At 36.8% G+C, this 126345-nt stretch overlaps 4 protein-coding genes and 1 pseudogene across 4 annotated transcripts; all 5 read right to left on the bottom strand.

Moving 5' to 3' along the window:
- Positions 1–19961: 19961 nt before the first annotated feature.
- Positions 19962–28043, bottom strand: LOC128233586 (uncharacterized). The gene is made up of 12 exons (XM_052947325.1): positions 27927–28043; positions 27133–27339; positions 26581–26690; positions 25373–25529; positions 25037–25084; positions 24586–24693; positions 23440–23643; positions 22976–23089; positions 22618–22641; positions 21517–21610; positions 20736–21100; positions 19962–20175 (listed from the first exon to the last, which is right to left on the bottom strand). Exons 1-12 carry the CDS (start codon positions 27982–27984, stop codon positions 20165–20167), a joined length of 1500 nt encoding a protein of 499 aa, XP_052803285.1. The 5' UTR covers positions 27985–28043; the 3' UTR covers positions 19962–20164.
- A 1943-nt stretch (positions 28044–29986) lies between these two features.
- On the bottom strand, positions 29987–31078 carry LOC128235560 (cysteinyl leukotriene receptor 1-like). Its single transcript, XM_052950373.1, has one exon. It carries the CDS (start codon positions 31076–31078, stop codon positions 29987–29989), a length of 1092 nt encoding a protein of 363 aa, XP_052806333.1.
- Positions 31079–35556: 4478 nt separating this feature from the next.
- LOC128233815 (uncharacterized) lies at positions 35557–36802 on the bottom strand (annotated as a pseudogene).
- Positions 36803–55777: 18975 nt separating this feature from the next.
- On the bottom strand, positions 55778–56281 carry LOC128235559 (uncharacterized). Its single transcript, XM_052950372.1, has one exon. It carries the CDS (start codon positions 56279–56281, stop codon positions 55778–55780), a length of 504 nt encoding a protein of 167 aa, XP_052806332.1.
- Positions 56282–57632: 1351 nt separating this feature from the next.
- Positions 57633–125751, bottom strand: LOC128233626 (sonic hedgehog protein-like). The gene is made up of 5 exons (XM_052947387.1): positions 125445–125751; positions 80590–81822; positions 65153–65337; positions 63201–63298; positions 57633–60107 (listed from the first exon to the last, which is right to left on the bottom strand). Exons 2-5 carry the CDS (start codon positions 80896–80898, stop codon positions 59431–59433), a joined length of 1269 nt encoding a protein of 422 aa, XP_052803347.1. The 5' UTR covers positions 80899–81822; positions 125445–125751; the 3' UTR covers positions 57633–59430.
- Between the last annotated feature and the right edge of the window lie 594 nt (positions 125752–126345).

The raw sequence follows: 126345 nt of genomic DNA, 5'->3' as shown, positions 1-126345 counted from the left end.
ATTTCACTTAAAAATGAATCAGTCGATCCTTGAATGTAATAAATAAGCTATTTTTCTGGGATATCTTTCTCAACGAGTTTTCGAGATTTCAAGAGACTGCAAAAAGGATTCAATACGTCTGGGCGACAACTTTAAATTGTATGTGAGTTGCATCTTGTTAACGTCATCCGTTTACAAACCAGTTCGTGAGATATGGTCTGCATTGATAAATAACAAAAAGTATCTGACTGTGTTTTTCAAAGTACCTTGCGCTCGACACGCACCATGATTGGTTAAGATAGTTGATTTGTCTAAAGTCGTTTTTGTTGGTCATAATTTAGTTTTGGTTTTATATTGGTTTCATGAAATATGTCTTTGTTGTGACAATTTCCAATAAAAAGGAACTAGTTTTATCGTTTGTTTTACGGACACAGAAACTTGCTTTTGAAACTATCAAAATCTCTCTCTGGAGGCGATTTTGTCGGTTCGTTCCGGCCGAAAACTAGCTCTCTTTGAAAGAACAACATGGTGGACATTTATCCAACATGTGTGTGGACACACCATTGAGTTTAAACGTTTAGTGTGAAATCTTGATTAAAAATCTCATTTTAGTCATTCAAATTGTTCACAATATGTTCTAACTGACTTAGATTGCCACGCGTTTACCGCAGGCGGGAAACCAAATTATGACATAAAGTCTGTTAAGTTGTAAAACTGCAAATCGTGGTACTTAATGAAAGTGCACATGCTATTTTATTGGTTGGGAATAAAGGTTATGACATTAATGACACATATCACACCAAACGTTTAGATAGATTATACTCATTCGTTAAAACAGAACAGTCGGTCACTTGCAGTTATAACTAATAAGGAGATTTCAACGAAATGTCTGACAATATGTCGTAATTTATTTGATGGTTCAATCTGCACCAAAATATCATCCCTAGCCTTAGGTATTAAAATATATAGATCCTTACTTCATTCGTGAATATTTTCGTGATATGAGCTTTAAGCATCGTTTCAGATCAAATTTCTCATCAAGTATAAATGGATCGTGTGCCACCCTAATGACGGCATCACTTATGCACTCAGGGCAATGGTCATCGTACAGATTGAATGCCTCAATCCGATAATAAATAAAGACAATATGACCATGCATAAGAGAAAAAGAATCATCGTTAGTGCAGAACAGACATAGAATCACTTTGCTACAAAACTTACGATTGTATTTTTTTCATACTTTGCCAAATGTGTTTGGAGTTCAATTCCACTCTGCATTTGTGATGGCACGTCATGAAATACTCTAACGCTATGTATTAAAATGCGTTATGACGGGTCATTAAATAATTGTTGTAAATGACATCATTCAGTTTCTTGTTCCGATAAATGAAGGTTCGTATTATGTCTGTTTCAATATAAAAATTGTTGATGCTTGTGTATCATGTTGATTGAATTTATGTGTAATTAATTTGTTTTATTGCAGTAGTAGTATTAGTTGCAGCAGTAGCAGTAACAGTAGAGTTGTATTAGTAGTAGTAGTAGTAGTAGTAGTAGTAGTAGTAGTAGTAGTAGTAGTAGTAGGAGCAGCAGCAGCAGCAGCAGCAGCAGCAGCAGGAGCAGCAGCAGCAGCAGCAGCAGCAGCAGTAGTAGTAGTAATAGTAGTAGTAATAGTAGTAGTAGTAGTAGTAGTAGTAGTAGTAGTAGTAGTAGTAGTAGTAGTAGTAGTAGTAGTAGTAGTAGTAGTAGTTGTAGTAGTAGTAGTAGTAGTAGTAGTAGTAGTAGAAGTAGTAGTAGTAGTAGTAGTAGTAGTAGTATTTGTAGTGGTAGTTATAGTAGTAGTAGTAGCCATTAGGATGAATGATATACACCCAGAGTGTAAATTACAATCTCGACTCAATTTAGAAGTTGCATTGACATTAGAGCAGTAATATGGATAGCAAGAATAGTAAGTGCACTTGTTAATGATGATCCATGTACGTGTATAAGTTGTAGTTGATATTTAAAAGTCCAGAGATTTTGCCCTCAAACCTTAACATTTTGGGTGAAGCTACCTAGGGTCAGTGTTTATTAACTCCTCTGTGATCATGAGCAAGCCACAGAGTTATAAATACTGACTGCCCAGCTGGTATTACATTGCTAACACATGCTTCTGAGAACAGAGCTGTACATCTCATTTTCACTTGTTCATTTCATTTGATCAAATATACTTTAACTTTTAAGTTGAAGATTTAACTAATGATTAATTAATTAGTAATATCTTTTTTGTATTCATTGTATTCACATTAACAGATAAAAATGAACTTCTCCGTGCTATATATTAATTAATTGTAACTAGAGCTATCACTGAATGTAATTAATATCTCTGTGTCGAAATGCCAAATCACCTTTAACATTACCTTGTATGACAAAGACATTGACCAGACAATACTATCCGCAGCTGAAATATGCAAACATACCTAGTTCAGAAGGTTGTTGTGACCTTGACTTTGAAGGTAGGATCATGGGTCTTGTGTTCGACACCTCCTCATACCATGGTAGTATTTCTGTAAATAATTTAAAATCTGACATTGTATGACAAAGACTTGGACCGGACACATACTACCACCAGTGAGGCTTAAATAGCAAATCATACTTAAAGCTCAGACGGTTGCTGTGACCTTGACATCAAAGGTAGAGACAACGGTTTTAAGAGCAACCTGTCCTCATACAATGGTGGTCATTTCAACCAAACACTTTTCAAATCCGAACCGACTGACATACGGATGAACGTGACCACGCGATTTATTTGTGTATAATCCTGACTTTGTATAGAGGGGATATAATAAATACATGTAATGCGACTAAGGGAACAGATACATGCTTAACATTATAGCTATTTGTTTTAATTATGTTATGATGCTGCAACAAATTGCTGATTTATTTTGCATATTTCATCCTTTAGCAAACGCACGAAATTTACAGAAGACATTGTGATTCCATATTTTAATACAAATATACTTCAATTTGTGTAGGCGAATGAGTTGGTTAATAAATTAATGCTCTAAACTGGTTTGTGTGTATTCCTTGCGTATGAAAACATGAACATCCTTTTCAAAAACATATTGATACATGCAATAATTTGCAATTCACTCACGACAAACTCAATGCTCACATACATCAATATTGGTCAGTACAATAAACATCTGGGAATATACACAGTAAATAGCCCAGCTGGATGACCTGCGAAGTGGTGATAAGTTAACTGGTTCAATTTCCTGGTGATTTCATGGACTGATTAGCCCTTTTCTCAAAATGAGGAGTTTGGAAGGGTATGTTCTAAAACCTGGCCAGGCCTGGTCTGGCCAGGCCTGGCCTGCTGACTCAACATTTTGTGTCAGGCCAGGCCGGGCCAGGCCAGGCCAGGTCAGAATTTATACATAATGAGAGTTCAAGCTCTGAATATACGCCAACACAATGATAGACCTTTATTTAAAAATTAATCTGCATGTTTAATATAATATCTTTTTTGAGATTTATAAAAATAAAAAAAATGTAGTTTATTTAAATGCATAATTAATTAATTTTCTTATACGAAAAAATTCAATTGAACTATGCATGTAGTTTTGAAAAACTTGGATATTCAACTATATGAACTGTAAGATGGAATTTCTACACTTTAAATAAAGGCAAAACATAAAAATCATCACAAATAAAATATACATGTATGTAAAAAATAAATTATATATGTATGTCAAACTTGAGTTTGAACACATATATTTTAAGATTCGATTTGTAAACCATAATCTGTGCAGACTTATTTTTTTAAATCCGCTTAGTGTTTACAATACAATGTATTCCCATGCATTCAATTAAACTACTTTTTTATCTATTAAATAAAACTCAGAAAAAAAGCATTACATTGACATGCAATTTTATTTCTAAATAAAGGTCTATCATTGTTTTCCAGTATATTCAGTGCTTGTACTCTCAATGTGTATAAAATATGGCCTGGCCTGGCCTGGCACGGCCTGGCCGACACAAAATGCTGACTCAGGAGGCCAGGCCAGGCCAGGTTTTAGAACATGCCCTGTTTAAGTTGTTTGCAATCCTATCTTGTTTGTATTTGAAATCATCGCTTGATGCCACAGTTTTGGCAGCTTGTCTGGCAATGTTTTAAGGACTATTACGCCGCTGTCCACCGCGGGTGTCAAGTTTAACCCAGACCAACGTCTTCGTCAGAGGGACATTATATTTTCCCTTGGAAAGAATTATTACCCATTCGATGGTCTAAAACCATCCAGTTCAAGTCCAGGACACTGGAAGCGCCATTTTAACGAATGCAGTAAAATGTACTTTGCCCAGTACATGTCATTTTTTATAAGTGCGGCCTTCGTCTTCAAAGTTCAAGGTGACCTAAAACCCCTGACCAGTGGAGTGTTTCTTAGCAAGATTAGACAATGCTTGCAGCGAACGTTTACCAACGCCACTAATGTGACCCATAGTTCTCGATGCGGTGGAGGTACTTACGCGGTACCGAATTGGTCTTTCACGGGATGCCACAAAAATGCTTGATGAATTAAACTATTCGTGCTACCAGGACTATTTAAGCAATTTTAATGTTCAAATTAGGTTTCATATTGTGAAGAAAATACAGAAATATCTGATCCTATTGACTTCCCATACTACTACTGCCTACTACCTGGCGGTATTAGACGATGAGTTTATAATTTATCACCAGATGCAATTTTAATTATGCATAATGCAATTTTAATTATGCATACTACCTTCTTTTTTAATTCATTTAGATATTTACGCTACGCTATGCGTGCTATGCTATTCAATTGAGTTTGCTTGTGAGTGTTTATATTTGTGTTCACATTGTAATGCGCTATTCATATTATGAAAATATTTGCCATATAATTTTTGTCTGTGCTTTATGTATGTATCAATCGCGCGCTTCTGTAGTTTGGAGCAATAGCAATGTAATAAAGCTTCCTTTAACCCCTTATGCAGTTGTGTGTTTAACTCTAATTAAGCATCTTAATTGTATTTAGACAAACTACTGCTGGCGCTTCTTTTTTCACACCTTCTGGTATTGTGACCTCTCTGTGGGTTTCCTGGGAGCCAATTCAATCGCTCCATGCTAGTCATTACATGCGCGGTTATCAGACTGGACGCTCAAAGCCTTGCCCACTTTTCTAGGTACCGTAATATTTTCATTTTATCTTTATTGAATGTTTCATCTCCTGATGTAGATGACGATTAGTTTATATTTTATCACCAGATGCAATTTTAATTATGCATACCATATACGTATGTATTGTTCGCGCGCTTCTGTAGTTTGGAGCAGTAGTTGTGTTTTTATCTGTGTATATAGTTACGTATATCGCCGATTTCGGCGATAAGTCCGCTAAATTTATTTCACGGGTTATGCAGTGAATCATGTATACTGTCCCCGTTCAGACGGACGAAAATTTTGAATACTGTAGAAATGCTTGTTTGCGCTTTTTGCATAGGTATCTACACATTCATTTAGTTTGAAGACAAAGAACCAAAATATAATACTTTTATAAACACCTATCCATTAAGTTTTGACGTTTTTACAAATAAAATAGCGCTTGTTCATAACATCGTCCACGAACAAGCGAACAAACGGTCTGACAAATATTTTAATGCTGAAACGAGATGCGGAATAATGTTCATGTCTCTTTGTGTCTCAATAAAATAGCATATATATACGGTCAAAAATAATACACAGTGGTTGCCTAATTTTATTACTATTGAATGTATGAAAATAAAACTTTGCAGAAACAATTAATCAAGTATTATTTTGCAACACGACCAGCGCGTTTGAACAATTTGAGATTGTTTGGCTGTCTGTATGCGCACGGTTATTAGGAGGGATTTACAACTACGTCATTGCTTTCTGCTATGTGTACCACGTGATACACAATTTCCTTGAATGTAGAACAAAGATATGTAAACAATGGCTGCTTCTGATAAGATTTTTTGCGGTAACATTAACTGAAAATGATGTTCCTGGTGCAAAGTTTCGCTCATCAGACATATCTGAGCATTCAGTGGTTGAATTAAAGGTTTAACTACTTCTGGGATAAAGCCAGAACTAATTGACAGCTATTTATATGAGATTTCATTTCATTTGGTAAGATATGTTTACATTTGATTAATCTAAAAATAATGTAATACTATGGTGTGTTATAGGTTTTCACACGCACACGCACACCACACACACACACACACACACACACACACAGTTTCATTCTATTAATAAATTGTTTCAAGCCAGAATATAGTTAAACATGCATATGAAATGGAAATCTATCAGGTGGTCAGAAACAGGTACAGTATTTCAGCCTTACCATACAGCTGATCTTATCTGTGTATCATCTATGAGAATTTGTTTAAAGTATTGATCTTTACCCAGATGTTGAATATAACTAGGTTTTGATGTCATGATTATAGTTGTTAAATGTTTTTTTTGTTCTAGATGCAGAGCCTGTATTGACGCTAGGGGAGACAAAGACATTATAGTATCAGTTGATGAGGGCAAATGGTTCGAGAAAAAAAGTTCGCGGAGTTTTAAACAATGTCCGTGAAAATAATGAGAAGACAGTTCCACTACTTCCAATGTCTGGTTGGAAACCATTCCCGGCCATAAGTCTTCCTGTTGGCTTTTGCTATGGAACGATATATGACAATATAATAGCAACTGCACGAGTTGAGACAATCAGTGACATTAATAATGGAGACTCACCAAATATTAGTATTACTGCTGAAAGGAAGACAATATTTTCGCAGTGGCCATGTCAAAAGTATTCTACATCAGGAGAAAGAAGACTTTCATTTCATCAAATGTAATGTGCAGGCGTCTTATTCCATAAACTACAATTATAATGTTTCAATGACAGTTTAAGCCAATTCAGGTAGAGTCATGGATGCTGCATGTGACTGTAAGGCCACTACGATTGGGAGGTGCAATCATATCGCAGCTCTCCTGTTTGCTTTTGATGATTTTATTCTTGAAAAAGGACATCACATTGCAGCAACAGACAAATTATGTGGCTGGAAAACTGGCAGAAAGAACAAACGCAATCCACAGCCTTGCCACACAGCTGTTTACAGCAATAAAATGAAGCCGGACAGAATGATCAATTATGATCCAAGGCCTGATGAAGAGGATGAAAATTCATTTCTTAAAAATTTCATAACAACTCTCCACAATGCCATTCAAAAACGATGTTTGAACAAGTTCTTGAAATAAATTATGATGATTATCAGGTTAATAAAAAAAATTAGATTTCAAAACAGATGCTGCATTAAAGCTTTTCAAATCAACAGTCATTGGAAATAAACCATTTGAAATAGAAAATACGAAAGAACAGACTATCTCAAATAATTGGCATCTTCACAGAAATTTAAGGATTACTGCATCAAGTGCGAAAGTGGAAAGTATAATCTGTTGAAAAGACTTCTTTGGAGCAAAAAACTTCCAGATATAAAAGCACTTAGATATGGAAAATCCAATGAGCCTAAAGCATTTAGCCAATATTCTGGATATATGGATATCAAAATATGACGAAACAATTAACAAACTAAATGTTAAGCATGTTTTTATAAATGTGGATTTGCACTGTAAATAAATATTATTATCTTACTGCTTGTCTTGTTGCTTCATTATCATATGTATGCAGTAAAGGTTTTTGGTAGTTCACAAGAAATTCAACTATTTTGACTATCTGTGTGGCAACGGGTTTCAAACTTAGTGGTAAACCGGTTCCGATGATTTTAAATGTCTTCATACGTTCAATAGCACGTTCCACATGTATTCGAACACGTGCAATTCGTTTTGTCAATATCTCTTCCTGAGAGGTCAATCTGTCTCTGCTGCTTAAAAATGGTGGAATTTTCAACTTTACTTTATTGTTCTGAAGTATGTCTTTAATCAAGAATCCCCTATCAGCAATTACTAGATCGCCCGGCTCTAAGATGTCGCCAAACTGTGAGGCTATGACTATGTCTCGGTCACTTTCGCTCCCTTCATAACATCCGACAGAAATGTTATAGCACCAGAAGGAGAAATGCCCACTAGACATTTCAAGGTTGCATGATTTTTGTACGAAGAATACAAATTCCCTTGCTCTGCAAAATCACAAGAAGACTGAACAAACATTTCGAAACAGTCAATAATAATTCGGACAAATTTAAACGATTTAAATGAAGCTGGTAAATGTTCCCGTATTAGCGTTTATGATGGAAACATTCTTCTCCATAGAGGTTCTGTCATTTTATACAAGAACTGAATCCATGTTATCACAATTCTGGAAACCAAACTTGCACTGATTACAAACCTATATGCCAAATCTTTGTTTGGGAATGTATGCCTTAGTTTCATTAAAGTTAGGAGGAGTTTGTTTTCTGGTGTGAGCTTTTTAATTGCTGTTTCTTTTCTGCTAGAACCCAACCAGTATTTTAATTTATATACACTCTGTCCAAGAGATTGATATATATGACTAAATTGATGAACGGTGATGCCAGAGTAAAATTTAAATAGATTAGCATCATTCCGAAGCTGCTCGTAAGACAACTGTTGTGTCCTTTTTACAGTATGTCAACCATTTTTGCTTTTACTTGGACTCTTCTGAGTGAATGTTTTGTTTTGACTGATGCGCTTTTCAATTTTATGTAACAACTGGTCACTGCATGTAAATTGAGTCTGAGTATCCTTATCAGTTGTTCAGATTGGTGTGGCTGTATATATCTCTTGATCTATCAGATCTGCAGCTGACGTAAATTAGATAACAAATGAAAATAACAATGCAAGCACTCCATAAATACTAAGATGTTATCATTATTTACACAACACTAATGATATACAAGAGCTAGTAAGAATGTTAATTAGTAATGATCTTCTCTAATTACATAACGTTTTAAATATATTTGCATACTAAAATACAGCACATTTCAAATAAGACTGACTTATACCTGTATATTCTGGCCTTGATCAATCTGAAGATTGTTTAATTCTGTATTTTGGTCAGTTGAACCGAAATTGTCATTTGTATTTTGCAGCTGCAAGAGAGCCTCTGAAACTTCAAACAGTGTCTTCTTTGATACTGGTGCAGCTCTTGGTGTTGGTGCCTTTCTTTTTCGTGAATATTTATCAACCTGCAGTAAAATCATGAAAACATTAAAATCAATTGGAATGGTTAATAATTACCTTTAAAATATTTAATACCAGTAATTTTAAATATAATTCTCAAGATTTTTTTATAGATTTAAAAATGAAAAACGAAAATATTTCAAAATGATAAAATTTATTTGGCTATTACATTTAGTTTCTAAATACCTGTTGCGGTGTATATGTGGCAGGTATAGGATCTGGATAGTCCTCAGTTGGTCCTTTCCCTCCAACAAAATGTTTACTGCATATGTAAGTCCACTTTTTAATTTTGTCAACTGTGAAAGCCTCTCTACCACATGCACTTATCCACCTTTTGCACTTTAATTCATTTGTTTTAGGTTTAGGAAAAGGTATGAAAAATATATCTTTCATGTGATCTCTCTCAGCATACCTAGAGTCACTGTTACATACACCATAACAACAATGTCTTGTCCCACCAGAGTGTTTTTTTAAAGACGTAGGCTCTAAATCCATACCCTATCAAATGCAAACCTATAAAAACAGAAGCCAGGTCGTACAAAGTTTTTCCTAGCTGTTACAGTTGCTACGGACTGTGCTTATCAGTAAATCTATTTTTAGCATATTGGCTTTAAAATCCGCGTGAATTAGTGTACTGTCATTGCTTTTAATAGTTTTTTCCATTTATATATGAGAATAAAACTTTGCATGAATATTCAACTTTATATGAACAATTTGTGAAAAGTAAAATAATTTAAAATTTGATCATCAGTCCGTTCGCGCATACCATTATTAAAAAGAGGTTGTTTTTTTTATTCTGAAATCGAGCGTGTGCATTGTTTAAAAGTCTTAATAACAAGTACCTTTTTATTCATTTTTCTTTACTTTTTAAATGAATAATATAATATTATTTATCATAAAATTTATTTTGCTGTAATGGATCAAAGAAAACCAATGCATGATATCTCATGTACCTCAAAATATGCAGTTTTCGACTGCTGTGAACCTGTACGACACTTAACCCAGATCGCTTAATGAAGTCCGATATCGGGCAGCGCAAGTAATGGGGGTCATGGGGTCTGGCATCCGCCGTGATCAAAGATAATCTAAAGCAATGGTATAGAGGTGTAGCATTGATTAATTGCATCTGAATTTGTTCAAAGGTCTCCATTCCGGAATATAATTTGGACACTTTTGTTTCTCAAATCATTCACTTTTGTGAATCGTAGCTTGCGCATAGCTCTGTGTTTGGATTATTGCTACTTTTTGAAGTGTTTATAATTGTTTTAAAATATACTTGGAATATTTTCAAGTACGTTTCATTTATCAAAGTTATTTACTTCTGAAAGAATTTGAATTAATTAAGATTGGTTTTTCAAATTAGTTCAATCATTTTTTATTCATGTTTGCTATTTAAAAAAATCTTAAGCTATAATTCTATTACTTTGATATACATGAATAAAAATAAGTATACATTTTTTTACCTTGTTCTACTTTAAGAAGTTTTCGTAGATCATTTTGTAGAATCATGAGCAGGAAGGAGTATCCTTGTCGCTTCTGCGTAGCCGCTGATGAACGTGGGGAGGACATAAGGAAGACGTCATTCTTCTACCTGGCGGAACACCTGCTAACGCATGGTCTGTCTAGGAAGGAAGCAAAGAGAGAGGCGTCGTTAGCTAGGGCGGCATCGGGACGCACTGCGTCGGGAGACGTGTACTGGATATGTATGGTAGACGGGTAAGCTAATTAATTGCAGTTAAAACTAGTGTTGAAACGATTATCGAGTACAATCGATAAATCGTCGCGTGGCGACAATCGATAGTAGTTGACCAAAATCGATGTCGCTAGTTACTTCCGGTATTTTTTTGTTACGCGGTAAAAGAAGAGTAAATGTCATTTTTTCTTTCCGGTATATTCCCGTTGAATTCATTTCAGCAAGAGAGGTCTCTCTCTTACACAATTGCGGTGAATGAAAACACTTTTGCTTAAAAAATTTACAAACTCTCCTAAAATTACAAATTGTTTTTAATTGTTTATATATTTCTTAAAACCTCAGTAAGTGGGTCCGGTCTTACCTGCAAATACCGGGGATCCCGGCTCGAAGCGTTCTGTTTTTGAAATATTTTATGGTATTGTTTGTTGTTAACACATTTACTTTGTGTGTAAGCTTTAAGAAATTAAGATATGTTAATGAAATCATCAATATTACAGGTTGTTGAATGTTAAGCTGGTTCACAAATTTTTAATTTGGTTTTACATAGATAAAATGCTAAGATAACTTACTTGATAAGTCTTTGCATTTGATGTGCAATTATTAAGTATGTGTTGTGTTGTTATGTTTTTTCGTTAAGTTCTTAAAGACAAAAAAAGGTCATGGATATTTACTCACTGTTGCAAAAAGCATGACTATAGCATCGCACGTACTGATTCCAGGTTAAACCATTTAAAAATCATGATTAAATTATGTATAAAGAATGTATTCCTAAATGATATGATTTTTTTTTTTTAATTGTCCGATAGAAAATCGAATTACTTTGTCGATTCGATTATCGATCGATACCAAATGGAGTCCGATTTTCAAACACTAGTCAAAACTCACTATGTCGAACTCTGGTATCTCGATACCTCGGGTATATTGTTTTTTTAGAATACTTTGGGTTAAATTAAACATGTTTTGTATTTCGGTTATATCGAATGTTCGTTATCTCGAAGTCCCCCCCGGATGTCTTTACGACTTCGACATAGCGAGTTTTGACTGTAATTGGACTTCAAATGAAATATAATTTTGTCAAACGATTGAAATTAAGGTAATGAAATGCTATGAGCTTTCTTTATATTTAAATTTCTAGTTGTGGGCACGCTTGTTCGAACAAGAAGAAGCACTTGAAGGGGGCGGCCCACAACATTCCTAATGGCACGCCGAAAATGGCCGACGCGATGACTAGGTTCTCGAAAGGAAGTGAGTCTTATCGCAGGTTGGTATCCGCCAGGGTAGCGGCGCGTGGTAACAGCACACACCCGGAGTCGGACACCATTAATGGCATGCCGGAGCACGTGCAGTATGTGGGGATGGAGCAAGGGGCGGCAGCAGGGCCGGGCTCTGAGCTAGAAGCAGAACCGGAAGCTGAGGAGAAAGCTGAGCCAGAATCAGAGCCGGAAGCTGAGCCGGAAGCCGAGCTTGAAGTCGAGACTGTTCCTTTGCCAGTGTCAGAGTATCCACTGATGACCAGCAAAGATATAACTTTCGAAAAACACGCTCGGCTGGTGACCAGAGGAAGGAGGGCTCGTAAGGAAAACTTATATAACGTTAATGATTAAAGTGACACTCTTATTCAAAATCAATACACACACATGTATAACAAACGTTTTTTGTGATAAACCCTCAACGTCTTTCTAAATAATGCATTCATGGAAAATATGAATTACTGATAGCAATATTATAACCGTGTATTTATGAGCTGAAAACGCAAAAATAATGAACGATTGGTTAATACTAATAGATTTACTGCGATCTATTATCGTCTCATAAGGTAGCAATACCGTGTTTTCTGCACACTTCTTTCAAATTAAACGCGGTATCCTTCATAAGCACGGTTGTTTTCGACATTTGTTCATTATTTGTTTGTATATTAGAACAGTTGTATTAAATCATTTTATTTAAATGTGTAAAACCTTATTTGGGAGTAATAGTGCACCTTTAAGGAAATACGCTACGATTATAAACATGACAGTAAATTATTATTGATCATGTTAATATAAAAAAATTATTACATATTAATGTATTTAACATTTAACACTAATTAGATATTAAAACATTATAGACCCCCTGGTTGTTGAGTGGCATAAGTTCAAGATATCGAGCGCTGGTGGATCCAGGAGACGAGACCAGCACTTTGGAGACGTAGGGTACGTCAGCCGCTTCCTGGCAACAGGGGATATCAAGGAAGATGGGTTAAATCAGGTGAGCACACATATGGTCGTTAAGCACATGGAAGATCTACAGAGGCACGTTGAAGCGGCTACGATCCACCGGATTTTCAAATCCGTGCTCAACTTCTGGGAGTGGGCTATGCGTGATGGACACATCCACATCCGGAAATACACACTGATAAAGCTATATCTGCAGGGCTGCAAGGGGACCAATTATAAAAATTTGCAGGTTAGGAAGCAGCCAATGATATCCCCTGAAATAAGCACGAGGGCTGTCTCCTGGATCAGAAACACGGTTGATGCAATGGCGACGGCAAGTGTAAGCAGGTGCCCGGATGAGGAATGCGACGACCAGCCAAATAGACCAGCCTTGTCTGACGATGACATAGCTTCTGAGGCAATTACTATCCCTTCGCAGTTACGCTCCACAGCAGGCACTTCGGATGAAGAGGTCTCGGCGCAGCCTTCCCGGAAGCGGCCCCTGATCCCACTTCACGACGATTTACACATAAGGGGTGTCTCCTGGATCAGGAACGCGTTTGATGCATGGACGACGGCAAATGTAAGCAAGCTCTCAGATGAAGCAGGCGACGACCATCCGATAAGAACAGCCCTTAACGTAACGGATGACGTAACGAATGACGTACAATGTGCTTTGTCTGACGATGAAACGTTTTCTGAGATAATTACCATTTCTTCGGAAGCAAGCTCCACAGCAGGTAGTTTGGATAAAGAGGTCCCAGCGCAGCCTTCCCGGAAGAGGCCCCTGCCCCAACACTCCCACGAAGAGGACACTGGACTGCCAACGAAGAAGATGCCTGTCATGTCCAAGTCACTGGATCAGTTGATCGCGCCGCGGAAAAAGCGCACTTACGTTGATGACAGGACGCGCCGTTCGATAAAGGACGCGTATGCGGAAGTCATCGCAGAATTCAGCTGCTCTCGTTTAACCATCCCTATCCACGCCGTCAGGATATTAAGGAAGGGACGATGGCCTGAGCTGTCTGAGGGGCAGATCCGCGACCTCCTGCGTAACATGGTGAAACACGAGAAGAAGCGGATGGAGGGAGCTGAGGGGAACCAGCACGAGGGCTAGTATCGCTATGGAATATTGTAAGTACACTACTTTATTTTAATCATAACAATAACAAATGTACAAATAAAAACAAGCAATAAAAACTTTGTTATATAAAAATACAATAACCAACAAAACACACATATTTTTCTCTCTTCGGTGGCTAACTGTTCAACTGTCAAGGTGAGACGTAAGTATCCTTTCATATTTCAAGGAATGCTGACCAAGTGCCGACGACCACCGGAAATGGGTAAGAGTCCACCCGGGGGAGGGCTCCGCGTAGCCGTGGACTGGTCAACGGTTGCTAGCAATACAATTGATCCAATAACACCATAATTTAGAACTGTTTTCAAACATATTGCTAACAGCCGGCTAGCGTCCCCCAGCCGTTAATATACGCGTCCGCGATAGACGGATAGATTGTCTGCAAACATTTATTTCAATTAAAAAAAACAATATTAGTTATTTGGTCTGTTACTGACACGCAACGGAAAAATGCCCTCGCCCCCTGTATAATCCACAGACCCCCAATTTTCCCGTAGTGGGTCAGTAACAGACCAAATAATTCATTTATTTCATCGACCACCTCTCATTTCCAAAATTTTGAAATCACAGACACCCCCCCCCCCCATTTTTCTGTAGTGGGTCGGTAATAGACCAAATAACTAATAATATATAGTATCCTTCACGTACAGGCGGACAGGCAGTCTGATAACTTTTGATAATGCTTGTACGATCTTTCGAGTATCAATATCTATTCAACTGATTTTAAGTTTATGTCTTTAAGAATAAATAAACATTAATCACTTTACCATTGTATATTCCCTTAAATGAGATTTACCATAGCGCGCATTTTCATAGTGTTAGTCACATTCAGACAGACGGGCAGTCTATCTTTTACTGTCTCTAGAATATGAATATCTCCGTACAACTGACAAGGTTTTAAGATAACATTTTGAATAACGAAAATTTAATAAGCACTTTACCATAGTATAGGCTATTTAACAAAGCTTGACAAAGGGCGCGTAATAACCAGCCGGACAAGTATGTTTTCTCCAGGTAGGACTCATCGTCGTATACCATCGATAAACTACTGCGCAAGCCTTCGTTGTTGACCGTGGGTGATTTAGCTTGGAAAATCTCGTAATCATGAATAATCAAAGAGACAGTTTCGTTGGTTCTGCAAGGAAGTCCAACGGAAATCTTTATATGCACAAACACTCATACTTATGTTTTCACGTAGAAAAGGTATTCTGACAAAAGCTCGATTTGAACAAGGTCCGCCTGATCATTACAAATTTTAAACCAGCCACTTCGACCACTCTCATGCGGCGACAACTAACATATATTGAAAATAATTTTATTGTTACATTCAGTTTGAGTCGTGTCCCCTGCCTCATGCATGTTCATATAAACGAGATTAAGTCAGTCAATTTTCTCATGGTACAGTAAGTATGGATCGTAACGGAAGATAGTACCGTAGGTCCCGACGGTGGTTAAGACCACACACCAGCGTAACATCGTAACAGCGACATGTGAGTTATCAATGTTTTAATAACTTAATTCACAATCGTTGTAAAATAAATACGTTTGAACTAACACCTTTGCCATTCTAGCAAAAATATAGATATAAGCGTAAACTAAGCCAACTTCAATGCCTTAAATTCAGTCGAAAAAAACAGATCTAAATTGATTGGAAAATTGCCGAAAACCCCATTGTACTCTTTCATCCCAACAAATTTACCACAATTAATACAACTGTTTTGATTTACCAAAATAGATGAATAGATGTCGAAAATAATGGATCTAATGAAGGATACCGAGTTTAATTTGATAGAAAATTGCAGAAATGACGGTATTTCTACCTTATGAGACAATTGTAGATCACAGTAAATCGTTTAGCACTCACCAATCATTTAATATTTTTGCATATTTAGTTATTAAAAACACGGTTACAATCTTGTTATCAGTAATTGATATTTTCCATAAATGTATTATTTAGTAAATAGCTAAAGATGTATCACTCAAAAATTGTATTTGATATATTTGTGAATGTATTGATTTTATATAAGAGTGTCACTTTAAAGCGTTGGTAACGCTTTTAGCCATGAATATCAATTTTCGAAGGCAAATATGAAAACTTGCGATCTGATACTTTCTCAGCAGTATTGAACCAATGGTTTGCAGACATTTACTCAAAAATTGGCCTATTCAAAGACAAAATAGAAGTTGTTAAAACGGTCAATCTGTGAGAGTGCAGCTTTATAAGCGAATGAGTCCAACCGTAGCAACAGCGCCCGCTCCGCAAACATTGCTTTAAACAAATTGTTTTGATAATTTTTACAAAATTAATTGCAAAAAGACTATTCTGGCATTAATCAATATGTCATAAAACATTGCTTTTAAAACGAATTGTTTTGATAATTTTTACAAAATTAATTGCAAAAAAGACTATTCTGGCATTAATCAATATGTCATAAAACATTGCTTTAAACGAATTGTTTTGATAATTTTTACAAAATTAATTGCAAAAAAGACGATTCTGGCATTAATCAATATGTCATAAAACGTTAGAACATTTCTGAGAGATTGGATTTGAAGCAACAGCAATCGATACTAAATACCAATATAGTCTGAAATAATTGTCCCCATAAAACTAAATCAGGGCATGTCCTTTAAGAGTTTACTCTTTCTGACTGGCAATGTTGCTTTGATGTGCTGCTGTAAAAATAAATTATTTATGAAATATTTGGCGCGTAATTGAGGTTCAAACATGGCTAGGTTTGCTTGTTATTTTTATCTGTTGTTATTTTTGGTCTATAATTTTAAATGGAGTATCGTATACGTCATGCATCATATATTAAAGTATCGATATAGTTCTAAATACACCAACTGCGATACAATTATACTTGTAAATAATTCTATGTTATGTTGACCGATTTCAAATATGTGTTGTATGTTATATTTCCTCGAACAAACTTCTTCTTCTTCTTTATGATTCTTCTTCTTCTTCTTCTTCTTCTCCTCCTCCTTCTATTTCTCCACCTCCTCTTCTTCTTCTTCTTTTTCTTCTTCTTCTTTTTCTTATTTTTCTTTTCTTCTTTTTCTTCTTCTTCTTTTTCTTCCTCCTCTTCATCCTCCTCCTCCTACTTCTCCACCTCCTCATCCTCTTTTTTTGTTTCTTCTTCTTCTTCTTCTTCTTCCTTCTTCTTCTTCTTCTTCTTCTTCTTCTTCTTCTTCTTCTTCTTCTTCTTCTTCTTCTTCTTCTTCTTCTTCTTCTTCTTCTTCTTCGTCTTCTTTTTCTTCTTCTTCTTCTTCCTCATTCTTGTACTTCGTCTTCTTCTTCTTCTTCTTTGATATTGCGGATTGTGAAGAGTAATGTAACACCAGTAATTAAATTTAGAATATCAATGATGCCAATGAAAAATCAATAAACAAATAAAACAAAACTATAGATAGTTTATACAACTTGAATGATACGTGTATATTATAATATGAGTTGCATGAGGGTAAAACCAAAATCTTTGCCTTTTAATCTATGGAGAATTGTCATCTCTTTAAACCTACAGCAAAATATCTTATTTCTATAAAATCCAGGCAATTCGCTTAATAGGAGCCACATTGATGAATCAATTAGTTTCCTCCGACAATGATCCAATTTAGTCGCATTCATTTAAATCGACGGCGAGCTTTGAGAGAAATTGATGATAGAATAGGGATGTTGTGAAGATATTTCACTTAAAAATGAATCAGTCGACAATTGAATGCAATAAATAAGCTATTTTTTCTGTGATATCTTTCTCAACGAGTTTTCGAGCTTTCCGGCTATTTAAAAGACTACAAACGGGATTCAATACGTCTGAAGGACAACTTTAAATTGTCTGTGAGCTGCATTCTGTTAATGTTCCATTCGATGGGTGAAAAGAAGCGTAAAAATTTAGTTCGTGGGATATGACATGTGCTCAATGATCTGCATTGATATATAAAATAGTACTGTTCTTCGAAGTGAATTAAACGTTGTAAATCATATGGCTACGCTAAATCTGATCACCTCGGTCGTTTTCCATCGGAAACAACATGGAATGTATGCCAGTATGCATTATTAGAAGTTGGTGGCGCGAAGCCCTAGAAATAAGTGTTAATTCGCGTTATAAATAGTATATATAGGGAATTAATTTAGCAGACAGTGCCCTGTACATCCGAGGTTGTTTTCGATGGAAAATGGCCGAGGTGTTCCGATTGGACTTCGCTCAGTGTTTACACTCACGTCTCCTCCAATAGGATCGTTGGACGGATTCTAATTAAGTATTTTAACGACCTCCATTTCCCATCTATTGATTCATTGGTTCCATTAATACGCAAGTTGTGCAGCGGTTCGAGCCTCTGCACGTGCTGTGTCATAATAAGAACAAAGTGTGTTCAAGTTTAATACTTAAAAAAGCGGAAGGGGTGAGTATAGCGAACTCTTTTACAATGAGTTTACACTGTATGTTCTATCTGACTTAGGTAACGCGTTTTCTGCAGGCCGCGGGAGGTCCACTTTATGATTTCGTGTAGAGGCTATGATCAGTTGTAAAACTGAAAGTCTTCACAATTAAGTGTATTACATTTTGGAGGTCGATGGGCGATTTCATTGGCTGGGAATATAGGTATAGATACATTTTACACCAAACGCATAGATATGTATTATTTATGCTTGTTCATTTAAGAATCAATTAAAGTCAGTCCCGTGATACTGTGGCTGAGCTTAGGGTTCAACAAAATGTCTGACAGTATGTCGTGTATTGTTGGATGGTTCAGACTACATCACAATATCACTCCTAGGCTTAGGTGTCAACATTGTCTGACACTGTTTTACTTCACATTAGTTCCTTTTGTATAATTCATTAATGTTTAAAGTTGAGTTCCCCAAAATTCAAGATGGCCTATACTTAGTCGGACAAGTTAATGGGATAACAGGCGGGTGAAAGATGCAATAATGTCAGCCGAGCATGAATGTGTTTTAAGCAATGGTTTTAGCAAGAACTATCTAATAAATATTGATGGATCGTGTGGCATCCCTCGTGCACTCAGTACAATGGTCAGCATAATGCTGGAATGGCTTTCGGCCTGCAACATTTTGTGAGTATAGTCAACATAAGCATCTAAAGATATTATATGCTTGTTGTTATGTATGGACACAAGATCCAAAAATCGGCAAATGTATCTTTTCCTCAAATAAAGCCTAGAATTGTCAATAGGAGCTAGTATGAGGCCAGCATTACATCACTTAGCATGAGTATAAGAATATTTTGTCGCTGTCTCAACTGAGTTTACATGTTCGTGAAGTTGGCAGACTGGCAGCCCAGCAGCGTGAAGCCAGCAGACTGGCAGCCTAGCAGCGTGAAGTCAGCAGCCCAGCAGACTGACAGCCTAGCAGCGTGAAGTCAGCAGCCCAGCAGCGTGAAGTCAGCAGCCCGAACATTAAGTTTACCCGTTTCACGTTAAACCCCCAAACCAGGTAAATTTTGAATGAAAAAATACGCTAAAACTGTGTGAAAGATACATGTGTCGTTAGCGATGTAATACATCAGTAAGTAAGATTCAAACATTTGTACACACCGATATCATTTTCCCCATTCTTATTTTTCTTGCAATAATATCATCTTGTGTGTAGTCCCTTTAACCCACAAATTGTGTCCATAATGTACATTGAAACAAATGCAACGCAACACGATATAATTGAAGGGATTATCCTACACAAAGAGACAAAAAGGGCCATGAACGCCCGTGATCGCTCACCTAATTCATATATGCAGTTTAATGAAACCATAATACTGATAATTAAAAAACTTATAATGAAAAACACATGTACATTTATTGCAATATAATAAATAAATTGAACAAAATAAATATAAAAATATTCGTTTCATAGTTCTAACGCCAAACAGCACGATATCTGCACCAAATTTAAGGTGTCCATTTTCTCTGTTTCTTTGCATCCGCGTGTTATAGAATTTCTTCACACTTTTAAGCACTTCCTGTAGCACTCACTTCACAAGTTACTCGTAACCTGTAAAAGTGTGATAGCAGCTGATTGACAATTCTCCAAAAAGACAAAAACCCTTTAATTACAAATATTAAATAAATTTAAATATAATGATTAAAATAAACAATATAAGATAACTACAGTCAAGACGCGTTATGTCGAAGTCTTTGGGACCCCGGGAAATACTTCGAGATAACGATCATTTAACATAACCGAAATATAGAATATGACTAACTTAACCAAAAGTATTCGAGAAAAAAACGACATAACCGGAACATCGAGATAACGGAGTTCGACATAGCGAGTTTATTCTGTATATTCAAATGGTACACGGTTTGATTACATGCTCCTAGATCGAGTGCGCGTGAGAGCAGATTTCGATGTAGCACCTTCTGCGCCAAACCTTTCACTCGGCGGAAACAGCTCCGCGGCCTCAAAATCATCGGAGGGAATGTCAATCTTTGTCACCCTATCAATTTCCGTATAAATGTTGTCAGACGACAGTGAATCACGGTCTGAGCGCCCGAGAGCGGCGTTTAGATGCTTCCCAAACTTAACGGAGTCCCAAACTACGTCATAATCACCTTCAGTGCTCGTGGACCCGCGATTGGTGTACCCAGAGTTACAGGCCCCGTCGTCGTCCGACATCGGTGAGAAATCATTGTCCCTCTGCGCTATTTTGGACATACAGACGCTCGCGTATTCATTTCCGGTGCTACGGTAAGACTGATCCTCCTGTTCAGAGCCACCCTTTGATTTCAGTGGCGGGTCTGAGCTGTCAAACCGTTGCTGTGAGCATGACGGTGCGTTACTGACGTCACTGTTGACGTAAGAGTGTGAAAGTGGGCGCGGCGGGCGCGTTCTGGCATTTCTGCTCGTCATGGCGCTTTCGTCTAAGTCAAGGTAGCTGGTCCGTGTCTGACCGCCGCTCGACCGTTTACAACAGCCTCTATTAACAGAAACAATAGCCTTTAGTTAAATCCAGAGAGTTATTATTGTTAAATAGAATAACGAGACTAACAAAATCTATACCAATATTGAATGTCCTTAAAACGTAAAGTTGTTAATTAGAACTACCAGTCTTATTCATAGGTATATAACAGACCCAATTTTGTTTTTTCAATAAAATATTAAGAATTTAGAATATTTGTGTTCGTACTGAAATAGTCATAAAAAGGGAAATAACTGTTGAATGTTATTTGCTATTTTCTTGAACAGTTGTCACACTCAACAGTTTCGTCGATGACGTAATATAAGTTTTGCTGCCTGACTTAGTCCTAGACAGGGAAATCCATTTATAAATGTCCCAGTATCGAAAGTTTCTCGCGATATAACGTCGTTCAAGTAACCTTAGTAAGCACGTACTTCCTGCGGACCATGTAGAAGACGAACACACCCGTTGCTATGGCTAACACCCAGACCACGCTGCCCGTAACTAGGTACGCTACCATTGGGGAGTCTGGGGGAGAGAGGAGAGATGTCAGGTAATTAAGTGTATAGATGTTCATGTGTTTTGTTATTTTTTTATTTTTTTATAAATGGAGTATAATCAATCATTGGTCAATCATCACAATAAACAATCGATTATAAATTAATCACATTTCCGTTATCATGGACGCTTGGTTCCAGACCTGTACGTTTATATTCTGAAATATAACTAGGCGACATTTATAGTTTGAAAAATGTGAAATAAATGCATAAACAAAACATACGTTCATTCAAAGAACCACCAAATGTATTTGAAATACCCCCACCATTTAATGTCAAAGTTAATGGAATAAATTTTCCAGTATGTAGCAAAGACATAGTTAATGTAAACATTTCGTAGAAAGGAACCGATAAAATGACGTGTAACAACATTTGAAACCGTTTGGTTTCATAACGGCATATATAACGAGTGAAAAATTGACTTACTTATATACCTAAGAAGATTATAAACAACTAATAGTAGCGTGTGTTTTTTCCAGAACGTTACGTAATGGCGTCGTTGTATTTGAGTACCAGCACTCTGCGTGCAGAGGTTGAGTTCGGAAGTGAGGAAGGCTTAAACAATTGTTTTACTAGAGTTTCTTGTCTTCGTTTAAACATAGACTTCCATATTGGAACGGAAACACGTAGGCGAAGCTTTACCGTGCAATAACTATCGTACGGATACATTACAAAGCTATTAATTTATACATACGCTAGTTATTGAACATTGCCATTGATATCATGGTACCAAACAGTAAAGTCACCCACTTACCTCGAGATTAAAAGTATACATGAGCGATAAAGCGCTAAAGTGCTCGTGTATCATTGCAATAACTCGGGTTTTGGGTACAGTAACTGTTATATATTTGCCAGTAAACTCCGACAGAGTATACTTTATCATGTGAATCGATTAATCATATATAGATGTTTCATTAACGTCCCCATAACTATGCCTGGTGTTCTATAAATTCCAATATCAATATGAGCAACACTTACGTTTTTGAGTTGCAACCGGGACAGCTGAAAATAATAAGATATAAAAATAAGAATTTCTATAAAAAGTGACTGCTTTTGCTATTTAATTTAGTTATTCATATATAACACTTTTAAATTCAGGCAAATTAATTTGTTGGCGCAGTGAATGGCGCACTCGCTCCTCAACAAGGCGAGTTCGAGTCCCGGTCAGTGCACACATGAGTTTGGCATGACGGACATGTCGGCCTCTCCAGTTACTCCAGTATCCACCACAACGCAATACATTGTACTACACTCCTGCGTAGCATTGTGCAAACGAGAGGGATTGATATAATAATGTAATAACTTCTTTAACAAGTTTAAATTAAATCGTTTTTACGTATTTGGCAGATGTAATCATGTGGTATGCTGCAAGACTCCGTGTTAAAGTGAAGCTCTCCGAGTTTATCTTCAGTCACTGCAGTACACCATTGAGGAAATTCCAACACCGGATCTGAAGTTTGGGGGGAGGATTTAAATAAGCATGTATTTGAGAAAGTACAAAGAAGTCAAATCTTATCACTTCCATTATGATCTATGACGCATCGTATGTATGCTCTTCAATCATTGTAGTTCTGTGAGTACACAATTTGGGGCCTATTAACACTGAGACTGAAGTTTGCTGACAACCAACTATAACAAATACAATTATATTTTGTATGTTGCAATTCAACCAGCAAATGATAACTAAACTTTATCGTTTTCACAGAAACTCCCCGAAAAAAACAAGATAATGGTGTTTTCATTTTGCATTAACTCGCATTTTCATTATGGATATTTTTGCCATTGTCCATGATAACGAACCTGTTTGCCACGTCCAAGAAGTGTTTCGGTAAAGCCCAACCCAGAACTCGCTGTGGTCCGGAAGTGCCAGCACGGCCTCCATGTTGTTCACATGTAGGTCGGCCAGAGTGCCACCCTCCGCGCGGCATAGGTCACGTGATTCCAACCAGGAGCCCGTCTTCCGCCGGGGACTCTTGTATTCGATCACCGAACCCTCTTCACGGTCTGCAAATTAGTTTAAATAGTTTGTGGTATGGTAGCGATATGATTCAGTGTGTGTATACCACGAGATAAATTGCGTCATAAATGCTACGTCGGAAGGCAATATTTTGCTTCGAATGAAGACTTAAAACAAAGATAACTTCACTATTTCTTCACCACTTTAGATGAAACATAGCGCAGTCTACGCCCCGCCATCGGTCTTTTACCAGAGTTTGATTGCGAGTTTAGTTTCTTCAAACACTTCGAAAAACCTTTTCGCAATACGGCCGTCTGATGGAGCACTGTCAAAACATTATTATGGAAACAGGTTTGTTGAAGTATTTGATGAAACTAATCACATAATCAAACTTCTGTAATAAAACAAAGGCGGAGCTCTTTAAGTGGCGTAGACTGCCCTTCGTTTTATTTAAAATGGTGTAGTATAAGAAAAGTTATCTTTGATTTTAGTCTTCATTTGATGTAAAATGTTGCCTTCCGACGTAGCATATATGACGTAATTTATCACGGGGTATACACACTCTGTGATTGTATTCTAGTGAAATTTTATCAATCAAAAGTAATTGTTATTTATATGTTTTCGTCTGTGTTTAAATATAAAGATTGTGCGTGTTTTATATGGCTTCAATCATTAATCATACTATCCGTGACATTTCCTTGAATATTTCGACAAGTTTACATTATAATTGCTTATTAGGAAGAAGAAATTTTATGGTCACATTTATGCCCCTCAACGTGAAACTATTTTTTTATTCTTGTTTGTTACGTTATACACGTGAATGTCATTATCGTGGTGGGTGTTGTTGATATTTTTGGTGATATTGTTGTTGTTGTTGTTGTTATTGTTGTTGCTGTTGTTGTTGATGATGATGTTGATAATGATGTTGCTAATACAGTTATAGAAAAAGACTGTTCCAATAATAAACAAACAGTGTTACGAGTACTTACATATTTTGCAGAGGAATGGTCGGGCCTTGCGACAGTCTGAGGATATCCAAACGGGCGTATCGTGCTTCAGTATGTACACACAGTTCTTCCAATCAGACCGACTCACCTCTGCAATATGGATACAAATACACCTGTACAACTTTAAGTATATTAGGGTAATAAGTAGAATGCCCCTTTAAAGAATATTAAATGCCTCTGCCAACGATAGCAGATATAAGAAAACACAGGAATATACATAAAAGTATTACAATAGTTAGTTGTAATTTAATCAATTTAAACTAAATTATTGCAAAGAAACTCAAGCTGTGGTTGATGTAGTTATTACCTTTTTATAAATGGCGTGTTTCGGTTGTTTTTTATATTAATGTGCATTTGTTTTAATAATCCGGACGGTACACTAATCCTTTTGTGTAATAACATAAAAATATAAGTTCCAGCTTTGATATATTACCGTGAACTGATTGTTGCAACTCTACATCATCTTCTTTCCTCTCCGATTCTGAAAATTAACAATGGTTTGTAAATACATGGGTCCGTATGCTATTTCTAAATCCCTTTATATAAGTAAGGTTCCGAGGGAAAACACATTCACACAAACACACACGCCACAAATACAGAGCGATATCAAAATTCCTGTGGCTGAAACCAATTTAATGTATTTTGCAAATCGTATTATTGACGGCGGTTATAACTTTAAAATTTAATGCAATATTTGTGTACTCAGCTATTAATGGAGTTAACTCAAAATCATGTACTCCCAATACCATCCACGAGTGATCTCCCTTACCCTTATATCCGTTCACTCCTCCAAGGCTATAAACGGACACGGCTCCACGGTCACCCCCGCACCACTCGCCGGCAGACCCTGGGCAGCGGACACCGCACTCCCGGGCGTCTAGGGGCTGCAACTCTCGCATGTCCTCGAGGCAGAAACACATGTGACCCTGCAGGGGAGGTAAGCGGGTAACGTTTCTGTATTAGAGGGAGCTTGAACAATTTTGTTAACATCTAATTTTATAAACACTAGAACTTTTAACTTTTATTTTGTTACCAGACTTGTCCTTGTTTTCCCATAATACAAGCTTGCCCTTTACCCTTAGCTGAGTACGTAGCATAGTATAACAAATGGTTTAAATCCATTTATTCAACCGGCCAGTTAAATATTTTTGAAATTGCGTAAACACCGACCAGCATTTAAAGAAATTGGTAGTTATATAATATCAAACACTATCCAAGATATTGCACATATTTATTGGTTCTGATCTTTATTGCCCCTATCATTGATCAGATCTCCGATCTCCGATTAAAAATGGAAATCTGTCAAGGCCTATCCGATGCAGCCCATTTTCTTTGAATACGGCCATAAATCACAATTAGCCAACAAACAATACACTGCTTATCGCCCCGTGGAAGAGCGTTTGTATCGGATGCGGAAGGTCTTGGGTTCATAGCCCGGCCGCCTCAAACCGAAAGACGTTAGCATATGGTGTCAGTATCTCCCTTGTTTAGCGCTTGGTTTTAAAAGGGCAGTACTTCGAAAATGGTGTGCTCAGTACTGGATAAACACAGGCAAATTGTGTCTGGTGTATAAGTGCCTTACACCGCCGCAAGTGCAAGTTAGGTAACAAAAAGAGATATCGCACCCGGATCCCATGTATCTCACTCTGTTTTTCCAAGAATTCTAATGCCTGTAGTAGAGTGGGAATTGCAGTCAATTCTTTCTTATGCCACTTATGGCATTTGAACATAATTTAAGTTATGATGGCGTCATTGCTGGGTCATGTCATAATGGAACCAATATGCGCGGGCAGACATTGATAAACTCATATGAACAACAACAACACAGAGGACATTTGGCACCGGGGGTGAGTGTTGTGATAACTGGGCAATAAACAGGGGATGCGTAGCATAAAAAACCCTGATCCGTTAACAAGGACTTTAAGCGCCATACATGTGTCATACACACTGAAGTATCTAAGAGGAGTAAATATGCACCTTAACGGCGGCGTAGTTAAAGTCCCTGCAGGCGGCGGAACACTCGGCGGCTTGGTTCCCCGCGAGCCGCGTCCCGTCGGTCTTTGTGAGGAATGGCGCCGAGAAACAACCTGCACAATACACCAAACAGATATATAAAAGTCTTTGTCTATGAACCTATCTTTCATTCATTAGCTTTATTTTAATGTTCTTAATCTACATTGTATATAACAAAATGGCGATGTACTTTCAAAATGTCTTAAACTTGAATTCAACATTGTTACGGGTTGTTCACCACAGGCATCACGTTTTCCTACAGACGGTCCATTCGGTCAATTGATTGGGATCATATTTATTATTGTTTCTTGTAAATGTCTCAAAACTCTGAAGAGAAGAAAATTGCAAGTATTTTACCTATAAAAAAATAGTGAGCTTCGCCTGATCTGATATACCGATCCTGCTATATCTTGAGATTGCTCAAAAATAGTTTGATACTAGTAGTCTTTATATTAAAATATTTTTACACAGTTATTTGTATTTCTAATCTTTATATTGATCTCGCACTTTACTCACCTTCCACCCAAACCCAGGGCGAATGCTGGCGGTAGGCGGTCGTCCACACCGGACGTCCGGTTTCTAGCACCCCAGCGGCCTGGATCGCCATTACGCGATCATGCGTATCCAGAACCACCAACGTCCCATCACGTGAGCGGCAGTCTTTGTCCGCGTCCGCCCACTGCTTCCTGTCCGAAATAAGTTTGTAGTTGACTTCATTGCAGGCTGCAAGGCAAACATAACATATTATATAAATAAACAACATGTTTTCAACACTATTAATACACTTTCAGTTACACAATACATATAATAAACATTTTTATAAAAAAATTCCTAATTTTAATATGTAAATATGTATTTAAACTGCCATTCGTCCTAAACTTATTAAATCATCCCAAAGGGAATCGGCAAAATTGATAAAAAAGAACTACATTTTAAATGGAAAACTATATCCACTTACAAATATACATTAAACGATTTAAAGGCGCATCATATAGGTTGATGTATTTTTTTATTCTAATAAATCAGTATCTTATTTAATTAATTTCACTTTGATTAAAAAACAAGAAAATGCGTATGATTTAGGGTTAGATTAAACAATCATTAGCGATGATTTGGCGCTTTTAACAGGGGAATTTGTGCCCACGTAGCTATTCATTAATGAGTTAAAATCTATACTGCATTAAAATGTAAAAAAAAGCTGTTTGCATCAACCTAAAGTGTGCCCCTTAATGCCCAATTCCTTTTTATTAGCCTCAGTGCCTTAACCTTGTAGATACAATATTTAAAAAAAAAATATGTAAAAAACTAACCTGTGTGTAGTATTAAGTTCCAAAGAAAAATAACAGCTACGCATCTTAATATCCGCATTTGTCTGGGATTTCCTTCCACTTACAAAATAAATATCACTTTTTAAGCCACAGAAATAGTTTTCTACTCCAAGGAAAGTATTATGCCAGCTTGTATCGATACAATAATATTTAGAATAAATTTGTTATCCACGTTATCAGATTGTTTAAAGTGTGTACATATTTACAAATTATCAATTACAACAACAAAGCGGCGAGATCAGACCCTAGGGGCTTCATATGAGGTGTTGCGATTGGTTAACGATTTATGATAAACGTTATAGGCAAACGTTTGACGTTTAATTTCAACGTTACTTCCTGAATTAATTATTATACTACCGTTACCAATCGATACGAGTTTCTATAATTTAACTTATATAAAATGATATAAAATGAAGTAAGCATTTAGGGAAAACAGCAGTGCTTAAATGTGTGTTATATTATTATTTAGAATTACCTGTTAAACTAATATTTGCGAAAAATTCGAAACCAAAAGAGCCTGCGTATTTTCAGTGTTTTAACGGTTACAGGATATTGCACAAATAGCTATATTTGTGAAAAAAAATGTTCCAAGAAAGATCATCATCATCATCATCATCATCATCATCATCATCATCATCATCATCATCATCATCATCATCATCATCATTATCAGCAGCAGCAACAGCAGCAGCAGCACCATCATCACCATCATCATCACCACCACCACCATCCTCCTCCTCCTCCTCATCATCATCATCATACTCATCATCATCATACTCATCATCATCATACTCATCATCATCACCAACACCATCATCATCACCATCATCAGCAGTAGTAGCAGCATCAGCAGCACCAGGAGGAGCAGCAGGAGTTGCAGTAGCAGGAGGAGTAGCAGCAACATAATCATCATCATCATCACCACCACAACAACTGCCGCCGCCACAACCACCACCACTAGCATCATCATCACCAACACCATCATCAGCAGTAGTAGCATCATCAGCAGCACCAGGAGAAGCAGCAGGAGTTGCAGTAGCAGGAGGAGTAGCAGCAACATAATCATCATCATCACCACCACAACAACTGCCGCCGCCACAACCACCACCACTAGCATCATTATTGCCAATGATTCAAGTTCAATCTTAATACTGTAACTTATTCTGAAGTAAAACATGTTTGTCCGTTTTTCATGTTTACATATTATCTTATATACTCAGCATTTCAAACCTTTCGTTTTAATGCCATGGTTGTTGCAAGACACTCTTAGTGAATATCTCGATTAATAAAACATGCACATATAACAAAATAAGAACTTCGTAAGTATACGTTTCATTTTATTCGGCTAAAATGCTAAATAACTCCAATCGTGTTACAACATACTGATTTGTTCTGTACTTGTCAACATTGACAACAATGTGTTGTTGTTTTGCACCAGTCAATTGTTACCACGACCCTCAAGGTCCGGTGGTATACCGGGGGTAGCTGGGGTAATGGGCTGTGTTTTTACCTTTCGGGTGGCCCCGCGGTGCTGGGTGAATGCGGCGGTTTTGTCTTCACGCCAAATATATCGGGGAGTGGGCCTAACCTAAGGCCCTGGGGTGCGCGGGCATTTGGTGGGAATTTAACCAGCAGTTCGTGCCCGCAGGGCGGGTTTTTACCCGGGCTTTGCTGGACCGAAAGTCAAAGTCCCCGCTATTCCCCGGACCTGAGGGGGCCGTGGTTACAACTGACTGGTGCATTATAACCGGACAATTCAAGTTACAAAGACAATTGTCTCCTATGGTTTAAAATACTAGTTATTTTATTAGTTATAGTTATTCACTTGCAAGTGCATGCACATTTTATTCTCTTAAAATAACAAAAGAGTAGTCCTATGCCATCCTAATCCGTCAACAACCGAACCTTTTGACCCGTCCATCTTCGGGTCCCGGTCTCAAGCCCGGCCGACCGAGACTAAGGGCTCATACCGGGGCCGGGCTGCCCCGGACCAGGCGGGCATATATATCCCTAGACCATCCTTATACTCGGTTATAACTTATCTATGAATTCTGACCACTGTTGAGGTCTGATGCCGACAAGACCAGACCAGCGGAACGGGAGGCTTGAGTGACGAAAAAGGCCTGACCCCCGGGTAGATTTCTCGCACCCCCACACACTAGCAGCCGAAGTGCTGTGCGAAACCGCTGACCACTCATACAATATAGGAAGAAGTTCCCGCACCGGTTCACATACACAAGAAAAAATCCGATGGAGAACAGCATGTTACCTATTTCCGGGTCGCTAAACTGCGGGTTGATTAAATGCAGTAGTGTAAGGGGTAAAGTGCAGACCATGACTGATAGAGAATCAATCAACAGCATGATGGTCAGCGTTTTCATTTGATTCGACCGTGCTGGGTTGGTAAGCTGGTTTCCGTTTCCATTCTGTCTGTAAGAAGTTCTTAGTGATGTACTTAGACTTGTAATCGAGTGTGTTTGTTTGATGATCATAACGTTGCTGACAATGATGAAAGCAAATGTGACAAATAAGAATACGTGTTGAATTATTGGCCATACGGTTTTCGCGTAATATCTGACGTATGGGTCCGACGTATCGATCACACAAAGCTGGGTCTCAAACTCAAGAGGCGCCATTGTTGACTTTAACAGGAAGTGGGCGTCTTTTATAGATATAAATATCAGTAGAGCGACAGTGGCGTATTTCGCTCTCCTTTTTGTGCAAAGAGCAGATGCGTGAAGTGGAAACGTGACGGCGATGGCTCGCTCCACCGTCATGGCGGCGGTGAGGACAATCCCAAGGTTGCTGGTCCCCCATCCAACAAAGTTGAACAGCTTACACAGAAAGTGGGCGTGCTCTCCCCTGAAAATTAAGCGCGGGAAATTGACGTGAATCCAGTGCGGCGGGAAGGCCACGAGAAGGCTGGCGTTGTCCACCACGGCGTTTGTGCACATGTATAACGACGTGGACACGTGCTTAAAATAAGGCAGTCGCATCACGCAGATCACGAGGACGTTACACGTGACTCCAATAGCGATAAGAACTGGCGGCGAATAGAGGTCCAACGCCCCGGCTATCGAACCGTAGACGGACGTCCCACCGCTCAGGACAGACGTAGGGTTTGTGTCATTCATTGGAATGGTTCTTGCGAGTTTATGAACACTGAAAAGTAAAGTAAAATCTCATTTGTTAAAGGGCCAAATGTGAAAATTAACGAAAGTATTCAGACTCTGTTAAATGCGTGTTGTTGTATCATTGTACGACTGCGTTATGCACCAGTCAATTGTAACCACGGACCCCAGTTCCGGGTAATAGTGGAGACTTTGACTTTCGGTACAGCCAATGCCATGTTAAATCCCCGCCCTGCGGTACAAACTGCTGTTAAAAACAGCCAAATGTCCCTGCACACCCTGGACATCCAAGGTAAGGCCCATTCCCCGCTATTTTCAGCGCGAATACAAAACCACCGCATTCACTCGGCACTGCGGGGCCACCTAGAAGGTAAAAACACGACCCATTTCCTCCGCTATCCCCGATATATCCCCGGACCTGCAGAATCGGGGGGCGTGGTTATAATTGACTGGTGCATTAAAGTGGCTCGCTCATGTTTTGGCAACGTTTTTTTGCCGGTAATACATCTGATAATATCGAACCCGCAAAAAATAACTAAACGGATAAAAATAGTCAAGTTTTCGTGAGGTGCGAACCCACGCAAGAACAGTCAAGTAAAGATTAGAAAACTGACAATAAAGCCTTACGCCTACAAGCTGTCCAACATACACGTAATAATAACTTAACCGTTAAGCAATTTGTCAAAGACGCACTCTTACTCCCACATAAGATTTACCACAATTAATACTGTTGTTTTATTATTCCAGAAAGGATAAATAAATGTCGAAAACAATGGTTCTTATAAAGGATACCTATTTTAATATAAAAGAAATGTGCATAAAACACAGTATTTCTACCATTTAAGATCATAGTAGATCACAGAAATCAGCATTCACCAATCATTTAATATTTTTGCGTTTTCAGCTATTATATACACGGTTACAATGTTGTTATCAGTAATTAATATTTCCCATAAAGGTATTATTAAGTAATTAGTTAAAGGTTCATCAGTCAAAATATATGTCTGCTGTACATGTGTATGCATTGATATTGAATAAGAGTGTCACTTTTAATGGCCAATGATTGTCCATACTATTTCTATTCATAAAAAAGGATATTCTTTAAAGAATCGCCAATCCCGATATTGCATCTGAAATCACTTATTATCACTATTTTTTTCTCTATGATATCGAAATTGCAGAAGAATATTAAAGTATTAATCAATACTTTGATTTAAGTGGGGTGCCAACCCATACCGGTAAAGTCAAGAATAAAATAGAAAACAGAGATGGATATTTTGGTATTTTTACATTAATACAATGTACATTGAAAACATCACGTGATACTGTAAATCAACCAATCACGCAAACACGAATCGCTGAAACCTGTTAATAACGCTTTTTGAAAATTGTGGTCTTCAAAGACGATATTTGAGCAAATATCAACGATTGCTGAATGGTTTTAGCTGTCAGTAACTTCAGTTTTAACACTCCTTAATAATTTTCGTGCAGATTTCGCTGATTTACAAGTATAGAATTCCATACAGATTTAGCAAAATAAGTAAAGGAATTCTTACCATAGTTATGCACCAGTCAATTGTAACCAAAGCCCCCAGGTCCGGGGGTATACCGAGGATAGCCGGGAAATGGGTCGTGTGTTTACCTTTCAGGTGGCCCCGCAGTGCCGGGTGAATGCGGTGGTTTTGTCTTCGCGCATAATATAGCGGGGAATGGGCCTTACCTAGGGTCCCTGGGATGCGGGGGCATTTGGCGGGGATTTTACCAACTGTTAGTCTAAACGTTTTGTGTTTCACGACGATTGTAAAGAAAGCTATGATAGCTAATACTAAGTCACTCTCGTTGGCACGATGTTGCACGAGAGCGTGGTGTTGTGTTGTGAAGGGAAACCCTAGTACCGGGAGGAAACCCACTTGTCCGGCTTGGTGAACCCTTACCAAACTCACAGGAATATCTATGACTTAAATCATTATGGGTAGCAGACCGCAATGGGTAGTTTGTATAACTGGTAAATGGAATAACTTCACTTAAGTATTCAGGCATGAGGCTAGAAGTTTAAAATAACAAAATAATTATAGAATTTGTGAGAAAGTGTTACGAAATAATCTCATTTCGTATATAAGGTCAAAGCCTTCTGATATTTGGTATTTGGTAACGTTCATTATCAATGTTTCGCCGGTAAATAATAATATGTCTGAAATCGTGCATTTTTTTCTTTGAAGTTAACCGTTTAACCGTTAATAAATAAATAGGTCTTTCAAAGTTTTAGGAAAGCTCAGAAATATGAAACTTCGATTGATTGACTCGTCTACGGATAACATATTGATAAAACGACGGTATAAGGTGTCTTAAAATCAGAACGATTAGGGCTCAATGATCCTCATATAATATTTATAATTGCGCAGGGACTTGTCATTGCATTTCAAGTCCCATACGGACGTCGTATAGGGATTACATGGTGATGTAATTTCAGAGCGAATCCGAGAAGCGCATAGGATTGCCTTTCGATTTTTCGAAACAGACCAATGATGTTACGTTACAACAAGATAGCCTCGATTATCGAACAAACAATTCACTGATTGTGAATTATTATACGCTGTTGTTTTTGTTGTTATTATCCATGAAAATAAGAAAATAAGTAGCGCATATACATACGTACTTATGTGCGGGAAAGAATGATGGCAAGTTTTTATGATATGCTTGGTCTATTTCCACACTTTTCACTTGCATAAAGGCTGTTTCGTAATACACCATAGAAAGGGACATTCCGACAAAAATGGAATATTTCTATAAACAGTTTTAAAAACCGCATGCGCTATAGAATGTTGCTTCATTCTCGCTGTACGTCTTCAAAAATAAGCCACCAGAAGTAAACTTAACGCAAGTTTCTAAGCATAACATTTTTTTATGATTAAAATATGATGAATTACGAGGTTTTATGAATAACAAACCACTTACAGATAGCCCGGCAGATAAGTCGATCATATTGTGGTACAAGCACCAAAATTATCATGGAGACTCCTTTGGGTCTAATAATTCGGAAAATCCAATATGTTGTTTAAGAATAATTACTTTCAATCGGGATTGGCGGCCATCTTTTAAATGGCCGCCATTTTGAAAAAGATACGATGACTAACAAAGAAGTATCCTTAGAGGTGTGCCAGCGCAAAGTTTGCTTCTATCGGAAACTGAACGAGTTTAATAAATATTGACTTAATCTGCAAGGCTAAAAATGATAATAACATTTTTGTTTATCACATTTTATTGAAAACAACAAAATAATATAATAATCACCTCGACTCTTATCCGTCGAAAATAACTTTTTATAGCCCATAATACGAGATACACGTCTCACCATTAGTGGATAACTGTGATTAGTATCTAATAATCTAGGAGGTTAGTTATGGACTTTCTGCAATAGAAGAATATCATGACCTTCATGTTTGTACGTATTCGGCACTGTGAGCAGGTCCAGGGGGTTAGCACCCGCCCCCTGCCCCTCTAAAATCGTCCAAGTTTACTTTGTTTTTCAATACAGGAGAAAAAAAACAACAACAAATACGCTCACCCGGAGGCCAGATATGTAAGCTTCTCTCTGGTTATAAATGAGATATGTAAGACAAATATTATTCTAATGAAATCGTCTGTTACGATGTTATGTTCTTCAACATAGAAAATTAACCATGACGTCATACAATGGATCTATTGCAAAATAAATGATATCGTTAAGAGGCTATAGGCACGACAAGCGTGATTTTACTTTTTTACAATTCTGTTCACTGGCAATAAAAATTAAATCAAACTTTGTTTTGAGTGTCCCCAAACTCTTAACAGATAATAGCCTTTAATTATCGAAACATAGGTAAAGTTAGTTGATGATGTTTTTACATTTACATGTAGCTAGTTTCATATCGGTTACTGATAAACCTACATGTACGTGGATATCTAACCATTGCTTTCATCTCGCAAGTGAATTTCTAGTGTAGAGTTTCACGAGTGTCATAGAAAAACATATTTTTGAAAATATAATTTTTCTATGATCACGAGTGAAATTAAATACGATTTTACGCTAAAATAAACAAATGTTCTGTTTCTTTTATGCTTATTTTTGGAGTTTTATTAGTTTTTTTTAATTTAATTCTTCATTACCCCCTTATTTCAAAAGAGTGATATTTACGACACTACCCGTGGGACGCCCCTCATGCAAATTGAGTGACCTCATTTTTCATTTCCGGTTCGCCGAAAAAATAGTTATCCAAGTCATTATGCTGTAGTTTAGAAATTACTGATGTTTCAGTGCAAACTTAATAAAAATAATATTAATGAACTTTTTTTCATGCATATGTTTCAAAATAATAACAGTTTATTAACAATAAACAAATACAATTGAAGAGCACATGAATACAAACCGAATTACACGCTTCGGCGTTAACTGAATGGTATATTTCAAGTCGAGAGTGTCAGTTCAACAAATGGGGATTTACAAATAAAACGACAGATGTTTAACTTTAAAAACTAGTTCAATCGCTCTCGCTATCAGATATCAGCCGGATTCTCTTGTAGACAGGTCTTTTCTCTCCCTGACTGGAACATGGAGAAGGAATTTGTGGATTTCTGTTCACCACATGCTGCTTTTGCGAGAGAGTGTTTTGTTCTTAATTCTTAAAATTGAAAGTGACATTTCCCATGAAATTGGTGTTTACAACGAAACCCTGGGACATGTTCGTAGCAGCATCGGATGCAGGCAAGTTTCTTCTGGATGCATTAGTTGGTCCACCATTGGAATTAGCATTTGACAAAATATCCGAGATCTCCATCGAATGGTTTGTGTTCAATTTACTGTAATTATTCAGGCTGTGTATATTCTTATGGCCTGAAATTTGTACGATTTGGTTGGGAGGTACACCTTCGTCGTTGAGGTTCTGAACCATTCGTTTTCTGGCACTGCAAAAGAACATCAACAGATAACAAAATACAGCTGAAATTGACAAAGATGAAATTAAAAGTGTTTGAGCATTTGTTTTGTTTTTTAAAATGTATCTATCCAAACGAGAGCAAATGTTTGACACGAGCAACAACAAGGGAAAACAACTATGGAAAATATACCGGAAAAAACTTAAGGGTGAGATATTTTTTATTGAATAAATTGTTGACTATACCTGTAGGGAGTTATTCTCGCTTCGTCAATGCCGGCATCTGCTTTCATTTCATTCATGGTGTTATATAGTTTGTTAACACCCATTGCAGATCTCTTATACCATCCACTCTGACGTGAAGTACAAATGCTGAGAAAAAACGGGCTGTTTTCCTGAAGCATTTCAGCTGGGCGCTTGTCTGTGTATGTTCTGTATAGATGAACAGGATCTCTTTCAGGGTCTCCCAGCACAGCATAAGCTCTTGGTTGGTTTTGTCGTTTTAAGGAAAAGTTATTTGTTTAGAAATAATAATTATTGGTACAATTCTTTTTGTTTTTACTTTTTTATATATAAATCAAATTCTCAATAGCATTTTGTTACACAAAAATATAATTTATTTTCTAGCTTTGATATGACCGGCACTGTTATGTAAATACCTTATGTCTCGTGCATTTGCCCCAGTACGGGTCTTTGTTTGTCTTTCTGTAGACAGCTGCAAGAACTCGCGTCCGGAGCCATCATCGAGACCAACAGAAACATCACCCCACTTAAGATTATGGATCTCAGTGCCAGTGCGCATCCCGAAGAAAGTGACACATATGAACCACATGGAGTGAATTAATGACTTGGCAGTGAAATCTCCAAGGGTGATTTGTCAGGGATTCTGCGGCCTTTGGTTTGTTTCCAAGCCCTTGCTTTTTCAGTGATTTCTGTTTGCTATTTAGCACATTTTGACATTTTGCAAACTCTATGTCGTTTACGATGCATGCTTTTGACTGTGATGCCTTCAAGTGTCTGTCTATAGAACTGACAATGCTTCTCAAACTTGTCGGTTCATATTCTTCCCCATTTTTTTTTGTTACAGATAGCAAAAAAAATGCAGATAAAGTCATTTGGTTGACCAGATGGAATAAATTGAATGTTGCGGTTTCTCCCTTGTGAGAAAGAAAAAGGCGGAAAACTTTAAGATCACTTTCTGTTTTTTTTTCACTGTATTTTTGTTTACGTTTTCTTCGAGAAAATGATCTACATTCACATTTCTGAATTCCCTTACATTCACTATTTCTGACATTAGGGAATGTTCTTCAGGCATGGATCTGTCAGCATTATTTTGAGGGAATTAAGTTGTTTCTCTAGCTGTGTGTTCATCAACTGGTTCAATTTCAAAATCACTATTTAAAAATGCATCCGCATCAAAAATGTTTCCAAACAAGAGATCTTAGTCATTTTCGTTAAGTTCATCCATTTTTACCTTTTTTCTGTGTAAATAATGAAATAAATCACAAATTATTATTTGCTTTCACTTTTGGCCTGTTGTCAAAAGTGTTGCAGACGCAACTTAATGTACATGTTTATTGGCAAGGGAGGTAATTCAGTTTTACTGAGACCCAAGGGAAGTAACTACAATTGATGAAAAAAGTAGTCCCAAATGTTGATATTTTCACTGCAGGCAATGCAGTGAAAATATCAAATTGATTTTTTCACTGTTGTTATTTCACCTTTAAAACTCCATATTTCATCGAAGAGCATGAAAGAAAACGAAATATTTGCGAAGGACGTTTTGACTATTCGTTTTAGTTAAAGTAAGGCAGGGTATTATAGTCAAGACATTTCCCTTTTCTACGTAATTATCATCATTTACATATTCTTATCGGTTCCTCACTTAGATTTATTTTAGACTCTTCGGTTTCCTTTAAAATACACATTAGCGTTGCAATCTTATGAACGTACTTACATAAAGTGGTCTTTTAATTCGCACTATTTTACACTATTCCTCCAATTTCGAAACCCGGGCGCACTAATTCTTTTAACATGTTATAACAAAAAGTAGATCTGACGATACCTGATTTCGATTTGAGGTTATACAGCTTAAAATAATACAACCGGGATTTCATTGGCTTAGATTCCAAAGAGGTCCGATTCGGCACCAAAGAAACTGCGCCATGTCCAAGGAAACTCAATGGAGCAGTGCGTACTATCGGGGATATCCGACGATGCGCATTGAAATGCAAGGGGTCGATAGATTTTAAATATTGTTATAGAACATAATAGATATTTCAAAGAAAACAAGAATTGTATCGTGTTTCGTTCATTTCATATTCACTGAGAGCATATCTTTGAACTTAGATGAGACTGCTAATTTATTAAATATGATAATAATTTTGATATTGATCAAACTGTTTAAATGAAGTTTTTTGTATAAATAATACTTAACTTATAGCCGCTCTAATAAAAAACTCTGTTTAAATAAAATCAATCAAAGCAGGAATAGCTGTCTAAATTTTTAAAAATATAGTAGACCACAAGTGTAATCCATTAAAGTTAACATTACAAAATTTAAAAAAAAAAAGTTAACAAAGATAACGTTAACAACTTTGTTAACTTCAACCAAGGTTTTAAGAATCGGTCCACTGTATCTGATTATATAACAAATTGTATTTGTCTATGTCCCCCGTATTTGTACAGCTACCATATTTGCAGGATACCACAACTGTCATCATTATAGTAAAATCAGACAAATGATCTAGCTAGAAGGCGTCCTTGATTAAATAGTTCAATTCCAAATGATTCTGGCATGATTTCTCAGAAATTGACGAATATAAGATCAATCGATTATATATTTTATCATAATAAAGCAGTACCGGACATGGCCTTATGGTTTGTAACACAAACGAAGTGCAAAACACTTCTTTTTTCAATTTCTTAACTTAATACGAATTGCACTGTGCTTCACACGCCGGTTGCTAATACCCACTTACAAAATATTTTGTTTCTGAAAGGTATTCATCTTTGTCTGTAACTGTTCCATTTTAAAAACAAACCGTAAATTAACGAATTATAATAGTTCCAAAATGTGCCTGATATTTCCTTATAGATCTACGGAGTTCAAACCAATACCGACAGTTCTATTACTTATCTATTCTTTCAGATTGATTGAATTTTATTTGTATGTCATAACATTACTAAAAAATGTTTACCATTTTTTTCTTTTTTCTTTCCATATTTAAAGTCAAAGTTAACAACAAAATGTCCCTTCTTAAAGGCCTAGTTTAAGGAATGTTTGGCATGATAATACCCTGCTGTGTATCTCCTGCTAATAGCACTGGTGTCACAGTAGGGGCCATTTCCTGTGTATTCGTTTATTGGCTCAGGGCCATTTATTTAGGGTCAATTTCCATAATAAAACCTCGAAAACTGCACAACAGGATATTCAGATCGGAGATCTGACTAGAGGGATCAAGGCAAGTAGATTAAGATTAATACACAGAGGTTGTGTACTGTACGCATATTGAGGGGGGGGGGTCACTTATAGAAGGCTTAAACTATTCCTTTAAACACATCCAGTTCTTAACAAGGTACAATGTAAAATAGTTGTGAGTATCAAGTAAATGCGATGGAATAGAGGTAAATACTTGTTATTTTTTAACTTGGTAAAACGACTTACTTTTATGACGTTTACACGACTCATTTACTCGTTAAAACGAATTAGTATCTCGTTTAAATAAAACCTGACTTAAAATTAAAGCTTATAAAATAAAAAAGGAAATATTTCTTACCAAAACCATTCCAATTTGGAACTATTTCTTAGTGCTCCCAGTTGAATCGGTTAAAAATAGTTTAATCCACGTTATGAGCGTTTTCATAAAACAAACACAAATTGGATTTGAAATCCTGCTTGTCTTCCTTCCGTATTTATACAGCTATCATGTTTGCAGGATACTCTACACGTCACCAATTATAGGGAAAGCAGATAAATGATCCAGCTAGAAGGCGTCCTTAATTGAACAGTGTTCATTCGCCAATATTTTAATTCGAAATGTTTATGTCGTAAATTCTAAGATCAAACGAATGTGTATTCGTTAATCAGCATGTAATTATCAGTAGTTCAACTTAAGAAACAGTTACTACAGCTACATCCCGAGCTATTGAAATTATGCTCGAGCGCTACAGTAGGTGTGTAAAATCCCAGTCTTGGGGGTAGCGGGTGGCGTAACTGTTTTGTACTATGTTATCAAGAATAACGTTCAATAACTAGCATTCGGTACAGGTGAATAGCGTTGTAACTTATCCGCGCGCTAGTTATTGAACAGTTACGCTCCGCCTACTTCTTAACGTGCCGATATGGAGTAAACGTATAGGTGCAAGAAATGGCAGCACTCTTAAACATGGTACATAAGGTATTGCCATCTAATTAACACCCCGTTTACCGCTATAATAAAGAGCTACGTTCCTTCGAAATCTAATCATTCAACATCGTCATCTCACTCCATGTTACTAATCATATTTTCATTAAAGCCTGAGAATTCTCAATGTTTCTATACATCCTTTGTTCATTCACACATTCAATCAGTTGGCTGCTGCTGTTGCTTCTACTACTACTTCTACCACTACTGCTGATACTTAAAACGATAATGGTGATGATCACCATCATCATCATCATCATCATCAGCAGCAGCAGCAGCAGCAGCAGCAGCAGCAGCGGTAGCAGCAATATCATAATCATAATACTAGTACTAGTACCACTACTACTGATACTTAAAACGATAATGGTGAGGATCACCATCACCATCATCATCATCATCAGCAGCAGCAGCAGCAGCAGCAGCAGCAGCGGTAGCAGCAATATCATAATCATAATAATCATCATAATGTTACTGTTGTCATCATCTATGACTCAATATTGATAAAACAATGCTCATAGATTTAACATTTATTGGTCTAAAACAAATCATCACTCATTGACACATCCATGCTGCACTCATAATGGAAAACAAACATCAACAATCCTAACATTGCAACAGGAATTTAAAACATAGATCATTCATCATTCGGGGAAAATACTGAATGATGTCATGAGAGCATTACTAATTTGCTTGTCTGACTTAAGGTTTTGCTTAAAAAGTTGATCACGCATGAAATTATTTGAAACCAAGGAAATTTAAATATTTTAGTAAATATTCGTCTTTTAAATTTCACATGATTTTATATCGAAGGTTTACTTGCCATTCTTAAAGGTTGAAACACCAATATATTTGCCGTTGAAAATAGTATGTTTTGACGTAAGCGTCATTCATCTAAAACAGTGCTGAAAGAGGAACGCGGATATTTGCAGATCTGCCTTTATTAAACAATAAGTTAAAGCTGCACTCTCACAGACTGAGCTGTTTACAACTTTTCTAATATTTTGTCTTGTGACTATTTATTTGTGATAATGTGTGAAAACAAGTTTTGCAAGAATGCTGACAAAAGATCATTATCCAGCGTTGCATATTTACGTTTGAAAAATTATGTTTTACGGTGAAAAGCGTTACTAACGCTTTAAGAAATATGATTTTTTTCGGCAGTTTTTTTAACAAATGAGATCTGTTCTATTGTTGGCGCATCGTGGGATCGAGGCGCTCTGTATGAATTGCTAGTTTTCAGGTGCATCAGGAAGGCCGAGTTCTTAATTAAAATTCATGTCATTAGAGTAACATTGTGTTTTTATTTTCAAAAGGTAGTGATGTCCTGTCTTCAAACACAGTAAACTCTCAGTAAAGTAATTAAAAACTGTGTTTGTAATTCCCAATTACGCAGAAAGATAACACAAAGTCAAGTTGATCAACATGTTAAACAGCTTGTCCCCTTGGTGTGAGTTCATATTTAGAACATGAAAGCATATTTTTTATTTATTTATAAATCAAAAAAGCGTAGCAGACAAAAAATTCGAATATCTTATGTTACCGCTTACGTGATCATTTATATTTTAACAGTCTTTATATTTGCTCTACCATATAGTTTTGCAAATATTAAGCGATGACAGACATTCTTCCGATCAAAATTGATGAAGCAAAAACTTGATAAGATCATATACCGCTGAAATTATTGGTTAAAGTGCATGATTCAGTTCGAATCACGTTTCGTATTTTATGTGTAAGTATCAGTTTCATGTAACCCTGAAAAGTCTGGGTGATATGTTCCCGTGTGCACTGAATAAATAATGATATCGTTTTAAACAGTTAAGTAAAAATGCAACTGTTAATGAAAGATTCTCTTAATTAGGAAATAATGAAAGGTCTTCAAGACCGTAATATTTTATAGAAAAGCGTAGCAGACAACACTTTCGGTTGTCTGGTGTTACCGATATGGTTTACCCCCCTTTGAATATACATTTTAAAGCCTTAACCTTTGCTTATACTATATAGTTTTCCCAACGTCAGGTGATGACAGACCTAATGCATATAAAACGTAAAAATAGTTCAAGCCAAGACTTGATTCTATCAAAAACAGAAGTAAATGCATTTCATTTATGCATCATTCCGTTAAAAGTACGATCCTATTTTACTGTAAAAATTAGTTGCATGTAACCTTGAATATTTTTTTTATTGTTTTAACATTTGCAACAAATGAATAAATAATACTGTCAAAAACCATTCATCTGTTATAAAAAAAATCTTAAATATGATAACAGATAAATAAGAAAATAGTTATATCGTGTTAAAGGGACTGTACTCCGTATGATAAAATAGCGGGAAAAAAAGATAATTGTCGAAAACTGAAATAAACTTGGCATCGATGTGTACAATGCATTGAAACTTACTAACTGAAGTACCACATAGTTTACAATTTATTCAAGTTTATCAGTTATTTCGTATTTTTCTATTAAAAAGATTACTGGGTATGCCTACCAGATATAATTAATTCCTTATGCGTGATTGGCTAGTCGGTGTTATCACGTGCTATTACCGAGGTAGGTGTATAGCTTAATTATGTCACCCAATTAGAGTAAGCCGGTGTAGCTCAGTGGATACGACGCTGGACTGCAATTTTGGCGACACGGGTTCGAACCCTATTTTTTTACATTAAGGTACTTTTTTTTAACAATTTTGATTTCAAAGCGTTACACATTCTATTAGACAATTGCCCTGAGATTCGTTAAAGAAAAATACTTTTTTGGTGCCAATCTGGTGTACAGTCCCTTTAAGTCTTCATTCATGAGACTTGAGTCAAGTTTACCTGCGTAACTGCAATGACTTGAATATTGCGTAAAATACAATTTACATATCGCAGTAAACACATTGACTGGACAAGTGTAGTCACGTGGTGTTTGTTATTGAAACCGTTAGACGAATACTTTAAAAAAACAATGTACCGCATTATTATATGTTAAGAGGTTAGAAGGTGACCCGATATGGGATATACGGGGCAAAGTAAACCATGTCGGGTAAGAGCAAAGCTCGAACCCGAATATGGTTTCCTGCACCTCGTAAATCTTATAGCGTGTATATACCTACTAACCCCCCGTAACGTATATATCACATCCACACCTATTTAAATGTTTAAATGTTTCATTTATTCATCGGAATCGGAAAATAGACGCCATTATGTAACGAGATAAATTTGGTGACCCAATATGGAAAAATATGGGTTCACCGCGTGACCAGTCCTAGACTAATGGGTTGCGCCATTTATGTTGTAGCCGTGATATAACGTGATACTGATCTAGGGTATCGAAATATACATCGCGATCAGCTTCTTGACGTATCGTTACAACCCTATTTGTACACATTCACCGGACGAGAGCCGTCACGTGGTGTTTAATTAAAACCGATGAAAGAATATTTAATTTATATATATATATATATCTCGTTTGTCATTGTATAAGAGTGCAGCTTTAAAAAGAATCTTTTGTTGTGAAAAAGAGTTTTTAATCATAAATAACTATATGCATGAATCACCAAAGGACACCACAGCTTTGCTCTTCCTGTTGACAACGCTCGTTCGTTAGTCAAAAGGCACAAGTCAACATCGATATTTGCCTGATAATTTATAGAACAATTAAGATGGCAATTTCGGATTCGTATTCAGTTATGGGAGAAGTCTTTATCCGTTTTAATCAGTGTTCAATATACTTGCACGACAGCGTTTTTCAACAAAACAGCGGCAGTCATGCAAAAAAAAACCCATAAAACAACGGAACTTTAATCGCGGTAAAGTAAAATCTAATCCAAAACTCATTTCAACGACAACTTATTTCAGCTTATTAAACAACGAAAATGGATGTCAAAAACTAGGCATATTAAAATGATAACACATCTACATGACCGTTTTTTACGCGAAGGTGTTTCAGCGGTAGAGGTGAAAATATGTTCGTTTGAAAGTAGACGTCCCTTGTCAGCAAACAATAGTGATTTTAACCATTATATACACTAAAGCTAAGTTCGAGGTCTTTATGGAAAATTAAACGTTCGAGTCTAGTGCCGTAAAATGTCTCGATTGTTTGGTGGATGTTGCAAAACTTGGTGATTTTGCTGTTGCAAATACTCTGTAACTACTGCACAGCGATGCGCCGGTGCATTTTTGTCCAGAACTTAACACCAGGCAACCCAAGCCGTTGGCGCTTAGTATCATGGTGCTCAATAACAGCAGAGAGCACATGATCCTTATGAAATACGGGCTTCAATTACTTCCTCGTCAACACATAAAGAGTACATGACCCAGCCGACACTCCTGCTGCGCCTAGCTATCACAGAACGCTCAATATTTTTCACCCAACCACATTCGGTTATTGATTTTGATGGTGGGCTCCAAAAACAAGAACCATTATATTATTCTATCATCATTCGCAATCTCTCTTTATCTCATAAGGCTCATGTCTTAGTATTTAGAGAGAAATGCCGTTTCAAAACGTGCACGCTTCTGTTCTTGGGCCAACAAGTCGTATCCAACTTGTGTAAACCTTGCTTTTTTTGTTGAAAATCAAATATACTGCTGACGATATCATTGGTACGTTCCCTATTTTTCCACTATACGATGAGCAACTTGCTGTAGTATGGGTTTGACAGTATCGATATCTTTGTCAGAGCCGGCAAAATCGGCCGAGGGGACCGCCGTTCATCTTTAAGTTTCTTTTTTTCTTCCATAAACAAGAATATCCATCTTGAAACAATATAGCAAGGAAGAGCAAATCGCCTTACACTTTGTTTGGGTCTGTTAAACTTTCTGATGCACTTTTACCAAATAGTATGTCGCGAATCTTACCATACATGCTTTGTTTTTGCCAGATTCAGCCATATTTCAATCCGTATAAAATGCTATATTGCCTTTAAAATCTCATTTATCTACATGTGCAAGTGGATAACGTGTATAATTTGAATATGCTTATAGACAAATTAAATCCACTTATCAGCGGTTGGTTATACATGTGCACGAGGAATTGATTGTGGTAATTGTGCAACTGTGTTGATGTCCAAACGCTTTAGTATTATTAATGTTATCGATCATTTCACCAGTAGAAATAAATTCCATATGGAAACACTCAGTTCGTATTTGTGTCAAGAACATACTTTGCAATTTGTGTTGCAATTTAATTTGCGTCATATTCAGTGGTTGTGTTTGTCGTTTTGTTTTCAATGATATTTGAAATGTCAAGTGGGAATTGTGAAATGCAATCAATGCCATAAAATTTGCTTGCCAGTTTAATCAGCCGTCGGTTACCAAAACACAAATAAGAATTCCGCAGCACAGGCTTCTCATTACACATCCCATGAAGGCTAAAACAGCATGTTCTCTGGAAACATTCTTGCTGGAACTTTTTCATCATCAACATTCATGCAGTACAGAGTAAGGCTTCGTCGTAATCATCTACATGTTGCGAAAATCCATGTTCACTAAGAAAACGCTTCAAAGTCATCGTAGAAAGAAACAGCGAATAACTTATAAATCCATGCACACAGTAAAACTTGACAGAGCGATGTAGGTCACATAAACCGCGTAAATGCATGTACTCTCAGTGTGACGTCTTTAAATTGTGTACTTATTGTGTTTTTTTGGTTAAAATTGTTCGTTATTCATGTTGTGTGATATTTTACTACACATTTTTATATTTGTGACCTGTTCAGCGCTTTATCAGAATTAAAACTTGATAACTGCTAGCTGTGTTTGTCATTTTCATTTGGAACTATTTATTTGGCGCTTCGTTGACATTCCACTCTGAGTACTTTGGCTATCAAACAATGGGTTTAGAAAGTGGAACTAAATTGATAATAAAAACACCGTTTTAAGCATGTGATAAAAAAGATCTGACACTCGTTGTCATTTAATACACGATTTTTAGCCAGAGACTCGCTTACTAACAAAGTTCATGAACTCGTTTAATAAAATCTTGTATTAAATGACAACTCGTATCAGATCCTATATATCATATCAGAGGGTTGATTTTAAGATTTCTATAATAAATGTTTATGTTTCAATAGTTTATAGGACAGAGTTATTATGCCATCAAAGTGGCTCCTGTCAACGAAGCTGCTGCCGGTGAACCAGACCTAAAACTTCTGTTATTCTGCCAGGCCTGCTGGAATACAAATGGTCGTTTGGAGGACATGCTGATTTCGTCACTACGGTTCGGTTGACAACTAGTTGAAGACCATTAGACAATACAAAAGACGACGACTGGACATTTTGAAAGGAATCTTAATTAAAGCTGACTTTCACAGATTGACAGGTTTGTCGTATTTTTGAAATTTTGTCTCAAAAACAGCTGACTTTGTCTTTAATTCCCTCAATTTAGTCATATGCAAAATAAATACAATAAAAAAACCTATTCTTTGGAAAACAGCCAAAAATCATTGTAATGGACCTGAGTCCATGTGGAGAAGAACATCATGCTCGAAAGTCCCAGATTTTAATGAAAATCTGTCTCTGGAACATACTTGGAATAATGTTTGATTTTCAAAATAAGTTCATGTAATGGTATGTAATATTTTGCGAATATGAACAATAAAACACATGTATAAAACTTGTACATACAAATCTCCTCAAAACTCCTTGAAGTTCTGGGTTTTTCCTCATTGGATAATACTTATATATAAAAAATAAAACAGGGGAAGGAATTCAGATGTACAATACATAATTAATTCAGTGCGGTGTTCTCCCTTTTTGCCTGCACTTCTCTAGCAGTGAAATTAGCTAAATGGACGAAATATACCTAGTACCATGGTATTTAAGATGGAAGAACATATATACTTTATCATTATCTATCAATATATACTTCAGATTTTGTGAACGTATATTGGCGTTTATACCCCACTCTCTTGGTAAGCTGGGTCGTTTCCCTCTGTATTGCTATGTATGTGTGCGTATACGTTAAAAAAAATATCAACCCATGTGTATGTAAGTGATATGCTTATAAACAGTCTAATGATTCTTATTTATTTATAGTGTTGCTACGTATAATTGGTTTAAATATGTACATTTGTAAATAATTTGTTATACTCTATTTGTTTAAGCTATGCTCTGATTTAAAAGAGTATTTTCTATTCTACAATTGTGCTCACATTCTCTTAAAATTAAAGTTGATAGGCAAATTAAAAAATATACAAGTTAAAAGTTTAATCTGAATACCACCTTTAGCTATAATACCCGATTTATTCTGCTGCTCATGGGATACACCGAATCAGTATACTGGTTTGGTTGGGCTGTAAGTGGGTTTTGTGCGGTGAGTGAGTGCGTGGGCCGGCGGGTGTGTCGGCAGGTTGGGTGTGTGGCCGCATAAGCGTAAGTTAGAGTGAGCGATGGCCATGCTATCATTCATATGATCATTTTTGAATATCACATAGAAGGAATCATCGCTCTAGCCATTCAGCACTATCAGCGCTGTGATCTTAATGCGCTAGCAACGCTCGTGGCCATACAGCTTCAAGTTTCGAACGTAATAGTAAAAACTGCGATCTGATCTTTTGTCAACTGTATTATATCACTGCTCTACAGACATTTACGAGTTTGTTCATCCCTATCCAAACAATATAAAGTTGTCGAACGGTTAAAAACGGAACGGGATGCAACAATAAGATTAATCGAAATGAATGTTGAAGACTATCCAGTGACACCATATAACTGCACAAACACAGACAATGTAAACCCACGTACATTCAAGGACTACCCAAGGATGATCTATTAATGAGTACATGACAAGCCAAGGACACCCCAGGACTTCCCAAACACCTCTACAACTACCCGTGGACATTTCACAACTAATCAAGGACGGTTCCGGTCTACCATTTGACACCCTAGAACATTCCATGACAACCTTGAAGTCAAAGAACTATCAAAGGATATCAGTTTTCTCTTAGGACACTCCTGAGCTGCGGGTATATGCCTATAATGCCTGTGACGGAGCAGATGCTCTGGCGGCTTCATTCGGGTTTTTTTTATCAAATTAATTGCCACCTTTTCATATCCATCTTCTAACATAACTCCTATTTTTAAAAGTCCGATCCTCTTGAAGCTGTCAAAATATCGCAATATTTCTGTTTTTAACTTTCTTGGCCTGCTCAACTGTGTAACCTCATTTCTCGCCAGAACAATACCCCGAAGTGTTGCTGTCTCGAATGCTTCGTCATTTGGCTAATATACTGCCAAGAGTTCCCCTTGGCTGCTAAACTCAGCTTATTTGTGAATGATACTGGTCATTATATTGTGGTCGAGACACATGACGCTTCAGCTACTATAATCAGTACTGGTCTTCAAAAACGAACAACTTAGTCAAGTAAACTGGCTTACCACATTCAATCCATCTAAAACAATGAATTCCTCTAGAAACAGGTTAATTATTTCATCCACCTTTGCTTATGCACAAAACCCAGATACAAAGTGTTCCTTCTCACAAACATCTCGGCCTTTGTCTCTCTGATAGTGCTAAATGGAAAGATCATATCAACCCTGTTCTCAGAAAATCTTGACAGAGATTTAGTAAATTGCGTTCCCTTTCATTAGAACTGTCCCACTCTTGCCTTGAAAAATTGTACTTAAAGTTCATCAGGCTCCTTTTGGAGTTTGGTGATGTCGTGTTGGACAACTGTATTAGAGAACGAAAACGAAGCAATTCAGATTGAGGCAGCACGAATATTAACCTGGGCCATTAATCTTTGAAACATTCAAGAGTATTTTGGTTGACTTAAAGTGGGACACCCTTGCATCTAGAAAAAAGAAACACTGACTTGTTCTAAATTTATGAGATCAAAGAAGGCATAGCACCTGATTATTTACTTCTACTGTGAAAACGTACCCATACCTATGTGTCGAACCCAATCATATGCATCTTCATTTCTTCTTGCTACACTCTGATTATGGAATTTCCTTCCAATAGCGCCAAGTCAATCGGAGTCAGTTCAATTACTCAAATTTTAAACACTAGAAAGTTATTACCAATTTACAATGCCGGTTAGCGCGGAAATCAAATCATGCATTGTCGTCTACGGCTCGGTTTTTAGTTCTCTGAATGCTTTGTCACAACGTACTCAAGACACGACAAAAGAGAACATTTGGACAGATCGTGGGTGATCGGGCGTCGTCGCAAGACATTCCCTCCTACAATGTTGTTAGTTTCGTGATATTCGACTTCCAATGGTGAAGCAAAATTGGACATACACCTTTAATGTTCGACGATTTTATGTTGTATGAATGCCTTGTGGCTGTCTTGATTTTGTCCTACGACAGTAGTTAGGCTGTCTTGTTGAAATATCCTGTAAATAAAAAAAAATGGGAAATGCATGCAGACGTTTATTGTGACTGATGGTAAGCAGAATTCGTACATTTTAGGATTGCGCGAGATGGTGGATGAAAGTGGTATGAGTACCTTGGTCACTCTCAAAACCATTTTGAAAGATATAAGAAAATACTGCCAGCGATGTCTGAGGGTTTTGACAGAAAAAACAACACTTCAATGATCTGCTAAAACAGTTCAGGAAATATATTTTACCACAATTTATTGATAACTGAGATTCAGTTTAGGGGCTAGAACACTTTGTTTTTACTCTGGCATTCATTAATTAGGTGGTTTTGCAGGCACGTTTGAAAGTACATTAAAAAAGAAAATAATTACTGCGATAGAAAAGATTTAGGCTCCACAAAGAAACCAGAGCTTAACAAATAAAAAGGTACATTGCGTCTGATAAGAACTCCTTCAAAATGCTTTGTATTGGGACAGGATGAGAAGAACGGTGTAGGCTTGTATTGGATCACGTACCAAAAGTCAAGAAATGAAAAAAAAACTGCATAGATCGGTTCAAACTTTAGCTAATTACCACCGTAAAAAAATCAATTTCACAATGTGTAGATATCTGTGTTTTTGAAGATGACATCTTTTTTACAGGACTGAAGGCATTAGGACTAATTTCAAAGCTCACAACTGGTCCCTTGTGGATAATCATTGAGGCCCTTAGTCTCGTACTTGAAATGAATATATATTCCAGGAAACTTGTAGGATTTTTTACTTAGGTGTCAATGACATTGATTTGATTGGTCAGTTCATTAGAGCAGAGACTATTTTATTAACAATGTTATGAAAAAAGACGAAGAATCACGAGTTTAGGTTGAGGACAATGATACTTTTAAAGAAGTGATGTGTCCAATGTAACAAGCTTTATCCCTGTCTATATCAGAAGTGTAAAATCGCATGGTTGCAGACATTTTTCAAGTGGCTTAATATTCAACCCAACTTAACTAGTAATTGCAGAAACAAAGCCACCCAGAATTTGTTTTAGATATTTATAACAGCTACTATGCTACAGGCTTACTATTACTTTAATCACTTTTACACCATTCTTATTGTATTTCATAATAAAACTATGGGGTGTCTTACTGCCTTGAACGACGATGAAAGAGAGCAACTGTTGAATAATGCAAGAAAGAGGCAAAAGCGATCAGGAATCAGTTAAAAGTAAGATTGAAAGAAATCGAAACAAAAAGGCTGGGAGGCAGGAGGAGGAGCGAAGAAGAAAACATCAGGAAGCCAAAAGGATAAGCGTAAATAAATGACGGAAACTATCTGATCCTATGGTTTATGGCTAAGCGAAGCACAGGTGAATGAAGCCTTACAGAAAATTGGCACCGACGATGAAATACCAAAAGTTTAAAACTCACAGTTGAAGAAAAGAATGAAGATCCAAAAGTATTCAATATTTAACGAAAGGGCATTCATGGCAAATACACAGCATTATTTGTTGAGGAAATTACACAGAATGCCGTTACTTTGAAGTAAGACTGTCTTCAGGGGGCAACAACAGAGAAACAAGACGAAGGCATCCCATTACTGGTGGGAAAACCCATAAGTTCAGTGATAAACAAATAATACAAAGGATGAATTACATCAGGCGTTCCCAAATTTGGCGAGTGGTGCAATGAGAAAAGTATGCGCATGATGACGTTGTTTATGCATATAATGTGTGTGAAGATTACAAACTATGTGATGTACAGCTGTCGATTACAGATTAATTCAACAATACATTTTTAAACCAATTGAACGGTAGTGAAACACTTAATGAACTGATTGTTTTCTGTGGAAATAACGTGCAATGAAGATTTATTTGAACTCTTTAGATATTTGCATTAAAACTGGCGTTGGTTTTATCATGTTCTTAAGTTCAAGTTCGGTAACGTCTTTACAATGGTCGGGTGGGGAAGTTGTATTGCTACCAAACTGAAAATTTAACAACTTCTTGGTGTATTATTCTATCATGATTGAGCAATTGACATATTTTAAATGTATTTATATAAAACTGATACAAAACATAAAATAAAATAAGAATTAATTATAATTGTTTGCCTATTTTCAGGATAAGGAACAGTTGCAGGGTCAAATGCATTGTATAGTACAGGTCAGTGATGTTTATACAACTAGCCTGAAATAAATTTTGCGCTGAAGAAACAGTCTATGATTGAATTATAAACTGAGGCAAAAAAACAGCGGCAGTTTTTTTATGTTCTTAAGCTGTTCAACATGTTTTGACATATCGCACACTAATAAGTAAACGTTTTTGTTCATGGTATGATCAGTGACTGTTGCTGGGAGTAGCCCTTGTGAACACTCGAAATATTTTCGGGCAAAGATCAGGCAACTACAATTATTTTATGATCTACCACGTCAAAATTGTGTACGCTCCGTTGGGCACAGTGCTTAAACTCGTGACCTTCTACGAAAATGTGTCATCGAATCTGTGAATAATTATGTCTGCAACGCTATTGAAAGTGTTTCCTATTGTTATCTTGCTTGAACAGGACAGGGACATATTTCTTGTGAGCAGGGTTTAAAACATCATTTATAAATGATGTTTGTTGGGACTGCCTAACGTTGTATTTCGTGGCTGAGTGTTGTGCATGAAATCTTAACTTAAGTATATAGCTACATTCATTAAATGTAATAACACAATATACCATTACATGCACTTTCATCACACCTCTAATTCCAACCAGTTTGACCTCAAATGTACACTATAAGCCTATTTGATTAAATAAAGTTAGAAAAGGAATGTACATTAGTTTACTGTAATATGTTTTCTGATCCTTCTGTTTTGTAATATTGTAAATATTTATGTAAGTTTGAAATAAAATATCGTTAATCTAATTTGATTGTATGCATTTTGAAAGTTTAGCACTCCATATTGATACGCATACGAGTCCTAAATGGCAAATTACACCTATTCGGAAGTGCCTACTCATTGTCACATGCCTTATTTCTATTAATTAACACATGACCGTGAATCACAGCATGGCTTTCAATACTCAGACCTTTAGCTACCTTCCATATTTATACGTTTTGAAGCTGAATGGTTTGTGATTTCAAAAACAAGCTGAATATACTGGATATACTTGACCTACTTTTTTATTGTTTACATTTTCACCGCATTGTTTGTCCTCATACACCGGATATTGTTATTTTACTTTAACACAAATGTTATGTTCAACCAAATTAACATTTCTAAAGAGAAACGTTACTTATTTTCTAACGTTGTTTAATGTTTAGTTCGCACGTAAACATGATGTTGGTGGTCATGTAGCACGAGAAATCAGTATAATCGTGCATGCAAATTTGTCAATTGTCTATATAATATATAGGAAATTCATTTAGTAGTGTTTGACCTAAATAAAGACAGTGTACACATTGTAAAGTAATCGAAGATGTTGTGCATTTCTTCATCTTCATCTTCATCTTCTTGTACACTATTCACAGAGCAGCGAATAAATCTTTTTGGGAAAACAAAACAATTCCAACCATTTAGCTCTACTAAATTACCTTCCGATCTAAATAGCTTTTCCGAGCATCAGCATGGGTGTTTCTTCAGAGAAGTTCAATGTTTCATCAAAAATACCCGTCGTTTGAAGTAAGTCTGTAGGAGGAGTCTGCCTCTCTACCTCTCTCTTTCTTTTTCTCACATCTTTTACTAAAATGTTCTCATTACATCTTCAACAGATCAACAGATAAACAATATACTTTGATTTAAAATTTACTATCTTGCTTTAAAACACCTTTGTTTGGTAATGAATGTGATGTTTCTGGTTGTTTTTGATGTTGGTATACCTCGTGGCTAATCCCCTTTGCAAATCGGAGCTCCTCGGCCATTTTCTATAAAACAACCTCGGATGTAAATGGACAGATATGGATGATCAGAATTTTGGTCTTTTTAAGTCCGCTGCAGGTAGATCGCGTAGTAATTTAATTTAGCAGTTAAACTTAATGACTTAACTCTTGGGAATCTTAATTATTTTTGCAATAATACACTTCACAGGCCATCAATTTAAACTTAGATCAACAAATACAAGCTAAAACACTAAATTTAACTAATGATATAATTCAAAATTTTACGAACTATTTCTACTGATGTACCGGCATACATCCGTGGTTGATTTCGATAAAAATGTCCGAGGAGTGCAAAATGTCCCTTTGCATGTTTGATACTGAATTATTTGTCTCAAATACCAATACAGTTTATGTTGTATTCATTATTTCATTAAAATAATATTCATGCAAAAATATTGTTAAATTAAAAGAAAGACCAAATACCAAGATAAAAAAATAGGTAATACAATTCAACATAAACATGGTATTTAAACGATTCAGTCCTTACTACGGAATGCCGTTAGGGCCATCACCTATGCATGTGTTGATCTGAAACGCGATACTCGATAGATCGATGGTGAAAACGGGAAATCACGAAACTACGATGATGAAAACGCGACAGTACGATGATGAACACACGACAGTACGATGATGAAAACGCGACAGTACGATGATGAAAACGCGATAGTACGATTGTGAAAACGCGATAGCGCGATGTTGTATAAAGTCATTGAATCATGTCAGCTATCGTAGTTTCATGATTTCGCGTTTTCATCATGATCGTAAGTTATCGAGTATCGCGTTTCAGATTAACACATTCATAGGCGATGGCCCTTAACGGCATTCCGTACCTTTCTTTAAACACTTTTCCGACTTTTATTCATTGTTCCAACCATCCTTCCCACCCACCATCTTTCCTTCCCTCCATTCTTCTCTCCCAACATCCTTCCCTCCCACCTTTCTTCCTTCCCACCATACTTCCTTCCAACCATCCTTCCCACCATCCTTCTCACCATCCTTCTCACCATCCTTTTTTCCCGACATCCTTCCTGTCCACCATCCTTCCTTCCCTCCATTCTTCCCTCCTACCATCCTTCCCTCCCACCAACCTTCCTGCCCACCATCCTTTCTTTCCACCATCTCTCTCCCCACCAACCTTCCTTCTCACCATCCCTTCTTACCATCATCTTTCTTCCCACAATTATTCCTTCACAACATTCTTCCTTTCCTCCATCTTTCTTTCAACCAACCTTCCTTCCAACTAGTTTTTCTTTCAACCATCTTACCTTCCAATTACCCTTCCTTCCCACAATTTTACCTTCCCACCATCCTTCCCACCATCCTTCCTTCTAACCATCTTTCCTTCCCACCATCCTTCCCATCATCCTACCTTCTTACCATCCTTCCTTTCCATCATCCTTCCTTCTTACCACCCTTCCATCCAACCATTCTTCCGTCCCACCATCTTCCTTCCAACCTTCCTTTCCACCATATTTCTTCCTTCCCACCATCTTCCTTCCCACATTCCTTCCTTCCCACAATCTTTTCTTTCCACTATCTTCACTTCCCATCATCCTTCCTTCAAACCAACATTCCTTCCCACCAACCTTCATTCAAACATTCTTTCCTTCCCACAATTATTTCTTTCCACCATACTTCCTTTCCCACCATTATTCTTTCCCACCATCCGTCCTTCCCACCATCCATCATTCTCACCATCCTTCCTTCATACCATACTTCTTCTCACCATCAATCCTTTCCAACATCCTTCCTTCTTACCATCCTTCCTTCATACCATCCTTCCTTCCAGCCATCCTTCTTCCCACCATCCTTCCCACCATCCTTCCTTTATACCATCCTTCCCTCTCACCATCCTTCCTTCCAACCATCTTCCTTCCCACCTTCCTTTCCACCATATTTCTTCCTTCCCATCATCCTTCCTTCCCACCAACTTTCCCACAATCCTTCTTTTTTACCATCTTTCCTTCCCACACTTTTACATTCCAACCATCCTTCCCACCATCCTTCCTTCCCATCATCCTTCACACCATCATTTCTTACCACCATCCTTCCTGCTCACCATCCTTCCTTCCCTCCATTCTTCCCTCCTACCATCCTTCCCTCCCACCAACCTTCCTTTTCACCATCCTTTCTTACTATCATTTTTCTTCCCACAATCATTCCTTCTTCTCGTTCTTACCATTCTTCCTTCCCACTATCCTTCCTTCCCAACATCCTTCCATCCAACCATCCTTCCCACCATCCTTCCTTTTTACCATCATTCCTTCCCCCAATTTTACCTTCCCACCATCCTTCCCACCATCCTTCCTTCTTGCCATCTTTCCTTCCCACCATCCTTCCCATCATCCTTCCTTCCCACCATCCTTCATTCCCATCATCATTCCTTCTTACAATCCTTCCTTCCCACCATCCTTCCTTCCCACCATCCTTCCCACCATTATTTCCTTTTACCATCTTTCCATCCCACAATCTTACCTTCACACCATCTTTCCCACCATCCTTCCAACCATCCTTCCTTCCCACCATCCTTCCTTTCCACCATTCTTCCTTCTTACTATCTTTCCTTCCCACCATCTTTCCCATTATCCTTCCTTCCCACCATCCTTCCCACCATCCTTCCCACCATCCTTTCTTCCCACCATCCCCACCATCCTTCCCACCATCCTTCCTTCCCACCATAGTTCCTTTCCACCATAGTTCCTTCCCACCATCCTTCCCACCATCCTTCCTTTTACCATCCTTCCTTCCCACACTCTTACCTTCCAATCATCCTTCCTTCCCACCATCCTTCCTTCCCACCATCGTTCCTTCCCATCATCCTTCCTTCCCACCATCCTTCCTTTTTACCATCCTTCCTTCCCACACTCTTACCTTCCAATCATCCTTCCTTCCCACCATCCTTCCTTCCCATCATCTTTCCTTCCCACCATCCTTCCTTCCCACCATCCTTCCTTCCCACCATCCATCATTCACATCATCCTTCCTTCCCACCATCCTTCCTTCCCACCATCCTTCCTTCTTACCATATTTCCTTACCACAATCTTTTCTGCTTACCATCCTTGCTTCCAACCATCCTTCCTTCCCACAATCCTTCCTTTTTACCATCCTTCCTTACCACCATCCTTCCTTCACACCATCCTTCCCACCATCCTTCCTTCCCTCCATCCTTCCTTCTTATCATCTTTCCTTCCCACAATCTTACCTTCCCACCATCTTTCCTTCCAAACCGTCCTTCCCACCATCCTTCCTTCACACCATCCTTCTTTCTTACTATCGTTCCTTCCCACCATACATCCTTCCAACCATCGTTCCTTCAAACCATCCTTCCTTCCCACCATCCTTCCTTCCCAGCATCCTTCCTACTTACCATCCTTCCTTCATCATCATTTTTCGCTTCCACCATCCGACCTTTCCACCATCCTTCCTTCCCACCATCCTTCCTTCCTACCATCTTTCAATTGATATGTCATTTCTTCAACGACCGTGCGCTTTATAATTCCTTCATGCTTACCATCGTTTCTATAACCCTTCCATCGTTGACCCTTCATTCTTGCGACCTTCCTTCCATTGACCTTTCCTTCGTCTCCAACATTGTTGCGGTGACAATTTCACCACAGGCTCTCCATCTTTTCATCGAATCTTTATTCCATCAAGCATCGTTCCAACGTCCCTTCCATCGCAGTATCCTTATTTCGTGCAAACTATCATTAGAACAACCCAGTTGCACATCCCCGGTGCCAAGTCCTTTCAGAACGGATATTTTGTAAAGTAATCAACATAATATAGCGTGCGTTCGAAGATGTGTTACATGACACAAACCCCTCCCACTCCCACCCCCTCACATTTAACTTATCTTGTGCTTCCAGTGGTAAGGCGGCGGAACGAACTTGCGACCACTGGGTTGACAGCCAAGTGTTTTATCACTATAGCACGCAGTCGCCACTGTCAAACACGTATGCACACTGACCAAGTAACATGCACATTGCTTGGTATTCTAAACACAAATAGTACTGACACTTTTGGCAAGAAACATTTATTTTAACTTTATAAATATGCAATAAAATATCAATGTAGTACAAACGTATAAATTATATTTTCACTTGCTATGGAAATTTAAAATTACAATATATTAAGAACTGATCAATTTACAGAATTTATTCAGTTTTAAAAGGATGATAAATAATAACCTAATGAAATTGCATTGAGAAATAAACCGTTCTTGAAAATACCAAGTTGAGAATTATCAAATAATAATAATCAGATAATGTGAATATGTACCCATATCGGCTTGGTTTACCTTGACTTGGATGTATAAGCACAACATGTCCCTTTAACTATGTCGACTCGTTCACTAATTAAATTGATAAGTCGACATAAGTATTACGACATGTTGAATTAAAACTACCAAGTCGACATAAAACAAGCCGAAATGAAGACATGATCGCAACATCTGTATATACGACATACTCTTCTCAAGTACTATATTACGTTACACTTAACTTTTCAACTGAATTTAGAATTACATATCAAGACTTTCCAATGTAAGAATTGAAACGTGGAGTGTGTTTCTTATTTCGAATCGAAACAACTCATTAATTTATACGTTTATGGATGGCAATGTTGTCAAAAACTATGAAAAATATGCCGAAAGGATAGCTTAAACACATTTTTTTCATGATTGGTTTTAGTGAGTCAGACGGGAAACGCAAATAAATTAATTCTTACTTCTGGCCTAACAAAAAAAAAAATATACTTTGCAAATTGGCAAAATAATATTTGTTGACTGTTTCAATAGCTTACACTTGTAAAATATCGTGTCAAAGTGTGATAGTATGTTAAATAATATGCCTTTTATGTACAAATAATATAGCATACAATGTATTTCTAATTTATTTAGTAAATGCTCCATGATGAGTATGTTTTTCAAATCATGGATAAAATCTTGCTCATTTCTGATTTTACAAATTTTCAAAAAACTATTCAATTAAAAATATCTCATTTTAAAAATCGAACATACTTTATAAGAATGTTGAAAAAATCAAAATCTTATTTGCACCTTTGTGAAAAATTCATTTACACATCTTTATATTAGTGTACATGTATAGCATAAAACAATATCAACATGTAGAATAGTAATCACAGACATCCAAGGAAGGTAACTCCAATAATGTAAAAGTACAAACAGTTTGAATTATGTCCCTTTTATACAGTAACGTAAAAACAGTAAAATGCATATAACAACCTTCTCTATCATCTATAATATGTCTCAAAGTCTTTAGAGTATTTTATTGACACAATTCAGTTTACCTTCCAATTATTTTAACAGTACCATAGCTTTTTGTTTGCTTTATTTACTACCAAAATCAGCATCTTTATTTAAAATTAATTGCAAATCGACATACGACGCTATTAAATGGCATATGGCAGTATTCATAAAACATGAGATTAGGACATAAAAATCATAGTTCAATATTTCATAGCAGGGGCGGTTCCAGAATTTGACAATGTGGGCGAAAGGGGGGGGGGGCAACATTGCGTGTGCGCTCTCTTCCCCAGAAAACCCCTTCCTAGGCTCTCAGCATGGTTAGGTGGGTTTTGGGTTCTTCCTCGAATTAAATATTTACCTTTGAAGTCTAAAACAGTGTATTTTGATGAAATTTATTTACACCAATCCTTAACCCTCTCCATCCTGGAACTGCTAGTACATTGTATGCTTGTTAACAAATGATCAAACCGCTGATTTCATGAACATATACTTTGACATGGATTTGAACAAGAATAAGTATTGTTTAATAAATAACCTTTGATACACGGGTGCGTGGGGCGGTTAATGCACGTATAACGTGTCTTTGCTAAACAGAGTCCTACCCACCGTATACAGCACGTTAGCGTACCAGTGCATCCCAGTGGGCGTGGCCACACTAGTGTCATTATTGTCTACTGACCATGTGTAGGAAGGGAGAAATTGCGATATGTCGTGATAAGCCCGCATCGGCGCGAAAGCCGCATGCGCAATTACAATATTGTCTATAAAAGCGTAGCACGAGGCGACGATGTCATCCACGACAATAGTGCCGTGCTTCGTAAGAGGCGCGTAAATTCCTCGCCTCGTTTCCACGGTAACGGCTGTCACTTGAGATAATCTAATTGAGTCTCTTTCTCCTATCAACAAGAATTGCCCCTCTTCGACGCTTTCCGCGAACACCGCGTCCATCCTATCAATAGTTAATGACATGTTTTGATTTACAATGTACACTAAATGTTTTGCCGTAAGCGTTATACTTTCTCCCGTTTCTGTGTGTAAAGTGTAGAACAATCCATAGCCATTGTCATCTCGGTCCATAAAAGCAATTATTTCACTGTATTCAATGACACCATCACTGCGCATGCTCATCACGTGATCTCCGACCTGTATTTCCGCCATCGTTCGGGTTTTTCCGTCAGAAAGCCGAACTGTAGATTCTCCGTTAAAACATCCGCCATTCTTAATAGCCGCAGAGGAGTCTGTAAAATAAAATTACAAATAAAACATGTGCAACTTTTAATGAATAAACTTGTATTATTATTAATGCATGCATTATTATTCCTTTTATGGCAAAGATACATCGATACATGTTGTGTGTTTTTTGGCTATTTTTGGTGTAGAAACCATGAACATTTTTTTTTTCGATCGGCTGAAATCTTCTTTTCAGTTCTTCAATCGGATCATATTGTAATTATGTACTCTTAAACTAACATCTCTTTTAAAAATCCTCATTAAATCTTCTCATCGATAGGAACGCGTGACTAAAACGGAAAATCGGGGATTATGGCGGCGAAATTGTAAATAAACTGCGAGTATTAAGCCAAACAATTCAGACTTTGGGCGACAGGGGTCAACAACGAAAATTCATTAGATTTGGCCGCTTTCCTTTCTCAAATATTCAGATCTCAATAACTAGAACTTTAAATGAAATGAGCAGTGTTTTATTGGTATATATACAATCCTAAAATATGCTTTTAAAGCTAATATATGCAAGTTGATAAGTTAAACAAATATCTGAGCAAGGTGTCGACGATATGTATACTTTCAGGTCTGTTTCTTAACAGCCCGCCGTTGAAGATATTTCACTAAAGAAAAATGAAACGGGATATCATCCTTTAATTCAATCAAAGAAAAGTCAATATCAATTATTTTGTATTTACCTTTTTAATAGCGCTAGCAAATATTTGATTGGTAACAAAATAAACAGTGTATTTAAAAGCCTTAAAATAATATTTTTAGACGTTATTTTTTTAATTACATTACTGATAATTCTGACCAAGAATATGTTATCCATATATTTTATTATCTTAAGTGCTGTCAGGTGCTAGTCAGGCAAATGATGTTATCACGATAAGATTAAGGGGATGAAAATCATTGAAATTTATAGCAGCGTAATGTCTTTCATCAAATGAGTAGCGGAAATCAGCTGATCTATTTCTCAAATACGTATCGATTGCTGCACTCCAAAGAAACTAATTGAATTTTTTAATCATAATTCTGACACGAAACACGTCACTCGCTGTGTTATATAAATGTTTATATCATAAATGCCGTCGCCAGCCTGAGCTAACGTCATATATTTGATGTATAACTTGTGTAAGTTAAAAATATTTACCATAGCGAGGTTGTATGTAATTAAACGCTAAAAGTAATCATATTAGCAGTATGATATAACTAGAATACCATACTCGTCGAAATTCAATACGATATTTATCTAACAAGTTTGCGAAATTTGATAATAAAAAAATGTGGCTCGTTTTTATTAGTGTAAATCTTAGAAAACTCGTTTAACAAATCCTGCATTGAATGACCACCACTCATGTAAAATTCGTTCTTTTAGACTTTTGTTAGATTTTATGAAAGCAAGTCGCCACATAAATCAGACTCTATGGAACACATATACTAGACTATATGAATTTTCGGACGACACGTCAACGATATACCTTTATTATGGAACACTGGGGCCAGATTTAATAAAGATTTGAGTCTGTCCTAGTCGTACATTGATATTATCCTATTCTCGTTATTTTGCGACTTTGTGAGATGAACTTATATAATCAATGTAAAAATTAACAAAAAGGTTAAGGAATCAAAATAAATGAGCTTGTTCGCATTTATGACGTTTCTGCAGATTTATTATTATTATTATTATTTTAATTATTATTATTATTATTATTATTATTATTATTATTATTATTATTATTATTATTATTTATTATTATTATTATTATTATACACAAAGATCGTTTACCGAAATCTGCATCTTAGTGCTGTTGTTATATTGTTTCAGAAATAATTGCCATTCAAATGGAAAGCATATTGGCACCATTTCTATTAGTACAGTTTTTTGGCCGACTGTTTAGACATCATGTGATTTATGACATCGTTGTAAACTTCAAAACGTGAACTATTTGATGATGTGTTCATTTTTTTAATAAAAACAAGAACAGCGGAAAAAGCTGTGAAAAAATCTTATTAAAGATACTGCATATCACAAGCAAAGCATTTCAGAGCAGTAAAGATTTGAAAGTTAACAATGATGACGTTAACAACGTTGTTAACTTTATCAACGTGCTGAACAATCGACCCAATGTTTGGTTTTAATGAATTCACATAAGGTATATCGCCATCACATGCAAATAGTTATATAATTATATAAGAGGTAAAAGATGACATTGTATTGTGGTCATTGCAAACGCAAGGAAACTTCTTTTTGCCTTTCTAGGGTACACGTCAGGCGCGTAGCTGCCTATACGCGAGTACGTGGATGAATCCACATGATTCTGACAAAAAAAAAATCAGCCAAATTTGCAGTATGCATACTTGACTACATGATCCTAAAACTGCCAATTTTACAAAATTAAATAAAACACCTCAAAGCGCACAGAATGCACCAGATTGTACCATGATTTTCAAAATTTTCCGAGGAGGGCATGCCCCGGACCCCACTAGCACACTTATGAATCCATATGAAAGGAGGACTAGCTACGCCCCTGCACGTTACCATTTCTATGCATAATATGACCCAATTTCTAAGTTGTTTCTTTATTAATGCTGATTATGGCAACCATACATATTCTTAACGCAAATTCTAACCCACATTTTAAGCCAATGAAAAGGAGTGACATCTGTTTCGTTAGATTTGTTTTTACCTTGGCAAAAGTAAATGTTTTCTACTATAGGTGGTAGTATTAGTCAGATATTGGGGATATAATTGTATTTATTATAAATGGAATGATATCTAAACAAAATACAGCAGATCGCCGTTGGCTCGAATACTCAGGGACCAGCGAAAATACCTCGAGCCTCGAAACATTCGAGCCAAGCGAGATTTTTTTAAGTATAAAGAAATCAGTCTTGAACATCCAGTTCGAGCCAACGAGGAATTCGAGCCAAGATAATTCGAGCCAACGGGGTTCGACTGTATATGTTTTCACCTCCCTTCGTTGATACTGCCACTTGTGATCTCGCCATGTGTAAATATATTTGGCCACAAGGAAGTAACTACTTGCCGACGTCATACCTTTACACAAACGATAGTACACAGTTCCTTACATATATTAAGCACATACCTGACTGCACGGAACAGTGGATGTGACCATGTGATTCGTATTCCACCCAATCAAAGCCCGCTTCCACCGCAAGCCGGGCCAGTGTACCCAGTTTTGACCTGAAAGATATGACATTATAATACAAATCAGCGAAAGATGGTCATTGATTTGATAAATCAGACAGATCAATATGTTGCTTTAAACCTAGGAGACAGGGTACATATCAAAGACTGATATTAAAGCAGTAGAAGAGGTAGCAGTAGAAGAAAAAGAAGAAGAAGAAGAAGAAGAAGAAGAAGAAGAAGAAGAAGAAGAAGAAGAAGAAGAAGAAGAAGAAGAAGAAGAAGAAGAAGAAGAAGAAGAAGGAGGAGGAGGAGGAGGAGGAGGAGGAGGAGGTCATGTATTCTAGGTATACAGTCGAGGGCATGTATAGTTCACAGTCGGCCGATTGCTTAGAATTGTATTACAGTTAACAACGTTGTTAACGTCATCGGTGTTAACTTTGAACATTTTACAGTACTAGAAGTTCAATGGATACACTTATTATCTGCAGTACTCTTAGCAAGATTTTGGAAACTGTTTCTGCTGTGCATGTTTTATTCAAGTAGATGAGCACATCATAAGATAATTTACCATTTTAAGTTAACAACGATGCCGTTAATAACGTTTATAACTTTAAAAAACAACAACAATCGGCCAAGTGTTAGACATATATTTATGGAGGATTTAATGTAACATATAAAAGCGTAATAAATGCGCTGGATCTTGTAAACATTGCAACAAGGATTGTTAACATTTGAATGGTAAATGTTTTTGTTATGACTGCAGAACAGATCTTTAGGACAATGCTATTATCTTGTCGACATTTTTGCTAAACGGTAGTAAATGACTGAGAAGCGTTCAATGCGCTTAATACATGTATTATAATATTCATTTATAGTATTCCTATACACAACTTTTATTATCCTCATTTCAGTTATGTATATAAGCTCTTCATATACTATCAAAATCGCTAGTTAAAATCATAATGTTGACCCAATGTAAGATAAACAATTTGAAGTACAAAATCTAACATTTATAGCATTGAATGTACTTGTGTTTAACTATATATTTATATGTTAAATATGTTTACAATGTTAACTGTGTTAACTTGTTCTTTATTGCTCAGTTTTCGAACACTTTAAAATCTGTAAGCATATTTGCACAACTTCTGCAATTTTTAAGATGTTGATTGATTGTTATATATCTGGTGTTTAGTATTAATAATAACAAATGCCAAAACAGAGAGTTTGTCTTTGATGAACAGAGAGTTGGTCTTTGATGAACAGAGAGTTGGTCTTTGATGAACAGAGAGTGGGTCTTTAATGAACAGAGACTGGGTCTTTAATGAACAGAGAATGGGTCTTTGATGAACAGAGTTGGTCTTTGATGAACAGAGAGTGGGTCTTTGATGAACTGAGAGTTGGTCTTTGATAAACTGAGAGTTGGTCTTTGAAGAACAGAGAGTGGGTATTCAATGTACAGTGGGTGGGTCTTTAATGTACATAGAGTGGGTCTTCAATGTACAGAGAGTGGGTCTTTGATGAACAGAGAGTGGGTGTTAAATGTACATAGAGTGGGTAGTCAATGCACAGAGAGCGGGTCTTTGATGAACAGAGAGCGGGTCTTAAATGTACAGAGAGTTGGTCTGCAATGAAAAGAGAGTGGGTCTTTGATAAACAGAGAGGGGGTATTCAATAAACAGAGAGTGGGTCCTTGATGAACAGAGAGTGGGTCCTTAATGAACTGAGAGCGGGCCTTTACTGTACAGAGAGTGCGTTTTGTTGGTATAAGTTGGTATATATTTATTGATCAGGGTGTGCTTCTTTAATGTTGCAAAATTATCAAGTGCCTACATAGAACACAGTGACAAAATATTGTTTTATCAAATCTTCGTACAAAGCTGAAATGGTAATAGCCGTTGATATCCGTACCTGTCCCTATCACTTGTAGCGACGTCCACGGCGCGGCCCTCGTAGTGTAACGACGTCTCCCCGTGCAGCAAGTTGTCGTCCCACGCTTCCTTGACGCGCACCTTGACGGGCGGCGTTTCCGGTGGGCTGCCCGGCCATTGGTTCATCACCTTGATGGCCAGGGCCTCCAACTTGTCCTTGCAGCGCTGTGGAGAGAAAGAATATATGGCTTGTTATATGTTAAATGATTTGAAAAAAAAATGTTCTAAACGTGGGTTAAGAAATATTTACTCTCCCAACTTCCTAAAGTAAAAGTACACACACCGAGCTTGGAGGGCGAGTTATGCATACCCTCAATCTCGAAGGGTAGGTAAAGTATTTGCTCTTTAAAAAACTGTTAAGCTTAGCGTGCAATACGTAGCGTGCGTATATTGAAATATCGTTGCAATTTACCCACGTGCCATTTATTCCACGAAACAATTGGTTAACGTTCTGACGTGAACTTTCAGCGCTAGCGACAGACACATAAAAAAGATGTGAAGAAAATCACAATTTGTCATTTGGGACAACACTGTTACACAGGATGGGTTGTGTATACCACTTAATGTATAATTAAGGATGTAGAAGTCAACACATTAAGGACTATTTTGGTCAAACGCGCATGCCTTATGACATGATATAAATAGCAGTACATTTCATGAAACATTTATAAAACGATAAAACGCGACATATGCAAATATGAGATATGTAAATACGTGGTATTGTACATGTATTGATATTCCTTGTCACATAAACAGGTTCTGGTGCGCAATTTGAGTTGGAAAATACAAAAACATTAGAGGAAGTCTAAATCAATAATGTCGGCAACCTTCAACTCAACTCATCTCAACTCAACTCTTTTTTGGAAAATGTAAATAATACGGTAGACATTGAGCACGCAACAAATAACAACTTTGGAACACAAGTGGCTGTGTATGAAAGAGAAAGGAAAGTGTAAAATTACAAAGCACACATAAATAACAATAACTATCATATTGAAACTTCGAGATGTTTATCCCTGCCCGTGAGTAGTATCGTCTTGGTCTGTGAGTGTTGCACTCCCATCTAAAAAGTTATCTTACAACTATAACAGCTCTAGTTCTTGTTTTACCCGATTTGTTTGCAATGTGACTCACGATTGTTTACATGTCTGTATTTCAGCGTTACAAACAATTGTCTAAACTCAGAGCGGGTAGCCAGATAACATTTTACCCGAGCGCCGACGGAAATCAGGAATAAGTAGACTGGATCTAGAGGACGGGGCTTGACATGTAGCGATTGTCAGATAATCGGGGTTAAGCCCGAACCATGTTCTCATCATATGCCCGGATTAACAATTTGTTAAGGCTACGTCAGATTAATACGAACACTTGAGACCTCGCGATCTCTTAAGTGGCATAATTTGCCAAAATCGACACTTGTTTTGTTTTAGACAAATAAAAGAGCTGATCTTGTAGAATGTGTGGCAAAACTAGATTGTAAATTCTTGTCTGGTAGAAGGTTGTGTAATAAGTTCCTTATGTTGATGATATATGAACATCGATGATTTTGTTTCATTGCTTGTATTCGCTATGAATTGAAAAAGGTCCCATCACAGGATTGATAGTTTGAAGTTTTCTGGACTGTCCGACCTAGGCGGTTCAGGCTATTAACCAGATTCGACTGTACGGACTTTCGAGTTCTTAAAAGTCCCTAGTTACTCCCAAATGTGCAAGCCGTGACTTTTCTGTGATATTCTTTCAAACGGCGCCAAACATTTGTTTAGTACCTTTCCAAACGATGAGCTGTTAGATTATAAATGAGACCGCACATACAGTTAGTCTTTGCACATTTTGTTAGCATGGTCTCAGCTTCGGGAGTAAACATGTCTCAAGGTCTCGAACCGATGTTTACAAACAGTTCTCACGTTATAGTCCTCAGAAAAGAAACACAATCGTAAAGTATATGATTAATATTTTTTTGCTATAACAAAATGTTTTGACACATTTAAGTGGTTAGATATACAATGCATCTTCCACGACCACTATCCTAAAGAACGATGTTTATAATAAATTAAGATTTTCAAACTTGAGCCTGGAGTCTGGGATGGTATTCAATATACAACTTTCAACTTTGTATTTACTTATACAAGTAAATCTTTTTGTCATACATCATGGACTTCATTCACCCTTTTGGGTCAGTTATTAATAACAAGTTATCCGATTAGCTATATCATCCTAAGAGCCAATTAAGATCATTATTGAATACCAGCCCTGAGCTAAGATTTGAGTCCTTTCGTGATCTTGTTTTTTTCTTCCTTTATCACCCTGTATTTAGTAAGAGTTGTGCAACTATGTCAGGTAATACAAACAATATATTTAAACTCAGCAAAGTGTTACCATTTAATTGTAACTTATTTGGATTTATATAACATTCAAAATAAACAATTATAGATATTGGTCCGCAACCGCCTACGACTTTGTAAAACAAGCGCCCGTGCGTTTGGCGTCTCATTATTCTGGCATTCCGGCAATGTTGTATTTTATCATTATTGCGTTTTTCAACATTTCAAGTGTGTTTGCCCGACACTTTTATTTTTCAAGTCTGTTTGCATATCTGGGACTTTTTAATGTTTGGTTTGGATTACAAAGTGTTTAAAAAGCTTATGCTCTTTTTTATCCGCAATAATACCAAGGCACGGGTTTTGATTATACTTGCTGGTATAATTTAATTACAGCTAAAGCACTGAAGAGCGGGATTATCGGCTCAATTCCACGCTCTGTAAGGTTTAATTTAAACTGATGGTCCACTGATTTGTGTTTTAAAACAATCAAACACTTTCTTTAATAAAATATATCACTTATAAATATCTATGGCCTATGTTCGTCATTTTCACAGTTTCAAAATCGTCATATATATTTCATTCGCATTCGAATCTTTCTTTTCATTTATACTACTCAACAAATGTTTGGTCGATCAATGTTTCTGTTTATTCATTTCTTGAAAGCAGCCAAACACGTTATCTATTTTTGTATAAAAAACAAATGTACCGTCCTGTATTGAATGAATTTCATAGTTCATCAAGTCCCTTCATGCTCACTTCATCTGTGTGTTTTTTTTTCATTGTTTTTCTATTTATTCTCTTTTCCGTCGTATCTATTCTACATTTTCGTATATTAAAGGCTTCCATCATTAAGACAAGTAACTCTTACCCTAAAATTCAGCCATATAAGGGCAAATAAAGCTAAACTTATAGTATTAGTTTAGTTTAAACATATTTATTTTACAACGATTGTGAAACAAGTTATTACAACATTATATTAATCACTCTCGTTGGCACGATTTTACGCGAGAGTGTGGTCTTGTGTTGTGGGGGAAACCGGAGAACCCGGAGAAAACCCACTTGTCCGGCTTGGTGACCACAAACCAAACTCACATGCGCCCAAGCCGGGAATCGAACCCGAGTCGCCTAGGTGAGAAGCGAGTGCGCTAACCACTGCGCTAACCGGACAAACAAAGGCAAGTACCCCTAACCCTAAACTAAAGCAAATTTTGGGGCAAATAACTCTTATCCTAAGCTTAAGCAGTAAAAAGACAAGTAACCCTACCAATAAACTTATATACTGTATATTAGAACGATAACCCTTACCCACGACGTAACTGCGGTCAGTAATCCGTACCCGGACCCTAGGCTAACATAATAGCGGTCAGTAATCCGTACCCGGACCCTAGTCTAACATAAGTGCGGTCAGTAACCCGTAACAAGACCCTAGGCTAACATAAGTGCGGTCAGTATCCCGTACCCGGAACCTAGTCTAACATAAGTGCGGTCAGTATCCACTACCTGGAACCTAGTCTAACATAAGTGCGGTCAGTAACCCGTAACAAGACCCTAGGCTAACATAAGTGCGGTCAGTATCCCGTACCCGGAACCTAGTCTAACATAAGTGCGGTCAGTATCCCGTACCCAGACCCCCGGCTAGCATAAGTGCGGTCAGTATCCCGTACCCGGAACCTAGTCTAACATAAGTGCGGTCAGTAATCCGTACCCGGACCCTAGGCTAACATAAGTGCGGTCAGTAATCCGTACCCGGAACCTAGTCTAACATCAGTGCGGTCAGTAATCCGTACCCGGAACCTAGTCTAACATCAGTGCGGTCAGTAATCCGTACCCGGAACCTAGTCTAACATCAGTGCGGTCAGTAATCCGTACCTGGAACCTAGTCTAACATAAGTGCGGTCAGTAATCCGTACCCGGACCCTAGGCTAACATAAGTGCGGTCAGTAACCCGTACCTGTAACCTAGTCTAACATAAGTGCGGTCAGTAACCCGTAACAAGACCCTAGGCTAACATAAGTGCGGTCAGTATCCCGTACCCGGAACCTAGTCTAACATAAGTGCGGTCAGTATCCCGTACCCAGATCCTCGGCTAACATAAGTGCGGTCAGTATCCCGTACCCGGAACCTAGGCTAACATAAGTGCGGTCAGTAATCCGTACCCGGACCCTAGGCTAACATAAGTGCGGTCAGTAATCCGTACCCGGACCCTAGGCTAACATAAGTGCGGTCAGTAATCCGTACCCGGAACCTAGTCTAACATAAGTGCGGTCAGTAATCCGTACCCTAACTCTAGGCCTAACATAAGTGCGGTCAGTAATCCGTACCTGGAACCTAGTCTAACATAAGTGCGGTCAGTAATCCGTACCCGGACCCTAGGCTAACATAAGTTCGGTCAGTAACCCGTACCTGGAACCTAGTCTAACATAAGTGCGGTCAGTAACCCGTAACAAGACCCTAGGCTAACATAAGTGCGGTCAGTATCCCGTACCCGGAACCTAGTCTAACATAAGTGCGGTCAGTATCCACTACCTGGAACCTAGTCTAACATAAGTGCGGTCAGTAACCCGTACCTGGAACCTAGTCTAACATAAGTGCGGTCAGTAACCCGTAACAAGACCCTAGGCTTACATAAGTGCGGTCAGTATCCCGTACCCGGAACCTAGGCTAACATAAGTGCGGTCAGTAACCCGTACCCGGAACCTAGGCTATCATAAGAGCGGTCAGTATCCCGTACCCGGAACCTAGGCTAACATAAGTGCGGTCAGTATCCCGCATAAGTGCGGTCAGTATCCCGTACCCGGAACCTAGTCTAACATAAGTGCGGTCAGTATCCCGTACCCGGAACATAGGCTAACATAAGTGCGGTCAGTATCCCGTACCCGGAACCTAGTCTAACATAAGTGCGGTCAGTATCCCGTACCCGGAACCTAGTCTAACATAAGTGCGGTCAGTATCCCGTACCCGGAACCTAGGCTAACATAAGTGCGGTCAATATCCCGTACCCGGACCCTAGGCTAACATAAGTGCGGTCAGTAATCCGTACCCGGACCCTAGTCTAACATAAGTGCGGTCAGTATCCCGTACCCAGACCCTCGGCTAACATAAGTGCGGTCATTAACCCGTACCCGGACCCTAGGCTAACATAAGTTCGGTCAGTAACCCTTATCGTGACCCTAGGCTAACATAAGTGCGGTCAGGAACCCTGATCTTGACCCTAGGCTAACATAAGTTCGGTCAGTAACCCTTATCTTGACCCTAGGCAAACATAAGTGCGGTCAGTAACCCTTATCTTGACCCTAGGCTAACATAAGTTCGGTCAGTAACCCTTATCTTGACCCTAGGCTAACATAAGTGCGGTCAGTATCCCGTACCCGGACCTTCGGCTAACATAAGTTCGGTCAGTAACCCTTATCTTGACCCTAGGTTAACATAAGTGCGGTCAGTAACCCGTACCCGGACCCTCGGCTAGCATAAGTTCGGTCAGTAACCCGTACCCGGACCCTAGGCTAACATAAGTTCGGTCAGTAACCCTTATCTTGACCCTAGGTTAACATAAGTGCGGTCAGTAACCCGTACCCGGACCCTCGGCTAGCATAAGTTCGGTCAGTAACCCGTACCCGGACCCTAGGCTAACATAAGTTCGGTCAGTAACCCGTATCTTGACCCTAGGCTAACATAAGTGCGGTCAGTATCCCGTACCCAGACCCTCGGCTAACATTAGTGCTGTCAGTTACCCGTACCCTAAGCTTACATAAGTGCGGTCAGTTACCCGTACCCGGACCCTAGGCTTACATAAGTGCTGTCAGTTACCCGTACCCGGACCCTGGGCTTACATATGTTCGGTCAGTAACCCGTATCTTGATCCTAGGCTAACATAAGTGCGGTCAGTAACCCGTAACAAGACCCTAGGCTAACATAAGTGCGGGCAGTAACCCGTACCCGGACCCAACGCTAACATAAGTGCGGTTAGTAACCCCAACCCGGCCCCTAGGCTAACGTAAGTGCGGTCAGTATCCCGTACTTAAATATTAGGCGTACATTAGTGCGGTCAGTAACCCTTACCCGGACACTATGCTAACACAAGTGCGGTCAGTAACCCGTACCTCAACATTAGGCTAATATAAGTGGGGTCAGTAGCTCGTACCTTAACATTAGGCCCACATTATTAGGGTTAGTAGCCCAAACATCAACCCTAGGCTAACGGTTTTGTGGTCAGTAACCCGTACCCTAACTCTAGGCCTACATTATTGCGGCTAGCATCCCATACCTTACCACTAAGCTTACATTATTAGGGTTAGCAACCCGTACCCTAACTAAAGGCTCACATCATCGGTGTAAGCAACGCTTACCATAACATTAGGCTTACATCTTTGGGGTTAGCAACCCATACCCTTACACTAGGCTTACATTATTGTGGTTAGCAACCCGTACTCTAACTCTACACTTAAATCATTGGGGAAATGAACCCATAACCTTACACTAGGCTTACATTATTGAGGTAAGCAACCGGTATCCTAACTCTAGGCTTACACATTTGCGGCTAGCATCCCGCACCCTATCTCTAGGATTACATTATTGGGGTTAGCAACCCGTACCCTAACTTTTATCCTCAACATACATTACTAGGGTAAGCACCCTTACCCTAGCAGTATGCTTATATCATTAGGGTTAGCAACCAGTGCCCTAATACTATGCTGATATCATTGGTGTTAGTACCTTAATCCGAGGCTAGCAGCTAATATCCCTTACCACAGGATAACATAATTTTAGCTAACCCAAACCTTTAAAGATATTTGTCATGAACGTCTTTTTCTTCAGTTTAGTCATATAAACAGTTCCATTAATTGCAAAAGGTTATTATTTTCTAAATGTGACCATACGTTCATAGATTTATACTTATAAATACATTTAAAATATAAACGTATGTATATTCAATATTAAGCAAGAGTTACACTGAACAGAACAGAAAAGAACAGAACATGTATTGTGTTAACATAAGCCTGCAAATACAATTCATTGCTATTATAAGACACCTATGGGCAAAGAAAAACAAAAAAATGTTTTAATATACATGAAATATTACGCGAACATAAAACTATTCACAAACTCGCCAGTACAGTTTTCTCAGACAGTACGTTTCTGGACAAGGGAGGTGCCGACCAATTACTCACCGTCGGTTAACAGTCTGACTTTACGACTCCGGCGGAGGTTTATGAGGAGCCTGTGTATTTTATGGCGCAAAACATAAACGCTCCAACTCTTAAATGGTAATTGATTTGACCGCTTTTTAGTTTTTCTGAGAGTAAGTTTATTGTTAACGTACGGTGGAACCCAAATCAGCGACTATCATAGTTCTTGGCGCACTTAGTTTTACAAGAATAATTCCTGCACCTGCGCAATTTCATTTAATCATTGCATCTCTTCTAAAATATTTCCTCACTGTTTTAACATTTTGAAGGGTAGAATCAGCGGAGTTTATTGAAAAGTCTGCAATTAATTTCATTCTGGAAGATGCAGAAAGTGTTTGAAATGCTGTTGTTTTAGACATTAGTGGACATATTATTTAGAAAACACTTTGTATTGAGTGATTGCCTAGTTCTTATTAATTTATATCAATTCTATTGTGAAGACCATCGACAGCTTATATGAATCATTCTGGAGTCCGTTTCATAGGTAGACACTGATGTCCTTTTTTGAAAAACCATGAAAAGGTACCCCTGGCGGAACCCTAAACTTCTCGGGTAATTGGCGGGAAACTATACCACTAGTCCACTCTAACCCTGGTTATTTTGCCCATACATATCCAGCACAGAGCCCTAAAGGTCACCATTTTTGGGTGAGAGGCGGGAAACTTTTCCACAAGTTCACTCTCTCCCTATTTATATGGCACATCACACATGTCATAATCCAACCTACAGTTCTCAACCCAGCCTACCAGTTTTTGGGTGAGAGGCGGGGAAACTTTTCCACAAGTTCACTCTTTCCCTAGTTATATGGCACATCACACATGTTATAATCCAACCCAGGGCCCTACAGTTCTCAACCCAGCCTACCAGTATTTGGGTGAGAGGCCGGAAACTATACCACTAGACCACTCTCTCCCTAGTTGTGTGGCACATACTTATCCAACCAAGAGCCATAGGGTTCCCACCCCAGTTAAAAGAGTTAACTACATCGGACGAAACAACTTTTGTTTTAATGTCAGTTTCCTTGACATTTATTTGTTTGTTTGTTGTTGTTGTTGTTGTTGTTTCGGTAGGAATGTTTAAACGATGTTTTTTTTTAAAAATTGGAACCTGAACCTAATCATAAAATCAATTTGTTATGGCCTTAGCCGACTTAAGTCAATACAGTCACAATATGGCCCGCTCTGCCCTGATTTGACTTGGCCATTGACCATAAAGTCCGCTGTTAAATGCCCCAACCATTGTTTACGAAGCTCTTAGTCGCTATCGGTCAGTAAACATAGCTCTAGGTCCGTAAATATTGTTATTAAGTAGCTAGATTTTAAATTATCACCGCCAGGTTTATATTATTTATGTTTTGGTAGGCTAAGTGTTGGTCAAACACTACTTGTCGGATTAAAACTGTATCAATTGTGACTTTAATGACAATATTTTGATAAAATTGTCTCGTAAACCCGGCGGACAAGCAAAGTGGCTCTCTTCAACAAAACGGGCCAGACAAGTGTCCGGCACTCCACCTTATCATGTTAATGGCATCTCTTTGTGGAACCAGTATTGTAGATTACTGTTTTGAAGTTTATTTTTCATAATATGTAATTTATAATTATGAAATCCACTTCGTCATACTGATAATTTTTTTTAAAAAAATGATGTGTTTTTGTTGTGGCGTCTAAAAGAGACTCGTTCATATCTTATAGGGCCAATCATTGAAAATAATATTTTGAATAAAATGAAAACCAAATGTTTTTACAATGACAAAACACCATCTGAAGATCAAATTAGATCTAATTGTCAATAAAATGAGACCGAAAATGCTCTATTTTACTGAAAAGCGATAGTAACGATAATTGAAAATTGAATGTTTTTATGCTTGGATTTACAAAATTATGTTCGAAATGAGTCTGCCAATTGCAAATTAGTGATTGTCCATTAAAATAAGTAAAATAATCCAACAGTTATAATTTCAACAAACTTTTAAAAACTCGTTGCCAACAGAAGTTCTTTGAGTGAGTCCCTCTAAGTTTAAAGCTGCACTCTCACATATATACCGTTTTTGCAACTTTTTTTATTTTTGTCTTTGAAAGAGCAACTCTTTACGTAAATATCTGCAAACCAATGATAAAAGATTGCTGACAAAAGATCAGATCGCAAATTTTCATATTTCCGTTAGAAAATTAATGTTTTATAGCTAAAACCGTTATTAACGGTTTAAGAAAAATGCATAAAACATCAATTTTTGAATTTAAATATAAAAATCTGCCATCTATTGTTTTTTAAGCAGTCTTATATCACTGGTTTCCCTGCATTTTCGCAAAAATTGGCTCGTTCCAAGACAATATATAAAAAAAGGTTGTCAAAACGTTAAATCTGTGAGAGTGCAGCTTTAAAGTGAATGTTCACAGGTTGGCGAATGCCGTTTTTGCGTTGATTGCCTTGCGCCCTTTAAATGAGATCGTTATTCCAGATGTATGTCTGTACAGATCGTAAGCAAAAACGTCTGATTGTACGGTTGGAAATTATAACGTATTCATTTGAACAAGAATTGCCATACGATTCTATCTCTTATCAAACTATTCTACAATTTCATTATTAGAAAATGAAATAAAATCTTGCCAAACCATTTTTACATTTATACAATGGTGTCGAACAACACCATCGTATAAATAATATGCGTTGGTGATATTAAAGGCAAAAATGGATACAAAATGTGACCACAACTATTTACAATTTTGTGTTTTATATCTTTATGTGCCTCTTTCTCGCCGTTGTCTAAAGTCAAACTGGCGACAAAGTATTTTATATCTAAACGATATTAAATTGAAAGTGAAATGTTCTTTGCGGTAATCGTCCTTAAGAGGGGAGTATTAGGCGAGCTCACATGAAGTGCCCAAATTAAGCCATCAGACCCGATGAAGACAACTTATGTGAGATAAGTTCACAGTTTGCGCCAAACACGCTGCTTTTATCACCCTGCAAATCTGCAAGCGGCCCAAACACCGGCTGTGAGAACGGAGATAGATCACACAACCGCCGGCCTAGGTCGCCTTGTCGCCTTTCAACGACCCGAGTACCGCGGAATGCGCGATACAGACAGACAGACATAACAGACATACAGAGAGACAGATACAGACAGACAGATATAAAGACAGACAGACAGACAGACAAACAGACAGACATAACAGAAATACATAACAGAAAAACAAACAGACAGACAGACGAAACAGGCAGACAGATAGACAGACAGGCACAGGCATACAAACAGACAGACAGACAGACACTGACAGACAGATAGACAAACAGACAGACAGAAAGATAGACACAGACATACAAACAGACAGACAGACAGACATACCGAGAGACAGATACAGACAGACACAGACAGACAGATATAAAGACAGACAGACACAGACATACAAACAGACAGACAGACAGACACTGACATACACTGACAGACAGACAGACAGACAGACAGACATAACAATACAATAGAAGACAGACAGACAATACAGACAGAATATACTTGACAGACAGGCGGACAATACAATAAAAGACATACCAGACCAGACCAGACCAGACAGGACATGACAAGAAAATACAAAACATGACAAGAGCTCTTCTTGGGTACATCTTGCAAAACTTGTTTAAATAAGAAAAAACGTGCTGCCGAAACTATTGCCTATATGACTCTTTAAAACTAGTGTATAAGTATCCATTCAAAGACAAATTCGTACCAGTGTTTAGGAGGGAGGGGGCTCACTAAATTTGTAATCTCCTGTAGAAGGCTGTGGTGTTTCCCTGATGCGGTCCCAGACCTTATATTAAACCCCCAGTCGGAACCATATATCACCAATTTCGCGTCCAGACGTGTACTTTTATTTTCATTATTATCTGGAGTATTTTTTACAGCCGACGTTTGTTTTCATATGTCTACATTGCTTGATTATGAATAATACAATAGATATTTATGTCTTATGTCTATGTTTCTTTTATTTTCTCAGCCGGCTACTGTCGGCAGGTCGATTCAAATGTTCACATGCATACAGTTATCATCCAACGGGCCATCTAATACAGGTATTAAAATCACTACATGTGGTTTTAATTATAACTTTAATATAAGATTTTATAAGCCATTATATATAATATCTATATTTTTATATTAAACAACGTAGTATATTCATTGATTGATCTTCTGCCTGAATGAAATCGGTTTTAAGTTAATTATGCATATGTGCACGTGCGGGTGCTCGTGAGCGCGAGCTGACGTCACATCTCGTCTGTCCCCGGTCGTCTGAATATTTATGACCATATCGCGTTTCTAACTAGACTTTTATAAATCCGATACCATCTTATTAACAATTTAACATATTTATAATTATAACTTTCAATACCAGTAATAATCGCAAATATGCAGCCATAAGCGACAATTATTTAGCGAAAAATTTGATAACTTTCTTAACCGTCCGAACAGTTTCACGCAAATTAAAGATTAAATTTGAACAAAGAGCTACAATTGTCCCTTTCTTTAGTAGAAATGTTTGACCTTTAAATAAGATCTGAACATCGCTCCACTGGTTAAGAATTTTATATGTGAATGGCTTTGTATCACTAAAATTCAAAGATATAGATCTCAGGCCACAAAGCTAACAATTAAATTTTTGACCACAAAATTGAAAAGGACCGCTTCATAAACGCAGTGTGCTAATAGAATTCAAGTTCAAACGGACTGTTAACAGTCGAATCGTTTATAGATGGAAAAATATTCTATGCTAATTTAATTGGACAGAAATTAAAAATGTAACAAATATCTGATTTCGTTTAGTTTTCTCCATAAAAAGGCGGATTGTAAGTGCACATAAAATACATGTATAGTTTTCCATTATTTGTGATAATATTTAGGAAAATACGATTTCGATCTCGAATATCAAATAAAAAATTACATATAAAACGTTCAATATTATTTTGCGTGCATTATCCGCAATGTCAACTTACATCATGTGCATTATCCGCAATGTCAACTTACATCATAAACACATATGTCATTATATATTTTTTCATTCATTACTTTTAACAAAAGTTTTTCGCATTTCTAAGTTGGGACTAACAATTTTAAATAACAAAAACGACATATTCAAATTATAGATCTTACATCAAATTGTGAAATACAACGTTTTTAGAAGTGAAATCAGTGATAGTTAAGTAAAACAAAACAGACCTTACTCAGAGTTCACTTTTGTATCACAAAAGTTTCAAAGACTTTTATACTATATCCTATTTAATTTAAACTGGATTGTGACGAAAGCTTCGATCAAATCCTAAGCCTCTTCCGAGAGGGTGATACCTAAACAGAACAGAACAGAACATAACTAAACCACTCCAACCTCTTATTAATGACGGGGTTGTTAGTCAAGTGATTACTAAGATCTTATATGAGGGAAATGAAAGAGTAGCCAGGCCCTTTTCTTGATAACTTTTCTTTCCCATTCCAAATGACAAAATGGTTTAAATTCATGTGGAATTTATTATTGGAACAAATTATCACTATAACTCAAATTCTCAATTCCTGGTAGGTACAGTTTTGAATGATTGAGAAGTATTTTCAAATGAAAATATAATTACATATTCATTTATATACAGATAATGGGATCATGTTGTATTGCCGACTAGCTTAATGTCGACGTGACAAGTTATTACGCGAAATTTAGCCAAATGTATGTCGACTTAATGTCTTACTAAGTCAGAGATCAAGTTAATCAGTGGACAACTCGACATAACATCTGGTTATACGATATACGGCTCCATTTACAAAGCTATGAACGTTTATTAATGCCGAATATATTTTCTTCAGATTATGCCGAAACTTGTACACAAATTCATTTTTATTAGCAAAACCATAAGTTAAAAAGTTAGCTTACGACAGCGAATATATAATAATGTAGATTTCTGCACTCAATGACTTTCGAAAACGTTTAACCTGCAAAATTATAAAATCGTAGCTATGAAAATATACCCCCAAAATTAAGATATTTAAATAAGACGTCTGATCACTATGAAAAAAAGAAGTGATGCTTGAAAAAAAATAACAGTCAGTTAATTTATTCGATACAGCGGCATTGAAGAGAGTGGGGAGTTAATAAGTTATCATGCAATAAATGATGAGCGAAGTTTGACAGGCAGAAAATACCTTTCACAAGTTGAGATAGCGTACGCGATACTCGCTGCCTGGATGCCAACAAGTGCGAAATGTCTCTGGAATCCGCATTATTTCAATTAATTTGAATTAATAATGAGACGTTACCCACTGCACTGCACAATCATCTCGTGCAAGATTAAGAAGCCTTCCTGATTGAAAGTAACCAATTAATCATCTGTTAATTACGAGTAAACTTACAAATGTTATTTATATATCTATATATACATATATGATACTTCTATGATGCATGTATCAATCTTTGAGTTGTAAATTGTACGATTTTGTAATTTGTAACTTTATTTAAGGAAACTTTCTACAATGTTTCGGAATACTTCTGTTGCTAGCCTAAAACGTGTAAATTTTATATAAATTGGAATTTTAATGATTTATCATTGTTATATATTGCCTATCTGTTAAACCTTTAAGATTAATATTTAGAAATGAAAGTCTTTTTTTATTAGTTTATTCTATTTGATACATATTTTTTAACATATTATTCAGGTTAAAGAAGATTATATATTTGTTTGAAGCTTAAATTATTTACCTGCGTTTTATAATCGAATTTCATGTATTATTACGAATGTCAATAAGCGTGTTAAGAAAGCGAGGTTTATTCTTAAACAAGACTAAAAACATACGTTTAAAATAATTAAGCATTCGAAAGCAAACATACCGCAAAATAAACGAACACATGTCACTTTTTATATCTTCAAAAGACCCTTAAAACACTAAGCTTTGTAAAACAAAAAAGATGCGAACCCGATAACATTAGGGTTTTTCTTCTTTAACGACTTGCGGGTGGTTCTTTCGTGCCTTTATCATTTTATCAATTTACATATCGTTTTAAATATCCGAAAAGTGCTATCCGAGATTTCTATCGCTTCTATGTTAATTGCTAGCATGGTCATTAGGAGATGCATTCTTCTTTGTTTTCGCGCGTTTCATCGCCCTTTTCAAATGTACAGTTTTCTAAATCTTCAAACGTTTATCACGGAAGAAGTCAAAACTATAGTTACAAACATTAGCATTTTATCTTTCATTAAATTTAACTTTCATGTGTTCCTCGTTCATATACGTTATTATTTTCTTGATTGAATGAATGGAATTCTCCTGTTGGAAAGAATTTTAGATCACTCCCAGAAAAAAACGAGTCTCTGCGAATCGTCAATGTAATTAATATCGACATATAGCTTGCTTCTCATCGGAGTTTTGTCTAATTCTGAAAGATTTTAACAAGCAATTTATTTGAAATCATAAGCACATATTTCATTTATATCCTGGATTATTACAAAATGTTCATTATATAAAATTCATACCGTTTGTTTTCTGTTCTTATAAAGGAATGTTATGTCGTATATATATATATATATATATATATATTTATATATTTTTTCTGAGAAAGTATTATTGATGATGGCCTTTTACATTTGATTGTGAAAGACAATATAATTATATATAATATATAAATATTGTTATTATTTTATACTAACGTTATTAGATAAAATAGTTACGTTCTGTTATAAGATCAGTTAAAATAGCAAGGAGGGTCATGACACATTTACCAGACTATTAAAATCATTATCAGCGGATGTTTGTTAGCTACGGAAGCTAAATTAAAACATTTCACTAAATACTTAACAATAATATGTTTACAAATACATGCAATGAAATATTAAGTACAGTATAAGTATAAATATACTACGACAATAATATTTAATGTTACCTTGGACATGATCCTGTCTGACCCATCTCTTTCTTCATCTCGGAATATCACGTTACTATCGTGATTCTCCACGAGATCTTGAAAGCGCGGATCCCCTCGTTTGATAGGCCCGTCTGGCTGACCGCTCGCACCGAGCGTGTATTCCGAGACATTCGGCACGTGCTGCTTGAGAACGAAGGGACTCGTTTTCTTGTGTTTCCGTTGGCTGATAAGCCTAGGGCCGGGTCCGCACGAGAGGGTTAATCCGGAAAGGAGCAGAATCACAAAGGCCACTGAGTGAACAAGCCGCTGGCTGCAGGCTGCGATCATGCCTCCACACTAGCGACCGGGGGAATAAATCAACACCCCGAGTAGCAATATCTAAATAAGTCTTGTCACATTAACTATATCAGCACTTGTGAATTCTGTAGAGGTTCTTTTCAACTTTTTATTCAAACAAATATTGTCATATACCCGCTAAGTTGTAAATCATTTAGTTATGAAGAAAGTAATAATTTAATTCAAATCACTCGCGTTTGTTTTTAATCTTTCACCAATATTGTAGGTCAGAATAGACCGATGAATAAATAATAAATATAAATGAACTTCCAAAATCCTTTTCATGAAGATATTACATAATATTTATCATGTAATAAATATTCCAAGTAGTAGCTTTATGTCAACGAATCCTTGACAAAATAGCTTGTATCTTCGTCGTAGATGCTTGATAAATGACGTCGAAACAATCAGTGCGCTTCCATTTGAACTAACTGTCAATACTCTTTGATTTTTATGATTGGATAACATATTACCATTCTGTTACGTATGACACAATGCGTCTTACAGTAAGTGAAGAAACATTAACGTTGAACGCCGCTTGTCAAGCGAACCCTCCTTAAAAACCCGGCGCTCATAATCTCATTCCTCATAGATCCGTATTGGCAAGGGTACGCGTTTTGATTTGTACAATATTGACGTGAAAAGTCCAAGACGTCTCGGTGAAATATTGCCCATTGTCTGCAAACATGATTGACAAGCGAGTCTTTAGATTTGGTCATTCCCAAAGGACCGCCCAGCCCAGTTTACTCACTGTATATTAATCCACCAAATACCATAGGTGTGTGAAGTCATTAGAAATAGATCCAGCTGTCAATCAAGTATCACGTGTTTATCTGTCAAGGTATCCACGCCTCCGTATGCCTGCCTAGGCCTACAGTAAGCTTTATTTTAATTAAATCTTTTCCGCTCTCCACTCTGAAAAATAAACGAAACGAAACCATGAGCAATATTGAAAGAAATGGAGAAAAGATCAGTTAAAAGTTACTTGTAAATTGACTTTTCCGTTAAAACAACATTTTTGGATGGATAAATTGTTGAATGTTTCAAGTGGTCGGTTTAATAAATTCAAATCGCCAAGCGTCTCCGGTTGTTGAAGTTTTCTTTTCTTTTACTAGGCTACGCAGAGTTTATCCGTATTTCAATTGCCTTTTCGTATTAATAACTCTCTTGTGACTTGATTTAACCTCTTTCAATAAAAGATTAAAATAACGATGGTATTTATTATTCACTGAATAAATATACTGTAAATCACGATTATTTTGTGTTTTCTTATTGTGGTAGAAAAAAATATATAATATTATAAAATATATCTATTAACTTTTTTAATACACGAGAACTATTATTTTTCTGTATAAGTTAGATAGCGAATTCAGCAAAAGGCTCATTTAATAGAGAATGCAGCATTCTGAACTCATTTTAAGACACCGGGGCGGCATTCATAAAACATATTTAGTTTTTTTTTTAACTTATGTCAATTTTATTTTCTTAGTCAAATTTAAGGAAAAGAATTATTGTTTTATAAATATGTATATAAAAAATATCAATGAAAATAAAGTAGTTCTGATATTATTTAGATAACATATCAAATGACAAGTAAGATACATAACTTATGAAAAACGACTTAAGTTCGGAAATGATGTCTTATGAATATAGGCCGTAAACGAGTACTAGAAGTATTTATTTACTTCTTGAAAAATTGACCATTTACAATAACCATTCACAGTTAATTCAAGGAAAGTGATCTATGATTAAAAAAACAATGCTGTCGAAACTATATAGAGGCCTATGTGAGGGAGTTCTGTCGTTTTACGATTGCTTCGAGGTTTATAACTTTTGACCAGCATTTTTATTATCTTTCATCTGCTCCCATGATATTGTTGTTTTCCGATAATTCATTTATCTGTCCCTGAATACTCTTCAACTGCGCATGCGCAGAAAGCGGAAAAAAATATTCTATGGAATTCACAAACCAGTTATTCACAATCTTCTACTTGATGCCCTTTTTATCACAGATTACGACAGTCATGACAAAATAAGCACACCAATCGCATCAAGTCTCTAAAATATTTTCTTCGGTAAATAAGAGAGGTTTTGCAGCCGAACAACGAATAATTGCAAATAAACATTTTCGTTGTCCAATAAAAACTAAAGGAAAGGGTAGTTTATTACTAAATGCGTAATATTTCAGTACAGGATGGTAAGAATGCAATGTGAACGGCGGTGGTGGTGTGTAAGCTTATTTTTACTCACACTCGGCGAAGGACCATTTGGCGAGTGCTTCGATAAGTGTGTTAGTCAGTTTAGGGTTCTGGAGTATAATGCACAGACAGAATGTTACCCTGGTTAGAGCTACCATGGTTCTTTAACTTGCATCAGTGTATGGTACTGTTACATGGGACCCCATTTAACGTCCCTCCGGAAGATGATAAGTATTGTTTAAGTGGTGCGGCTGGAAATCGAACCTGCGACCCATTGATTGACAGTCAAGTGTTTTACCATTAGAACACGGATCCACCACTATTTATGGGGTGGTATTCAATCTGCGGCTTAATTAAAACCTATGGTCATTCATTATTTTATCAATTCACTACAGTTTATATAGGTCCGTTATTCACATCGGGTAATCCGATTTGCTTCATCGTTCTTAGCACCAATTCAGGCCAATATTTTGAATACCATGCCTGAGCTACTATGGACTTCTTTGCATAATGCTTATAATTATACACGTGTCACTCCTATGGATCCACCAAACCTCATGCAAAATCATAATATATAACAGGATGAACATGTATTGAGGAAGTTCAAGGAATCCAAACGGTACTGATATGTCCGAAACGAGTTTTAATATCTTGTTTTGTAGTTAAATATATCCCGTAATTTCCGGAAAATGAAATCATTTTACGAGTATCCCGGAAAATACCGAAAAGGATTCTACTGATATCATGGATAGAATGGAATGATTTGCCCACAAGACATCATACAATCTTATGCATAATGATATAGTGTAGTCATGTTTGTTTGTATGTTACCGCGGACGGTCATTATCAAAACGAAATCCGCGTACAATGTCTGTTTCGTTCATATATTGCACTTGGTCGGTAACATGTCATCGACCCTCGGACAATCCTTTCCCTGGACAGCGGCCGTATTAAAAGTTGTTGATATATCTTAAGAAGAAACTCCGTCTTCCCGCGATTACCGTTCCGAAGGTCATAAATGGTGTGAGTAAGAGCGTGTTTTCCTGATAATAGCGCGCCACCAAACTTTAGTGTTATTAAGTCATTTCTCTTCCCCAGAATATGGCGGTCGGCGGAATTATCGCAAAAATCTTAATACAACGGTGTCTGCCTGTCGGAAATGGTTAGTAAAATATGGCAGTTCCTCAAACTCATTACAATCTGTCTAATTGGACTTTTCATTGCTTGGATATATGTCAAAAGAATAAATAGATGCTTTTTATTCCCCATATTTCAAATACAACGACTGAACATATTGCTCATCCGCTGGCTGCTTGTAAAAGAACGGAAGCACGCTTGCTGTATAACATTTGGTACTTATATTCCCGCGAGGCTTCGTCATTGTAATAGCAGAAAATACAGATAAATCCATGGGAGTAGTCAAATATGGTAGTACATAGAGTCATTTCTTATGTAATACACTAGCGAAACCAGTGGGAGGCGTACTTGGCACCCCTCCTTTAACCGTCCAAGTTTACTTTTTTTATTTCAAACCAGGAAGAAAAGGTAATAAAATACGCCAAAGATGCACCATTTCGGACAAAAAAAAAATGTTCAAATTTTCTAAGGGAAGTAAGCCCCCCCCCTCCCCCCTGCAAACACCTTGAATCAAATTAGTTTTGGATCTGAGGGAGGGACGCAAGTCAAGAGGTTACGCCCTTAAGTTCGCCCCACTAACGTCGAATCCTGGATCCGCCCCTGTAATATCTCATTCGGCATGGACGTTTCTGACCGTCGAAAGCTTTGTACAATTTGAAGGCCGAACAACGGAAGCATTCAACGGGCTCAATATACAATCAGAGATAATGCCTGTATATATGACAGAGTGTAATATTTTTAGCGGCAGTTCCAGAGCCCAGGTTTGGTCTCGGGTTGATCCAAGGGGTATTAGGTTGCCCCCCGGGTGTCAATACCTACTCAAGCATGACTACGAAGTAGGTCCCGGGCTTTATGACCCGGCTTTCCGGGTCTCCGGGTTTTAGACGAGAGTATTGTCTGGTAAAACTCGTTCTTATCATTTGCACCTCACAAACGATTCGTGGTCCTGATTAAAGTTGTGAAATAGAATAATATTGAAAACAACTCTATTTTTTGCCCATTGTCAGATCGAAGGCCGCGCTTTGAAGACAATAAAGAAATGACGAAGAAGTCTCGATTTCAGACTTTGTTTTTCTTATTTTTCCCAGTTTCCAAAAGCTACGTATCTATAAATATATTGTTTATTCCACTTCTGTATATGATTTGATATAGTGATTTTCTACCGGAAACAGAAGCAATGCTGTTTTATTGTAAAAAAACAACAACATTTGTTAGAGAATACGAAAAATTAGTATGCCTGTCATGCGTTGCGTTCGGAATACATTGAATACCATATACGTCTACAGCTTTTGCACAGCCGTGCAACTCTTTTATTAAACAATTTTCCAAGTAAACGGCGCGTCAGTTCGAATATGTCAGATGTCAGGCGCCATTGACCAAGCTGATTGAACGTAAGAACACTTTTTTCGTGTACTAGTCATAATACGCCAGAACGCTTGAAGTTAGAATGCCCCTGGGGACGAGGGCTGGACCGATTCCAGAAGGTTCTGTCGGCGTCTAGACGCTCACATAAACCTGTCAAAGGCGGTCGGAAGCGGAAATAAGTTGGCTAACGTACGTTTCCACGGACAGGGTTCTACTTTGGGCGGCTGCTTTAGGTTATTGCCTTAACACGATTGGACATACTATAGAAATTGGTGCACACAGGACAATAGTGTACTTCGCAGAATGAATGAATCATCATCTCTGAAGGTTGTCTGGGTAACTGAAAGACATTGTGTTTGCCAAGTAAAACACTGCACCATTTTCGCCATGCTTTAATTATTTTGGTATCATTTAAAGAGATTATATGTGTATACCTATGTACTATACCTTTAAAAATAATACTTATAAAGAAACTACCCTACCCTACCCATGAATTTCATACATAAGCTAACCCCACACCTGAGTTTGATATATGAGCTAACCCCACACCTGAATTTCATACATGAGCTAACCCCATCCCTGAGTTTGGAACATGAGCAAACCCCACACCTGAGTTTGATATATGAGCTAACCCCACACCTGAATTTCATACATGAGCTAACCCCATCCCTGAGTTTGGTACATGACCAAACCCCACACCTGAGTTTGATATATGAGCTAACCCCACACCTGAATTTCATACATGAGCTAACCCCATCCCTGAGTTTGGTACATGAGCAAACCCCACACCTGAGTTTGGTACATGAACAAACCCCACACCTGAATTTCATACATGAGCTAACCCCATCCCTGAGTTTGGTACATGAGTAAACCCCACACCTGAGTTTGATATATGAGCTAACCCCACACCTGAATTGCATACATGAGCTAACCCCATCCCTGAGTTTGGTACATGAGCTAACCCCACACCTGAGTTTGGTACATGAGCTAACCCCATCCCTGAGTTTGGTACATGAGCTAACCCTACCCCTGAGTTTGGTACATGAGCTAACCCTACCCCTGAGTTTGGTACATGAGCAGACCCCACCCCTGAGTTTGGTACATGAGCAAACCCCACACCTGAGTTTGATATATGAGCTAACCCCACACCTGAATTTCATACATGAGCTAACCCCATCCCTGAGTTTGGTATATGAGCTAACCCCACACCTGAATTTCATACATAAGCTAACCCCACACCTGAGTTTGATATATGAGCTAACCCCACACCTGAATTTCATACATGAGCTAACCCTACCCCTGAGTTTGGTACATGAGCTAACCCTACCTCTGAGTTTGGTACATGAGCTAACCCCATCCCTGAGTTTGGTACATGAGCTAACCCCATCCCTGAGTTTGGTACATGAGCTAACCCTACCCCTGAGTTCGGTACATGAGCTAACCCTACCCCTGAGTTTGGTACATGAGCTAACCCTACCCCTGAGTTTGGTACATGAGCAGACCCCTCCCCTGAGTTTGGAACATGAGCAGACGCTACCACTGAATTTAATACATGAGCTAACACTACCACTGATTTTAATACATGAGCTAACCCTATCACTGAATTTAATACATGAGCTTACCCCACCCCTGAATGTGGTATATGAGCTAACTCTACCCAAGAATTTGATACATCTGCTTACCAACCCCTGAATTTGATATATAATGCATCCACAACCCTTGAATTTGAGGTAACCCTATCCCTGAATTTAATAATGAGCTAACCCTACACCTGAATTTAATACATGAGCTAAACCTACACCTGGATTTGTTACATGAGCTAAACCTACACCTGAATTTGATAATAAACCATAACCAACCTTAGACCAAGCCCTACCCCTGATGTATCATTCACCGTAACCCAACTTCTGAATTTGATTCATCAGTCACTTACGCCAACACAGCTAACCCCTGTTGGTCATAGTTGACCTTTAACGGTAAAACAATTCTACAAGCGATTAAACCTCTTAACACGTAATTGCCTTTTTAACCCTCACAATTGATTCTGAATGGCCCTATTTATTCAGTTCTTTTTAGATAAGAGAGCAGGCTAACAAGTCTCGATTTATGTTCACCAGTCACGAAGGGGAGTTAAAAGTATGTGCAGCCAGCTTTGTTATGGTTTTGTATTCACTTCTCGCATCCAGGACTAAACACTGAGACCACTTCTGGCTTTTTACAGCTACTTATTAACGTACTAAGTGAGGCCTAAAGCAGCCTTGGTCGTAAATCAAGTTTTAAGCATTTTGGGGTTTAGAGAAAACTAAGTTTGTGGCCACTGTGGTTGACGTTCGTAGTTCAATAGTGTTCCAGCAGGCTTTGGATTGCTACTTGTTCATTGTTAAATTTGATACAATTGTGGCATGTTAAAGTCACTAAGTGTTTCATTTACATCAAACCATGTATTTTGTATTGCAGTTCCATTAAACAACTGCTTTGGGTATAACAACGATTAATACACCACGGCTGTCCGTTGCCTTTGCACTCTCTGTTTCCGAATAGTTTTTCAGCAGTTATGTTCTTACAGTGAAATCTTGGTTATCATTGACCGTGCAAATGCGGTCACTCCAATATTAGATTTTCACTGACCGTGCCTAGTCAGAAACTGCAATCATAGTTTTCACTGACCGAGCCAATACGGTAACTGCAATCATAGTTACTACTGATCGTGCCTAGGCAGTTACTGCAATCTTAGTTTGTACTGAACATGTTAATGCGGTAACTGCAATCTTAGTTAGGCAATGCGGTCACTACAATTCTAGTTTTCACTGACCGAGCCAATACGGTAACTGCAATCTTAGTTATGCAATGCGGTCACTACAATTCTAGTTTTCACCGACCGAGCCAAAATGGTAGCTGCAATCTTAGTTAGGCAATGCGGTCACCACAATTTTAGTTTTCACTGACCGAGCCAATACGGTAACTGCAATCTTAGTTAGGCAATGCGGTCACCACAATTTTAGTTTTCACTGACCGAGCCAATACGGTAACTGCAATCTTAGTTGTATACTGACCGAGCCAATACGTTAACTACAATCTTAGTTTTCATTGACCGAGCCAATACGTTAACTACAATCTTAGTTTTCACTGACCGAGCCAATACGGTAACTGCAATCTTAGTTGTATACTGACCGAGCCAATACGTTAACTACAATCTTAGTTGTATACTGACCGAGCCAATACGGTAACTGCAATCTTAGTTGTATACTGACCGAGCCAATACGTTAACTACAATCTTAGTTTTCATTGACCGAGCCAATACGTTAACTACAATCTTAGTTTTCACTGACCGAGCCAATACGGTAACTGCAATCTTAGTTGTATACTGACCGAGCCAATACGTTAACTACAATCTTAGTTTTCATTGACCGAGCCAATACGGTCACTACAACCTTAGTTTTCATCGACCGAGCCAATACGGTAACTGCAATCTTAGTTAGGCAATGCGGTCACCACAATTTCAGTTTTCACTGACCGAGCCAATACGGTAACTGCAATATAAGTTACTACTGACCGTGCCTAGGCAGTTACTGCAATCTTAGTTGTATACTGATTGAGCCAATACGTTAACTACAATCTTAGTTTTCACTGACCGAGCCAATGCGGTCACTACAATCCGTTTTTAATTGCCTTTGTCTTGTTTACATAATATATTAATGTCACATTTCAATGATTTCAATAGGCTTAATTGCCATACATGTATTTGAAATACGTATTTGTTCAGATTCGAATGAAAGAGTAACGACATCGCTCTCATTATATTTGTTTGAAAATATTTGTTACATATGTATCACCCAAATAAACAGTTTCCTTTTTACTATTCAGAAAAATGCTAAAATGGAACCAAAGTTTCCTTTTGGAACGGCACTTTTTTATAGTAGTATTTAAGAGATGTACGGATCACGAACGGTGACAAACTCTTCGGTCAAAGCGGAGATGAGCTTGGATATGGAGCTGCGATGTTTATCAATGGGGCAACTGTTCAACAAAATTTACGAGGCAGGCCTTATTGTTCCGAAGAGTAACATTTTACAACTGATTGATTAGTAGATTCCTCCAAATCAAGCCACGCAGTAAATAATCACATCATTAGCGGAGTGAATACGGTTCGTGTTTTGACATCTTAAGCGTTTTGTTTCGGGTATTGTCTTACGAATCAGCGTGGAGTACAGCGGAGAGTAGGGTTTCGAAGATGGACAGATATTCCTTGCATCTACCGACCCTTGAAATCACAGAGCACTAGAGGTGCTGGGTGAATCAGCCAGTGTCGCAACTCTTGTACATGTATGTCCATATGACTTCAGAGTTTTCGTTGGGTAGAAACTGAAACTATGGTGTAAATGGGGGTTTTCCAACCAAGTACGCCATGAAAGCCACAAATGTCGCCATGTACGCTGTCAAAACTCTTCAGAAACAACAGCAGACAAAATAATGAAAGGCAAATGACTTTAAGACTAAAAACACTTGATAGAACGACACAAAGTTTTGAAAGAAAACATGAAAAAATCTTAAATAAACGGGATGGCTCATCTTATCCTTAAATCTTACGCGAAGAAACACAATGTTAAAGAGCAGTCTTAAGTCTGAGTCTAGTCTGTGGCTCAGATATGTTTTTAACGATTTTCATTAATTCACAAAATATGTGTCGACAATAGCCACACGTTTGAGTGGAAATATTTTCATCAATTTTCACAACAGCGCTTTGCTCAAAGAAAATTTACAATCAAATTTTGCTCAAAGAAAATTTACAATAAAATAAAGAATTGCAAAGTTGAGACTTATGTCTGAACTCAGACTTGCGACCGTTAGTAAACAAATACCCTGATCTCATCCTTACTATTGAACAATAGCGTATTTCCTTGCAAGAACGAATAGCAAAAATGGTCATGGCGGTGTTTTACTACGTAGAATATTTTACCCAAATTTGATTAAGCTAAGTGGCTGGGCGGTAAAACGGAACAAAAACTACATGTAAGCGTGATGAATCAATAGCGTATCTCAGTTTGGATCGTCGGGGAGACGGGCTACAGTCAGGCCCCGGGCGGACACCGGCGTAGACTGGCTCTTGTCTAGAGAGAGTTGTCCATCCATAAAACACCTAGCATGAATATAAAAAAATATTGAAGTTATGGGAGCATGTTGCATGAGTAACATAAAATCTACCAAGGTCAAGTTAACTGTGCCAAGGTCATTTAATGCGCCAATGTCTTCCCGGCAACACGAGGAGGTCAAACAAACAAGACCGACAAAGTACATCACAGTCCATTAAGCCAAAGTTACGGCAATCACAAGTGAAAATAGCGTTGAAATTCATCCGCACGATAATTATAGAACGGTTTTGTGGATATTGCTAATAACCGTGTCGATATTGAAAGTAATCGAGTAATTAAGTGTACGAAAAGAAAGAAAAAAACATTCAAACATCGTACAATCATCTGTTCAACAATGTACCCTGAACCATTCACAATATGGGATCTATGATTATAAGATTGCCAAAATCGACAAAATTTCCAAGTCTTTGATAAATTTACTGACTATAATCTAAGAGAGTAAATCGCCCAAAAATTTATTTGCCTCAAAAAGTAGAAAGAACACCAAACATGATTTTAACCAGATAACCTCAATTTATGATTTTAAGCCAGGCTATAGGCAGGCTGTGTGGCTGGTTTATGAGAAGTCTAGTCACTATCGACGGACGGACGGCGGAGGTGCGCAATATGTCACCCTGACAGCTACCGGAAGCTCTTGCCGGCGCCATCGCAATAACGGCCATTAGCGCGGTGACGCTGGCCAAATGGTCCCATTTTTATACTAATTTGTGTTAGATAAGTAAAATACTACTTATACACATTAAGCATACTTGTTTAAAGTGGTTGATCGCATATCGTAATATCGTTTTCATTTTTAAAAATGATTATTTCATATAACTATATGTATGCATTTCAGAGATGTATCTTAATAAAACGTGAAAAAATAAGCTCAATTCAACTCAACATGTAAACTTAATGAATATTCATTACAGAAGTATAATTTATGACAAATCTTAAATATATTTGAAAAAGATTGCAAAAAGCACAAAGAACTAATGGAAACGAAATATAGAAGAAAAAAAACACTGCTGACATTTTAGAACAAATGTGTCTAAGTGATTCATAATTATTTTTCAATGGAAAACGCTACGATAATATCATTTTTCGGTGGTTTGTAAAGGCGAATGATCCGGAATGAGATACGAACTAGCGCGACCGCCATGGGAAAAACAGGGCTGCGGTTGTGGACGATTTCATTGATAAACTGAATAACAATTACAGCGACATCTTGCCTGATCCGAGTAACGTATCTGCTTAACAAAGCCGGGTATAGTGTGGTAATGTACGGGCAATTAGCATTAGATGTTTAAGTGGAAAATGTTACATTGATCAAATTATGCAGTTCATTACCGACCCTGGCCACCTTTGAGAAAACACAACCGATGACAGTATTGTGACAAATGCATTTATAACAAGAATTAGAGAGATGGGGTTTTGAACTGTAATACCGCTACACACACAAACACTGATTTTCATTCACTTATTATTCTTACACTACTTATGCTACTGCTGCTGCTGCTGCTGCTGCTGCTACTACTGCTACTGCTACTGCTACTGCTTCTGCTGCTGCTGCTACTACTACTACTGCTACTGCTACTGCTTCTGCTGCTGCTGCTACTACTACTACTACTACTACAACTACTACTACTACTACTACTACTACTACTACTACTACTACTACTACTACTACTACTACTACTACTTCTACTGCTGCTGCTGCTGCTGCTGCTGCTGCTGCTACTACTGCTACTGCTACTGCTACTGCTTCTGCTGCTGCTGCTACTACTACTACTACTACTACTACTACTACTACTACTACTACTACTACTACTACTACTACTACTACTACTACTACTACTACTACTACTTCTACTGCTGCTGCTGCTGCTGCTGCTGCTGCTGCTGCTACTACTGCTACTGCTACTACTATTACTACTACTACTACTACTACTACTACTACTACTACTACTACTACTACTACTACTACTACTACTACTACTACTACTACTACTTCTACTACTACTGCTGCTGTTGCTGCTGCTGCTGCTGCTACTGCTACTACTACTACTGCTACTACTATTACTACTACTACTACTACTTCATCTACTACTGCTGCCACTACTTCTACTACTTCTACTACTACTACTACTACTACTGCTACTACTATTACTACTACTACTACTACTACTGCTGCTGCTGCTGCTGCTGCTGCTACTGCTACTACTACTACTACTGCTACTACTATTACTACTACTACTACTACTACTACTTCATTTACTACTGCTGCCACTACTTCTACTACTTCTACTACTACTACTACTACTACTGCTACTACTATTACTACTACTACTACTTCATCTACTACTGCTGCCACTACTTCTACTATATTTAGTAAATATACCATAGCAAGAGAAATAATAACTTCTTGGACTAAAATTTCATGATTGTATTTGGTATACAAATGTTTAGTGCATATCTTTAAATAGTACAATAATTCTTTATTCAGTAAAAATCAATTAAGTTCACAATTTTTTCTTAAAATATTTGATGTATTGGTATTGTTTTCCTTATGTAAAGGAAGATAGGTTTGCGGTATACATCAAACAGATTGACCATCACAGGCGGTCATTTGAAAGATTTTGGATACCATATAAGGTCAGTGTTATCAGATTTGTTTTACATTCCCACAGTAGGTATTGTAACAATGTTTACAGACTGACCAAACGTTCTTTCTGTAAATTTGTACTGCAATAACACTGCCCTTTCATGTTTGGGTATGTTAGAATACGAATTCCGTATGTACATGAATGATACCATCGATTCAAATAGCATTTAATATTTGTTAGACCTTCTATATACATGCATTGCCATGCTTCTTATAAAAGAGAAACATTAAAATAATTTATGTAATAAACTCAAAATATTTTACAAATACACACCGTATAATTTATTTAACAACATTGTATTATCCACGAGACAGAAATCGATGTGTAATTACAAAGATATTTAATAAAAATACTCTTTTCATCGTACTGTTGTCTTCTTTAAAAATGGCAATATAGTCATGTTTTATAATTGCCTACGACGTATCGTCTGGACCAGAATTCATAAATATCTTAAGTCATTTCTTTGCTTCATCAAAATTCATTTTCTTAAATTAAGTATCACGCTTAACAAATCATATAATCGCTAAATAATATCTGAAGTACTCTATATTCATTTATTTGATTTTGATTCAAAATAAATGCTTTATGTTTACAAGCATATTTATATTTCTTTTAATTTGGACTACAAAACATTTAGAAAACTGACTGAAGTTAAAAATGACTTTGTTGTTTTATGAATACTAGGGCCATGATAACGAACAGTCAAACGTCTGTAAACCTTCATTTCATTGTAACTTTCCCTCTTCTGAGTATTGATGATGTTATTTGCTGAATTTTATTACTATTTGACATTACATAGGTTTTATTGTTAAACGATTGAAATAAATATGTTCCTTTGTATTTTTAATAACACATATTTTTTGTGTTTGAGTCTAGACTCGGACTTGAGACTGTTCGTAACCCTGGTCCCTGGTCTGCTAACGTTTATCTTCTAATAGTTCTAAAACAAGCTATGGAAGCCTAAAAATGTGTCTCGACGTTTCTCCAGTTAAACATTGCAATAAAGTAAAGACCAGTCCCCGTTAATTACGTTAATTCTTTGTCTAATTCAACTATCATATTCAGTAATTAATTTATAAGTTATGAGCAATCCACGGCAGGTTTTCGTCAGAAGGTTAGTCGGTAATCATTGTGGCAGTCAACAACTAATGCCACTTTTGAAGAGCCATACATCAAAGTTCGACATGTGTTGTCGTAAAATGCACTGGCCACAACCAGCCTTGTGAAGGCCCTAAGAACCGCTAAAATACCTCACAAGGAGCCATTAAAAGCCAATTAACAATATTGAAAACATCAATAACAATTTAACAAAACAAGAAAAACGGCTTTCTGGAATTCCCTGCTTGTCTTTCGTTCTTAGACGGAGCTATTTAGGTTTCACGACACATTTTATTCAGGAGGCGTACTAGCAATTACGGAAACATTTGCTTTATTGTCTTCTGGGCTTATCTTCTCGTTTATTTCTCTTTTTTACGACAGTCATAAATTACTGACGATTTGGAAACATTTAACAGACGGATATCCAGAATCTACATCACGTGACTGGCACGCGGTTTCTAAGCAAGCGCGCCGACGCAGTTAGGTGTTTATTTTTGTTTACGCTTCAGTGAGTAAATCATGTTTATTGTAACGGACAATTTGCATTGAATTCAAGAACCAGTGTCTGCTGTCTACTCATTTAACCAACAATCATGACGACTCCAATTCTATAAGTTTTACTTGTTTCACTAGGTTTAGTGTATTAGTATGCCTTGTTATTGACATAATAATATATTTATTGGACCGAAATTTTCTCTGAAGTTGTTTCTAACTACAGTCAAACTCCGTTGGCCCGAACTCCCAGGGACCGTCTAAAATACTTCGAGCCTCGGAAAATTCGAGCCAAGCGGGATTGTTAACCTTCAGTATAAAGAAATCGATCCCCAACATCTAGTTCGAGCCAACGAGGAATTCGAGCCAACCGAGTTCGAGCCAACGGGGTTCGACTGCATGTGTTTGTGCTAGGTGACCTCCTCCATTTTCTTGCTATTAGAATCACGTCATTAATTATTTAAAAAAAAGCAATTTATATAATTACATGGACATCCACAAGTAACTTTGAATATAGTTATTCTGTAACGGTTTTGTGTTATTTAAAATCATGGTAGGTACTTTGAAACAGTCCTTCATGTACAATCGTTATGTCGGTTTTTACACCGGCAACCTTTCTACTAGAAGACACTGTTTACGAGAGATTAGTTATGTTTTAAGTGCGTATAACTTTGACCCTCCTCCAGTCCGAATGAGTCCGCTATTACTCAGACGCTTATCAGACATGGCTCTAACAATACCGCTACATCTCAGACGTTTATCATGTATAGTTTAAAAAAGCACCATGTTTTAATTATTCCCGGTGCCAGGGCGGCGCTCTGGAGGTGTTTCTGTTATAACCACCCTCGCAGATCGGCCGCCAGCCTCCCGCGGCGTAAACAACCCCCATCAACCCAACCTACTTTCTGCGCGAATCTTCTCAAACATACAACAGGTCATTAGGTTGCCTCATGCGTAGGTAAATGATGAATTAAATAAAAATATATATGTAAATAAATAAATAAATAAATAAATAAATAACTAAATAAATAAATAAATAAATAATAAATAAATAAATAAATAAATAAATAAATAAATAAATAAATAAATAAATAAATAAATAAATAAATAAATAAATAAATAAATATATAAATAAATAAATAAATAAATAAATAAATAAATAAATAAATAAATAAATAAATAAATAAAAAAACATTAATAAAAATATAAATTAATAAAAAATATATATGAAATTATAAATAAATGATATCAGTTATTATAAGTAATTATTTAACAAATAATACAAATAAACATAAATGTATATAAATAAGTAACTAATTAATTTATCAATTAAATAACTAAATCAATAATAAAGATATAAATAAATAAATAAATCACCAATAATTATAAATAAATATATAAATAATACTTATAAACATAATATGATGATATATGATTGTTTCATCTTTTGATAAAGGTGTTCTGTCGAAACGTTATGATATAGTTCTTAAAAAAACAAATCATTATGTATTTTTGTGATTTTATTTATTGTGTTTATTTATTAATGCTTAAAGGTTATCCAATTTTTTTCGAATTTGGCAACTCATGTAGTAACAAAATTTATTAGCATCCTGCCACTTATACATATGATAAAAAGCAAATATTAAGTACTGAAATCAAAACTCAGGAACGTAAATATCTTCCTGACGGAATTTTTAATGAATTGATAACTATAAAAGCCGCCGTGATAAGGCAATCAACGATTCCCCTCACCGCTTTCAATATTGCTAGCCACGAAAAAAACACGGAGCCTGTTTTTAAGTTTATAGCTTCGAGTCTATGTGTATTACTTTCAGAGATTTTAAGTCCGCTTCTAACCAACAACAAGTTAACCTGTCTGTGTTTGTCTGTTTAATTTGACTAAAGATGATCAAAACTACTTTCTTATCCGTATCGCCCATCAATTATCTTTATAGCACCGTCTTCCGATTGAGAATTTATTGCAGATGGCTTGTATATTCCCCGGGTAGTTACCAACATGTCCTTGTCTATAATAATCTCATCGTGGAATTCATCAAAGTTCCTGTGAATCGTCAGACTATTGACGGCGATCAAAATTTAGAAGTTATAAACAGAATCGGTTGTCACCACTAAAAGAATTCAGACAAATATGTCACGTGACAGCATCTTCATTTAAATGAAACTGATAGCAGACGATTAAGCCTAGTGTATCATTTACCCTGGTTAATCATTTTCCCTAACCCTAGTTTATCCTGTTATACCATAATTTATCATTTCCCCTAATTTTTCCTATGCTCCAGTTTATCATTTACCATAGTTAATCATTTTCCCTAGATTATCCTAGTTTATAAATTCCCCTAGTTTATCATTTACCCTAGTGTATCATTTCCCTAGTTTATCATTTTCCTAGTTTATCATTTTCCTAGTTTGAATTTTACCCTAGTTTGACATAAACCATAGTTTATCAATTTTCCTAGTTTATCATTTCCCTAGTTTATCATTTCCCAAGTTTATAATTTCCCTAGTTTCGTCATATATTCTAAAAACAATAGTTCGTCATATATTCTAAGAACAATAGTTCGTCATATATTTTAAGAACAATAGTTCGTTGTATATTCTAAGAACAATAGTTCGTCATGGATGCTAAGAACAAAAGTTCGTCATAGATGCTTAGAAACACATATGCATTGCAACTTTCCTATGCATGCATACATATTGCGCAAGCATGCGGTGCATGTCATATACTTTATTTTGCTGCTATTGGATTTCAGAACTATCAAGAAGAATTACACTATTTTGTTCACATAAAACTGAAAGACTGTCATAAACAAACTGCAAATTGATACACTTCAAATTATACTTGTATTCATCATCTGTAATTTTGACACTTGTAAATTAACGCCTATCTGTTACAATCGAATTACCGCAAATTTGTAACCTATCCACTTGCAATGTGTCCTTCTTTAGAAATTTGCCATATGATTCACATCTGGTTTTGTATTTAAGTTTAAATACAACAAAACTAACTCAACAGTGACACAAGCGTGTTATGTAAAGAAATGCAATACACAGGAAATCAGGGAGTCCGATCTGGTGCCCTAAAAAGGGGCAAACGGCGAAAAGGCAAAGATGTTTTGTCTCGGGGGGAAGAAAGAGGAGTACGTTGCGGGAACGATGCGCCTCTTTTGTAGCATATCTATATCAGCCAGCACGAGAGACCACTGACGAAGGTTGACATCTGATACAGTGAAAGTCGGAGGGTGATAGCGAAAGGGTTCTAAGTGATACAAGATAGATATATGGATATGATCTTTTCGCGTTTTCTCCTCAATGTGTTTTGTAGCAGCCGAAGTGTTAGGTCGGATGAGGGTGGTAATTGATTGTAATGTGGCCGACAGTGAAGAAGCTCCGGTTTCCACTCAGATGTTTGGCGCAGTAACGCTATGTGTTGACGTGGGAATCTCGTGGCCACACTTTTTCTGACATTCCTGCAGTATGGAAACTGTCTTATTTCAATATGTCGTTGGCTGCCTAAACTGTTTTTGTTATTCGTTAGAAACTGTCTAAATTCAATAACGAAACATTATTAAATAAGAGAAACACACAAAGTGCCACAAATTGCACCGTCTATGGCTTTCTAAATGTCACAAACTGCACCGTATGGGACTGACTGAATGTCACAAAATGAACCGTCTGCTGTTGACTGATTGCACACACTGCACCGTCTAAGGCTTACTGAATGTCACAAACTGCAACGTCAGATGTTGACTGAATGTCACAAACTGCACCGTCTGTTGTTGACTCAATGTCACAAACTGCACCGTCTTGGATGGCTGAATGTCACAAACTGCACAGTCTGGGACTGACTAAATGTCAAAAACTGCACCGTCTGGGATGGCTGAATGTCACAAACTGCACGGTCTGGGACTGACTGAATGTCACAAACTGCACGGTCTGGGACTGACTGAATGTCACAAACTGCACGGTCTGGGGCTGACTGAATGTCACAAACTGCACGGTCTGGGACTGACTGAATGTCACAAACTGAACTGTCTGCTGTTGACTAAATGTCACAAACTGCACCGTCTGTGATTGACTAAATGTCACAAACTGCACCGTCTGCGATTGACTAAATGTCACAAACTGCACCATCTGTTGCTCACAAAATGTCACAAACTGCACCGTATGCTATTGACTAATCATAATATATATATACGGGGGGCGATACTACGTAACAAGTTTTCATTGAAGCTATCAAATGAATCAAATGTGTCTTTATGTTTCATTCACATAACGTTTTAACATCAATGTTCTAAAATATCTTAAGTGAACTGCTAACATAAACATTAAACCTTCAGAAAAAAACTGAACCATATTTGACTCATGCCAGGTGAACGTTGATCAAAAATGCGTTTGAAGATATTTCCACTATATTTGGGAACAGTTGCTTTTCTACAAATCAAAGAATAAATCCAAATTGGCGTTGAAAAGACTCATTTTAATTTGACGACAGCTTATTAAAATCAATCAACGTTTGAAGTAGTTTGAACTAGCTGTAGGCACTGTCCTTAAATTGATATTGACGGCATATACTATATCTTGAATATTTTGCATCATATTACTGCTAAACTTTGTATTTGAAGCCGATTATATTATACGTAGCTGTTGTATGCGTTTTTATTGTATTTTGAAAATGCATGTTTTAATAGAGTAATAATTAAATCCAATTATCTTAAGTGATGTTTCCTAATTGTCTTCTTCTTAAACTAATATCGGGTTCATGTTCGTCTTTATTGTAGATAGTTTCTTTGGAATTTCTTTCAGTTATGTAAATGTTATATGACATGAAGTAACATTTAAATGATACAGAATGGGGGAGTGAGTGCAGCGAACGAGCCTTTCTGAATCATTAAAATATTACTTCAGGTCACCAAATTGTCTTTTAGAATACTCCCGCATTGGCTGACACATTGTCAACGCAAAATCTGACGCAGGGAGTGTCAGTAAGCAGACCTTTTAACACGCGAATGTTGACATTCTTTATGATTGACCCTAGTACTTAATAGATGCATATCTGCAATTTCATTTGCTGAGAATGCAGGTTATATTCTAACTTGTATAAAGCAAAATTCAAAAGTTCGCCTTTATTGTGTTGTTCCGTGGTTTGTCGCTCTTCTAGCCTGCACTAGCGAACCCAGGGGGCGGGGGCGCCCCCCCCCCATCGCCTAAATTTACTTTTTTATTTTAATATAGGAGAAATAAACTAAAGAAATACGCCCAAAATGCACCTCTTCGGACGAGATGTTGTTAAAAATGTTGAGGGAGTAACCTCCAATCCCACCTGTCAACCAAATGCAGTAAGATTTTGAGGGAGGGGCGCATATCAAAGGTTGCGCACCTAAGTTACGCCCCCTCTTACATCAACTTTTGGATCCGCTCCTGGTCTCCTTTAGGATTCAAACTTGTGCCACATAACAGAGTCTTTGTCGAACTATTGAGGCCCGTTTCATTAATAAAGATTTTTTACATGTAAAAAGTGTATAAGCGCTATTTCCCCATCTTGTGTTCATTTTAAATACTGGCTAAACTTCAATTCACTCAAGTATCTGGGAAATAATGAAACTATGACACTAAGATAATTTCAATTTACGAATTAAATCAACTCTTAAGATCTTAATTAAAACGCCCCCCTGGGCTGTAGCTTCAACTGTATTATTGTCCATATATTTCCATGGAATAATACTATGGATGTTATATATAATACTTCACATGAATAATCATTTTTTGCTATGTTTCGTTTTTTCGTCAATGAACATAATGCCACTTTTTTCTTTTGACATGCCTTACTTAAGTATTAAATTAATACATATGTTTGTAATCCAAATGTCATTTCGGGTCATATTAGGAATTCAAAACGACGCATCTAAGAGGCATTCCCATGAAAAGCTGTTTTGTGCTTCCTTCGATTGCTCATCTAATATGTACTCAATAATATTTTTCTTTTTTGATATTTGAAAACCATTCTTGCCTCTTGAACAAATTATCAATTAACATGGAATTCATCTTCACAGACGGTACATCACTTCGTCAAGATTAGTTAGCGATTTCATTTTTCAAATATTGACAGTTTATTAATTTTTCACATGGTATGGAAGTATTTTTAATACACCTATTCCAACATGATTAACGTTATAATTCCCTCATAGAAATACAACTGTCCGGTGTTGTTAATGAAAACGAAGATTTAATTTTGACAGATGGTACAAAGGAATGGAGCGCACTAAAAGCCGAGCGTTCAAATCAACCGCAGGGGTGTCTTTAATAGTTGCAAAACTAATCGGATAAGTTGAATAGAGTGGGTTGAAAAAGGTTAGATTTTCTCTGTGCGCATTTAACAAGGCGATGGTCGTATATGAGGCTACCCGCGGTTAGAATTTACTTTACCTTTTCTGATACGGTTTGCTTCTATAACCGGATTTCGACACAGATCAGACGACAATTGCAATCGAATAGTTGTGTACGAATATCCTCCAATTCACATGCTGCAGGATTTCAATTTGCCGAATTGCAGATGCCAAATTTTGAAGAAAAAAATAAGATGAACATATGCAAATTTATAAACTCTATAGAAATTAAAATGGCCGTCATTATGCACAAACTACAACCAAATTGTTATTTGAATATGAAACCGGTTATGCATTGCTGTAAATCATTTCCTAAGAAAATGGCGGCTTCCGGTAAAAACATGTGTTAAAAAAAAATATATGTCTCTCTATTTTTTTTCCATAATGCACCATTTCTTTTAAAAGCCTACCTATCATTGAACCATGCAGCGAGTTACATGTTAACATTTTAGAAAAGTGTGCCAAGATCATAAAGAACAAGTCATCGCTCATAAGAATATTATCAGATTATAGTGAGGCAATAGCTCGCTCCATTTTGAATTCTAAAAAAAAGCCACACGGCAAACGAAAACTGAGTAAGAACTCACCGACGGTTTAAATCATAAATAGAGCGTTCCAGCAAACACTTCATCCAACATTAATCAAGTGTTAAGATCAGTGTGTGTATACCACGTGATAAATTGCGTCATAAATGCTACTTTGGAAGGCAATATTTTGCTTCAAATAAAGACTTTAAACAAAGATAACTTTACTATTTCTTCACCATTTTAGATGAAACATAGCGCAGTCTATGCCTCTTACGGAGCCCCGAATTCGGTCTTTTACCAGAGTTTGATTGGGAGTTTTGTTTCTTCAAACACTTCGACAAACCTTTTCCCAATACGACCGTCTGATGGAGCACTGTCAAAACAGTATTATGGAAACAGGTTTGTTGAAGTGTTTGAGGAAACTATTCACCAAATCAAACTTCGGTAATGAAACGCAGGCGGGGCTCTTTAATCGGCATAGACTGCCCTTTGTTTTATTTAAAATGGTGTAGTAAAAGAAAAGTTATCTTTGATTTAAGTCTTCATTTTATGCAAATTTTTGCCTTCCGACGTAGCATGTATGACGTAATTTATCACGTGGTATACACACACTGAAGATTAAGATATGTGTTTGGGACAAGCGCCATGGCGAGGCCAGTGAGAATTCAGTAAGAACTTACAGGGGATTCAAACAGTTAGGGAGCTTTCCAGCTAACACTTGATCCAACATTCATCAATAGTGTTAAGGTAATCTCGGTCAAAGACCTTGAAAGTAAATTATACACCCTTAATCAGGCACGTAGCTGTATATTCGCGAAAACGCGGCTGAATCCTCATGATTCTGACATAAAAAAAACACACACAAAAAAGAAAACAAAAATGTTGCAGTATGTGTACTTGCTCTTAAAATTTTCCATTTTCCAGTACCAGATTGCACCATGGGTTTCAAAATGTTCTGAGGGGGGCATTCCCCACCCACCCACACAAACCCCGCTAAATGAATCCACATAAAAAGAGGGCTAGCTACATCCTGCTTAAACGGGTAGATATGTTATGTTTCGTCGTTTTATAACATACTGGGTTCTCTCCACCAGTATTCTTTATTTTCTGCAAGACCTACAGTTCTTCTGCACAATTTTCTACGTAGGTGCATTTTTAAATTTCGAATGTTTAGTTATGCATCGGTACATTGCTGTATTTTTATGTAGTATTTAATGTGCAAAAATAACACAAAAATGAGTTGTAATGATTCAGCAGAGTACTAAAATACTTTGTATGATTAATTCAATGTAGATTTTATTATTTTGTATTACATTTCAACATGGTTTAGTCCGATGAAAATTTTGCTTTTAATGGAAATTGCTCTTTTATAAAATTCTACAGCAATATGAAAATAATAAACATGTCACAGCAAGCGATTGTAGATAAACTTTACTCATTATAATCATATAAACTGTCAGGTGCTGAACTTTTATTAAGCCAAATTGTAAAGCCTCACTATTTGGACGTTTAAGAAGATGTCCCAAGAACATGGACAGAATATTCTACATCGGAAGGCACTATTTTGCTTCAAATGAAGGCTTAAAAACAAAGATGACTTTAACATTTATTTACCTTATTAAATGAAACGTGGCACAGTCTACATCGCTCACAAAGCCCCAATTTCGGTATTTTACAAGAGTTTGATTGAGAGTTTAATTTCTTAAAACACTTTGAAAAAACCTTTTCACAAAACTGCCTGATGGAGCACTGTCTTTATTTTGGAAACAGTTCGACGTGTTTGAGGAAACTAATGACCTAATCAAACAGGTAAGAAAGCGAAAGCGGGGGCATAGACTACCCCTTGTTTCATTTAAAATGTTCAAGAAAAAGAAAGGTTATATTTGTTTTATGTCATTATTTGAAGCAAAACGTTGCTTTCCGACGTACCATTTATGACGTAATTTATCACGTGGTATACATACACTGATATTGTACTGGGCTTATCCCGGTAGATTATTAGGAGGTTTGATTGACCTATACAAAATGGAGTAGAAATGACGGATGTAACTGTTTCGGTATTTGTAACTTTCCTACCTGGTTATTTTGGGTGCAAATACATGTATGCCAAGTATAAACTTTTTATTAAATCATGCTTTCACACGTTTATCCCCACAAAATTTAGTCATACTATCAATAATGTTCAAAATTAGTATTTCGAACAAAACTTCCCCATGTTTGTGGATGCACATGAAAATCTAGCCCCAATTTCTCGAAAATACCATTTTAACGGTAAAGCTCACTTTTTTCTTTTCTATGATTTAAGGAATGAATTCTTTTTTAATACGTGTTTAGACTTTAATTACGAATTCTCTCTCAGATAATCACTATAAACCATTTAAATAGTTTTATAGTTTAAAATCAAATTTAAGCATGTTTTTAAGCTAATTGAAATACGCCTATCAATTTAGAAAGTTTTGAGAAATTGTGGCCAGTCATTCCCATCTGAACGTCGAAATAATTGCGCAAGCAGAACGCTATGCTCAAAAAAGTTTATACATGTAATTTTGTCACCGTCTCAGATGATGCGTCAATTTCCAACCCACCTTTCAATTATATAGGTCATCTGGCGTTCAGTGAGTACAGTATCAACTCCCGCGTGTCGTGATACGAGTACGGTATTGGACGGGATTCATTCATACCGGGACGCGTGTGTTGGGGAACAGCGTACCCAAGGGAAATATGTTGCACTACTGGTATACAAAAATGAGGAGTGTGCATAAAGATTTGAGTTTGATTTCAGCATAAAAAGATCATTTCATCAGGCAAGAAGATAAGTTGATTCATCAGTGTGCCTTTTTTGTCAATCCTTCATTTTGTATGCTTTTTATACAACTTTGGAAAGCTCTACCATCATTTCAGACATTTATTCATCTGAATCACTCCCGAGTACGTTTTAATTCAAATTCATGACTCTCCGATACCCATGTTGGGTAATACATTCTAAATTTAATCATTTAACTGCCACCATGCCCTGTATGTATATTGTATATACCTTGCCATACATTATGGTGTGAGTGAATAAACTGTTTGACTTGACTTTGACTTGTTTCCTGTGTAGAAACTAGTACTGGTGTCATGACAAAGTACCTCTGATGGGAATCGAACACACAACGCATTGGATGAAAGGCGAACACCTAAGACCACTCTCATTTGCCTTTGAATCACTAAACAAAATCAAAATGAAAGATGATTTTCTTTGTAGTTTCTATAATTTAATTAGTGTGAGTTCGTGTTTTACTCGTTTTTTGGTCGCTTTAATGTGGTTACGTTATCTTGCGTATGTAAAAACGTAACTCAAAGGGTTTTACCTTTTAGTGCAATATGAGCACGTTGCATTAGATTGAAATTCCACATAATTGCATATATTCATGTAAAAAAGTGCAGTAAAAGAGAATGTGCAAATTAACAATTCCTACATTTTGCCCGTTTACGAGAAAATTCATCTTTCAAGGTGTCTGGTATGTACCCAGTAGCTCCCCGAACACCTGACGGTTGGTGTGAGCTAGAAGTTTATTGCCGATAATAACGCCCGGCAGATACTTGTCGGATAGGCCCTTACCCAGCTATTGATAATATTTTATTTCATTTAGAATTATAATCATAACACATTATGAGCGAGTCAAGTTACCCTCATAGCAGCATTTGAAAATGATATATGTACTTAGTTACCCATTTTAAAGATGACAGCCGTTGACTGATGTGAATTCAATGGAACCATGATGTTATCAAACTGACATGATTCGCATAGTTGGGGTGCACTCGGCCTATTGTAGGTTATGAGCTCACATATATACGTGATTATATCAGTGAACCAAGCGATGTCCGCAATAACGTTGACAATGCATTCGCCTTGTCCGTCATAATGTTAAAACGGCATTCGCTATGTCCGCCATAATGTTGACATTGCAATCCAAAACGTTGTCAATACATTCGTCAAGCTTGACATTATGGTCCAAGGCATCAGCTTTGTTTTTCATAACGTTATAAATGCATTCGTCATGTCTGACAATATGGTCCAAGGCATCAGCTATATTAGCCATAGCGTTGGCAATGCATTCATCATGCTTACCTTTATGGTCCAAAGGAACAGCTGTGTCCGCCATGGTGTTGACAATGCATTCGTCTTGTCTGCCGTTATGGTCCAAATAATCAGCTGTGTCCGCCATAGTGTTGACAATGCATGCGTCTTGTCTGCCGTTATGGTCTAAGGCATCAGCTGTGTTCTTCGTAGCGTTGACAATGTATTCGTTATGTCTGCCGTTATGGTCGAAGGCATCAGCTATGTCCGCCATATCATTATCAATGTATTCGTTATATCAGCCATTATGGTCCAAAGTATCAGATGTGTCCACCATATCGTTATCAATGTATTCGTCATGTCTGCCATAATGGTCCAAAGCATCATCTGTGTCTGCAATAGTGTTGACCATGCATTCGACATGTCTGCCATTATGGTCCAAAGCAACAGCTATGTCTGCAATAGCGTTGACCATGCATTCGACATGTCTGCCATTATGGTCCAAAGCAACAGCTATGTCTGCAATAGCGTTGACCATGTATTCGTCATGTCTGCCATAATGGTCCAAAGCAACAGCTATGTCTGCAATAGCGTTGACCATGTATTCGTCATGTCTGCCATTATGGTCCAAAGCATCATCTATGTCTGCAATAGCGTCGACCATGCATTCGTCATGTCTGCCATTATGGTCCAAAGCAACAGCTATGTCTGCAATAGCGTCGACCATGCATTCGACATGTCTGCCATTATGGTCCAAAGCAACAGCTATGTCTGCAATAGCGTTGACCATGTATTCGTCATGTCTGCCATAATAGTCCAAAGCAACAGCTATGTCTGCAATAGCGTTGACCATGCATTCGACATGTCTGCCATTATGGTCCAAAGCAACAGCTATGTCTGCAATAGCGTTGACCATGTATTCGTCATGTCTGCCATTATGGTCCAAAGCATCATCTATGTCTGCAATAGCGTCGACCATGCATTCGTCATGTCTGCCATTATGGTCCAAAGCAACAGCTATGTCTGCAATAGCGTCGACCATGCATTCGACATGTCTGCCATTATGGTCCAAAGCAACAGCTATGTCTGCAATAGCGTCGACCATGTATTCGTCATGTCTGCTATTATGGTCCAAAGCATCAGCTATGTCCGCAATAGCGTTTACAATGTTTTCCCCCAATGAATATTGCTTCAGAACTACACTATAAACTGGGTCTGTGAGCAGACTGTTGTGCTACTATTATCAGAATTGACGTCAAAACTAAGGTATCTCCACATCATGTTTTACTGGTTGACTGCTTTTAAAAGCTTTATAGGAATTCGCTCATGTTTTTGTAAAATGCATTTTTATTTGACGAAATAACGTGTGCCAGACCATTATGAGTGTTTAAACAAAGGTACCAAACGCTGGAACCCTTCAGCAAATGTTGATATTTTATTCAATATCGTCTTTGGAGAGCAAAGGTTTTCCTTAGCTTTAATTACGCTAATGGTCACTTAATTACGGCTTTATTGTTGCGTGATAGGTTGATTGGCATCATCATGTGATGTTATCAATGTATTGTTAAAATGTCAAAATATCATTTATTTCAATCACGATTGTATAACCAAAATACTATTTTGATACTATAATTTTTTTGGGTGCAATTTCGATATCATAGAGTAAAATAATGATAAAATAATTGTTTTCAGCTGCATTATCGGGAAAACTAGATTTTGTCCAAACACATAAGCGAGTCCCTTAAAGCTTTTCCCGGTACTTTTGAACGTCAGTTTCCAGTGACGGAAACGTTTAAAAATTTGTGAATAATCTCTCAAAGTTAACTCATTTGTGATTTATACCTTCTTTGGTAAGGAAAAAAACTAATGTTTTTATTAAGTGTAATTTATAGTTCATATATTGTAAACGAAACGAAATCATTCCGAGTGAGCGGTGGCGATGAGCTTTGTTTAGATAGTCCTCTTGACACTATACTTTAAACTATCATTTTTTATTTCATTATAACATCGTTGTTAGAAATGCAATATGGGTATAAATGGCTGTATTTTGTTTTAAGATAAACCTGTTTTACAATGATATACGTATCATTTGTCAACATTAATTATATTAAAAACAATTTATCACATTTAAGAATGCGATGTTCTGTGCCTGAGTCTCAACCTTGTGCCTGGGTTTATATTAAGTTGGATTATTATTTTTTTTTTTCAGAGATATATCAAAGCAAAACCAAACATGAACCTAGATTGTACAAACAATAAGTCATTTATGCGTTCTCTGATTCATAACCCGTCCCGAACCCAGCCCAGGTGACGTGAGAAAGCCCGGGACAATCTTCGAGTATTCAGTACTTAACATGTCATTGGTAAGGATATAAATTCGCCTGATTTGCATTTTCATTAAATGAAGTATATTTACTACTAAGTAAAGCTTGCGTCTGTCAAGAAAGTGTTAAATATCGTATAACACACATAAAAGACATTCTTAAGGGACTGTCAATATACTTATGTACACATGTTAAAATAAAGGTAATGCTTTCACGTACAAATGAACGCAGATTTTATTCGCCATTTACCTCTAGTTCACCTTTAAGTTTGTTAGATGTAACTGCTTAAAACGTTTCAATCTGCAGTTTAACAAGTATTCTTTCAAATATGATAATCTGGAACATTTAGTTCATCATATCTTACAATTTACCATCACACACATCTTGTATAAGCTTCACAGCATCTTACGGTATGTTTTATGCAATAAAACTGATATAATAGTATCATTTAAGACAGAATTCTTGTATAAAATTATTTTCAAACAATAAATATGGAATAAATAAACTATTTTGTAAACAATATATCAATAAAGTTTGGTTCTTATCTCTTAAAATCAACACCTGTACAGCAAAGCAGCGCTGTTCCACCAGGTGGCATTACACACTTCAAGGCGAGTTAACCAAATAGGCGCTCATAAAATATGAAATAACAATTATAAAACACGTCATAAACACAGTCCTTTAGGGCGTTCTAGTCATAAAACTCAACAGGCCTATAATTGCACAGGCTAGTAATGCTGTGCACATTTCTACCCGGTTGCCCAAGCTGATGAACACAGTTTCAACCACGTACACCTGTTAAAATGTAGAGAAATGTTTCACCTTATCGTCGGCCATTTCCGTAAGATGTCGTAAAAAAACGAACGTTTACGATTAGTCACCGATTTTAGCCGAGCCTACATGTTCAATACGGATTGTCGTTACAACGATTGTCCGAAACTAAGCTTCCTACCGGCATTGTTCATGGTCAGCTATTGCGTTAATCAGAGTATTACACATAACTTTTCCTTCTTTGTTCATTAGGAAACGCACAGAGATAAGTTTTAGAATGTTTGCTGCCACATATGGTCAAGGTCATCAGCTTATCCAGGATACAAACATAGAACTATACCGTGATGTACGAGGGATTATCGCGCTTGGAAGGTAAGCTGCACTTGTCAGATTAGCTAGATGATACATAATTATTCTGCATCATATTGGAATTAGCACTTAGATTAAGGTCAAAGCCATGTCTATACCCAAAGAGCTATGGGATAAAAAATAATGATATGCAAGAAATCTGACTATGAAACGTGGATTAGGCCTAGAAAAAGGCTGACTACACTAAACCATCCCTGTTGAAAAGGTTAAACGTAAAGACCAACTATACCTTTGTATATATAATCATGGAAACAAGGAACTTACACAAATCGGTAAAATATTTTTTTTGGAAGCACAAATTGACAGAATGCATACTATGTATGAACACAGAAGCCTCGATTTAAAGGAAAACAATGGCTGGCGTAACACTTTCACGTCCCTGAAGCATCGGTTAATCACTAAGTTATAAACAATTAATGACTGGTTGGCTATTTCGTGTGTGAACCGGTGAAATGTTGCATATGTTTCTATGATACAATTGATAGGTATGAACACAGAACAACTAAGCTAGGTATTTCTTTGAATTTCAGCAAGCATAATAACTTTACGACATTACTAAATAAAAAGCAAATTGGTTAATCGTTATCGCATGAATTTGTTGAACTCAGGTACATCAGTAATCAATGAAGTTCCATTATGTTCGAATAAAAGAAGTCTATGGCTCGATTGTTCAGAACTATGTTAAAGTTAACAACGTGATTAATGACATCATTGTTAACTTTCAAATTCTTACATCTCTGGAAGTTTAATGGATACACCCGTGGTATGCAGTGTTCTTAGCAATGTTTGAGACGACTGTTTTAGATGAACTTGTTTTATTTGAATATATGAACACATCGTGAAATAGCTTGAGTTTAAACTTTAACAACGATGTCATTAATCACGTTGTTAACTGTAACTAAGTTCTGAACAATCGGCCCATTGTGATGTCTAAAAGCCTAGATGTCGTTGATATCATGGTGCAAAAAAAACCATAACCGTTGCCATAAGATTTAACTTTTCGAAATATTCAAATAAACAATTTACACAGACAAAATAATTGTAGGGTTATGCCAATTGTTCGACTGAAAACAAAACAGACAAGTGGTGGCGCCCTTCTGAACTGTGACGACAAAACAGACGAGTGGTTGCGCCCTTGTTAACTGTGAAAACAAAACAGGCGAATGGTTGCACGCTTGTTAACTGTGAAAACAAAACAGACGAGTGGTGGCGCCCTTGTTAACTGTGAAAACAAAACAGACGAGTGGTGGCGCCCTTGTTAACAGTGAAAACAAAACAGACGAATGTTTTGTGCCATTGTTAAATGTGAAAACAAAACAGACGAGTGGTGGCGCCCTTGTTCACTGTGAAAACAAAGCAGACGAGTGGCGACGCCCTTGCTCACTGTGAAAACAAAGGAGTCGAGTGGTGGCGCCCTTGTTAACTGTGAAAACAAAGCGGACGAGTAGTGGCGCCCTTGTTAACTGTGAAAACAAAGCGGACGAGTGGTGGCGCCCTTGTTAACTGTGAAAACAAAACAGGCGAATGGTTGCACGTTTGTTAACTGTGAAAACAAAACAGAGGAGTGGTGGCGCCCTTGTTAACTGTAAAAAAAAAACAGACGAGTGGTGGCGCCCTTGGTAACAGTGAAAACAAAACAGACGAATGTTTTGTGCCATTGTTAAATGTTGAAATAAAACAGACGAGTGGTGGCGCCCTTGTTCACTGTGAAAACAAAGCAGACGAGTGGTGACGCCCTTGCTCACTGTGAAAACAAAGCAGTCGAGTGGTGGCGCCCTTGTTAACTGTGAAAACAAAGCGGACGAGTAGTGGCGCCCTTGTTAACTGTGAAAACAAGGCGGACGAGTGGTGGCGCCCTTGTTAACTCTGAAAATAAAGCGGACGAGTGGTGGCGCCCTTGTTCACTGTGAAATCAAAGCGGACGAGTGGTGGCGTCTTTGTTAACTGTGAAAACAAAGCGGACGAGTGGTGGCGCCCTTGTTAACTGTGAACAAAAACACGACGAATGGTGGCGCCCTTGTTAACTTTGAAAACAAAGCAGACGATTGATGGAGCCCTTCTTAACTGTGAAAACAAAGCAGACGAGTAGTGAGCTCTTGCAAACAGTGCAAACAAAGCAGACGAGTGGTGGTGCCCTTGTTAACTATTAACACAAAACAGACGAGTAGTGACGCTCTTGTAAACTGTGAACACAAAACAGACGGGTGGTGGCGCTCTTGTTAACTTTCAACACAAAACAGACGAGTGGTGGCGCCCTTATTAACTACGAAAACGATAGTGTCTGCACCCTTGTTAACTGTGAAATCAAAACAAGCGAGTGTTTGCGTCCTTTTTTACTATGAAAACAAAACAGACGAGTGTTGGCGCCCATGTTATCTATGAAAACAAAACAGACGAGTGTTGGCGCCCTTGTAAACTGTGAAAACAAAACAAACGACTGTTTGTGCCCTTTTTAACTATTTAAACCAAACAGACGAGTGTTGGCGCCCATGTTAATTATGAAAATAAAACAGACGAGTGGTGGCGACCTTGTTGACTTTAAAAACAAAACAAACGAGTGTATGCACCATCGTGAAATGTAAAAACAAAGAAGACGAGTGGTGGCACCCTTGTTCTCTGTGAAAACAAAACAGACGAGTGGTGGCGTCTTTGTGAACTGTGAAAACAAATAAACGAGTGATGGCGCCTTTGTGAACTGCGAACACAAAGAAGACGAGTGATGGCGCTCTTTTGAACTGTGAACACAAACAGGCGAGTGGTGGCACCCTTGTTCACTGTGAACACAAAGTAGACGAGTGGTGGCGCCCTTGTTCACTGTGAACACAAAGAAGACGAGTGATGGCGCCCTTGTTCAATGTGAACACAAAGAAGACGAGTGGTGGCGCCTTTGTGAACTGTGAACACAAAGAAGATTAGTGATGGCGCCCTTGTGAACTGTGAAAACAATTAGACGATTGGTGGCGCCTTTGTGAACTGTGAACACAAAGAAGATGTGTGATGGCACACATGTCAACAGTGAAAACGACGAGTGGTTACTTATTGCTGTAGACGACTCTTCATGGTTAAGTTAATTGCTGTTACTGCGCATGCGCATATAGTCACGCATTCTGTTTGCATATGCAGTCAGTGTCAGTGTTCAGTGTCAACCCTGGTTTAAATGACGTCACAGTATCTTGCAGTAATTGACAGGTCTTTTAGACAGGCGCACAGCTTAATTTAAAATCTGATTCAATTTCGGAGAGGCTAACACGAAGTCGGTTAGACTTTATAAAGTAATTTCTTTGTGAATAATGTCGTCGCTGCGCTCCGCTTCCTTTTACTTATTCAAAGAAATAACTTAATAAACACCCGTACTTCGAGTCAACTTGCAAAACAAACCAATCAATGACAATTGTATCAATTTCTTGGACTCGAATGGCGATAATCTTGCTTGCCATGATAAACTAGTTACTTGTGTTAAATGTTACAATAGTTCGTAAAATTCATTGGTAATGGTCACTATAGGAAATCGATCTTTGCAGGTAGCTATATTTTATATTTGGGAAGACGTTCAAGACTTTGTGTCCAACCCATGTGCTTTTTGTATACGCTATATCATTGTTGTAAATAACGATCATGTTAAAAGAAAAAAGGAAATAAAATATGTTTAAATCAGCCATTTTTTATTTATTTTTTTGCTCAAAGAGTTCAAAACCTAGGCGCACGCGGACGCTCAACCAAACAAACAAAGTCATTACTATTTATGGTTTTTCAATTTTGTTGATGAGAGAGAGGTTCATTCTTGGATCAAAGGGGCGCCAATCTAACACACACCGGCATGAGGCTTTCCCCGATTATCACAGCCTTTTATCCGGTGCGGTAAAAATAACCGTACGATATTTAACATTTAAATATAACATACTTTCTATCATGCAGTCAAAGTACAGTCAGGATGCCGGAACATTCTTGTACCATTCACAAGTTTCTCTATGCGGACAACATTCGTTTGTACAGTCTTGTTAATGTTTATGATCAATTTATAATGTCTTTCAATTTGATAAGTTAATCAATTATCACTGATATGTTAAAATCAAGCTTGATTAACTTATTGGATTACTCGGTGTCGTATTGCGGTCGCAATTAATCATAAAATGCAACTGTAATTGAAAGTATCGCCTTATCTGTTAGTTGTATTATCAAACAAAATTAATGATCCTCAGTACAAGACAAACAGTATCGAATGCCTTTTCAAAATCAATGAAACGTGGTTGTAAACAAAATTTAAATTAGTAGATATAATAAGGGCGTTGGTCGGGAGGTATTGTCATGGCTGTGTCGTTTCGAATTCTACTCATGAACTTTTAAAAAGATTGATAAATGTGCTTTATTTCGGTCATGATCGATGTATTAACGTTGAACTATAATGGAGTTGCATGTTTGTTTGAAGTTTGCATTAATTATATCACAGATATAGAATCATAATGAACGACATTGACACAGTCTGTAAATAGGCAGAAGAATATGAAAGTCTTTCTCGCCTCTCTGAGAGAAGAGATATTTTTAGTTAATGGTTTAAATCTGTTTCAATCAACATTTACATAACAAGGATTTCATCTCATTTATATTGTAAACCGTATTCAATAAAGATGCACTCTTACTCCCAAATAAGATTTTCCACAATTAATGCAATTGTCTTAATATAATGTTCTGTTCTGTTCTGTCGTAATATACTAAAAGGATGAATAAATGACCAAAACAAAGGTTCTAATGAAGGATACCGAGATGAATTTTGAAGAAAGGTGCAGAAAACACGATATTTCTACCGTATTAGACAATAGTAGGGCACATTCTTTTTAAAGGTACACTCTTACTCCCAAATAAGATTTTCCACAATTAACACAATTGTTTTGATATACCAAAAAGGATGAATAAATGTTGATAACAATGGTTCTTATGAATGACACCGAGTTTAATCTAAAAGAAAGGTACAGAAATCACGGTAGTTCTACCGTATTAGACGATAGTAGAGCACAGTTAATCTTTTAGCACCCACCAATCATTAAATATATTTGCGTTTTCAGCTATTAAATACACGGTTACAATCTTGTTATCAGTAATTAATATTTTCCATAAATGCATTATTAAGTAAGTAGTTAAAGGTTTATCTCTCAAACTTATTTTTGTTATACATGTGTATGTATTGATTTTAAATAAGAGTGTCACTTAAATTTAAGTGACACTTTATTCAAAATCTATACATGATGCGTACAAAGCACTCATTGATGCCAGCGAACCGATTGGGATATGCAATCCAGACAACAGGGATGGATGGACACATCATCCTATACAAAGATATTGAACTCTTTATTGAGTAGCGAGACATACTAGTAGTATAAGCTACAGAATTTCCGTCTGAATTCTGTCGTGATTATTTTATTTTGTGCATTTTGTGTTTATTTTTCACATATTACTAGTATTACCACAGAAAATTCTTTGATTATACGTAAACTCTGTATATCTTGTAACTGTTTTATTGCAAATAAATATTGTTTAAACGAACTATGTATTGCACAATGATCAAAACTGACGAACAAGGCTAACTTACATGGTCAGCAGCTGGCCATATTTCAGGAAATAATGCTTGATACACTGAAGATTCTTCATAACCACACAGGGGTACATGTTTTGCAAAGATGTTAAGTTCAAAAAAAGAGAAATCAAGAGCTGGGAATTAATATGTTAAATAATAAAATGACAGAAATATTGAACTCGAGTTTTTTTCGTTGACATGACAGACAGACAGACAGTTTATTGACCTTCATATAGTACATCACCACAAGTACGGGTCATACAACATGAATTCAGGATCCCCGTACTCTATATGTCCCCAATTCAGACAAACACGGATATTTGTTTCCAATACATCTTCATGTCATGGCTCATGAATTGTCTGCGAGATTCCGTCTTTAGAGAGCTCATCAATCACAATGTGACGCTATCTTGTAGCCATTTGCATTTTACCACTTCAGCTATATATAGTTGATTCTTTTTCACAAACAGTGGCAATGCATGAAAGACCTACGAATCTCGGAAAACAAGATCAGTAGATGGACTTTATCAAGGCAAATTATATATGTAAAAGGTTTAAACAAGTCATACTGTTTGTCGATAACTGCCATGTTCAAAACAAATTCTAATTCGGGAACTAGCCATTTCGTATTCTGACCATTTCGTACCGTTTTTTTTTTGACATTTCGTACCGATATTTTATTTTGATTAAACTAACACAGTGGGCGATTTGTTAAGACGAAATCCTCGTGCATGTTCTTATCAATGCGATATTTATTTATCCAGTACGCCTCACTTGTAAACTGTAACTTGAAATAGAAATAGCATAAAGGGTACGAAATAACCAAAAATCGGAGGGTACGAAATGGTCAGGTTACGAAATGACTATAAACCTTTTAATTCTACAGCGATAAGTAAAAAAAAAATCTTGAATAATTTAACTCTAATAACCCTTCCAATATATGCGAGAAAATACCTTCAGTCATTTGAAGTAAGTCACAATTTAAATTTATAAAAAAGCACATCGTAGGGATGTTATCAATGTTATAAACGAGCCTTCTTTTTCACGTCTATTGCCCCTGGCATCGCAGGATAAAAGCTGATATTATTGTGATTAAGTGTATTTTCTTTGGACCGATTTCAACCACATACACACGTCTTTCTGTGACTGGTCTGACGGTATGAGGGACCCAGCTGGGCGCTACCAGCCATTGCACCTCTTAATTACACACTATCACTTTACAAACCCAACAAGAAAGCCTGTTCCTCGGTTTTGGAAACACTACCGGTATTGTGTGCTTTGACAGTTGACTGTATCATCTCTTTCCCTAAACTGGCATTTGACCTCATGTAAAACTTTACCCAAATCAACTGACCAAAACAGTATCAAATCCTGGACATCATCTCTTTGGCGGATGACAACAATCAATTACGTTTTAGGAGATGTTTTGGTTCATTCACAAACAATTTAACAAACACGTTTTCATAGCCGAGAATGCATCGTAGATAATTATTAAGTTCTAAAGGTGATTTACTAGGCTCGTTGGAAGTCGCCCAATGTCAGCCGTCTTGTGCGTAATTCTTCCTAAACTAAAACTGCGTTATATAAGACTCTTTCGCAAAGTTATTTAAATAATATACCCGTTCGAAAGCTCCCTGCCAGTAAAAAGTATTGCATATATTTTCATATCAAGAAGTAAATTGTGTGTATGGAATGCCAGTGATATCAACAGCTGTAAGCATGCCCTCGTATTAGCTTTTTTGCATCGAGGCCAAAAAATGGCGTATCAGTTTCAGAGAAAGGCAGAGTACTTTCATGAATGAAACATAAACACGACACCGCACTGCTCAAAATACCTCCATAAATTACCATGTTAATAAAGTGAAGACTGTATTCAGTGACAGAAAAAACGTGTATCACCTTGGAGGTATACATCTTAATAATGCCAACATGTGTTACCCCCATCAGCGCCAAAACAGTCTGAATAAAACGTAATATTCATACGTAGTATTAAAATGTAGTGTTTATTAAAAGCCTAGGACATCGATCAAAATATTTTGACCAGACGCATTTACAGAGTTTAAACAAAATAATACAGTGGGTTTGGCTTGCGGTAACGCAAGAGTCTGAAAAAGGTTATGGTATTAAAATGCAGTGTTTAAGAAGGACCAAGGACATTGATCAAATTATTTTGACCAAACGCATTAACAGAGTTTTAAAAGTAATGAATAAAATGGATTTTGCTTGCGAGAAAGCACCACAGTCTGAAAATTCAGTGTTTACACATTAATAAAATTGTAAAATAATAAATACAATGGACTTGGTTGGTAGGACATTAACAGTATTCATGCATCAGACAATCCTATCTGCGACGCAAACGAAGACATCAAATAACTATTAAAGCAACACCATATCTTTCTTGGTAATATAATTCTGGATAAAAATCCCCGGAACCACTTAATTGTTGGAGAACTACATAAAAAAGCAAGTCTACAAAGGAAGCTACTGTGACAAGCCCAAGCGGTATTCAAGGAGCAACTTAGATTGAACTCAATTTTAAGATTGTAAACTAAGAGATTTGATTGGCCTATATATTTAGCTGACCAATAGGCTGAATGGAATCACTGAGGTATGACTAAGGATAAGGAAAACATCAGTATTGAATACAGGCCCTACCCAAAACCACAGCGAATACCTGTTTGGAGGCACCGACAGTGCTAGATGGATAATGAATGACCGCTGTACATAAAAGAAACACTTTTATTTTTTTTGTCGTTGGTTGCGTTGTGAATTGCCGTTTTTCTTACACCGAGTGCGCTTTCATCCTGCTTTGGTTTGACCGACGCAATAGGATGTGAAATCTGCATGGTAGTAACGTTCAAAATTCTTATTTGTGTCAAAACAATTTAAGTGGCGGCGAAAAAGAGGGGGCGGGCCGTGATGATGATCTATCAATTAATTTATAGTCACCTTAAGTAATTGTTAGAAGATCGATGAGAAGGAGCACGTATTAGGATAAGATTTCATACACTATGTTCTGTCAGAGATTATTTATAGAATAATACATGGCTGACCATGGTTTTTGGTTGATAATTGCCCCAGTCGGAGGAATAATTGTCCGAGGGTCAACCATGTATCATCCTGTATAATACATATGTTTTGTCATTGGCAATGATTTCAAATGGATTTAAAACACGATTTTTTTGGAATAATGACACCTGGCGTGATAATCTCACGGGCGGAAACGATAAGCATTATTGCGGGAACGAATTTCTATGATAAAATGTTATTATTGATAGTAACATGTGTATTATAAGCCAATTTCCAGCAGAAGGGGAACCAACTTATGACGTCAAGTTTGTGATGTTGTAAATTTGCAATTCGTAACGATTAAGTGTCGTAGTTATAAATTTACGGCCAGTGAACAATTTCATTGGATGATCCTGATGTTAAATTCTAATTCCGTCATCTGAATTTAAATGGCATAACCCAGTGGGTGCATACCACGTGATAAATTACGTCATAAATGCTACGTCGGAAAGCAATTATTTGGTTCAAATGAAGACTTTAAACATAAATAACTTTTCTTTTAGATCTAGAGTAGAATATCTTGAAGAAGGTGAAACTAATTCAAGTTATTTTCTTAATTTAGAAAAGTCTCGTCAAACCAGGAAAATTTCATTAAATATAAACGGTAAAACAATTACTTGTATAAATGAAATACTTATAGCAGAGGTTAATTTTTATAAAAATCTATACTTGTCTCAAGCAGTGTCGACAAACATAGAAAATTATTTTCAAAATATTGAAATAAGCCCAAAACTCACAGTACTGATGCCTACTTTTGTGAAGGCCATGTCACTCTGAACGAGTGCGCAGACGCTCTTAATGATATGAAATTAAACAAAAGTCCTGGCCTCAACGGACTTACTGTGGAATTTTATAAAAATATTTCTGGTATACAATTAGTTATTTTTTAACGGATACTTTTATTGAATGTTTTGAGAAGGAAGAACTTACGTACTCCCAAAAACAATCTTTATTTTCACTTCAGTATAAAAAGGGAAACCCGGAGAGTATGGAAAACTGGAGACCATAACCATTATTAAATATCGACTATACAATTCTTGCAAAATCGTTAGCAGCCCGACTTCAAAAAGTTTTACAAAAAAATATTAGCCAAGCCCAACAAGGCTACATTAAAAATAGATTTATTGGAAACAACATCAGACAAATACAGGATATTATAGAGTATGCTGAACAGACAGATATGGAAGGGGCAATAATGTTTCTAGATTTAAAAAAAAACATTTGATACGGTTGAATGGCCTTTCATGATGATTTGTTTGGATAAATTTGGTTTTAAAGAAAATTTTAAACAATGGGTAAAACTTATCCATAAAAACATTACTTCACGCGTTACTGATAACAGATGGCAATCTAAATCTTTTAAGCTAAGTAGAGGCATTGAACAGGGATGTCCAATCTCTGCTTTGCTTTTCATATTTTTTGTTGAAATTCTCTCGTTAAAAATCAAGGCTAGCGAAATATAAAAGGCATTAAAGTGTCAAAGAATGCATGCATTAGGATAACACAACTTGCGGATGACACTTCAGTATTTGCAAAAAATGAAAATGAAATCCCTGGTATTTTAAACATAATTAATGAATTTAGTCGCGTTTCTGGTTTGTATTTGAATAAATCCAAAACCGAAGCAATATGGATAGGTAAACTTAGAGAATGCAAAAACTGAAACCGTTTCTGATATTCAATTTAAAACATATATCAAAGCACTAGGTGTTTACTTCGGTACGAATCTAAGCCAGATGCAAGAACTGAATTGGAATGATAAGATAGACAAAATTAAAGTAAAAACAAATCAATGGAGCAAAAGAACACTGACATTTAATGGTAAATTATATTAACGGTAATAAAATCAATTCTTATATCTAAAATATCATATATAATGCAATCCCTTTTCACACCAAAGAAGGTACTTGAAGAATTAAACACATTATTTTTTTTAATTTCTCTGGTCCAATAAAGGTGAGAAAATCAAAAGAACAACACTAATCGGTAATAAATTAGATGGGGGACTAGAAATGGTTGATATCTTTACATTCTACAAAACTCTTCAAATTAAATAGGTTAAAACACTTAAGAATCCAGAAATAGCAAACTGGAAAATAATACCGCAATTATATCTAAATCAATACGGCAAGAACTTAATCATATTTAACAGGAATATAGACGGCCTAAAATCTCTGTTAAAAGTTAAATTTAGAACTACCACTTTTTTATAAACGTGTTTGGGGTAATCCCTTGTATTTAATTACTGGAAAGAATCAAATTGTATATGTGTTGACGACATATTCAAAGATGGAAAAATCAACGAAGCATTTATATTAAGTAAATTAAAATCAAAATCAAATTGGACATCTGAAATCCACCGCTTAAAAAAAGCTATTCCAACAATTTGGTAACAAAAATTAAACACGCATCAGTCAATAAGAGCAAACGTTAGAACGGACTGTACTATAGTATTACCGAACAAATTTGAGTTCATGAATAGCACTAACAAATGCATAAAACAACTTTTAATTGGCAAGAAATTCACAAAACCACACACACACACAGGTCATGGGAAACAGAACTTGATGATACTCATATCGAATGGAATTCGGTTTATTTTGTGTTGAATAAAAAAAAATATTTGATAATCGAATCAAACAATTTAAGTTCAAATTGATTCATGGAATAACACCTACTAAAAAAAACCTATACACCTGGAAAATAAGATCTAATCCAATGTGTTCCGTGTGTAATGAAATGCAAGATTTCGACCACTTTTTTATTCAATGTAGATATGTAGAACATTTCTGGAATGTTATAACTGGTATATTCAAGAGTTGTAATTTTGAACATTCATTTAAATCACTTAAATATATTGTTATAGGATACAAAGTATACAGTAAATAATATAATGATATCAATATACTGCTAGCCTACATTGGATTTGCAATATATACATCATATATAATGAGTAGTAGACGAAGTAAAAATATAAGCATAATTTACATTCTTAAGGCGAGTTAAGATACGCTTGTTTTATACTTGCACAAAAATAATGAAAATCAAAATATGATATCTATTTTTTTCGAAAAGCTTAATCGTTTGTAGTAAAATAGTGTTGTTTTTTTCTAATTATCTTCTGGTTTTTTTTTTTTTTTTTTTTAATAGTTATTCGATTGTCTATACTATTTCGCTTTTGTAAGTAGACATCGTGCGAACTCCTATGATTTCAGTAGAAATCATACTCATTAAGGACTTCTATGATAACATAGATTTCCTTCTAAAGTGAGTGTTTATTTGTTGGTATTGTTTTTTTTATTTGTTTTTTTTGTATTACCTTATTTTGATACCTTTAAAATTTCCTTAATCAATCGATTTGAATAGCAATATATTGTTAAATGATATAAACGACAGTATGTTTCATTTCAAGACACAAACACAAACAGTTTTGATACTTATTAAAAGTTTAAATGTTGTCTTAAACGTACTCCGATTTGATATCCATAACCTTTGTGTAGCAATGTATATAGATATATATTATTTTTTAACCAACAAGCGGGCCATCGGAAATGGTTCCAAAAAGAAAAAAACAAACATTTTAAATGAAACAAAGGGCGGTTCTGTGAAAAGGTTTGTCGAAGTGTTTTAAGCAACTAAACTCTCAACCAAACTTTAGTAAAAATTAAAATCTGTCTATACAAGAGAAAGTTACAGCCCGGACACGACAACTTATACCCTATGTCCTTGTATGCAGCACTCCATTGTGAATAAATACTAAGTGTGACCTTTGAGGTAGGGACACGGGTCTTGCACGCGACACGTCGTCTTGGGATGTGGAACACATGTGGCAAGTTATTTTAAAATCTGTCCATACAAGGGGAAGTTACAGCCCGGACACAACAACCTATACTCTATGTCCTTATATGCAGCACTCCATTGTGAATAAACACTAAGTGTGACCTTGACATTTGTGGTAGGGACACGGGTTTTGCACGCGACACGTCGACTTGGTATGTGGAACACATGTGGCAAGTTATTTTAAAATCTGTCCATACAAGGGAAAGTTACAGCCCGGACACGACAACCTATACTCTATGTCCTTATATGCAGCACTCCATTGTGAATAAACACTAAGTGTGACCTTGACCTTTGAGGTAGGGAAAGTTACAGAGCCGGACGGACGGACGGACGGACGGACGGTGCGATTTTAATATGCCCACCTTCGGAGGCATAAAAAACAATTCGGGGCTATGTAAGCGGCGTAGACTGTGCCATGTTTCATTGAATATGGTGATTAAATTGTAAAGTTATCTTTGTTTAAAGTCTTCATTCGGAACAACATATTACCTTCCGGCTTAGCATTAATGACATAATTTATCACGTGGTATACATATACTATAACCACTGACTCAACTATGTCAAGCCTTATTCTAGCATTATATAAGTAGGCGGTTCATACCTACTAGTAGTTTAATTGTTCGAATAACGCGGTCATAAACAATAGTATGATTCACAGCAAGCGTAGTAAACAGTTGTATCAGCCCCTGTCAAAAGAGATTTGGTGACTGCCAAGTTTCAGGACAAAGTTCTGCCAATATCTGTTTTGCGTGCTCTGCAATGTGTCGGTAGCGGCTCGGTTTCAGTCGGACCAGATGTTTAAGATTGGCACCACTTCAAAATATCATATAAACGGGTGACGAATTTTAATAGTAAAATATTTCCATATGCGTTTATGGAACGTAGATAAACTGCATGGACTCAATGTACTTTAATATTTCTATGTACTTCTTGATATTTGGACTCAATAAACGGAGAAATTAAAAATACAATCTCCATACAACCTGATTTCGACACGACTTTTGACCATACTTCATAACAAAAGTTTGTGCACAATCTATTTTCCTCAAGGTGTTAGTTGATATAACCTGTTTTAGCTGTTCAAAATGACTTTTAGATTAACATATGTACATACAGTCGAACCCTGTTGGCTCGAACTCCCAGTGACTGGGGAAAATACTTCGAGCATCGAAAAGTTCGAGCCAAGCGGGAATTCTTGCATTCATGATTCAGCTCGAGCCAACGATGCATTCGAGCCAAAGGAGTTCGAGCTGACGGGGTTCCATTGTAATTGCCATACAATCACTTTATAGCTGCTGATCACCATAAGAGGGACAAAGGAATGCAACACCACTACTATAGGCTTTCAGATGGAAGTAAAATTTCATTAACCTTAGTATAAGCAACATACCCTATTCCGATGCGCTTTTTATGTTGTGCAGTATATTAAAAAACGGTAGGGCATAGATTTTTGGACTCGGAAGATGAAATTTTGAAGACGAAAACAATTCAATTTGAAACACGTTTTTTGCACGTGAAATCATTCTTAATCAATAGGACAGTTTGGTATTAATTAAAAATTACTAATAAGTGTTGTTTAAAATAAAACTTAAGTTTTTCTAACACTCGAGTTTGTATTTTTCTTCCCATGAAGTTTTCTGACAGTTCTGCTGTTATGGTAAACCATCGGCGCGTGTTTTACCGGAAGTCACAGACAATCGAAATGTTTTACATATTCATCAGGGTCGGTCGAAAACAGGCTTCGGTCGAAATTGGTTATTTCGGGATACAACAAACTCTTACGCAGGTGTCTCCCATGATTTCTATGACCCTTATCACAACAAGACAGTTATGGAATTGTCCAACTTTACCGTTTTATGTCAAGATTAAAAAAAATAATATAAATGAATTAAAACAAAAAGCACCATTTCAGACTGAAAATAGCCCTAAACACCTTCCAACATATAAACCTTATTTAGTTGGTTACCGGGGGAAGGGCGCCATGCCCCCCCCCCCCCAAAAAAAAATGCACTCATTTTGATGCCAAATCCTGAAGCCAGTTCTAATAAAAACAGGCATCTTACGGTGTGTAATGATGTCAACGCCCTCGAAAACGTATGTTATCCCTATGTCATAGTCAAGTCTCAATCTTTCATTTAAAGTCAGCAAGAAAACTTGTATCTTCATATGCAATATTAATTAAGGTTATTGAAACGATAATGAAATATAGTAGAAATAATACATTCATGAAGTTGTACGAATTTTTTGTCATTGTATTTCAAGAATCAAAGCTATACCTTGATAAACTATGTTTAACATGTGACTTTAAAGGGTAGCAATGGGACTAACTTGTAAAGTAAATGTATTGTTGAGTATCCTTTAAGAAAAAAGTGGAATGATAATTCGAACAAGCCAATGTTGTGCTCTCGGCTGACATGTCAATACAAACACTGCAACTCTGTTGTCCGTTATATAAAGTTCGACAAGAGTGCGTCTGAGTTTTCTAAGACACTACTGCACTATTCGCCATCACCGAGACGTTAAACAACTATCTGACCAGGCAAAAAAGAAAAAGAAAAACCCTTATTTTCTAGACAAGGCAGAGTAGAAGAATTTGTAGAAACATATCAAATAAAATGCTACATTCATTTTTTGTTCCACCTTTTCTTTTTTATTCCACAACATTTATATTCTTTTTTAAGCCAAAGTAGGATTTTATGTTCGGAAGAAATGTTTTCAAAAACTAATTGTGAGACCACCTTCAGTTTCCTATCAAAGTGACACTCATATTCAAAATCAACACATACACGTGTATAACAAACATGCATTTTGAGGGATAAACCTTCAACTACTTACTAAATAATGCATTTATGGAAAATTTCAATTACTGATAACAAGATTGTAACCGTGAAATTAATAGCCGAACACCTAAAAATATTAAATGATTGGTGAGCGCTAAAAGATTTACTGTGACCTACTATCGTCTCATAAAGTAGAAACTGTGTTTTCTGCACCTTTATTTAAAAAAAACTTGGTATCCTTCATAAGAAACATTGTTTTTGACATTATTTCATCCTCTTTGGTATATTAAAACATTTTTATTAAATGGAGTAAAAATAATTTGGGAGTAAGAGTGTTTTTTTTTAAATTCTAACAGACATATGTATTATTTTATTCAAAAGCTTGATATGTGATTTATGTTTTTTCTTCTTCAATATTTTAAATTCAAAAATGGCTTCAGTTTGATATGTAAACAATCGTGGAAATAAAATGGCATTGCCTCTATCCTTTCCTTTTTTAATTATTCCAGATAAACTAAAGAGGAATATTTCATGAGTTAAGAGTGAATGTAGTATGGAATTGACTTAAATACAATCGCACAAGGTAAACATGATAATCCAAATCCATTCCCCACATTAAGTTTAACGATTCTAGTTTACAGTCATACACAAATATTAAACATGTTGCAGTATTTATTTGTTTTGTATTAAACCAAAATTTTACCTATAAATGAATAACTCAATTAATGTAATTTCTTACCTGGCTGTTAAAATCCAAGATCCACTTTAAGAGACAGTAAAACACAATAGAAAATCAACAAAAGTATGCACAACCTCCCTCTGTAAGCGTTTTATATCAGGGTAAAGTTTAAAAATCATCTGTCAACTTATTAAGTGACATAAGATTGACAAGTATCTATGAACACATATGAAACCTAAGCATATTTTTGGTACTATGATCCTATGCAAATGTCTTCGATTATTATTGCATTGTCTTCCTCATTTTGACGCTGTCAACTTGATTGAGCACACACTGATTCTGCGGTTCCTATTTTGTTTCTATTTCAAGTTCAATACTACTCATTTTTTTGTCTCGTTGGCTGGCGCTTTGAGCTTTAACAAGATAGAATACGGCGAGCGTATCAAACATCGGGTATTATAATTACAGTTGCACCTGATTTTTCGAGACCTTTGCACGCAATCATTTGCATACGCAATACCAGTACTCTCTTAAGAACTAGTATATTGAGTAACTGAGATGACAAAAACTAGTAACGACACCCAACGTCTTTGGAGAATATCAGAACTCCCAACTTGTATAGTCCATTTCTTAATATATCATTACAGTCATAATACGTCACATTGGTACTATTCTAACCCCAAACACCTTCTTAGCGGTAAAGGTATCCATACCTAATTAATTGCACCTTGAAATTTAAAGCTAGAGTTGTGCAAGAAAAAAAGAAGTGAATATGAGTTTGCAGGCGTTTGTATCATTAGTAAACACGTTCAGTGCACCACTTAGGAACCACTACATCAGTATTATTTATTATATCAGTCCACGTGTATTATGTGCATGTGTTGTCCGGGTGATGTATATGCTATATGTGTGAGAATGGACGTCCATCCTCGCTCTGCAGGCCATCTCCGGACAGCCATCA

This window comes from Mya arenaria, chromosome 5, assembly GCF_026914265.1.
Source record: "Mya arenaria isolate MELC-2E11 chromosome 5, ASM2691426v1".
Lineage (NCBI taxonomy): Eukaryota > Metazoa > Mollusca > Bivalvia > Myida > Myidae > Mya > Mya arenaria.
Note: the sequence above shows the minus strand (reverse complement) of the source record. Positions and strands in the feature narration are given on the sequence as shown.

Coding starts and splice junctions, on each gene's coding strand:
- LOC128233586 (XM_052947325.1), bottom strand. CDS start 27,984: ATGCGGATATTAAGATGCGTAGCTGTTATTTTTCTTTGGAACTTAATA. Junction 23,644..24,585: donor ACCATTCCTCTGCAAAATAT/GTAAGTACTCGT, acceptor ACTAATTTGCAG/ACCGTGAAGAGGGTTCGGTG. Junction 21,611..22,617: donor CCCGGTTGCAACTCAAAAAC/GTAAGTGTTGCT, acceptor TCTCTCCCCCAG/ACTCCCCAATGGTAGCGTAC.
- LOC128235560 (XM_052950373.1), bottom strand. CDS start 31,078: ATGAATGACACAAACCCTACGTCTGTCCTGAGCGGTGGGACGTCCGTC.
- LOC128235559 (XM_052950372.1), bottom strand. CDS start 56,281: ATGGTGGGAAGGAAGGATGGTGGGAAGGATGGTGGGGATGGTGGGAAG.
- LOC128233626 (XM_052947387.1), bottom strand. CDS start 80,898: ATGATCGCAGCCTGCAGCCAGCGGCTTGTTCACTCAGTGGCCTTTGTG. Junction 65,338..80,589: donor CAGACAGGATCATGTCCAAG/GTAACATTAAAT, acceptor TTCTCTCCACAG/CGCTGCAAGGACAAGTTGGA. Junction 60,108..63,200: donor CCACTGTTCCGTGCAGTCAG/GTATGTGCTTAA, acceptor TTTATTTTACAG/ACTCCTCTGCGGCTATTAAG.